The sequence below is a fragment of the Chiloscyllium plagiosum genome, unplaced genomic scaffold (genome assembly GCF_037043375.1).
Source record: "Chiloscyllium plagiosum isolate Xiang-an unplaced genomic scaffold, Cpla_swu_hap1 HiC_scaffold_21, whole genome shotgun sequence".
Classification (NCBI taxonomy): domain Eukaryota; kingdom Metazoa; phylum Chordata; class Chondrichthyes; order Orectolobiformes; family Hemiscylliidae; genus Chiloscyllium; species Chiloscyllium plagiosum.
The window spans coordinates 57,407,067-57,550,704 of record NW_028270159.1 but is presented as its reverse complement, the minus strand read 5'-3'; the positions used below and the strand labels follow the sequence as shown (position 1 = coordinate 57,550,704).

General features: G+C 42.6%; 3 protein-coding genes and 6 non-coding genes across 10 annotated transcripts; all 9 read right to left on the bottom strand.

Moving 5' to 3' along the window:
• Positions 1-2,735: 2,735 nt before the first annotated feature.
• LOC148146168 (uncharacterized) lies at positions 2,736-17,762 on the bottom strand. Its single transcript, XM_043719781.2, has 3 exons — positions 17,236-17,762; positions 11,836-13,021; positions 2,736-6,115 (listed from the first exon to the last, which is right to left on the bottom strand). Exon 2 carries the CDS (start codon positions 12,736-12,738, stop codon positions 11,845-11,847), a length of 894 nt encoding a protein of 297 aa, XP_043575716.2. The 5' UTR covers positions 12,739-13,021; positions 17,236-17,762; the 3' UTR covers positions 2,736-6,115; positions 11,836-11,844.
• Positions 17,763-41,867: 24,105 nt separating this feature from the next.
• Positions 41,868-56,436, bottom strand: LOC122564684 (uncharacterized). 2 transcript variants are annotated; one of them, XM_087998605.1, is made up of 2 exons: positions 50,524-51,511; positions 41,868-44,746 (listed from the first exon to the last, which is right to left on the bottom strand). In XM_087998605.1, the coding sequence occupies exon 1, from the start codon at positions 51,424-51,426 to the stop codon at positions 50,533-50,535; it is 894 nt and encodes a 297-aa protein (XP_087854731.1). In that variant the 5' UTR covers positions 51,427-51,511; the 3' UTR covers positions 41,868-44,746; positions 50,524-50,532. The 2 variants fall into 2 exon arrangements, with proteins under 2 accessions (XP_087854731.1, XP_043575715.2); XM_043719780.2 differs by lacking the exon at positions 41,868-44,746 and adding an exon at positions 55,910-56,436 and having other exon boundaries at positions 45,346-51,711.
• Positions 56,437-80,514: 24,078 nt separating this feature from the next.
• trnal-caa (transfer RNA leucine (anticodon CAA)) lies at positions 80,515-80,597 on the bottom strand. The gene has a single exon. It is a non-coding gene; the product is annotated as a tRNA-Leu (tRNA).
• A 2,608-nt stretch (positions 80,598-83,205) lies between these two features.
• On the bottom strand, positions 83,206-83,288 carry trnal-caa (transfer RNA leucine (anticodon CAA)). Its single transcript has one exon. It is a non-coding gene; the product is annotated as a tRNA-Leu (tRNA).
• Positions 83,289-85,890: 2,602 nt separating this feature from the next.
• trnal-caa (transfer RNA leucine (anticodon CAA)) lies at positions 85,891-85,973 on the bottom strand. The gene has a single exon. It is a non-coding gene; the product is annotated as a tRNA-Leu (tRNA).
• A 2,591-nt stretch (positions 85,974-88,564) lies between these two features.
• trnal-caa (transfer RNA leucine (anticodon CAA)) lies at positions 88,565-88,647 on the bottom strand. Its single transcript has one exon. It is a non-coding gene; the product is annotated as a tRNA-Leu (tRNA).
• Positions 88,648-91,249: 2,602 nt separating this feature from the next.
• On the bottom strand, positions 91,250-91,332 carry trnal-caa (transfer RNA leucine (anticodon CAA)). Its single transcript has one exon. It is a non-coding gene; the product is annotated as a tRNA-Leu (tRNA).
• Positions 91,333-95,507: 4,175 nt separating this feature from the next.
• LOC148146162 (uncharacterized) lies at positions 95,508-129,717 on the bottom strand. Its single transcript, XM_087998615.1, has 4 exons — positions 129,648-129,717; positions 122,009-122,899; positions 119,129-119,215; positions 95,508-96,112 (listed from the first exon to the last, which is right to left on the bottom strand). The coding sequence occupies exons 1-4, from the start codon at positions 129,715-129,717 to the stop codon at positions 95,508-95,510; spliced, it is 1,653 nt and encodes a 550-aa protein (XP_087854741.1).
• trnal-caa (transfer RNA leucine (anticodon CAA)) lies at positions 96,632-96,714 on the bottom strand. The gene has a single exon. It is a non-coding gene; the product is annotated as a tRNA-Leu (tRNA).
• Positions 129,718-143,638: the final 13,921 nt, after the last annotated feature.

Here is a 143,638-nt window from a genome sequence, read left to right as displayed (position 1 = left end):
TAGCTTTATTCGCTGAGTCAAATGTATAAACTGAGTCCTCGTGGCTGAAATGGAGCACTGTGGGGTATCTCATGGAGTACTGGATGCCCAGGTTCCTCAGCCTCTTTTTAACTTCCTCTTTCGAATTACAGCTGCAGAGAAATCCTGGAAAAGCATGATTTTTTTGACTTCTTGTACAGCAGCACCTGCTGATCTTTTCCCAGGGATCTGGAAGCTTCTATGACTTTTTGCTTGTCCTTATATGAGTGGAAGTGCACTAGGACCGAGTGGGGACGCTGCACTGGGCCTGACCTGTGCACTGTTACCCGATAAGCCCTTTCAACCTGTAGCCTGCTGGATTCGATGTGAAGGCCCAAAAACTTCAGCAGCCAGCTTTCAAAGAAGCTGACTGACTGCTCACCTTCCTCACCTTCAGGGAGACCGACAATTCGGAGATTTATCCTCCAACCTCAATTTTCGAGGCCATCGATATGGCTTTGCAAGGCCCGCACCTCTCACTCAAGCACCTGGATCCGACTGGATGAGGACTCCATCGCAGCTTCCGAGGCCTTAGTTCGACCCTCCACCTCCTTCAGCCTCTCCCCGAGGCCCTGGATCTCCTGCTTATGCTTCTACAGCATGGATGCAGTAGGTTGGACCTGGGCACAAATCTCCCCACGGATCTCCTCAATCACCACCCCAACCTTCAAGGTAAGTCTCTCCATTGCCGCAGCCAATTCCTGAGAGTCTATCAGGTCGCCGGGGGGGTTCAGGAGAGACTGCTGCTGCTGCAGTCTCAGAGTAAATTTTTAATTCTTGCTCAGTCTCTACCCTGGCCTTACATCTTATGCCTCAAATTCCTGTACACTTCACTTGGATATGACCGAACGTGAGTCCTCACCAATGACAGAAAATGAAGGATAGATCACCTCCATCATCAAATGCAGATGCACCCCTATGCAACAAAACAGTGCCTTAATGTAAGATAGAGTGGGTAGGAAGAATGTCTATTTTCCTCAGATCGTGCAGGGTTCTGGAACTCACTGCTTATATGCACTGCAGAGACAGAAAAAAACTGCAGATGCTGAAATGCAAGGTAGACAAGCAGGAGGCTGGAAGAGAAAGTCTTTTCTTTGGGGTGGGGGACTCCAGAACTAGAGGGCATAGGTTTAGGGTGAGAGGAGCAAGATATAAAAGGGAGCGACGGGCAACTTCTTCACGCAGAAGGTTGTGGGTGTATGGAATGAGCTGCCAGAGAAAGTAGTGGTGGCTAGGACAATTGCAACATTTAAAAGGCACCTGGATGTATATGAATAGGAAGGGTTTAGAGGGATATGGGCCAATTTCTGGCAAATGGGACTAGGATATCTGGTTGGCATGGACATGTTGGACCAAAGGGTCTGTTTCCATGCTGTACATCTCCATGACTCTATGATTCTAACACAGCAAGCAGTAAGCCAGAAAGCATCAAGAGGTGGAGAAGATGTTCCGGGTGTAACCCAAAGAAGGATTACACCCATTGACTTCTCCACCTCCTGAAGCTGCCTGGCTTGCTGTGTTCTTCCAGCCTCCTGTATATATTGTCCTTGTTTTTTTTCAGGAGGTCATGAAGACACAGATTCTGAAAATTCTGGGGTTCCATAGGTTTTAGGTCCAATTTGATTATAGCTAACATATACTGCCTTGGGGTAAAGGCTTTCAAGTTTAAAAAAAAATCACTAGTACAATGAAATGGGAATGGCCAGTTCTCCCATATCAGCTTTCCCTCATTTGATTTGGTTTTTGATAGTTTGGCTATACAGTGAAAGTAGGCAAACAATTTGTACTATCATTGAAACTGTCACTGAAATGTAAGAACATAGAAGATAAGAGCAGGAGGAGGCCCATCGGCCCTTCAAGACTGCTCTGCCATTTAGCATGATCATAGCTCATTATCCAACTCAAGACCTTAATTCTGCTTTTCCCCATAACCTTTGGTTCACTACCTGATTCTATGATTCCCTATGAAATATGGTGGATGTGAGGACACTGAGCAAAGTTAATGGAGAGATACAGATTATTAGTTCATACTGGATTGAAGGGTGATAGAGAGTAGATGGTAAAATCCACTTGAAATTGAGATGAGCTCAGCCATTAACTGGTGCAGCAGGCTTGAAAGGCTGAATTGAATCTGCCTGCTGTCAATGCTTATCATATTAGGTGAAACGATGTGAAGCTGAACCTGAAAATCAACACCTTCTCTGAAGGAGATTTTGGAAAGAAGCAGATAATTGGACGGATTAGGATTCCAAATTTAGATAATGCAGAAGCATGCGGAAGATAGTGATTTATACTTTTAGATTGAGCAGAACATTCACAGCATCCAGAATAATCTGTTCTGAACATCTTTCTTGTACTTATAATAATGTCTTTAGTTAAATCCTATCCTTCTCTTGAACTGTCACTGGGGATTGAGGATGATTTTCTTTCACTACAGTGTTTTGAGTGAGATTAAATAGTTCAAAATAATGGATAAAAGCAAATTACTGCGGATGCTGGAACCTGAAACCAAAAGAGAAAATGCTTGAAAATCTCAGCAGGTCTGGCAGCATCTGTAAGGAGAGAAAAGAGCTGTTGTTTCGAGTCTAACTGACCAGCTTCAACAAAGGGTCAGTTAGACTCGAAACGTCAGCTCTTTTCTCTCCTTACAGATGCTGCCATACCTGATTAAATAGTTCAACATGGGTTCCACAATCCCTGCGGAGGCAGGTGGTATTTGCTATGCACAGTTTTTCATTTGCTCCTCCACCTGTTAATACTTATTGTTCATCTGGGACTGATTTCAATGATGTTGCCCAGTGGATCAAAAATATGAGCAGCCAAAGATAGACCCTGAGAGGACACCCTACGAATCGGGTTTAGGAAACCATGAGGTGGTCAAATGGACAAGATGAGCACTGACAGAGCATAACGAAGATAGGAGAGAATTAGAGAATGGAAAGAGTTGGGTTTCAAAGAAGAACTTTAGAGGCAGTTTGGCCTGGTGAACTTGGGAAAGGGAGGGACATCGCAGAGGTAACCGATCAGATGGTCCTCAAAGTCCATCAGCTCCTCACTTGTTAGCCTTGAGAATGGAGGAGATGGGAAAAGCCCTTCAACTTGGAATAGGAATGGACCATTCAGCCCCCGAACCTGCTCCACCATTCTATTGAATCATGGCTGATCATTTCTTTCCTGCAGTAGTCTCTCTTCCCATTATGTCAACCACCTCCAGGAATATATTGCTTTATGACTGAACATCCTCAATGAATGAGCTTCCATGAACCTGCCATGAATTCCAAATAGAATTCCATTAGAGTGAAAAGGTCCTCCTCACACTAGTTTTAAATAGAACATAGAACATTATAGTCCCTTATTCTGATACTATGGTCCCTGTTCTAGACTTAACAGCAAAGGGAGAACTCCAATTAACATACTGTAAGAATCTTTAAAGTTTCAATGAGATCACTGATCATTCTCCAAATGATATGACCCCAATTTATTGTAATGCGGCGCAAGCTAAAGGTTTGATAGATTGGATGATTTCATTTTGCAATTTAGTTAGGATGATGGTCAGTCACTGGATATATTCACATGAGGCTACCAATGTTCTTTCATTAAAACAACACAAGTTTATTGCACTAAAGAGAAAACAGACTGTGTGACAATTTTGAATGATCTTAACATAAACAGCTATTGGATCCATTTTCCTATAATATCCTTTTCAAATGCTCAACCTGAGTGAAGTATAGCTCTTGTCATTTTTTTTCTAATTGGTAATGTAATGCGGGTGTTGCTGGTTCTGCTAGCATTGATTGCCCAATGATAATTGTCCAGGAGATAGTGATGGGGAGCTGCATTCTTGAATGTTTGCTGTCTGTGGGGTGTCGGGGCACCCACAGTGCCATTAGGAACTGAGTTCTACAATCTTGACTCAGTGATGGTGAAAGGAGGTGATTTTGTTCCAAGTCACAGTGCAGTGCAGAGAAGTTACATTAAGTATTGTTCCCATGCATCTACTTTTTTTAATCAACATCATGAGAAGATTGTTTTAGAGGAGCCTTGGTGAATTACTGGCATGCATCTTAGAGATGGCACATACTTCTGTGACTGTGTATCAGTGATGAGGAAGTGCATGTTGAAGCTGATGCTTGTGTATTTTTGCATTTCACATACCTAAGCATTTTGTACAGGTCACCTTTATGTTTCCTCTGAGCTTCTGCAGAACACAATCAGAAATTCCCTACAGTGTGGAAACAGGCCATTTGGCCCAACAAGTTCACACCAACCCTCTGAAGAGTAAGCCACCCAAATTTACCCCTAATACACCTAACCTACACATCCCTGAACTCTCTGGCCAATTTACTTGAACTGTACATCTTTGGACTGTGGGAGGAAACCAGAGCATCAGAGCACATAGACACAGGGAGAATGCACAAACTCCACACAGTCGCTTGAGGTGGGAATTGAACCCAGGTCCCTGGTGGTGTGAGGCAACAGTGCTAACCACTGAGTCACCATAGATCTTCTCTTTTCCCTTTTGAACACTTTTGGGTCATGTTTTGTTATATTATAAATTTCTCCCGGTCCCCTGGTTTATCAGAGTGGTCATTGAATGTGTCCGAATAGCTGGAAGGGCAGGAGGATGGTTAAGTCTAAAAAGAGCAGTCTGACTAGTAGTCTGTTTCAGCATGAGACAGTGCAGGAGAGAAAGAGCTGATGTTGGGGACTCGGAGTGGAGTTTGTAACCGAGACTGAAGCAGCTCCTTTCATCTTTCTAGCGTTTCAGTGGAGCATATTTCTGCTTATCCAGTACTGGATGTCAGACATGTCATGAGTGTGAGGTGTGAGATTTAGAAGGAACTTTGAGGCAATAGTGTCCACATGCATTTCCGATCCTGGTCCTTCTAGACGGTGAAGGTTGAGAGTTTTGGACGTTCTGCCCAAGTCCTGGTCAGGTGTAAATACAGACAATCTCTCTACTTTGTCTCTGGCTCACTCACATCCCTCTTTGTTTCATCCCATGGAGACCAGAGTCTTGCGTGCGTTCAGTCTGGGATGACAGATTCCCTTCCTGATGGACGTTAGTGAACCAATCGTATTTTTACAATATTCCGGTAGTTTCCATGATGAATTTCTCTCAGTGCCAGCCCAACAAATTCCAATATTCATTCAGTTCAATGTCACAGCCATGGTGATTTTGTGGGTGTTCCTACACTCCCTTTTTTCTGTTTCAACACAGGTGCCAGAGGAGGAGGAATTTGAGTCAGAGGTAGCACGTCAGAATCTGATTGAGGATTCCAATTTATCACAATCAGAATGTAATTATAATATGAATGCAGAAAAGCACGGTTCACAGTGAAGAGAAATCTGCATATATTCTGTGGGTGGACAGGCTTTAGCTAATTATTTGGCCTGTCAAGATACAAGTGCAGTCACACCAGAGAAAGACCATGGAAATATGTTGACTGTGGGAGGGAATTCAGTGACCACTCTGAGCTAGAAATTCACTAACGCAGTCACACTTGGAGAGACCATGAGGATGCTGGGAATGTGATAAAGGATTCGGATCCCTGCCTGAGCTAGAGAACAGTCAGCACAGTCATAGTGGGGAGAGGCCATTCACATGTTGCAAGTGTTGGAAGGGATTTATTCGCTCTTCCCACCTCATGACCAACCAGTGGTTCACACTGGGGAGAGGCTTTTTAAATGCTTAGACTGCCTATAAACGTTATGGGGAACTGCTGTCCCATCAATATGTTCACACGGAGGATAGACCATTCAGATGAGAAAGGGTTCAAGGCATCATCTGAATTCACTGTACACCAGAGAATTCATGCTGGGGAGAGACCATTCATCTGCAGTTTGCAAGGGAAGGAATTTACCTTGGTCATCACACCTCGCAATACGCCAGCAAGTCCACACTGAGGAGGGACCTTGTAAATGCCCAGTCTTTAGGAAATGTTTTAAAAGCTGCAGGGAACTGATGCACCATTGACATGTTCATACTGATGAAAGACCATACAGGTGCTTTCACTGTGGGAATAGGTTCAAGCCATCATCTCATCGCTCTTCTCACCAGCAGATTCACACTGAGAAGAGACCATTCACCTGCTCCCTATATTAAAAAAAAGGATTAATTCAGTCATTCAAACTCAGTCTACACTAGTGAGTGCACGTTGAGGAGAGACATTTCAATTGTCCAATCTGTGTGGAATGCTTTAAAATTTTGCAGGATGTGGTGATCCATCAATGTATTCATACTGAGGACAGACATTTTAAATGCTTAGACTGTAGGAAGTGCTATAAGAGTTCAGACTATCTGATGATCCATCAGTGTGTTCACACACTCAGGAACCCTTTCAGATGCCCTCACTGTGGGACTGGGTTCAACAAATTATCCTATCTCATAATGCATCAGCAAGTTCATATTGGGAAGAGACTATTCACCTGCACCGAGTATGGGAAGGGATTCACTTGGATAGTCCTCCTGTTCAGTCACCAGCGAGTTCACACATAACTACAGAAAGTGGACTTTGCTATTTGTCACCTCCAGGACAGAAACATGTTCATTGATTTAGATTAGATTAGATTACAGTGTGGAAACAGGCCCTTCGGCCCAACAAGTCCACACCGACCCGCCGAAGCGAAACCCACCCCTACCCCTACATTTACCCCTTACCTAACACTACAGGCAATTTAGTATGGCCAATTCACCTGACCCTGCACATCTTTGGATGGTGGGAGGAAACCGGAGCACCCGGAAGAAACCCACGCAGACACGGGGAGAACGTGCAAACTCCACACAGTCAGTCGCCTGAGGTGGGAATTGAACCCGGGTCTCTGGCGCTGTGAGGCATGTGCCACCGTGCCGCCCACGGTTCATAAACTCCAGCTATTTGAGGTGTTAATATTCTGGATAAAAATAAAATAAATTAGTTTTGTAATTCAGTGCAGTGTGGCAAATATTTTTAATATCTCTCTGAACAATTTTAATTTGAAGGGCTGTCCCTCTCCTCTGTCTTCTCCATCCTCATCTTCAACAAGTGTGAGGATCTTATGGAGCTTCTTTCTCACTGAGATTGACACAATCTGATTGGCTGCCTTTACGGCTTTCCTCCCTTCCATTATCTCATTGGGTAAAATGGGACAGCACGGTGACTCAGTGGTTAGCACTGTGTCAGGGCCCCAGACTCAATTGCACACTTAGGCAACTGTGTGGAGTTTGCACTTTCTCCTATCTGTGTAGATTTCCTCCAGGTGCTCTGTTTTTTCACTCACAGTTCAATGACATGTAGGTTAGGTGGGATGGCCATGCTAAATTGTCCATAGTGTCTGAGGATGCAGAGGCTAGGTGTATTAGCCATGGTAAATGTGAAGTAGCAGGGATAGAGTGGGGGTTGATCTGGGATGTTGTTCAGAGGGTCATTGTACACTTGATGAGCCAAATTCCCAGCTTCCATACTGTACGGATTCTGCCTTTACAGGTGCTCCCTGGTTAAACCTTGGACTCACATCCTTTTCAAGCTGCTCTCTGATCTCCGATCTCCTTGTTTGCCCAATCAGAGCTCATCATGTCCATGAGACTTAGCTCATAGTAACTTAACTGTATTCCCACTAAACTGCTGACCATTCAAGTTCTCAATGTTAGCTGATATTGTTAATGATTCGCTTTTAATCTGTACACCCGCAGAATCCACATCAATGCCCATCATGGTTTAAAAAAATCCTTCATCCCACCGTCTGAGCAGACTACCGCTTGATCTTCTACCTCCCTTTCCTTTCCAAAGATCTTGAACTTGATCTCCCCGAATGATCATTGTGTTAGTTTTCATATATACACTGACAACACTCAGCTCACCTCACCACCATACCACGGTATTCTGGAGTAGTGTGGCCGGTTCTGGTTACACCATATTTGAAGGATATTATTATGCTGGAGAAGGTTCAGAAGATATTTACTAGGATGATGCTTGGAATGCAGGGTTTGACTTATAAGAGAGGCTGGAAAAGTTGAAAGTTGAGAGGTAACCTTATAGAGGTTTACAAAATCATGAAGGGCATAGATAATGTGACTGGCAGGTGTCTTTTCCCTAAACTGGGTATTTCAAGGGGAGGAGGGGGGCTTACATTTAAGGTGAGAGGAGAAAGATTTAAGAAAGACAATAGAAAGTAATTTTTTGACATAAAGAGTGGTTTGTGAATGGAATGAATTTCCAGAGGAAGTGGTGGATGCGAGTACTGTTACAACATTCAAAAGACATTTGAATTAGAAATGTTTAGAGTGATATGGGCCAAGCACAGGCTGGTGGGATTAGTTTAGTTTGGGATTATGTATTGGCATGGTCTGGTTGGACAGAAGGGTCTGTTTCTGTGCTGTATACCCTCTATGACTCTTCAGACAGCGAACAAAAGCTCAATAATTCTAACCTCTGAAACAATTTCATCTCTGGCTGGACCCTGCAACTTGAAAGGTATAAGAGGAAGAAGAAAAAAATCTCTCAGTTTTCAAATCTTCTAACTCCCTCAGAAAGGATATGACAAAAGTGATGAGTGTTAGTAGAAGACTGAACTTAACAGGAGACAAATATTTCTCTTGGTCTGAGTTTTCTATGTGTAATCATCTTCTTCTTCTTCCTCTGAAAATGAAGTTTCTAAAATTCATCCCTATCAATCCTGGATGTAAACGCACATGAACTTTCTGCTTCCTGGTCATGGTCACGTACATACTCAATCTCTGTTCTGATGGCAACCATAATCCACCCCTCACCCACTTAGGTTTCTCAATGCCTTTCTCATGGTAAAAAAACAGGAACATCTCCAGAAATAATGATGCATTAATGATCTAACAAGTGAGAGGAGAAAGATTTAAAAAAGATATAAGAGGCATTTTATTTTTTACACAGAGGTGGAGAGCATGTGGAATGAACTTCCTAAGGAAGTGGTGGATGGGGTACAATTATAACATTTAAAAGACATTTGAATAAGTACATGAAGAGGAAGGTTTGTAGGAATATGGGCCAGGAGCAAGTAGATGAGACTTATTTAGTTTGGGAATCTGTTTGGAATGGACTGGTTGGATTAAAGGGTCTCTTTCCCTTCTGTATGACTCTCTGCCTATGAATATGATTAAATCAATGTGGCACTGGAAAAACACAGCAAGTCAGACAGCATCTGAGGAGCAAGAGAGAAAGCTTGCTATTTTACTCAATCTCAGAGGTGCCTCTAATAGGGATCAAAATCTTGGACTTTCCTCTCTGCAACAGTTCAGGAAGGCAGCTCACCATCACCTTCTCAATGGCAACTAGGGATGGGCAATAAATGCCGGTCCAACCAGCGATGCCCACATGCCACAAGTTGTGTTCAAATCATATTTGTCTTGGAAGTATGTCATTTCATGCCCAGACAGAGAGATTAAAAGGAAACGTGTAATTGCACTGGGGTTGGGACCGTTGCCAGGACTGGAAATTTTCAGCTACGAGGAAGATTGTGTTCCCTAAAACAGAGGAGACTGGAGGGGAGTTTTTTGTTTTTTCATACATGGCATATTGGCATTGCTGCTTGGGCCAGAATTTATTGCCCATTCCTAATTGCCCAGAGGGCAGTTAAGAGTCAACCACATTGCTGTGAATCTGGAGTCACATGTACACCACACCAGGTAAGGATAACAGTTTCTTTCCCTAAGGGACATTAGTGTACCAGAAGGGTATTTTTCTGACAATCAGCAATGGATTCATGGTCATTATTAGAGTCTTCAATTCTAGCTTATTTTTATTGATTTCAGAAACAGGATTTGAACTCACTTTCCCAGAATATCAGCTGAGTGTCTGGATAAATAGTCTCTTATAATACCACTAGCCCATTGCCACCCCTCTCGGGTGTACGCGATTGAGGTGTCCCAGCCTGAGAGAGTCCTGGTCAGAGTGGATGAGAAGGAGCTGCTTCCCTCAGTACAAAGGTCAGTTTAGTGGGGGTGGTTTGGGGGGGTGGAATGGTGGTTGAAGGACCAGAGGGAGAGGGCAGGGCCAAGTCATGGAATCATCATAAATTTCCCACAGTGTGGAAACAGGCCATTCGGCCCAACAACTGACCCTCCATAGAAGTTACCACCCACACCCACACCACATCCTTGTAACCCTACATTTCCCATGGCTAGTACACCTAACCAACATATCCCTGAACACTATGTGCAATTTAGCTAACTTGCATATCTTTGGACTGCGGGAGGAAACCGAAGCGCCTGGCAAAAACCCACAGACACAGGGAGATTGTGCGACTGTCTGTGTGGAGTTTGCACAAAGTTCGTGGTCTTCGATGCTGTGAGGCAACAGTGCCAACCACTGAGCCACAGTGTCATTGCATGTTAGTGTGCATGTGTAGAACTCACTGGGTGTCCCATCCTGGGATAGTGACTGGAACATTGTTCACATTAAAGTGGGAGAGAGGGCTGAATAAATGAGATGTTCCACTTTGGAGGAAATCAATAATGCCCTGATCAGGAAGAAAACCCTGAGGAGATAGTGGAGATGGGTTTAGATTTCAACCCAGGATGAGGGAGAGTGTGGTACCTAGTATACCAGACTTGGGGGAACAGGAGAGGAAAATTTATTCTGTAGAAACTGGAATGGTCTGTTTTGAATTTTTATCTTGTGCTGACACTGATGAATTTCGTAAACTGTTATCGGATTTTAGATGAAAAGTATTTGCAGATATCGAACACAAACTTAATTTCCTATCAAGATCCTTGATGCAGAACAGTCTCTTCTGCCTCATCAGGACCCACAATTTGAAACTCGACATTTCGGGCATAAGGACTTTATCAGGAATTGCCCGAAATGCCAACACTCCTGCTGTTCAGAGGCTGCCTGACCTGCTGTATTTTTCCAGCACCACACCTTTTGACTCTGACTCTCCAGCATCTGCAGCCCTCACTTTCTATCACAATTTGAGAGTCAGCCAAATATGGTCGCAGCTTTTTCTGTTCTTAATGATTATTCACATTTGCGACCATTTCCAGCAAGGTGTTACACATGTCATCATATCCCAGAGCCTCAGGTTTTTCCTGACATTTACAGCAAAGTACATTGCAGGCACAGAGGAAACAATCACATATCATTGGAAAAGACAATGGCATCTTAATGACAAGTTGTCATTAAGATGCCAACCTCTGTGCTCAAAGATCAGCCATTGAGAGAACTGGCCTGTTCAGTCACATGAAGACCACTGAGAGGAACATGTGAACCTGAGCAGATGCCAACCTTGAACTAAGGGACACTCAAAATCTGACTAATAGGAGAAGATCGTGAACCATAGCAATGACTGTGACTTTCTGAGCTTGTGCAGTTTTTCAGGACTGATTAAACTCAACAATATCCAAACTTCATCAATATGAATAGTGAACAATGAAGCTTTTATTGATATAGTTCACTGTTCTGCTTCATACTTCTTGATAACTTAATTTTGAAATGGATGTGCCGCTTTAATGAATGTGCAAGTCATCAAGAGTTAATAACACTTTCTAACTGGGAGTTGTTCATCAATAGATTCTTTTCAACACTCAACTGTAGACTTTGCGCCAAGGGTCAATTTACAATAGAAGTAAAACTTCGTAAGTTTCTTTTGAGATCGAGTTCCACATGAGAGTTCTTTAATTAAGAGTAAGGATTAAAGGTGGCATTTCTTTTTTTAAAAAAAGGAATCTGAATCTTAAAAATCAGTGACATGCTGAGAAAATTTATCTCTGGACTGTTATAGCATTGTTAATGTCAGAGGAAACTATCTTAACACTGTTGAGTGTGATTGAATGCGATTCACAGCAACAAAAACAGTAAATCCTACCTTCTGCATTCATTTATGAATTCGCTCGTGTGCTGCTAGGTTGAAGGACCTAGTGAATCGTTTCCCACATACAGAGCAAAAAAATGGTCTCTCTCCAGTGTGAACTCGCTGGTGAGCGAGGAGAGCAGATGAACGCCTAAAACACTTTCCACAGTAAGTGCAGCTGAATGGCTTCTCCCCATTGTGAATTTGCTCATGAGACTTGAGGGTTGATGATACAGTGAAACCCTTCCCACACACAGTGCAGATGAATGGTTTTTCCCCTGTGTGAATCCGCTGGTGAGCTATCAGATTGTGAGACTTTGTGAATATCTTCTCACAAACAGAGCAAATGAACAGCCCCTCCTTAGTGTGAACCCGCTGGTGGTCATTGAGGCTGTGTGAATGTTTGAACCTCTTATCACAGTGAGTGCAGCTAAATGGTTTCTCCTCAGAGTGAACACGTTGGTGAGTCACCAAATTGGATGACTTTGAGAATCCCTTCCCACACGTGGAGCAGGTGAACGGCTTCTCCCTAGTGTGAACTCGCTGGTGTTGACTGAGGTCGGACGAAGACCTGAACATCTTTTCACAGTGAGGACAACTGAAAGGCCTCTCCTCAGTGTGAATTCGCTGGTGTAACGTGAGAGAAGATGTCTGAGTAAATCCTTTCCCACACATGGGACAGATGCATGGCTTCTCCTCAGCATGAACACGCTGGTGTGAACAAAGGCCAGAAGGTCGTGCGAATACCTTCCTGCACACAGAGCAGGTGAACGGCTTCTCCCCAGTGTGACTGCGTCGATGGATTTCCAACCGGGATGGGTAACTAAATCCTTTCCCACAGTCTTCACATTTCCATACTTTCTCCATGGTCTGGGTATCCTTGTTCTCTCCAGGGGAGATGATCAGTTGAAGCCACATCCAGACAAAAAATGTGTGTATGGTTTTCTCCACTGTGAGCGTAGTGATATTTTTCAGAGTATGTAACTGGTTAAAGCTCTTTCCACGGTCAGTTCACTGGAACATTCTCACATGGGTGTGTGTGTGTGTGTATCCCTGTACTCTTCCAGTCTCACTGATGTTTGAAATCATTTTCCAGAGACAGAACACAGAAACATTTCTCCTTCCACATTCAGGGGCACATGATATTCAGCTGTCTGTTTGGTTCAAGTCTCCCATCTGAAAATTCTTCCCCTCTAAAAACCTGTAAAAGGGAAAAGAAAGTCATCACTGTCAATACAGGATAGACATTCAGACAATTTAATTTCCCAGCATTTTGACCATATCCCTCTAAATCCTTCCCATTCATATAACCATCCAGACGCCTTGTAAATGTTGTGATGATATCCGTCTTCACCACTTGCTTTGGCAGCACATTCTGTACACGCACCACCCTCAGTGTGAAAAAGTTGCCCTTTGGGTCCTTTTGAAAACATTCCCCTCTCATCTTAAACCAATGCCCTCTAGTTCTGACTCCCCCATCCCAAGAAAAAGACCTTGTCTATTCACCCTTTCCATGCCTTTCATCATTTTATTAACCTCTATAACATCACCTCTCAGCCTCCGATGCTCCAGGGAAAACAGACTCAGTCTATTCAGCTTCTCCTTATAGCTCAATCTTTCCAATCTGGACAACATCCTTGTAATCTTTTCTGAATGGCTTGAAGTTTTACAACATCTTCCAAAAGCAAGGAGTCCAGAATTGCACACAATATTCCAAAAGTGGCTGACCCAATATCCTGTACAGGTGCAACATGACCTCCCAACTCCTATGCATTGGTTAATGCACTGACCAATAAAGGCAAGCATACCAAACACCGTCTTCACTATCCTGTCTTACCTGCAACAATATTCTCAAGAACTATGAACCTGCTATCCAAGGTCTCTTTGGTCAGCAACACTCCTCAGTACCTTACCATTAAGCGTATAAGTCCTCCCCGATTTAGCTTTCCAAAATGCAGCACCTAACATTTATCTAAATTAAAATCTGGCTACCACCCCTCTAACCCATCTGATCAAGATCCCATTGTAATCTGAGGTAACCTTCTTCACTACCCACTACACCTCCAATTTTGGTGTCACCTGCAAACTTACTAACCACATCTCCTATGTTCACATCCAAATTATTTATATAAAAGATGAATAGCAGTGGACCCAGCACCAATTCTTGCAGGACACCACTGGTCACAGGTCTCCAGTATGAAACGCAACCATCCACAATCGCCCTTTGTCTTCTACCTTTGAGCCAATTCTGTATTCAAATGGCTAGTTCTCCCTGTATCCATGTGATCTAACCATACTAACATGTCTATCATGAGGAACGTCGAATGCCTTACTGAAGTCCATACAGATCATGCCCACTGCTTTGCCCACTTTGCTACTTCTTCAAAAAGCTCAGTCAAGATAAGGTAGACAGTGAAAGACTTTTTCCTAGGATGATGATGTCAGCTTGTACAAGGGGGCATAACTACAAATTGAGGGGTGATAGATTTAAGACAGATGTCAGAGGCAGGTTCTTTATGGAGAGAGTGGTAAGGGCATGGAATGCCCTACCTGCTAATGTAGTCAACTCAGCCACATTAGGGAGATTTAAACAATCCTTAGATAAGCACATTGATGATTTTGGGATAGCGTAGGGGTACGAGCTGAGAATAGTTCACAGGCCGGCGCAACATTGAGGGCCGAAGGGCCTGTTCTGTGCTGTATTGTTCTATGTTCTCTATGTTCTATGTAAGTTAGTCAGACATGATATCCCATGCATCAAACCTTGTTTAGTACCGCTAATCAGTCCTTGCCTTTCCAAATACATGTAAATGCTGTCTCTCTCAGTTTCCTCCAAAAACGTTCCCACCAATGATTACTGGCCTGTTGTTCCCATGCTTTTCCTTACCACTTTTTTTCAATAGTGGCATGACATTAGCCAACCTCCAATCTTCTAGTACCTCACCTGTGGCTATCAATATTTCATTTTAAGTGCTGGCAATTTATCTCAGACTTTCTCCTTATCAATTTTAAACCCATTCAAGTGACTTTCTCCAATTTCACAATGGCTTGGGCAGCATGTTATTTCTTGGTAAAGACGGGTGCAAGAAATTCATTTAACTCTCAGCCTCCATGCAAGAGTCTACTTTTCAGCTCCAAAATCATCCCTACTCTTGATCATACCATGGTTTAACTATTTACATACCTATGGAAGGCTTTATGATTCTGTTTTGTATTGGCCAGCACCATTTTCACTATGGTTTTCAATTGTATGCCTTACTTGATATCAGTCATAAAAACATATTGATCTTATTTGTAATAATCAACACTTGATTTGCCACCTGGGGAGCTCTGGCTTTATTGTCTTTCATTTTTAAGATAATAAACTTGTCTGTGCCTATAACATTTCATTTTTAAAGTTAGTCCGATGTCCAATTACCACCTCACACACCTTTTACTCCAGATTATTTTCCACGAATCAATGAACTTGACTTTCCACCAGCTATTTTTTCTTACTTTAGATTCTTTAATATTCTTCCCTTGGAAGCCTAAACTACATGGTTCAATGACTAAAAACCTTAAAACATTCATATTGACACACTGATCACTCATTTTTAAAAAGGAAGACCCACACTGCCGTCTCTCTCATTAAACTGGTGGCATACCATTGTGGAATATTTTCCTGAACAAACTATTAGAACACTTGTATTTCACTGTTCATTGCACTGCCAGTATTACAGTCCTAGAGTCATAGAGATGTACAGCATGGAAACAGACCCTACAGTCCAACTTGTCCATGCTGACCAGATTTCCCAACCCAAAGAGACCCGGGTTCAATTCCCGCCTCAGGTGACTGACTGTGTGGAGTTTGCACGTTCTCCCCGTGTCTGCATGGGTTTCCTCCGGGTGCTCCGGTTTCCTCCCACAGTCCAAAGATGTGCAGGTCAGGTGAATTGGCCATGCTAAATTGCCCATAGTGTTAGGCAAGGAGTAAATGTAGGGGTATGGGTGGGTTGCGTTTCGGCGGGTCGGTGTGGACTTGTTGGGCCGAAGGGCCTGTTTCCACACTGTAATGTAATCTAAAATAATCTCGTCCCACCTGCCAGCACCCGGCCCATATCCCTCCAAATCCTTCCTATTCATATACCCATCCAAATGCCTCTTAAGTGTTGCAATTGTACCAGCCTCCACCACTTACTCTGGCAGCTCATTCCATACCCGTACCACCCTCTGTATGAAAAAGTTGCCCCTTAGGTCTCTTTTATATCTTTCTCCTCTCACCCTAAACCTATGCTCTCTAGATCTGGACTCCCTGACCCCAGGGAAAAGACTTTGCCTACTTACCCTATCCATGCCCCTCATAATTTTGTAAACCTCTGTAAGGTCACCCCCCAACCTCCTACTCTCCAGGGAAAACAGCCCCAGCCTGTTCAGCCTCTCCCTGTAGCTCAAATCCTCCAATGCTAGCAACAGCCTTGTAAATCTTTTCTGAACCCTTTCACGTTTCATTTCTGATAGGAAGGAGATCAGAATTGCACACAATATTCCAAGAGTGGCCTAACCAATGTCCTGTACAGCTGCAACATGACCTCTCAACTCCTGTACTCTGACCAATAAAGGAAAGCATACCAAACACCTTCTTCACTATCCTATCTACTTGTGACTCCACTTTCAAGGAGCTATGAACCTGCACTCCAAGGTCTCTTTGTTTAGCAATACTGCCTAGGACCTTACCATTAAGTGTATAAGTCCTACTAAGATTTGCTTTCCCAAAATGCAGCACCTCGTATTTATCTGAATTAAACTCCATCTGCCACTTCTCAGCCCATTAGCACACCTGGTCAAGATCCTGTTGTAATCTGAGGTAACCCTCTTCGCTGTCCACTACACCTCCAATTTTGGTGTCATCTACAAACTTACTGACTGTACCTCTTATGCTCGCATCCAAATCATTTATGTAAATGACAAAAAAGTAGAGGACCCAGCACCGATCCTTGTGGCACTCCACTGGTCACAGGCCTCCAGTCTGAAAAACAACCCTCCACCACCACCCTCTACCTTCCACCTTTGAGCCAGTATTGTAGTATAACTTTTCTAATTGTATTGATTGCAACACACTATTCCCTACACACCATAACGTACAAAAAGAAAAATGCACAAGTGGCGTATTTCTCTTCCCATCATGCCCCGCGGTGGTGAATGTGCCCTATGCAAGACACAGGAAAGTGGTGCGCAGTCGCGGTCCCAGCCCGTGTCTGTGGCAGCCACTAAAGTGACAATGGCTGACACTGTCTTTTCTCATCTGCAGGTGGTAAGGATGCGGGGCAGTGGAAGGAGCTGGTGGAGGGACAGGAAGGGTTTATAAACACTTGTAAAATGTCTAAAACCTCGATGATCTTCCTTCAAGTCCCGGATTTGCGTCCTTGAGGCCTTTACCTTAGAAGACTTCCCGTTCAGTCCCCGCCATCTTGGATCCCAGTGAGCAAAGCGCATGCGTAATCAGGTTGGCAACGCGACTGGAAATAGGTGGGGCCGCAAATTGTCTGTTTCAAACTGGGTCCTAGTGCCTTGTTATTGTAACGCTGTGGTCAAACAAGTTTTTAACCATCATCACCCACTCTCAGGCTGCCGGTGATATTTTCAGCTGTTGAGAAATGGTCTTCTTTAATCAATGTGAGAGATTACATTCCCGTGTAGTTACCCGAAAAAGCTGCCCCTCAATATTTGGTAATAGTTTAGACCAGCACACAGAGTCTTAACTGTGTATTTTGGTGGTGGTGGCCTTGTAGGCGGGGGTAGAGTGAGTCAGAAGATTTTGTTTTAAACCTGCTCTTGGTTCAACAAGTAACATGTCGAGCTTGGGTGTACAGGGCCACTATGAAATAGAGAAAATAGGAACGGGGCAGGGCATTTAACCCTGCGAGCCTGCACCGCCGTTTAATGTTATCCTGGCTAATTATCCAATTCAGTATCCGCTTTGTCCCATAACCTTTGATCCTTTTAGCACCACCCTCCCCCCACCCCCCAAAACAATCCATTTCACTTTTGACGACTTGGTGGAAGGCAGGGGTGGATTTGAAGTCAAAGAGGGTGGCGCTAGAAAAGCACAGCAGGTCAGGCAGCATCCAAGGAGCAGAGAGTTGACGTTTCGGGCATATGTCCTTCATCAGGAGTGTGGCAGAATGAGAGATAAATGGTGCGAGTGGAGGGAAGGTAGGTGGGAAGGTGATAGATAGATGCAAGTGGGGAAATTGTGATAGGTTGTTGGGGAGGGTTGTGATGTTCTGTCCTGTGTTGATAGTGATGCTGACTCTGTCAACTCATTTTACAGGGAATAAGAACAAAATAATTTGGAAACAGAAAACCAAGGTGAAATATCACATCTGATTGATTCAGTAAATTCACTAAGACATCAAATCGCCCACTTTCTCTGTTCTGTTCGTGGGAAAAAATATTTCAAACATTGTTCTAACTGGAGAAAAAAAAGGAGACACATCAACAAATGAGAGCGCTCATGAATTTTTTATTTCTTTATTCATTCACGGAATGAGGACATCACTGGCTAGGCAGCATTATTGCCCATTACTAATTGCCCATAGGGCAGTTAAGAGTCAACCACATTGGTATGGGTCAGGAGTCACAAGTGGGGAAGACCAGGTAAGGATGACAGTTTCCTTCCCAAAAGGGCATTAGTGAACCAGATGGGTTTTTCTGACAATTGATTCATGGTTATCATTAGATTCTTAATTCCAGATATTTATTGAATTCAAATTCCACCGTCTGCCACAGTGGGATTTGAATCCGGGTCCCCAGAATGTTACCTGGGTTTCTGAATTAACAGTACAGCAATAATGCCACGAGGCAATTTCCTCCCCACTGAATGTGGAAAGAATTTTCACCAGTTACACTGCCTGAAAAAAAAATCGAACTATTTACAATGAAGAAAGTATTACAGATTCCCTATTCCTTCAGTGTCACTGGGTCAAAGTCCTACAACTCCCTCACTAACAGCAATTGTGACCCACCGTTACTAAATAGTGTGCATTGGTTTAAGAAGACAGCTCAACACCACCATCTCAAGGGTAATGAGAGATGGAGAATAAATGTCTGTGGCACCTAAATCCCATGAATGAATAAAAACAAATGTTGAAAATCTTCTATGTGACTGTAAGTGATTAGCCAACATGGTGAGACACAAGGATACTGGCACCATGGAGAAAGCGTGGGAATGTGTGGCATACAAGTTTCCATGCCAGCTGGAAACCAGTCGAGCCAACACATTGGAGAGAACTTGCACCTGCTCTGTGTGTGGGAAGGGATTTGATTGGTCAACAAGCCTAGCGCCCTAACCAGTGGGTTCACAATGACGAGAGACCTTTTAAATAGTCTGAAATGCTTTAAGAGCTCTAATGGTCTAATTCAACATTGACCTGTTCACATGTCCTATTTATCTGTTCCACATATGGGAAGGAAATCCCATATGAGGATTCAAACTTATGTCACAAAAATGTCACCATTGAGAGAGAGACTGCTCCACGTGTGGGAAGGGATACACTTCATGATCCAGCATAACGTCACACAATCAGGTTCACACTGGAGAGAGATCATTCATCTGCTGTGTGCGTGGGAAGAGATTCACTTTATCATCCATCCTAATGTCACATAAGCCATCTCATACTGGGGATAGACTGTTCATTGGCTCTCAGTGTGGAAAGACCTTCAATCAGTTATCCAGTCGATATAAAGATTGACGTGTTCACAGTGGGAGAATTTGTTAGCCCTGTGTGGGAAGGGTTTTATTAAATCAACACAGCTTCTGATAACCAGTATGGTTATACTGGAGAGAAACTGTACACCTGCACTGTGTGTGGGAAGGGATTCACTTAGTCACCTATACTCAGTGAGCACCAGCATATTCACACTGGGGAGAAACCTTTCACCTCCTCCAGGAGTGGGAAGTGATTCACTCCAATCTGAGCAAAAGCAAGTTTGTTCACACAGATGAGAGGCCATTTAAATGTTCTGATAGAACTTTAGAAGCAGATTTGATGAAACACCAGCAAACTCATTCTGGGGAGAGACCGTTCATCTGCCCTGTATGTGGCAAGGGATTCAATGATTTGTCCACACGTCTGAGACATCGGTGAGGCCATGTGGTTGTATTCTGTTGTTACTGCAACCAGATCTGAACTGTATTAATTCTGACAGCTGGGTTTTACTTCAGTAGATGTGAATAAACGCTTTAATTGGACTGGTCTATAATTATCTAGGTATCAATCACATTAATTACACAATTTGGAGGTGCCAGTGTTGGACTGGGGTGTACAAAGTTAAAAATCACACAACGCCAACTTATAGTCCAACAGGTTTAATTGGAAGCACTAGCTTTTGGAGCAGTGCTCCTTCATCAGGTGGTTGTGGAGTACACAATTGTAAGACACGGAATTTATAACAAAAGTTTACAGTATGATGTAACTGAAATTATACATTGAAAAATACCTTGATTGTTTGTTAAGTCTCTCATCTGTTAGCATGACGATGTTAGTTTCACTTCTTTCATATGTAAATCACAAAACTTTTTTAAAAGTTACATTTTCAGGTTAACTTTAACAATTGGTGTCAGCCAGATAATATGTTCAAGGTGTTAACCCCCTGTATGTTGTTGTCTGTGATGTAATGTTTAGACTGATTCTAATCTAAATAATGAGTTAACAGAGTCTTACATTGATTTGTGCAGTTTTTGAGCAAAGTAAAATGTAAGTCTTCAAGTACAAATTCACCTCACAAACGTATGTGTGTGTGTGGGGAGGGGGGTTGTGAGTGTCTGTGAGAGACAGTGTATATGCGTGTGTGAGTGTAAAGGGGTCTAAGTCTGTGAGAGGGTGCATGTGTGAGCGTGGGAATGTGTGTGTCTGTAGGAGTGCATGTGTGTGTGTGTGTGTGTGTAGGAGTGTCTGTGTGTGTGAATAGTGCAATGGTGGTCACCTGTAGTGTGACATGAACCCAAGGTCCTGGTTGAGGCCATCCCTATGTGTACCGAACTTAGCTATTAGCCTCTCCTCGGCCACTTTTCACTGCTGCCTGTCCCGAAGTCCGCCTTGGAGCATGGTCACCCGAAAGTCCGAGGTCGAATGTCCTGGACAACTGAAGTGTTCTCCAACTGGGAGGGAACACTCCTGTCTGTTGTTTGTTGTGCGGTGCCCATTCATCTGTTGCCGTAGCCTCTGCTCGGTTTCACCAATGTACCATGCCTCAGGGCATCCTTGCCTGCAGTGTATGAGATGGACAACGTTGGTTGAATCACATGAGTACCTGCCACGTACATGGTGGAAGGTATCCCCACGCATAATGGTGGTATCCCTCTGTCCCTGATGTAAAAGCATCATTTTAAATCATCAAAGATGGGCATAATATTTTCTGACATGGTCAATTGATGTAAATTTCTACATTAACTATTTGTAGGAAATTTCCCATGAAGTTTAAAGGGACAATCAATATTTAACAAAAACAAATGATAAACAGTTTAGGCTTCAAAAATGGTTTATTTTGGGTGAAATTCATCTGATGTTTAAAAGAATGTGTTGCCTGTCTGAGACTAGATTAACATTAGAATAAAAACAATTCCAGGCACAATATACCAGAATATTTCTAAGCAATAAGTGCCAAATAAAATAAATAACAAACAAAAACACATTGCATTTAGAATCAGAAGAGAATATTTGATTCCTGTCTGAAAGGTATTCTGAGCAGTGGACAATAACAATTCTCCAGTGTTCATGAATGAGATAAGGTGGTAGACGTAATGGGATGTGAAAAATTCATTTGAAATGAAGTGATTGAGAGTCAGCGATAGATTTAAAGGAAAACAACATGTAAATTGAAATAACTCACCTTGAGTATGTTAAATAGAATAAATCAGCCAATTGCTGATGGACATACCAGTGAAAAGAAAATATAAGGAGAGACTTATGAATGGAAAGCTACACATAGAGATGTTAAATCCTCTTCTGTGAACTTTTACATAGAAGTGCACTTGATAGTTTGGCCACTACCTGAGATATTAGGACTATGCTGGGGGAGATAAGTAACGATCTTCAGTCAGACACCTGCATAATAAAGTCCAATTGAACTTCACCACCTACTGACAGGTCACATTTTGATTTTATTAAAACAACTTACAAGATTATGGAAGTCATTTTGCAATTAACATTTAACTGAAAAAGACACCCTTCAGTTAACTAAATATTATTTAGTCTCTAGTCAGAAACATGGGATTAAATGAGGAGTGAACCTGGCAAAATTGATCCAGTGACAGTGAAGGAAAGGGGAACTATTTCCAAGTCAGGATGGTGTGGGATTTGGAGGAGACATTGCAGCAAGTGTGTTGCTATGTGTCTGCTGCCTTTGTCTTTCTCGACGTTAGAGGTCGTGGGATTGGAATGTTCTATCGAAGGAACCTTGGTTAGTTGTTGAGTTGCGTCCGGAAGATAGCACATACTGTTGTAACTGGGGAGCCAGAAGTGAGTTACTCACTGCCAAGTTCCCAGCTTCTTATAAACATATGAATTAGGAGAGGATACAGATCATTTGTCTCCGAGCCTGTTCTTCTGTTCAATAAGATCATTGCTCATCTGCTTGTCTTCCAAATTCCACATTCCCATCTACTCCCAATAATTTTTAACCCCAATTCTAACCAATAACATTGCTCCCTCTCCAATTAAAATATTCACTGATTCATCTCCGCCACCTTTGAAGACAGAGTCCCAAAATCACTCAAATGTCTGTTATAAAGATCTTCTCTTCCTCTTTGTTTTTAAAGGCAATTCCTAAATTTAAAACATCACCTTAAAACAATAACATCTAGTTCCAGAGTCACCCACAAGAGAAAAGCCCACCTCAATTTTACAAAAAATCAGCCAGGTGTCGATTTCTGTGAATTTCATGGAGTGTTTATCTCCATGAGCTCCAGTAAGTTACCTTACACAATTCTCTACTGTTCACCTCATTATAAATGCCTCACAGGCCTCTATGGCGCACTGTATGCTCTCACCAGTGCCCTAGCAGTACACTGCCAGGATCACCTGGGATTTCAGCCACCAGCTCCTTATTTAAAGCCAAGCTGTGCGTCAGGTCAACTGCTGCCAGCCAGGGAGAGACCATCACAGTGCACGTAGTGACAGAAACAGCAAGGAAATTTTCTGAGGGCACTCAGATGGCATAGGTGACACTTCATTGTAAATCCAAACTCACATTTGTAAATATATTGCTACTTCATATCATTACATGTCATTTCAATTGACAGAGTAATGACAGGTAAAAGAATCAAACTGCCTGTCCTTCACACCAGATGGTGTCAAAATACATGTACACCACATCAGTGGACAGGCAGGAGGCTGAAAAACATAGCAAGGCAGGCAGCGTCAGGAGGTGGAGAAGGCAACGTTTTGGGTGTAACCCTTCTTCTGGACTGGGGATGTGTGTGGGGGGAGCTGCAGATAAAGAGGGTGGTGAAATGGAGATAGGTAAAGAAAGGTAGAAGGTACGATATGGTTGGTCAATGGGAGGAATGGATCCGGTTGGTGGCAGGGAGCAGTGAAAGGGAGGGGGAGGGGCTGGGAAGGGAGTTAGGGGATGGGAAGGGAAGTCATTTAAAATTGGAGAACTCAATGTTGAGTCCTTGGGGCTGTAGGCTGCCCAGGCGGAAGGTGAATTGTTGTTCCTCCAATTTGCTGTGTGGCTCATTGTGGCAATGGAGGAGGCCAATGACGGTCACGTTGGAAAGGGAGTGGAAAAGGAAATTAAAATGGGTAGTGAATGGAAGGTCCAGTTGGCTGCTGCAGGTCCAGCTGCGATGCTCAGCAAACTGTTTCCTAAGTTTAGATTCAGTCTCCCCGATGTAGAGAGACTCTAACCATGTAGACCACATCAGCAGTATTATATTCATCAAACTTTGTGTATAATGATGTCATGTAATCACTTGAATTCAGTTTCTCAGTAAGAGCACCTGAGTGTTTCACTTCTGTGTGAACAAATTGATGGGACATCAGATCCTTTAAAGCACTTCCAGTCCGTCCATTTCTCATCAATGTTGGTGAAGTTGGTGAATTCCTTCCCACACACAGAACAGGTGAATGCCCATTTCCCGAGGTGAATGTGTTGATGCCTTTCCAGTTCAGACAGGTAATTGAATTGTTTCCTGTAGTCTCCAAATTTACACTCCTGTCATGACTCCATATAGTCATGCTGATAGATCAAGTGATGGCCTACATCCTTGTCCACGCAAGCAACACCTTTGCAGTTTCTATTCACTGTGAATTGAGCTTTCTCCTTCCATGTTCAAAATCATACATTGATGTTATTGATCCTGATGTGAAGTTCGTTTCAGTTTTCCAAGTGCAAATTCCTCTGTTCTGTACTCTATTAAAGTCAATCAAAACAAAAGAAAGGGGGTGAGAGGAATCACAAAGTCAGGATTTGAAATTGAGCTAAATGAATCATGTATTTTTAGGGACTGGCACGAGGAAATATGAACATGATTGATCATGAAAGCAACTCAGAGCATTGAAAAAATTCGGGCTCACTGGGGAAACAAACTTTCCACCCAGTCCAGAATGACACAAGATGATGGATTACATGGGAGGAGGGGAAAAAGGCAGTGAGAGTGAAAACGAGAGTTGGGCGAGGCCGCAGATGACAGTCAGTGATTTTTTGTATCAACAATTTGAACTTTGACAGAATCTCACAAACCCACAGTCTCTTCCACCTTACAAGGGCCAGTGTAGCAGATGCATGTATGCACCATCGCCTTCAGTTCCCTTCAAGTTACACACCACCCTGACTTGTTTAACTTCGAACATTGAATAATCAGTAATTTCCTCCATTAACGTATCAGGAAGGTGAATCATCTCCACCCTTCAATAAAGACCCTATTTACTTATCACTCAGTCAACACCTTTCTGAGACACCTGTTTAAAACTGAATTAGATTGTTAATGATGAAAAAATGGGGTCTCAACCACTTAACTCCATTATCACCAAGATCAGTTACTGCTGTCTCTGTAATGAGAACAGAAAATACAGGAAACACTCACCAGGCCAGGCAATATCTGTGGAGAGAGAGAGAAAAAGAGAGAAAGGGATTCAAGCTGTAATATAGAATCGCCACAGGGTGTGATTAAGAGAAAGGAGAAAGAGAAACAGGATGAGAAAGGAAAGTTTGTGATAGGGTGGAACCACTCAGTAACATTGCCTGAATTGCCTTTGACTTAGCTCAACTGTTTCTGAAATTCTCATTTACTTTCTGTAACTTCTAGACTCTTCCCATCCAGTTTTCCACATATTTCCTCAATGAATCAGGGATCTGACAAAACTCTACTGCCTGTGTCCTGATAGGTACTATGTCCTTAGATCAATATTACTCTGCCCATTGACCTACAAAGACTGAATAAAACCTCCAATTTAAAATTCATATCCTTACTTTCCAGTCACTCTATCGTCTTATGCTCAGTATTTCCAGGTATACAAAATCCTTTTCAGTCAGATCATGCTTTTTTTCCTCATATTCAAAGCCTTTTAGAACTCTTATAGATTTACAGTACCAACAATATTTTACTTCTATTTGAGTTTCTGCAATTCCTCACTGTCCAGGATTGAATTTACAATATTTTCTGTTCCTAGGTCAGAATGACCATGCAAGTGTGTTGTTATACCTGACTCTTCTTGTTAGCTGTTGGGTTAATCTGAATGTGAAACTCACCATTTACAACCAACACCTATATATTGAAACGTTCAGTGTCAATTCTCGGTGGGAGAGAGGACTAAGCCTTTGAACTGTTGTTCACTATCCTTCATTTCAGAAACATTCACACAAGCTAAATGTAAGTAGAGTTTAAATAAATAGTTCAAGGGACTCAGTCTGTCACATTACAGTGCATTTTTAAAGGAATGCGTTGTCTTTCAATCCTCGATCTTAATCAATAATGGCTTTAAGAATAACATTCAGATTAGCCCAAAATCTAATGTAACAGTCAGGGACAAGGGATCATCTTTTACAGTAAAATGTAGGTGAGGTTGGAGGGGTGGTGATGAAGAATTATTTTACCAAGAACATGAGGGAGATGAGAATACGTTGTCTGCAAGAATAGTTGAGGTGGGGAATTGCACAACTTTTAAAAACCCTTGGATGAACACCTGAAGAGTCACAACATTGAAGACTATGGGCTGAGTGTCAGAGAATGGGACTATTGTAGTTCATAGTGTCTTCTTAGCAGGGCAGTCAATAGGCTGAAAGGTATGATATAATTTAGATTTATTTTCATTGCAAAAAATTGGGAAAATATTGATTGGAATGGTGCCAGAATGGTAATGGCCATAAGAATCAAAGAAGTGTGATGAATACTGTGGTGAGTGAGATGAATATGGAGGTGTTTTATTTGGAAAAGTGAATGAAGTCAAATCCTTTAAGATTGTGAAAGGATTTGAGAGATTAGACAAGTATATGTGTTCCCATTTGCAAACAGACCAGCATACATAGAAATTAATCACTAATGAATAGAATGCGCAGATCAGGATCACTTTCTCTTACGAGCTAAGCAGGAAATGCTTCAAATATTTGCATCTTTGAAAATATCTGTGGACTTGGAAACAGAATTAAGATTGCAATTAAGTCCACAGACCCTGGTTTATTGAGAAATTGCAGTGGTTTCTCTTTTACTTTCAGATTACTAATATTCAAAATATTTTGCTCTTCTTTAACTGGGGAAAGTTAGGAATGTGAAACTCATAAATTTAACTACTTTCGACCCATGTCCGAACTGGAAACTCATGGTTGAATCACCAGACCAAAAAAAGATTGCATGTTAAATCGAGGCAGAAAAGGTTGGTGGGGGAGTGGTCGGGAATGGCATTTTTTTCATTAAGAAAAACATTGCTGATGTAACTAGAGAAGATATTTCTGAAAACTCGTCCAGTGAAAAATATGATTGAATTTAGAAATAAAAGCAAAAGATGATCTTGATGAGATTGGACTACAGACCTCCCAATAGTCAGAGGGAAATTGAGGAGTAAATAAGAGATATCAGTTAAATGTACGAAAATAAAGTTGTGGAGTAGATGATTTTAACTTTGTAAACATTGTCTGACCGTACCACAGTATTAACGGTTTGGATAATTGAGAATTTGTTAAATGTGTTCAAGAACATTTTCTTTGTTAATATGTCAATGTTCCTGCCAGACAATATGTGGCAATATGTAGCGAATTTCTTCATTCACATGCAGGAGCAAACTTTGACCTTCTCTTGGGTAATATGACAGGGCAAATTGGATTAAAGCAAATTTTAATGGTATGAGACAAGGATTTTCGAAACTTCATTGGAAAGGTCTGTTCACAAATGAAGGGGCACCTGATAAGTGGAAGGCCTTCAAAAGTGCGAGAACTAGAATTCAGAATCATTATATTCCTGTTAGAGCAAAAAATAAGGCTGGTAGGATTACAGAACAATAAATGAAGATATTGAGGTTCTTGTCAAGAATAAAAAAGGAATCATACAAAAAGGTAACATCATCAGTGGTCCTCCAGTGAAGTGCTGGCATTAGGTCCCACTTTCTATTTATGGGTTTAGGTTTCATTGGTTGGTGATGTCATTTCCTGTGGTAATGTCATTTCGTGTGTTGGAGATGTCATTTCCTATTTTTTTCTCAGAGAGTTGTAGATGGGATTCAGATCACAGTGTTTGTTGATAGAGTTCCAGTTGGAATACCATGCTTCTAGGAATTTTCGTGTGTGTTTCTGTTTGGTTCATTCTAGGATGGCTTTTCCCAGTCAAAGTGGTGTCCTTCCTCACGTGTATGTAAGGATATTAGTGATAGTGGTCATGTCTTTTTGTTGTTAGTTGGTGTTCATGTATTCTAGTGGCTAGATTTCTGCATGTTTGTCCAATATAGTGTTTGTTACAGTTCTTTTGTAAATGACATTCATTTTGCTTGTTGTCTGTAGAGGGTTTTTTAAGTTCATTAGATGCTGTTTTAGTGGGTTGGTGGATTTGTGGACTACCATGATGCCAAGAAGTCTGAGTAGTCTGGCAGTCATTTCTGAGATGTAGTTGATATAGGGGAGAGTAGCTAGGGTTTATGGGCAAGTTTTGCCTGATTGTCTGAGTTTGTTGCTGAGAAATCGGTGGACTGTGTTAATTGGGTACCCATTCTTTTTGAATACACGTTATAGATGATTTTCCTTTACTGTTCATAGATCCTTTGTGCTGCAGTGTGTGGTGGCTCATTGAAATAATGCAGCTTCATTTATAGGTGTTGGAATGATTGTTTCTGTAGTTCAGTATTTGGCTCGTATGTGTTGTTTTCCTGTAGATGCTGATTTGAACTTCCCCATTGAGCGTTCGCTGTACTGTGACATCTAGGAATGACAATTTGTTGTAGTTTCCCTCTCTTTTGTGAAATTTATGCCAGTAAGGATATTATTGATGGTCTTGAAGGTTTCCTCTAATTTGTTTCATTCAGTGATGACAAAGATGTCATCCACGTCACGGACTCAAAGTTTGGTTTGGATGTTTGTCAAAGCTGTTTTGTCGAGTGTCTGCATTACCACTTCTGTTAAGAATCCTGATGTCGGAGATCCCATGGGTGTTCCATTGGTTTGTCTGTAGGTTTTGTTATTGAAAGTGAAATGACTGGTAAGGCATAAGTCCACTAGTTGACGATGTTGTCCTTGCTGGTAAAGTAGGAGGTGCTTAGCGTATGTGTTTTTCGTTCTTCAGTATTGTCACTGTTTCTTTGGTCATGTTGATATTGATGGATTTGAACAGGGCTGATACGTTAAAGGCCATTATTTTATCATTTTCTGTCTTGGTGACTTTGATGGTGTTCAGGAATTCTTGGATGGAGTGAATGGATGGAGTGGTGTGAGTCTTTTACTAAGTGTTTTAGTCTTTGGTGTAGCTCCTTGGCTAATCTGTACATTGGTGTTCCATGTAGTGAGTCGAGAGTGTATGGTGCTGGAAAGCACAGCAGGTCATGCAGCATCTGAGGAGCAGGAGAATGGACGTTTTGGGTGGGAACCCATGATCAGGAAGTTCCATAAAGTGAGACTGTGTGTCTGAGGGGGGCTCCTAGTTTTTGAATTTTTGGTAATCCGTAGAAGCATGGTGTGTTGGATCCATCTGGTTTCATTTTTTCAAAGTCTGTCTTGATCAATTCTTCAGATTTCTAAAGTTTTCTTGAGTCGGACTGTGATTCGGTTCTCTAGTTTTAGGTTTGGGTTTATTGCCACCTGTTGGTAAGTTTCGGTATCTGCAAGCAGTGCATTCGCTTTCTCAATGTAGTCTGTTCGGTTTAAAATCAGGGTCAAGCATCCTTTGTCTGCGGCTAGGATAACAATGTTTTTATTTTTTTCGGGTCACCCCTACATCAAAGACATCTCAGAAATGACTGCCAGACTACTCAGACCTCTTGACATCATGGTAGTCCACAAATCAACCCACTAAAACTGCAGTAATTGAACTTAAAAGACCCTATACAGACAACAAGCAAAATGAATGTCATTTACAAAATACCTTGCAAAAACTGTAACAAACACTACACCAGACAAACAGGGAGAAAACTAGGCACCAGGATACATGAACATCAACAAGCCACAAAAAGACAAGACCCACTCTCACTGGTATCCTTACATACAGATAAGGAAGGAGACCACTTTGACTAGGACAAAACATCCATCCTAGGACAACCCAAACAGAGACTCGCACGAGAATTCCTAAAACCATGGCATTCCAACTGGAACTCTATCAACAAACACATCGATTTGAACCATCTACCACCCTCTGAGAAAAAGAACAGGAAATAACATGACCAACAGAGGAACTGACATCACAAAACAACTGACATCACAAACCCAAGGAAACCTAAACACATAAATGAAAAGCAGGGCATAACACCAGCAGTTCACCAGGGGCTCACTGATGATGTTACCTTGTATGGTGATGAAATGTCTAAAGATGAACCTTCCAGCTCAGCGAGCAAACTTACATTCAGAACCTCGATCTGAGCTACAAATCTTCTCCAAAGTATTGGGACATTCTTAAGTGGGAGATCAGGAAGGCAAAGGCACTATATGAGAATAATGTGAATTGTAACGTGAGCTATTGTCAAGACATGAGTATTTATTTGCCAAGATTTCTCTAGCCTCCACTTATTTTTCCACAGTACAAACTGATGCGAAATATTCATTTGATATCTCTCCCATATCTTGAGTTTTGGCACGGTGTGGCCTCTTTGGGAGTCCTGCTCTCTTTCTTTCTCTCTCTCTCTATCTAACTATCTATCTCTTTCTCTCTCTCTCTGGTTCTTCTCTTGCTCTCGGTGTTCTTGTAGAATCTCTTTGATTATGCTGAACCAAGATGTAATACCTCACATTCTAAAGTGATGTTGCACAGATCTCCTCTGGAGTACCGTGCCCAGTTCTAGTCGTCTTGTTACAGGGAGGATACTGTTAAGTCAGGATACAGTTACCAGGTTATTTCCAGGAATGGAGGATTTGTGTTATAAGGAAAGGTTGGATAGGCTGGGACCTTTTTCAATGGGGCGAAGGAGTTTGGGAGGCTACCTAGTAGAGGTTTATAAAATAAGGAGATTAGGTGAGTAGCAGGTTTCTTTCCCCAGGATGGAGAATTTTAAGACTAGGCAGAGTGACATTGGTTCTGGTATTCATTAATGAGGGATTGGCATAATTTTCTAAGTCAGCATTTCTTGCCAATCCCTAATTATGCCAACTGTTTGTTGCACCGAGCTGTCAAACTTGTCAAATCCCTTCAAGCATGTCAAGACATGGCAAGATACTTCAAAGCAGTAAAGACCTAAAGAGAAGTGTTTGTATCAACAAGAGCACTTTCCTAAATAGAGTGCCATCTGCATTGTCCAACTTTGAGTAATTGAACTGACTTTGTTTTGTCCTGTGTGCATGAGCATTTGTGGATGCTGGGTGAGCTGTGACGTTAGGTTACGGGGAAATGATGGGTGGAAGTAGGCACTGAGTTACACTGGGGGATGCAGGTGAATGGTTGTGAAAGGCTTTGTGTGAAAAGGGTGGAACATGTGCAGACTGACGGTGTGAACGATGGTGGAAGGTTCCTGTTTTATTGCTCCATTTTAATGTTGAGCTCAGTACTGGATTCTGAAGCAAGCTCTCTGTTCCTGGCCTCCTTCAGGAACTGGCGAACTTATTTGGTGTTCCTGGCTCACTTGATTTCCAATTTATCCCACCCTGCTCTAGACTGACAGTGAAGCGTGTGAATGGCCAGAATTAAAGTGTAGATTCGCAGAAATGGGAATTCCCCGCTGTATACACGGCCTGGGAATAAGAACTTGTGCCTTGGGACTTCCTTCCTGCTGACGTTAATGATTGCTGTCTTTGGGTTAGAGTTTAATATTCTGGATCAGCAGCGGCTTAAATTCTCAAGGAGTAAAGTGCTAATGAAACTGCGTGTAATCTCCTACTGCCTCTGTTTGTAGATTCTGACTGTGCAAGAACTGCAACAACATTGATATAAAATTAACCCAGAAGTCTGGTTTATTTGATATTATTTAGAATACAGGCACACTCATAAACATATAAGAAGAAACACAAATGTACACGAATAAAAACATAATTCAATTTGCAATATCTTTATTTCCATAATGTTAGTCCTTTTGGGTAGTACATAAAAGGGCAAAATTGGAGTTCGGAGTCTGGAATTGCTTGTGGGAGTGGTTAATTGGCGAGCTGGCAGTTCAGGAACTGTAGACTTTCCTTCTGTTAAAAATGTCAACTGCAAACTATTGCTGAAAGTTACATTTTATTTCGCTGTCTTGGTTGTCTGCGTGCAGATATGCTTCTGCTTTTACAGGTGGGCGAGAAATTTCACCTTCATGGCTTGGAATTACAAGAATAGATATCAACTGCAGATGTCATTTGAAGTTTCGTTCTCTCTTTACTGACAGCTACTACAAAATTGTCCAAGGGAATTGTGTTCAGCACTGTTGGACTCATTTGAAAAAGTTTGCTTTTTGGTCGGGAATTTGGTGGAAAGGGAACACTGTGGTTAAGTTTTGCATTGTGAAAGAAAACCCGTCCATGGCACATGTCGGAAGTTTTGTGAAGCCATTAAAATCTTCTTACAGTAGTGTGCTAACTTGTTGTTATTTTCCATGATGACAATCTGCGACGGTTTATGACACATCCAGTCCCATCGGGAGGTATGAAGTAAAGATTTTCCAGGTAGCGCTCACTTTAGAAAACCTTTCTGGTGAGTTACCATTTGAGTCGATCCTGTGATTATAGCAGACATGCATCTTTCGGAATAATGTTAAACAGCGCAACAATCGCTAAATATCTACCCCTGTATTAAAGTCTTTTAAAATATATATATACCTTTGGCAGTATATATGCTGAAAAGCAAATGCACCAACATTGACCACCCCCCTCCCCAGAAAATTCTACTACAAACATCCTCCCAGCTGCATAATATCAGTGAATCACTTCTCTCTATTTCCTGTCACTCTGCATTTCTGTTTCCATGTTGCTGCTCTCTTTATTATTTCAGGAGTTCTGACTTTGCTCAAAAGACTATTGTGTGGCACTGTCTCAAATGTGCTTTGGAAGGCGATGTACACTACAACTAACTCTCTTTGCACCCCAGCATGTCAGACGAGTGTGAGCTTTCCTGAAGAAATTAATGCCATACTTTCCTTAGTTGTACACTAATTATCCATGTGCGTATTAACAATGTACCAAAATATTGCTTCGAAAAGTTTCCAAACAAAAATTAATCTGACTGGTTAATCTTTGGACCGTTCCTTACAACAGGGGGGTAACATATTTAATTCTTCAGTACTCCATCAACACCCTGAATGCAAGAGAGATTTAAAAATTGTAACACACACTGTACAATTTCAGCTGTCACTTCTCTCGCTGGCACTGACTGCATCTCAACTTGTTCCAGTATCTTTTTCAGCCAAGGGCGGTGCGTTTATGGAATAAGCTGCGAGAGGAATTTGGCGGAGGTGGGTACAATTACTATGATTACAAGGCATCTGGATGGATGCATTAACTGAAAGGGTTTAGGGTGATGTTGGGTAAATGCTGGCAAATGGGACTAGATTTACTTACCTGGTCTACATGAACGAGTTGCACAGGGGGTGTGTTTCCGTGCTGCGTGTTTCTGTGAACTCTAAATTCAAAGTCTATTTTGATGCAACATCCCAGTGTGCAGCCAGCAAACAGCAAGGCTCGTATGGACAATGAAACATTCAAAAGCTTTAACCACAGCAACGGTCGTTGTACTCGTGATCACTGTTTGATACTCAGTGCAGCAAACGGATCAGCGCTCATTCTCTTTCACAAGCAAATGAAAATAAAAAGAAAAGTTGAGGAACTGAGCAGGCCTGACATAACCTGGGAAGAGGAGAGTTAAGGTTTCGATTCAAGTGAAACTTATTTTAAAAATTATTTTGCCGATGTCTATCAGCAGTTTTCCCACAACCGCCAGTGGAACTACGTTCCTTGGTCTCCCGTCAAGCATCTACATTGGAGGTAACAAATAACCCTCTCCGAGAGTTAACAACGCACCGAGAAACATCATTCTCCTGCTTAATGTCAGCGGGACCATTTCCTCTAAAGTCTAGTCGTTTCAGAAATACGATGTAACATGCTGTCGGAAGTAATAATCTTTGGCGCTCATGTGTCTTTGACCAATGCTACAGAAAAGCGTGGTAACTTGCTAATAAGTGCAGTCAAACGAAACATGCACAAGGAACATGAGCCTTTTCGTAAAATGAACAATTTAAGTACTGAGTTGTTGCTGACAACAAAGAAACTTTCCCTTTTAGAAGCAGAAAGAACCCTACTGATAAGTTCCAATTCAAATCCATGCGGTATGAGTTTTGGAGCAAATAACTCAGCAGAATATAACTACGAGTCAAAATGTCTGTGAACTTCAAGAAATATAGTGTGCAACTGTTGAAGCTGTGCTGCTTCACAGGACAATGGTCAATATGACATACAGAAGTGGAACTGGTGACACTGTGCTTGAAATTGCATGCTTCCTGACTATGTTGAGAATTTGGATTGCAAATCAACTGATGAGCTTGAGTATATGCGATTATAACATTAGCTAGTTTTTGTTGAAGAAAGGTGAAATTGACTGACTTACTTCTGCATATTATATATCCAATAGTAAAAACTGAAATTCACTGACTGCCCGGCTCTGATCATCATGAGAAAAGACATTGCGCTACCTCAAAAAGGTGGGTTGGTTGGTTTGCTCAAGTGTTACAGGGTGATGCTTAAGTCATGGGTTCAAGCCCTTTGCTAACTAAGTTACCGCTATGCATTGAGAGTTGTCGTTGTCACTTCAAGTGTATTTACCCATCTTTGCTTTTCCTTCACCATGTGCATGAGACGTATCACATGTCAACCAGGCCAGAACCTCTAAAACATTTCAAGGAAATAGCCCAGACCCTAATTTTGCTGGTTGTATTGAGCAGATGTAGAGTAGATATTCCAGGAGAGATGCTGTTGGTCAAATCATGTAGTTTTAAACAAAACAGAATTTGTTTTACAAGATTACCAAATGAAACACAAACAAAAGAGAACAGAATGCAGAATAACAACTTATTCAAAAAACCCAACATATTATCCCACCTTAATGATGCTGTTCCAAGTACTTGCAACAATCCCCAGAAACACTCCTTGGCACAAAAGGTAAAATTAACACAGGGTCTTACAAGAGAGATGTTAGAGAGTGAGTACCGGCATGGGCCTGCTTTTTTGCACTCAGCAGCTTCTACAACACTGCAAACATAAATCAAACCAGAGAAAAGTTGAGCTGAGAGAACTGGCCACTCTCATTTCATTGAACAAGTGTTTTGTTTTCAAAGACTTGAAATACTTTTGCATGGGGCAGTATCTGTGAGCCATAATCAAACTGGCCTTAAAACCCTTCAAATTAGACGCTTTCGAGTCTATGTCTTTTTTGATCTCTCTGAAAAACAAAACCAAGGACAACATAACCTTGTTAAATGAGCAGCATCATCACACTTCACTCCTTACAGAAATGAACCATCAATATCCATCAATATTTTTGATAAAATCCACTCAATCTCAGGAATCGTAGTACTGCTCTTTTTGTCGATGGTATGGAAAACTCCACAATTACCTTTGTTTTTGCATCCCATAGGGCCATTTGTCCATGTTCAGTAACATGGTCCAGGAAGGTGACCTGGGCTTTGGCAAATTCTCTTTTAGCCAGGTTTTTCACCAAGCCTGCCTTCCAAAGTCGATCAAACAAGTCTGACAAGTGTTGAAAATGTTCCTCCCATGTGTGACTAAAAGTCATTGGGTCACCTATATATTCAAAACAGTAGGGTAGTCCGGCAATGACCTTGTTAGTTATTTTCTGAAACGTGGCTGGCATTTTTCATATCAAATGGCATAATCTGAAGAAGGGCTTATGCCCGAAACGTCGATTCTCCTGCTCCTTGGATGCTGCCTGACCTGCTGCGCTTTTCCAGCAACGCATTTTTCGCTCTGATCTCCAGCATCTGCAGTCCTCACTTTCTCGTAATCTGATACAGTCCATTTGGCGTTACAAAAGCCAAAAGTGCCTTTGCTCTTTCTAACAAAGGTATATGCCAGTATCATCGAAGCAAGTCCAACTTAGAAATATAAGTTGCTTGTCCCAACTTTTCAACCCAGTCTTTCAAATGTGGAATGGGTTATGCACCAGTCTTTGTAACCGCATTGACTTTGTGATAGACTACACATAACCACTGCATATCATCTGCTTTCAGCACCATTATTATGCATAAGCTCCAGTCACTGTAACTCACTTCGACTATGCCAACTCAGAGCATTCATTCAATCTCCTTTTGAACCTGTGTCAACTTCAGAGGGTTATGCCTCCAAAGATGTTGCTTAATCAGAACAGCATCTCCAATATCTACATCATGTATAATTAGATTAGTACTTCCCAGTTTATTTCCACAAATCTCTCCATGTGATAGTAATAACTCTTTTAGGTCATTTCAATTTTTCTCTGGAAGGTAACTCAATATTTTTGACAATGTCCTCATTGTCCAATTTAATTTGAGGAATGTCCAATTCAGAATCCTGTCAACTTGGTTCTTCCTTCTGTTTTGTGATCAATAAAAGTCTCCTTTGGCTTTCCTTCCTTGTCAAAATACGTTTTGAGCATATTCTGTGAGATGTATTTCAGTCTGGAGTCCTTACCAAATAGTTCAACTCACTCAATTTCCTTTGATAAGTTCACTAAACCTAGCTTTTAATGGTTCACTTATCACTGGAAGTGACACGTTATCTCTGATAGCAAAATCACAATATTTTGATTGCTTGTTTGCTTCCTGATGCAGTGTCTGCTGTGATACTTTTAAATGCTGTCTGGCAAACTCCCCCGCTCTATTTATTTATTACTGACAATTTGACACATAGGCAAAATATATGGTCTCTGAATTCTGACTAATCAATTTCTCCTCAATCAATCTTAGCAGTCCTCTCATTTGTTGGAGATGTACAATCACTCCCATATGCATGAACACATACCACCATCTTTGAGAGAAGCTAATATTTCCTTAATTCTTAAGAATGTTCCTGAGGATTGTGCCTCATACAAACCCATCTCTCTATTAAATTTACATTTCAAGATTCTATCCAAGATCGTGGCGCTGAGATTGGAAAGGGTATTGCCCCATATTACTAAAGAGGCTTTATAAGGAGTTGGAGATTCTCTAATAATATTAGAAGGTTGCTGAATATAGTTCAAGTTTGTCAGCAACAATCGGTTCAGGGGTTGGTGATTTCCTTAGATGCAGAGAAAGCATTTGACCAGTTGGAATGGCCTCTGGGACACCCGGACCAACCAACCCAACCACCCCGTGGCTCAACACTTCAACTCCCCCTCCCACTCCACCAAGGACATGTAGGTCCTTGGACTCTTCCATCGCCAGACCATGGCAACACGACGGTTGGAGGAAGAGCGCCTCATCTTCCGCCTAGGAACCCTCCAACCACAAGGGATGAACTCAGATTTCTCCAGTTTCCTCATTTCCCCTCCCCCCACCTTGTCTCAGTCAAATCCCTTGAACTCAGCACCGCCTTCCTAACCTGCAATCTTCTTCCTGACCTCTCCGCCTCCACCCCACTCCGGCCTATCACCCTCACCTTGACCTCCCTCCACCTATCGCATTTCCAATGCCCCTCCCCCAAGTCCCTCCTCCCTACCTTTTACCTTAGCCTGCTCATTCCTGAAGAAGGGCTTATGCCCAAAACGTCGATTCTCCTGTTCCTTGGATGCTGCCTGACCTGCTGCGCTTTTCCAGCAACACATTTTCAGCATTATGGAGAGAGACCTGTTCTAAGGTTACCCCTGGGAGGTCAAAGTACTTAAAAAGGTCTCAATTTTAGCCCTTCTGTCCTCGCAACCTTCAGACCGATACAATTCAGAGGAAAAGCTCCGAAAAGCCTAATTAATCTTTTTAACATTGTATGTAAGGACCCCGACGCTGTCTCTTACTGCAGTAATGGATTGGGGAGCACGCTATTTCCTAGTCAGGTATGCTAAATACTTCCCTGGCCTATCCCCATATTCAAACAGCCTTTGTCTAGCAAAACCAAGCTCTTTCTTTGTGTTTTGGGTCAGTATTGAATTCAAAGCAGCCTGAAGGGCCATGATCAGCTGTAGCTTAGTCACCAAAGACCGTGCAAAGTGTGCTGCCTCAGCGGCTTTCAACCGTGTCTCAAGTAGATGCTGTTCATCCTTCTGTCATTTCCAGCTAGCCAAATAGGAAATAGCTGATCCCCTAGCAAAGGCCTCAGCAGTCTTCCATAGCATAGACGGACCACTACCCATGTCTGAGTTGATAGTCAAGAATTCCTGAAACTCCTTCAAAACGTATTCCATAAATTTGGAATCCTTAAGGAGAAAAGGATCCAAACACCAGTGCCGCAAACCTAGCCCCTCACTCTTGGCCTTAACCTCCAAATATACTGCGCGTGGTCAGAGATAGCTACATTCCCAATTTTACAACCCATAATCGAATCCAGAAGGGCCGAGGGAGCCAGAAAGAGGCCAATTCTCGTGTGACATTTATGTGGATTTGAAAAAAAGGTGAAGTCTCAGCAGGTAGAGTGAAGACATCTCCAAATATCCACCAGCCCCAACTCCTCACATAAGTGAACCACTTGCTTGGCCTGTAAAGAAATAGTTGGGGGCCCACAAGGCATCCTGTCCACTTCAGATCCAAAAGACAATTAAAATCCCCCCCCCCCCCCCCCCATAATAATGTGCTGTGTTCCATAAGCACTCAACTTAGAGAAAGCACTAATCAAAAATTTGAGGGGATGCACCAGAGAACAGTAGACATTTAAAATGCCATATTCCTCCCCATGTATCAGGGCTTTAAGTATCACAAACCATCCGTGCTCATCTTTCACCTGCTCTAATAATGTGAACGGAAGATTTTTCTGGATAAGTATCATCACTCCCCTACTTTTAATAGTAAAGGATGAAAAGAATACCTGGTCATAACCCCCCTGTTGTAATTTCAGGCGTTCCCATCATCAAGATGGGTTTCCTGCAACAAAGCGATATCAACCCTTTCCCTCTTAAAGCTAGAAAGCACTTTTTCCCTTTTAACAGACGAATGACTTCCCTTAATGTTCCAAGTGCACCATTTAGTAAGACACTTAGCCATATCCCTTTCAGAGACCCTTGAACCCCTCAGAGGGAGAACCCTACTTACAAAACACTGAGCATGAGTAAATAAAGACTCATAGAGACAAAGAATTATATATACAAAAACTACTCTATCATAACGATAAACAACTATTACTACCAAAAGACTACAAAGTAAACCAACAATAAAACCTTGAATATAAGATTCTTCCCCTGCCCATAGGGGGAACTCACCCTACCAATCCCCTCCTTCACAGCTCCTTCAAACCCAGACTGTGCCTCAGCCTGAGGCCAGAAAAAATACAAGGAAATGATCCTTAAATCAACAGAAAAAAGACAAAGTCAGGATGAGACTCCACCCGTCCTTGGCTTCATGTCACCCTAACTTGTGACTAAAAGAGAAACAGAACAAACAAAAAAAAGGGGAGAGACAACAAAGAACATCCACAAAATTTCCCAACAGAAAATCCAGTTATTAAAAAAAAGGAACAACTTATTCCAAGGCCTTTTCCCCCTTTCCAAAAAGGAAAGTATTCGGGAGAAAGAAATGAAGAAAAAAAGGAAATACATGGGGAAAGATAGAAAAGTGAACAAACATTAACCATATTCTTCAGGCCAATCTGTCTATTTTGAAGTGTCCACAAAGTTTTTAGCTTTATTCGCTGAGTCAAATGTATAAACTGAGTCCTCGTGGCTGAAATGGAGCACTGTGGGGTATCTCATGGAGTACTGGATGCCCAGGTTCCTCAGCCTCTTTTTAACTTCCTCTTTCGAATTACAGCTGCAGAGAAATCCTGGAAAAGCATGATTTTTTGACTTCTTGTACAGCAGCGCCTGCTGATCTTTTCCCAGGGATCTGGAAGCTTCTATGACTTTTTGCTTGTCCTTATATGAGTGGAAGTGCACTAGGACCGAGTGGGGACGCTGCACTGGGCCTGACCTGTGCACTGTTACCCGATAAGCCCTTTCAACCTGTAGCCTGCTGGATTCGATGTGAAGGCCCAAAAACTTCAGCAGCCAGCTTTCAAAGAAGCTGACTGGCTGCACACCTTCCTCACCTTCAGGGAGACCGACAATTCGGAGATTTATCCTCCAACCTCAATTTTCGAGGCCATCGATATGGTTTTGCAAGGCCCGCACCTCTCACTCAAGCACCTGGATCCAACTGGATTAGGACTCCATCGCAGCTTCCGAGGCCTTAGTTTGACCCTCCACCTCCTTCAGCCTCTCTCCGACGCCCTGGATCTCCTGCTCATGCTTCTACAGCATGGATGCAGTAGGTTGGATCTGGGCACAAATCTCCCCACGGATCTCCTCAATCACCACCCCAACCTTCAAGGTAAGTCTCTCCATTGCCGCAGCCAATTCCTGTGAGTCTATCAGGTCGCCGGGGGGGTTCAGGAGAGACTGCTGCTGCTGCAGTCTCAGAGTAAATTTTTAATTCTTGCTCAGTCTCTACCCTGGCCTTACATCTTATGCCTCAAATTCCTGTACACTTCACTTGGATATGACCGAACATGAGTCCTCACCAATGACAGAAAATGAAGGATAGATCACCTCCATCATCTTTCACCAAATGCAGATGCACCCCTATGCAACAAAACAGTGCTCTAATGTAAGATAGAGTGGGTAGGAAGAATGTCTATTTTCCTCAGATCGTGCAGGGTTCTGGAACTCACTGCTTATATGCACTGCAGAGACAGAAAAAAACTGCAGATGCTGAAATGCAAGGTAGACAAGCAGGAGGCTGGAAGAGGAAGTCTTTTCTTTGGGGTGGGGGACTCCAGAACTAGAGGGCATAGGTTTAGGGTGAGAGGAGCAAGATATAAAAGGGAGCGACGGGCAACTTCTTCACGCAGAAGGTTGTGGGTGTATGGAATGAGCTGCCAGAGAAAGTAGTGGTGGCTAGGACAATTGCAACATTTAAAAGGCATCTGGATGTATATGAATAGGAAGGGTTTAGAGGGATATGGGCCAATTTCTGGCAAATGGGACTAGGATATCTGGTTGGCATGGACATGTTGGACCAAAGGGTCTGTTTCCATGCTGTACCTCTCCATGACTCTATGATTCTAACACAGCAAGCAGTAAGCCAGAAAGCATCAAGAGGTGGAGAAGATGTTTCGGGTGTAACCCAAAGAAGGATTACACCCATTGACTTCTCCACCTCCTGAAGCTGCCTGGCTTGCTGTGTTCTTCCAGCCTCCTGTATATATTGTCCTTGTTTTTTTTCAGGAGGTCATGAAGACACAGATTCTGAAAATTCTGGGGTTCCATGGGTTTTAGGTCCAATTTGATTATAGCTAACATATACTGCCTTGGGGTAAAGGCTTTCAAGTTTAAAAAAAAATCACTAGTACAATGAAATGGGAATGGCCAGTTCTCCCATATCAGCTTTCCCTCGTTTGATTTGGTTTTTGATAGTTTGGCTATACAGTGAAAGTAGGCAAACAATTTGTACTATCATTGAAACTGTCACTGAAATGTAAGAACACAGAAGATAAGAGCAGGAGGAGGCCCATCGGCCCTTCAAGTCTGCTCTGCCATTTAGCATGATCATAGCTCATTATCCAACTCAAGACCTTAATTCTGCTTTTCCCCATAACCTTTGGTTCACTACCTGATTCTATGATTCCCTATGAAATATGGTGGATGTGAGGACACTGAGCAAAGTTAATGGAGAGATACAGATTATTAGTTCATACTGGATTGAAGGGTGATAGAGAGTAGATGGTAAAATCCACTTGAAATTGAGATGAGCTCAGCCATTAACTGGTGCAGCAGGCTTGAAGGGCTGAATTGAATCTGCCTGCTGTCAATGCTTATCATATTAGGTGAAACGATGTGAAGCTGAACCTGAAAATCAACACCTTCCCTGAAGGAGATTTTGGAAAGAAGCAGATAATTGGACGGATTAGGATTCCAAATTTAGATAATGCAGAAGCATGCAGAAGATAGTGATTTATACTTTTAGATTGAACAGAACATTCACAGCATCCAGAATAATCTGTTCTGAACATCTTTCTTGTACTTATAATAATGTCTTTAGTTAAATCCTATCCTTCTCTTGAACTGTCACTGGGGATTGAGGATGATTTTCTTTCACTACAGTGTTTTGAGTGAGATTAAATAGTTCAAAATAATGGATAAAAGCAAATTACTGCGGATGCTGGAACCTGAAACCAAAAGAGAAAATGCTTGAAAATCTCAGCAGGTCTGGCAGCATCTGTAAGGAGAGAAAAGAGCTGTTGTTTCGAGTCTAACTGACCAGCTTCAACAAAGGGTCAGTTAGACTCGAAACGTCAGCTCTTTTCTCTCCTTACAGATGCTGCCAGACCTGATTAAATAGTTCAACATGGGTTCCACAATCCCTGCGGAGGCAGGTGGTATTTGCTATGCACAGTTTTTCATTTGCTCCTCCACCTGTTAATACTTATTGTTCATCTGGTACTGATTTCAATGATGTTGCCCAGTGGATCAAAAATATGAGCAGCCAAAGATAGACCCTGAGAGGACACCCTACGAATCGGGTTTAGGAAACCATGAGGTGGTCAAATGGACAAGATGAGCACTGATAGAGCATAGCGAAGATAGGAGAGAATTAGAGAATGGAAAGAGTTGGGTTTCAAAGAAGAACTTTAGAGGCAGTTTGGCCTGGTGAACTTGGGGAAGGGAGGGACATCGCAGAGGTAACTGATCAGATGGTCCTCAAAGTCCATCAGCTCCTCACTTGTTAGCCTTGAGAATGGAGGAGATGGGAAAAGCCCTTCAACTTGGAATAGGAATGGACCATTCAGCCCCCGAACCTGCTCCACCATTCTATTGAATCATGGCTGATCATTTCTTTCCTGCAGTAGTCTCTCTTCCCATTATGTCAACCACCTCCAGGAATATATTGCTTTATGACTGAACATCCTCAATGAATGAGCTTCCATGAACCTTCCATGAATTCCAAACAGAATTCCATTAGAGTGAAAAGGTCCTCCTCACACTAGTTTTAAATAGAACATAGAACATTATAGTCCCTTATTCTGATACTATGGTCCCTGTTCTAGACTTAACAGCAAAGGGAGAACTCCAATTAACATACTGTAAGAATCTTTAAAGTTTCAATGAGATCACTGATCATTCTCCAAATGATATGACCCCAATTTATTGTAATGCGGCGCAAGCTAAAGGTTTGATAGATTGGATGATTTTATTTTGCAATTTAGTTAGGATGATGGTCAGTCACTGGATATATTCACATGAGGCTACCAATGTTCTTTCATTAAAACAACACAAGTTTATTGCACTAAAGAGAAAACAGACTGTGTGACAATTTTGAATGACCTTAACATAAACAGCTATTGGATCCATTTTCCTATAATATCCTTTTCAAATGCTCAACCTGAGTGAAGTATAGCTCGTCATTTTTTTTCTAATTGGTAATGTAATGCGGGTGTTGCTGGTTCTGCTAGCATTGATTGCCAAATGATAATTGTCCAGGAGATAGTGATGGGGAGCTGCATTCTTGAATGTTTGCTGTCTGTGGGGTGTCGGGGCACCCACAGTGCCATTAGGAACTGAGTTCTACAATCTTGACTCAGTGATGGTGAAAGGAGGTGATTTTGTTCCAAGTCACAGTGCAGTGCAGAGAAGTTACATTAAGTATTGTTCCCATGCATCTACTTTTTTTAATCAACATCATGAGAAGATTGTTTTAGAGGAGCCTTGGTGAATTACTGGCATGCATCTTAGAGATGGCACATACTTCTGTGACTGTGTATCAGTGATGAGGGAGTGCATGTTGAAGCTGATGCTTGTGTATTTTTGCATTTCACATACCTAAGCATTTTGTACAGATCACCTTTATGTTTCCTCTGAGCTTCTACAGAACACAATCAGAAATTCCCTACAGTGTGGAAACAGGCCATTTGGCCCAACAAGTTCACACCAACCCTCTGAAGAGTAAGCCACCCAAATTTACCCCTAATACACCTAACCTACACATCCCTGAACTCTCTGGCCAATTTACCTGAACTGTACATCTTTGGACTGTGGGAGGAAACCAGAGCATCAGAGCACATAGACACAGGGAGAATGTACAAACTCCACACAGTCGCTTGAGGTGGGAATTGAACCCAGGTCCCTGGTGGTGTGAGGCAACAGTGCTAACCACTGAGTCACCATCGATCTTCTCTTTTCCCTTTTGATCACTTTTGGGTCATGTTTTGTTATATTATAAATTTCTCCCGGTCCCCTGGTTTATCAGAGTGGTCATTGAATGTGTCCGAATAGCTGGAAGGGCAGGAGGATGGTTAAGTCTAAAAAGAGCAGTCTGACTAGTAGTCTGTTTCAGCATGAGACAGTGCAGGAGAGATAGAGCTGATGTTGGGGACTCGGAAGTGTTTGTAACCGAGACTGAAGCAGCTCCTTTCATCTTTCTAGCGTTTCAGTGGAGCATATTTCTGCTTATCCAGTACTGGATGTCAGACATGTCATGAGTGTGAGGTGTGAGATTTAGAAGGAACTTTGAGGCAATAGTGTCCACATGCATTTCCAATCCTGGTCCTTCTAGACGGTGAAGGTTGAGAGTTTTGGACGTTCTGCCCAAGTCCTGGTCAGGTGTAAATACAGACAATCTCTCTACTTTGTCTCTGGCTCACTCACATCCCTCTTTGTTTCATCCCATGGAGACCAGAGTCTTGCGTGCGTTCAGTCTGGGATGACAGATTCCCTTCCTGATGGACGTTAGTGAACCAATCGTATTTTTACAATATTCCGGTAGTTTCCATGATGAATTTCTCTCAGTGCCAGCCCAACAAATTCCAATATTCATTCAGCTCAATGTCACAGCCATGGTGATTTTGTGGGTGTTCCTACACTCCCTTTTTTCTGTTTCAACACAGGTGCCAGAGGAGGAGGAATTTGAGTCAGAGGTAGCATGTCAGAATCTGATTGAGGATTCCAATCTGCAGTGTGCAGGGAAGGAATTTACCTTGGTCATCACACCTTGCAATACGCCAGCAAGTCCACACTGAGGAGGGACCTTGTAAATGACCAGTCTTTAGGAAATGTTTTAAAAGCTGCAGGGAACTGATGCACCATTGACATGTTCATACTGATGAAAGACCATACAGGTGCTTTCACTGTGGGAATAGGTTCAAGCCATCATCTCATCGCTCTTCTCACCAGCAGATTCACACTGAGAAGAGACCATTCACCTGCTCCCTATATTAAAAAAAAGGATTAATTCAGTCATTCAAACTCAGTCTACACTAGTGAGTGCACGTTGAGGAGAGACATTTCAATTGTCCAATCTGTGTGGAATGCTTTAAAATTTTGCAGGATGTGGTGATCCATCAATGTATTCATACTGAGGACAGACATTTTAAATGCTTAGACTGTAGGAAGTGCTACAAGAGTTCGAGCTATCTGATGATCCACCAGTGTGTTCACACACTCAGGAACCCTTTCAGATGCCCTCACTGTGGGACTGGATTCAACAAATTATCCTATCTCATAATGCATCAGCAAGTTCATATTGGGAAGAGACTATTCACCTGCACCGAGTATGGGAAGGGATTCACTTGGAAAATCCTCCTGTTCAGTCACCAGCGAGTTCACACATAACTACAGAAAGTGGACTTTGCTATTTGTCACCTCCAGGACAGAAACATGTTCATTGATTTAGATTAGATTAGATTACAGTGTGGAAACAGGCCCTTCGGCCCAACAAGTCCACACCGACCCGCCGAAGCGAAACCCACCCCTACCCCTACATTTACCCCTTACCTAACACTACAGGCAACTTAGTATGGCCAATTCACCTGACCCTGCACATCTTTGTGATGGTGGGAGGAAACCGGAGCACCCGGAGGAAACCCACGCAGACACGGGGAGAACGTGCAAACTCCACACCCGGGGAATTGAACCCGGGTCTCTGGCGCTGTGAGGCAGCAGTGCTAACCACTGTGCCACCGTGCTGCCCACAGGTGACACCGTGCCGCCCACGGTTCATAAACTCCAGCTATTTGAGGTGTTAATATTCTGGATAAAAATAAAATAAATTAGTTTTGTAATTCAGTGCAGTGTGGCAAATATTTTTAATATCTCTCTGAACAATTTTAATTTGAAGGGCTGTCCCTCTCCTCTGTCTTCTCCATCCTCATCTTCAACAAGTGTGAGGATCTTACGGAGCTTCTTTCTCACTGAGATTGACACAATCTGATTGGCTGCCTTTACGGCTTTCCTCCCTTCCATTATCTCATTGGGTAAAATGGGACAGCACGGTGGCTCAGTGGTTAGCACTGCGTCAGGGCCCCAGACTCAATTGCACACTTAGGCAACTGTGTGGAGTTTGCACTTTCTCCTATCTGTGTAGATTTCCTCCAGGTGCTCTGTTTTTTCACTCACAGTTCAATGACATGTAGGTTAGGTGGGATGGCCATGCTAAATTGTCCATAGTGTCTGAGGATGCAGAGGCTAGGTGTATTAGCCATGGTAAATGTGAAGTAGCAGGGATAGAGTGGGGGTTGATCTGGGATGTTGTTCAGAGGGTCATTGTACACTTGATGAGCCAAATTCCCAGCTTCCATACTGTACGGATTCTGCCTTTACAGGTGCTCCCTGGTTAAACCTTGGACTCACATCCTTTTCAAGCTGCTCTCTGATCTCCGATCTCCTTGTTTGCCCAATCAGAGCTCATCATGTCCATGAGACTTAGCTCATAGTAACTTAACTGTATTCCCACTAAACTGCTGACCATTCAAGTTCTCAATGTTAGCTGATATTGTTAATGATTTGCTTTTAATCTGTACACCCGCAGAATCCACATCAATGCCCATCATGGTTTAAAAAAATCCTTCATCCCACCGTCTGAGCAGACTACCGTTTGATCTTCTACCTCCCTTTCCTTTCCAAAGATCTTGAACTTGATCTCCCCGAATGATCATTGTGTTAGTTTTCATATATACACTGACAACACTCAGCTCACCTCACCACCATACCACGGTATTCTGGAGTAGTGTGGCCGGTTCTGGTTACCCCATATTTGAAGGATATTATTATGCTGGAGAAGGTTTAGAAGATATTTACTAGGATGATGCTTGGAATGCAGGGTTTGACTTATAAGAGAGGCTGGAAAAGTTGAAAGTTGAGAGGTAACCTTATAGAGGTTTACAAAATCATGAAGGGCATAGATAATGTGACTGGCAGGTGTCTTTTCCCTAAACTGGGTATTTCAAGGGGAGGAGGGGGGCTTACATTTAAGGTGAGAGGAGAAAGATTTAAGAAAGACAATAGAAAGTAATTTTTTGACATAAAGAGTGGTTTGTGAATGGAATGAATTTCCAGAGGAAGTGGTGGATGCGAGTACTGTTACAACATTCAAAAGACATTTGAATTAGAAATGTTTAGAGTGATATGGGCCAAGCACAGGCTGGTGGGATTAGTTTAGTTTGGGATTATGTATTGGCATGGTCTGGTTGGACAGAAGGGTCTGTTTCTGTGCTGTATACCCTCTATGACTCTTCAGACAGCAAACAAAAGCTCAATAATTCTAACCTCTGAAACAATTTCATCTCTGGCTGGACCCTGCAACTTGAAAGGTATAAGAGGAAGAAGAAAAAAATCTCTCAGTTTTCAAATCTTCTAACTCCCTCAGAAAGGATATGACAAAAGTGATGAGTGTTAGTGGAAGACTGAACTTAACAGGAGACAAATATTTCTCTTGGTTTGAGTTTTCTATGTGTAATCATCTTCTTCTTCTTCCTCTGAAAATGAAGTTTCTAAAATTCATCCCTATCAATCCTGGATGTAAACGCACATGAACTTTCTGCTTCCTGGTCATGGTCACGTACATACTCAATCTCTGTTCTGATGGCAACCATAATCCACGCCTCACCCACTTAGGTTTCTCAATGCCTTTCTCATGGTAAAAAAACAGGAACATCTCCAGAAATAATGATGCATTAATGATCTAACAAGTGAGAGGAGAAAAATTTAAAAAAGATATAAGAGGCATTTTATTTTTTACACAGAGGTGGAGAGCATGTGGAATGAACTTCCTAAGGAAGTGGTGGATGGGGTACAATTATAACATTTAAAAGACATTTGAATAAGTACATGAAGAGGAAGGTTTGTAGGAATATGGGCCAGGAGCAAGTAGATGGGACTTATTTAGTTTGGGAATCTGTTTGGAATGGACTGGTTGGATTAAAGGGTCTCTTTCCCTTCTGTATGACTCTCTGCCTATGAATATGATTAAATCAATGTGGCACTGGAAAAACACAGCAAGTCAGACAGCATCTGAGGAGCAGGAGAGAAAGCTTGCTATTTTACTCAATCTCAGAGATGCCTCTAATAGGGATCAAAATCTTGAACTTCCCTCTCAAAAGATATTGTGCATCTACCTACAGCACATGGACTGCAACAGTTCAGGAAGGCAGCTCACCATCACCTTCTCAATGGCAACTAGGGATGGGCAATAAATGCCGGTCCAACCAGCGATGCCCACATGCCACAAGTTGTGTTCAAATCATATTTGTCTTGGAAGTATGTCATTTCATGCCCAGACAGAGAGATTAAAAGGAAACGTGTAATTGCACTGGGGTTGGGACCGTTGCCAGGACTGGAAATTTTCAGCTACGAGGAAGATTGTGTTCCCTAAAACAGAGGAGACTGGAGGGGAGTTTTTTGTTTTTTCATACGTGGCATATTGGCATTGCTGTTTGGGCCAGAATTTATTGCCCATTCCTAATTGCCCAGAGGGCAGTTAAGAGTCAACCACATTGCTGTGAATCTGGAGTCACATGTACACCACACCAGGTAAGGATAACAGTTTCTTTCCCTAAGGGACATTAGTGTACCAGAAGGGTATTTTTCTGACAATCAGCAATGGATTCATGGTCATTATTAGAGTCTTCAATTCTAGCTTATTTTTATTGATTTCAGAAACAGGATTTGAACTCACTTTCCCAGAATATCAGCTGAGTGTCTGGATAAATAGTCTCTTATAATACCACTAGCCCATTGCCACCCCTCTCGGGTGTACGCGATTGAGGTGTCCCAGCCTGAGAGAGTCCTGGTCAGAGTGGATGAGAAGGAGCTGCTTCCCTCAGTACAAAGGTCAGTTTAGTGGGGGTGGTTTGGGGGGGTGGAATGGTGGTTGAAGGACCAGAGGGAGAGGGCAGGGCCAAGTCATGGAATCATCATAAATTTCCCACAGTGTGGAAACAGGCCATTTGGCCCAACAACTGACCCTCCATAGAAGTTACCACCCACACCCACACCACATCCTTGTAACCCTACATTTCCCATGGCTAGTACACCTAACCAACATATCCCTGAACACTATGTGCAATTTAGCTAACTTGCATATCTTTGGACTGCGGGAGGAAACCGAAGCGCCTGGCAAAAACCCACAGACACAGGGAGATTGTGCGACTGTCTGTGTGGAGTTTGCACAAAGTTCGTGGTCTTCGATGCTGTGAGGCAACAGTGCCAACCACTGAGCCACAGTGTCATTGGATGTTAGTGTGCATGTGTAGAACTCACTGGGTGTCCCATCCTGGGATAGTGACTGGAACATTGTTCACATTAAAGTGGGGGAGAGGGCTGAATAAATGAGATGTTCCACTTTGGAGGAAATCAATAATGCCCTGATCAGGAAGAAAACCCTGAGGAGATAGTGGAGATGGGTTTAGATTTCAACCCAGGATGAGGGAGAGTGTGGTACCTAGTATACCAGACTTGGGGGAACAGGAGAGGAAAATTTATTCTGTAGAAACTGGAATGGTCTGTTTTGAATTTTTATCTTGTGCTGACACTGATGAATTTCGTAAACTGTTATCGGATTTTAGATGAAAAGTATTTGCAGATATCGAACACAAACTTAATTTCCTATCAAGATCCTTGATGCAGAACAGTCTCTTCTGCCTCATCAGGACCCACAATTTGAAACTCGACATTTCGGGCATAAGGACTTTATCAGGAATTGCCCGAAATGCCAACACTCCTGCTGTTCAGAGGCTGCCTGACCTGCTGTATTTTTCCAGCACCACACCTTTTGACTCTGACTCTCCAGCATCTGCAGCCCTCACTTTCTATCACAATTTGAGAGTCAGCCAAATATGGTCGCAGCTTTTTCTGCTCTTAACGATTATTCACATTTGCGACCATTTCCAGCAAGGTGTTACACATGTCATCATATCCCAGAGCCTCAGGTTTTTCCTGACATTTACAGCAAAGTACATTGCAGGCACAGAGGAAACAATCACATATCATTGGAAAAGACAATGGCATCTTAATGACAAGTTGTCATTAAGATGCCAACCTCTGTGCTCAAAGATCAGCCATTGAGAGAACTGGCCTGTTCAGTCACATGAAGACCACTGAGAGGAACATGTGAACCTGAGCAGATGCCAACCTTGAACTAAGGGACACTCAAAATCTGACTAATAGGAGAAGATCGTGAACCATAGCAATGACTGTGACTTTCTGAGCTTGTGCAGTTTTTCAGGACTGATTAAACTCAACAATATCCAAACTTCATCAATATGAATAGTGAACAATGAAGCTTTTATTGATATAGTTCACTGTTCTGCTTCATACTTCTTGATAACTTAATTTTGAAATGGATGTGCCGCTTTAATGAATGTGCAAGTCATCAAGAGTTAATAACACTTTCTAACTGGGAGTTGTTCATCAATAGATTCTTTTCAACACTCAACTGTAGACTTTGCGCCAAGGGTCAATTTACAATAGAAGTAAAACTTCGTAAGTTTCTTTTGAGATCGAGTTCCACATGAGAGTTCTTTAATTAAGAGTAAGGATTAAAGGTGGCATTTCTTTTTTTAAAAAAAGGAATCTGAATCTTAAAAATCAGTGACATGCTGAGAAAATTTATCTCTGGACTGTTATAGCATTGTTAATGTCAGAGGAAACTATCTTAATACTGTTGAGTGTGATTGAATGCGATTCACAGCAACAATAACAGTAAATCCTACCTTCTGCATTCATTTATGAATTCGCTCGTGTGCTGCTAGGTTGAAGGACCTAGTGAATCGTTTCCCACATACAGAGCAAAAAAATGGTCTCTCTCCAGTGTGAACTCGCTGGTGAGCGAGGAGAGCAGATGAACGCCTAAAACACTTTCCACAGTAAGTGCAGCTGAATGGCTTCTCCCCATTGTGAATTTGCTCATGAGACTTGAGGGTTGATGATACAGTGAAACCCTTCCCACACACAGTGCAGATGAATGGTTTTTCCCCTGTGTGAATTCGCTGGTGAGCTATCAGATTGTGAGACTTTGTGAATATCTTCTCACAAACAGAGCAAATGAACAGCCCCTCCTTAGTGTGAACCCGCTGGTGGTCATTGAGGCTGTGTGAATGTTTGAACCTCTTATCACAGTGAGTGCAGCTGAATGGTTTCTCCTCAGAGTGAACACGTTGGTGAGTCACCAAATTGGATGACTTTGAGAATCCCTTCCCACACGTGGAGCAGGTGAACGGCTTCTCCCTAGTGTGAACTCGCTGGTGTTGACTGAGGTCGGACGAAGACCTGAACATCTTTTCACAGTGAGGACAACTGAAAGGCCTCTCCTCAGTGTGAATTCGCTGGTGTAACGTGAGAGAAGATGTCTGAGTAAATCCTTTCCCACACATGGGACAGATGCATGGCTTCTCCTCAGCATGAACACGCTGGTGTGAACAAAGGCCAGAAGGTCGTGCGAATACCTTCCTGCACACAGAGCAGGTGAACGGCTTCTCCCCAGTGTGACTGCGTCGATGGATTTCCAACCGGGATGGGTAACTAAATCCTTTCCCACAATCTTCACATTTCCATACTTTCTCCATGGTCTGGGTATCCTTGTTCTCTCCAGGGGAGATGATCAGTTGAAGCCACATCCAGACAAAAAATGTGTGTATGGTTTTCTCCACTGTGAGCGTAGTGATATTTTTCTGAGTATGTAACTGGTTAAAGCTCTTTCCACGGTCAGTTCACTGGAACATTCTCACATGGGTGTGTGTGTGTGTGTGTATCCCTGTACTCTTCCAGTCTCACTGATGTTTGAAATCATTTTCCAGAGACAGAACACAGAAACATTTCTCCTTCCACATTCAGGGGCACATGATATTCAGCTGTCTGTTTGGTTCAAGTCTCCCATCTGAAAATTCTTCCCCTCTAAAAACCTGTAAAAGGGAAAAGAAAGTCATCACTGTCAATACAGGATAGACATTCAGACAATTTAATTTCCCAGCATTTTGACCATATCCCTCTAAATCCTTCCCATTCATATAACCATCCAGATGCCTTGTAAATGTTGTGATGATATCCGTCTTCACCACTTGCTTTGGCAGCACATTCTGTACACGCACCACCCTCAGTGTGAAAAAGTTGCCCTTTGGGTCCTTTTGAAAACATTCCCCTCTCATTTTAAACCAATGCCCTCTAGTTCTGACTCCCCCATCCCAAGAAAAAGACCTTGTCTATTCACCCTTTCCATGCCTTTCATCATTTTATTAACCTCTATAACATCACCTCTCAGCCTCCGATGCTCCAGGGAAAACAGACTCAGTCTATTCAGCTTCTCCTTATAGCTCAATCTTTCCAATCTGGACAACATCCTTGTAATCTTTTCTGAATGGCTTGAAGTTTTACAACATCTTCCAAAAGCAAGGAGTCCAGAATTGCACACAATATTCCAAAAGTGGCTGACCCAATATCCTGTACAGGTGCAACATGACCTCCCAACTCCTATGCATTGGTTAATGCACTGACCAATAAAGGCAAGCATACCAAACACCGTCTTCACTATCCTGTCTTACCTGCAACAATATTCTCAAGAACTATGAACCTGCTATCCAAGGTCTCTTTGGTCAGCAACACTCCTCAGTACCTTACCATTAAGCGTATAAGTCCTCCCCGATTTAGCTTTCCAAAATGCAGCACCTAAAATTTATCTAAATTAAAATCTGGCTACCACCCCTCTAACCCATCTGATCAAGATCCCATTGTAATCTGAGGTAACCTTCTTCACTACCCACTACACCTCCAATTTTGGTGTCACCTGCAAACTTACTAACCATACCTCCTATGTTCACATCCAAATTATTTATATAAAAGATGAATAGCAGTGGACCCAGCACCAATTCTTGCAGGACACCACTGGTCATAGGTCTCCAGTATGAAACGCAACCATCCACAATCGCCCTTTGTCTTCTACCTTTGAGCCAATTCTGTATTCAAATGGCTAGTTCTCCCTGTATCCATGTGATCTAACCATACTAACATGTCTATCATGAGGAACGTCGAATGCCTTACTGAAGTCCATACAGATCATGCCCACTGCTTTGCCCGCTTTGCTACTTCTTCAAAAAGCTCAGTCAAGATAAGGTAGACAGTGAAAGACTTTTTCCTAGGATGATGATGTCAGCTTGTACAAGGGGGCATAACTACAAATTGAGGGGTGATAGATTTAAGACAGATGTCAGAGGCAGGTTCTTTATGGAGAGAGTGGTAAGGGCGTGGAATGCCCTACCTGCTAATGTAGTCAACTCAGCCACATTAGGGAGATTTAAACAATCCTTAGATAAGCACATTGATGATTTTGGGATAGCGTAGGGGTACGAGCTGAGAATAGTTCACAGGCCGGCGCAACATTGAGGGCCGAAGGGCCTGTTCTGTGCTGTATTGTTCTATGTTCTCTATGTTCTATGTAAGTTAGTCAGACATGATATCCCATGCATCAAACCTTGTTGAGTACCGCTAATCAGTCCTTGCCTTTCCAAATACATGTAAATGCTGTCTCTCTCAGTTTCCTCCAAAAACGTTCCCACCACTGATTACTGGCCTGTTGTTCCCATGCTTTTCCTTACCACTTTTTTTCAATAGTGGCATGACATTAGCCAACCTCCAATCTTCTAGTACCTCACCTGTGGCTATCAATATTTCATTTTAAGTGCTGGCAATTTATCTCAGACTTTCTCCTTATCAATTTTAAACCCATTCAAGTGACTTTCTCCAATTTCACAATGGCTTGGGCAGCATGTTATTTCTTGGTAAAGACGGGTGCAAGAAATTCATTTAACTCTCAGCTTCCATGCAAGAGTCTACTTTTCAGCTCAAAAATCATCCCTACTCTTGATCATACCATGGTTTAACTATTTACATACCTATGGAAGGCTTTATGATTCTGTTTTGTATTGGCCAGCACCATTTTCACTATGGTTTTCAATTGTATGCCTTACTTGATATCAGTCATAAAAACATATTGATCTTATTTGTAATAATCAACACTTGATTTGCCACCTGGGGAGCTCTGGCTTTATTGTCTTTCATTTTTAAGATAATAAACTTGTCTGTGCCTATAACATTTCATTTTTAAAGTTAGTCCGATGTCCAATTACCACCTCACACACCTTTTACTCCAGATTATTTTCCACGAATCAATGAACTTGACTTTCCACCAGCTATTTTTTCTTACTTTAGATTCTTTAATATTCTTCCCTTGGAAGCCTAAACTACATGCTACAATGACTAAAAACCTTAAAACATTCATATTGACACACTGATCACTCATTTTTAAAAAGGAAGACTCACACTGCTGTCTCTCTCATTAAACTGGTGGCATACCATTGTGGAATATTTTCCTGAACAAACTATTAGAACACTTGTATTTCACTGTTCATTGCACTGCCAGTATTACAGTCCTAGAGTCATAGAGATGTACAGCATGGAAACAGACCCTACAGTCCAACTTGTCCATGCTGACCAGATTTCCCAACCCAAAGAGACCCGGGTTCAATTCCCGCCTCAGGCGACTGACTGTGTGGAGTTTGCACGTTCTCCCCGTGTCTGCATGGGTTTCCTCCGGGTGCTCCGGTTTCCTCCCACAGTCCAAAGATGTGCAGGTCAGGTGAATTGGCCATGCTAAATTGCCCATAGTGTTAGGCAAGGAGTAAATGTAGGGGTATGGGTGGGTTGCGCTTCGGCGGGTCGGTGTGGACTTGTTGGGCCGAAGGGCCTGTTTCCACACTGTAATGTAATCTAAAATAATCTCGTCCCACCTGCCAGCACCCGGCCCATATCCCTCCAAATCCTTCCTATTCATATACCCATCCAAATGCCTCTTAAGTGTTGCAATTGTACCAGCCTCCACCACTTACTCTGGCAGCTCATTCCATACCCGTACCACCCTCTGTATGAAAAAGTTGCCCCTTAGGTCTCTTTTATATCTTTCTCTTCTCACCCTAAACCTATGCTCTCTAGATCTGGACTCCCTGACCCCAGGGAAAAGACTTTGCCTACTTACCCTATCCATGCCCCTCATAATTTTGTAAACCTCTGTAAGGTCACCCCCCAACCTCCTACTCTCCAGGGAAAACAGCCCCAGCCTGTTCAGCCTCTCCCTGTAGCTCAAATCCTCCAATGCTAGCAACAGCCTTGTAAATCTTTTCTGAACCCTTTCACGTTTCATTTCTGATAGGAAGGAGATCAGAATTGCACACAATATTCCAAGAGTGGCCTAACCAATGTCCTGTACAGCCGCAACATGACCTCTCAACTCCTGTACTCTGACCAATAAAGGAAAGCATACCAAACACCTTCTTCACTATCCTATCTACTTGTGACTCCACTTTCAAGGAGCTATGAACCTGCACTCCAAGGTCCCTTTGTTTAGCAATACTGCCTAGGACCTTACCATTAAGTGTATAAGTCCTACTAAGATTTGCTTTCCCAAAATGCAGCACCTCGTATTTATCTGAATTAAACTCCATCTGCCACTTCTCAGCCCATTAGCACACCTGGTCAAGATCCTGTTGTAATCTGAGGTAACCCTCTTCGCTGTCCACTACACCTCCAATTTTGGTGTCATCTACAAACTTACTGACTACCTCTTATGCTCGCATCCAAATCATTTATGTAAATGACAAAAAAGTAGAGGACCCAGCACCGATCCTTGTGGCACTCCACTGGTCACAGGCCTCCAGTCTGAAAAACAACCCTCCACCACCACCTTTGAGCCAGTATTGTAGTATAACTTTTCTAATTGTATTGATTGCAACACACTATTCCCTACACACCAGAACGTACAAAAAGAAAAATGCACAAGTGGCGTATTTCCCTTCCCATCATGCCCCGCGGTGGTGAATGTGCCCTATGCAAGACACAGGAAAGTGGTGCGCAGTCGCGGTCCCAGCCCGTGTCTGTGGCAGCCACTAAAGTGACAATAGCTGACACTGTCTTTTCTCATCTGCAGGTGGTAAGGATGCGGGGCAGTGGAAGGAGCTGGTGGAGGGATAGGAAGGGTTTATAAACACTTGTAAAATGTCTAAAACCTCGATGATCTTCCTTCAAGTCCCGGATTTGCGTCCTTGAGGCCTTTACCTTAGAAGACTTCCCGTTCAGTCCCCGCCATCTTGGATCCCAGTGAGCAAAGCGCATGCGTAATCAGGTTGGCAACGCGACTGGAAATAGGTGGGGCCGCAAATTGTCTGTTTCAAACCGGGTCCTAGTGCCTTGTGATTGTAACGTTATGGTCAAACAAGTTTTTAACCATCATCACCCACTCTCAGGCTGCCGGTGATATTTTCAGCTGTTGAGAAATGGTCTTCTTTAATCAATGTGAGAGATTACATTCCCGTGTAGTTACCCGAAAAAGCTGCCCCTCAATATTTGTTAATAGTTTAGACCAGCACACAGAGTCTTAACTGTGTATTTTGGTGGTGGTGGCCTTGTAGGAGGGGGTAGAGTGAGTCAGAAGATTTTGTTTTAAACCTGCTCTTGGTTCAACAAGTAACATGTCGAGCTTGGGTGTACAGGGCCACTATGAAATAGAGAAAATAGGAACGGGGCAGGGCATTTAACCCTGCGAGCCTGCACCGCCGTTTAATGTTATCCTGGCTAATTATCCAATTCAGTATCCGCTTTGTCCCATAACCTTTGATCCTTTTAGCACCACCCTCCCCCCACCCCCCAAAACAATCCATTTCACTTTTGACGACTTGGTGGAAGGCAGGGGTGGATTTGAAGTCAAAGAGGGTGGCGCTAGAAAAGCACAGCAGGTCAGGCAGCATCCAAGGAGCAGAGAGTTGACGTTTCGGGCATATGTCCTTCATCAGGAGTGTGGCAGAATGAGAGATAAATGGTGCGAGTGGAGGGAAGGTAGGTGGGAAGGTGATAGATAGATGCAAGTGGGGAAATTGTGATAGGTTGTTGGGGAGGGTTGTGATGTTCTGTCCTGTGTTGATAGTGATGCTGACTCTGTCAACTCATTTTACAGGGAATAAGAACAAAATAATTTGGAAACAGAAAACCAAGGTGAAATATCACATCTGATTGATTCAGTAAATTCACTAAGACATCAAATCGCCCACTTTCTCTGTTCTGTTCGTGGGAAAAAATATTTCAAACATTGTTCTAACTGGAGAAAAAAAAGGAGACACATCAACAAATGAGAGCGCTCATGAATTTTTTATTTCTTTATTCATTCACGGAATGAGGACATCACTGGCTAGGCAGCATTATTGCCCATTACTAATTGCCCAGAGGGCAGTTAAGAGTCAACCACATTGGTATGGGTCAGGAGTCACAAGTGGGGAAGACCAGGTAAGGATGACAGTTTCCTTCCCAAAAGGGCATTAGTGAACCAGATGGGTTTTTCTGACAATTGATTCATGGTTATCATTAGATTCTTAATTCCAGATATTTATTGAATTCAAATTCCACCGTCTGCCACAGTGGGATTTGAATCCGGGTCCCCAGAATGTTACCTGGGTTTCTGAATTAACAGTACAGCAATAATGCCACGAGGCAATTTCCTCCCCACTGAATGTGGAAAGAATTTTCACCAGTTAGACTGCCTGAAAAAAAAATCGTACTATTTACAGTGAAGAAAGTATTACAGGTTCCCTATTCCTTCAGTGTCACTGGGTCAAAGTCCTACAACTCCCTCACTAACAGCAATTGTGACCCACCGTTACTAAATAGTGTGCATTGGTTTAAGAAGACAGCTCAACACCACCATCTCAAGGGTAATGAGAGATGGAGAATAAATGTCTGTGGCACCTAAATCCCATGAATGAATAAAAACAAATGTTGAAAATCTTCTATGTGACTGTAAGTGATTAGCCAACATGGTGAGACACAAGGATACTGGCACCATGGAGAAAGCGTGGGAATGTGTGGCATACAAGTTTCCATGCCAGCTGGAAACCAGTCGAGCCAACACATTGGAGAGAACTTGCACCTGCTCTGTGTGTGGGAAGGGATTTGATTGGTCAACAAGCCTAGCGCCCTAACCAGTGGGTTCACAATGACGAGAGACCTTTTAAATAGTCTGAAATGCTTTAAGAGCTCTAATGGTCTAATTCAACATTGACCTGTTCACATGTCCTATTTATCTGTTCCACATATGGGAAGGAAATCCCATATGAGGATTCAAACTTATGTCACAAAAATGTCATCATTGAGAGAGAGAGAGACTGCTCCACGTGTGGGAAGGGATACACTTCATGATCCAGCATAACGTCACACAATCAGGTTCACACTGGAGAGAGATCATTCATCTGCTGTGTGCGTGGGAAGAGATTCACTTTATCATCCATCCTAATGTCACATAAGCCATCTCATACTGGGGATAGACTGTTCATTGGCTCTCAGTGTGGAAAGACCTTCAATCAGTTATCCAGTCGATATAAAGATTGACGTGTTCACAGTGGGGAGAATTTGTTAGCCCTGTGTGGGAAGGGTTTTATTAAATCAACACAGCTTCTGATACACCAGTATGGTTATACTGGAGAGAAACTGTACACCTGCACTGTGTGTGGGAAGGGATTCACTTAGTCATCTATACTCAGTGAGCACCAGCATATTCACACTGGGGAGAAACCTTTCACCTCCTCCAGGAGTGGGAAGTGATTCACTCCAATCTGAGCAAAAGCAAGTTTGTTCACACAGATGAGAGGCCATTTAAATGTTCTGATAGAACTTTAGAAGCAGATTTGATGAAACACCAGCAAACTCATTCTGGGGAGAGACCGTTCATCTGCCCTGTATGTGGCAAGGGATTCAATGATTTGTCCACACGTCTGAGACATCGGTGAGGCCATGTGGTTGTATTCTGTTGTTATTGCAACCAGATCTGAACTGTATTAATTCTGACAGCTGGGTTTTACTTCAGTAGATGTGAATAAACGCTTTAATTGGACTGGTCTATAATTATCTAGGTATCAATCACATTAATTACACAATTTGGAGGTGCCAGTGTTGGACTGGGGTGTACAAAGTTAAAAATCACACAACGCCAACTTATAGTCCAACAGGTTTAATTGGAAGCACTAGCTTTTGGAGCAGTGCTCCTTCATCAGGTGGTTGTGGAGTACACAATTGTAAGACACGGAATTTATAACAAAAGTTTACAGTATGATGTAACTGAAATTATACATTGAAAAATACCTTGATTGTTTGTTAAGTCTCTCATCTGTTAGCATGACGATGTTAGTTTCACTTCTTTCCTATGTAAATCACAAAACTTTTTTAAAAGTTACATTTTCAGGTTAACTTTAACAATTGGTGTCAGCCAGATAATATGTTCAAGGTGTTAACCCCCTGTATGTTGTTGTCTGTGCTGTAATGTTTAGACTGATTCTAATCTAAATAATGAGTTAACAGAGTCTTACATTGATTTGTGCAGTTTTTGAGCAAAGTAAAATGTAAGTCTTCAAGTACAAATTCACCTCACAAACGTATGTGTGTGTGTGGGGAGGGGGGTTGTGAGTGTCTGTGAGAGACAGTGTATATGCGTGTGTGAGTGTAAAGGGGTCTAAGTCTGTGAGAGGGTGCATGTGTGAGCGTGGGAATGTGTGTGTCTGTAGGAGTGCATGTGTGTGTGTGTGTGTGTGTAGGAGTGTCTGTGTGTGTGAATAGTGCAATGGTGGTCACCTGTAGTGTGACATGAACCCAAGGTCCTGGTTGAGGCCATCCCTATGTGTACCGAACTTAGCTATTAGCCTCTCCTCGGCCACTTTTCACTGCTGCCTGTCCCGAAGTCCGCCTTGGAGCATGGTCACCCGAAAGTCCGAGGTCGAATGTCCTGGACAACTGAAGTGTTCTCCAACTGGGAGGGAACACTCCTGTCTGTTGTTTGTTGTGCGGTGCCCATTCATCTGTTGCCGTAGCCTCTGCTCGGTTTCACCAATGTACCATGCCTCAGGGCATCCTTGCCTGCAGTGTATGAGATGGACAACGTTGGCTGAATCACATGAGTACCTGCCACGTACATGGTGGAAGGTATCCCCACGCATAATGGTGGTATCCCTCTGTCCCTGATGTAAAAGCATCATTTTAAATCATCAAAGATGGGCATAATATTTTCTGACATGGTCAATTGATGTAAATTTCTACATTAACTATTTGTAGGAAATTTCCCATGAAGTTTAAAGGGACAATCAATATTTAACAAAAACAAATGATAAACAGTTTAGGCTTCAAAAATGGTTTATTTTGGGTGAAATTCATCTGATGTTTAAAAGAATGTGTTGCCTGTCTGAGACTAGATTAACATTAGAATAAAAACAATTCCAGGCACAATATACCAGAATATTTCTAAGCAATAAGTGCCAAATAAAATAAATAACAAACAAAAACACATTGCATTTAGAATCAGATGAGAATATTTGATTCCTGTCTGAAAGGTATTCTGAGCAGTGGACAATAATAATTCTCCAGTGTTCATGAATGAGATAAGGTGGTAGACGTAATGGGATGTGAAAAATTCATTTGAAATGAAGTGATTGAGAGTCAGCGATAGATTTAAAGGAAAACAACATGTAAATTGAAATAACTCACCTTGAGTATGTTAAATAGAATAAATCAGCCAATTGCTGATGAACATACCAGTGAAAAGAAAATATAAGGAGAGACTTATGAATGGAAAGCTACACATAGAGATGTTAAATCCTCTTCTGTGAACTTTTACATAGAAGTGCACTTGATAGTTTGGCCACTACCTGAGATATTAGGACTATGCTGGGGGAGATAAGTAACGATCTTCAGTCAGACACCTGCATAATAAAGTCCAATTGAACTTCACCACCTACTGACAGGTCGCATTTTGATTTTATTAAAACAACTTACAAGATTATGGAAGTCATTTTGCAATTAACATTTAACTGAAAAAGACACCCTTCAGTTAACTAAATATTATTTAGTCTCTAGTCAGAAACAGGGGATTAAATGAGGAGTGAACCTGGCAAAATTGATCCAGTGACAGTGAAGGAAAGGGGAACTATTTCCAAGTCAGGATGGTGTGGGATTTGGAGGAGACATTGCAGCAAGTGTGTTGCTATGTGTCTGCTGCCTTTGTCTTTCTTGACGTTAGAGGTCGTGGGATTGGAAGGTTCTATCGAAGGAACCTTGGTTAGTTGTTGAGTTGCGTCCGGTAGATAGCACATACTGTTGTAACTGGGGAGCCAGAAGTGAGTTACTCACTGCCAAGTTCCCAGCTTCTTATAAACATATGAATTAGGAGAGGATACAGATCATTTGTCTCCGAGCCTGTTCTTCTGTTCAATAAGATCATTGCTCATCTGCTTGTCTTCCAAATTCCACATTCCCATCTACTCCCAATAATTTTTAACCCCAATTCTAACCAATAACATTGCTCCCTCTCCAATTAAAATATTCACTGATTCATCTCTGCCACCTTTGAAGACAGAGTCCCAAAATCACTCAAATGTCTGTTATAAAGATCTTCTCTTCCTCTTTGTTTTTAAAGGCAATTCCTAAATTTAAAACATCACCTTAAAACAATAACATCTAGTTCCAGAGTCACCCACAAGAGAAAAGCCCACCTCAATTTTACAAAAAATCAGCCAGGTGTCGATTTCTGTGAATTTCATGGAGTGTTTATCTCCATGAGCTCCAGTAAGTTACCTTACACAATTCTCTACTGTTCACCTCATTATAAATGCCTCACAGGCCTCTATGGCGCACTGTATGCTCTCACCAGTGCCCTAGCAGTACACTGCCAGGATCACCTGGGATTTCAGCCACCAGCTCCTTATTTAAAGCCAAGCTGTGCGTCAGGTCAACTGCTGCCAGCCAGGGAGAGACCATCACAGTGCACGTAGTGACAGAAACAGCAAGGAAATTTTCTGAGGGCACTCAGATGGCATAGGTGACACTTCATTGTAAATCCAAACTCACATTTGTAAATATATTGCTACTTCATATCATTACATGTCATTTCAGTTGACAGAGTAATGACAGGTAAAAGAATCAAACTGCCTGTCCTTCACACCAGATGGTGTCAAAATACATGTACACCACATCAGTGGACAGGCAGGAGGCTGAAAAACATAGCAAGGCAGGCAGCGTCAGGAGGTGGAGAAGGCAACGTTTTGGGTGTAACCCTTCTTCTGGACTGGGGATGTGTGTGGGGGGAGCTGCAGATAAAGAGGGTGGTGAAATGGAGATAGGTAAAGAAAGGTAGAAGGTACGATATGGTTGGTCAATGAGAGGAATGGATCCGGTTGGTGGCAGGGAGCAGTGAAAGGGAGGGGGAGGGGCTGGGAAGGGAGTTAGGGGATGGGAAGGGAAGTCATTTAAAATTGGAGAACTCAATGTTGAGTCCTTGGGGCTGTAGGCTGCCCAGGCGGAAGGTGAATTGTTGTTCCTCCAATTTGCTGAGTGGCTCATTGTGGCAATGGAGGAGGCCAATGACGGTCACGTTGGAAAGGAAGTGGAAAAGGAAATTAAAATGGGTAGTGAATGGAAGGTCCAGTTGGCTGCTGCAGGTCCAGCTGCGATGCTCAGCAAACTGTTTCCTAAGTTTAGATTCAGTCTCCCCGATGTAGAGAGACTCTAACCATGTAGACCACATCAGCAGTATTATATTCATCAAACTTTGTGTATAATGATGTCATGTAATCACTTGAATTCAGTTTCTCAGTAAGAGCACCTGAGTGTTTCACTTCTGTGTGAACAAATTGATGGGACATCAGATCCTTTAAAGCACTTCCAGTCCGTCCATTTCTCATCAATGTTGGTGAAGTTGGTGAATTCCTTCCCACACACAGAACAGGTGAATGCCCATTTCCCGAGGTGAATGTGTTGATGCCTTTCCAGTTCAGACAGGTAATTGAATTGTTTCCTGTAGTCTCCAAATTTCCACTCCTGTCATGACTCCATATAGTCATGCTGATAGATCAAGTGATGGCCTACATCCTTGTCCACGCAAGCAACACCTTTGCAGTTTCTATTCACTGTGAATTGAGCTTTCTCCTTCCATGTTCAAAATCATACATTGATGTTATTGATCCTGATGTGAAGTTCGTTTCAGTTTTCCAAGTGCAAATTCCTCTGTTCTGTACTCTATTAAAGTCAATCAAAACAAAAGAAAGGGGGTGAGAGGAATCACAAAGTCAGGATTTGAAATTGAGCTAAATGAATCAAGTATTTTTAGGGACTGGCACGAGGAAATATGAACATGATTGATCATGAAAGCAACTCGGAGCATTGAAAAAATTCGGGCTCACTGGGGAAACAAACTTTCCACCCAGTCCAGAATGACACAAGATGATGGATTACATGGGAGGAGGGGAAAAAGGCAGTGAGAGTGAAAACGAGAGTTGGGCGAGGCCGCAGATGACAGTCAATGATTTTTTGTATCAACAATTTGAACTTTGACAGAATCTCACAAACCCACAGTCTCTTCCACCTTACAAGGGCCAGTGTAGCAGATGCATGTATGCACCATCGCCTTCAGTTCCCTTCAAGTTACACACCACCCTGACTTGTTTAACTTCGAACATTGAATAATCAGTAATTTCCTCCATTAACGTATCAGGAAGGTGAATCATCTCCACCCTTCAATAAAGACCCTATTTACTTATCACTCAGTCAACGCCTTTCTGAGACACCTGTTTAAAACTGAATTAGATTGTTAATGATGAAAAAATGGGGTCTCAACCACTTAACTCCATTATCACCAAGATCAGTTACTGCTGTCTCTGTAATGAGAACAGAAAATACAGGAAACACTCACCAGGCCAGGCAATATCTGTGGAGAGAGAGAGAAAAAGAGAGAAAGGGTTTCAAGCTGTAATATAGAATCGCCACAGGGTGTGATTAAGAGAAAGGAGAAAGAGAAACAGGATGAGAAAGGAAAGTTTGTGATAGGGTGGAACCACTCAGTAACATTGCCTGAATTGCCTTTGACTTAGCTCAACTGTTTCTGAAATTCTCATTTACTTTCTGTAACTTCTAGACTCTTCCCATCCAGTTTTCCACATATTTCCTCAATGAATCAGGGATCTGACAAAACTCTACTGCCTGTGTCCTGATAGGTACTATGTCCTTAGATCAATATTACTCTGCCCATTGACCTACAAAGACTGAATAAAACCTCCAATTTAAAATTCATATCCTTACTTTCCAGTCACTCTATCGTCTTATGCTCAGTATTTTCAGGTATACAAAATCCTTTTCAGTCAGATCATGCTTTTTTCCCTCATATTCAAAGCCTTTTAGAACTCTTATAGATTTACAGTACCAACAATATTTTACTTCTATTTGAGTTTCTGCAATTCCTCACTGTCCAGGATTGAATTTACAATATTTTCTGTTCCTAGGTCAGAATGACCATGCAAGTGTGTTGTTATACCTGACTCTTCTTGTTAGCTGTTGGGTTAATCTGAATGTGAAACTCACCATTTACAACCAACACCTATATATTGAAACGTTCAGTGTCAATTCTCGGTGGGAGAGAGGACTAAGCCTTTGAACTGTTGTTCACTATCCTTCATTTCAGAAACATTCACACAAGCTAAATGTAAGTAGAGTTTAAATAAATAGTTCAAGGGACTCAGTCTGTCACATTACAGTGCATTTTTAAAGGAATGCATTGTCTTTCAATCCTCGATCTTAATCAATAACGGCTTTAAGAATAACATTCAGATTAGCCCAAAATCTAATGTAACAGTCAGGGACAAGGGATCATCTTTTACAGTAAAATGTAGGTGAGGTTGGAGGGGTGGTGATGAAGAATTATTTTACCAAGAACATGAGGGAGATGAGAATACGTTGTCTGCAAGAATAGTTGAGGTGGGGAATTGCACAACTTTTAAAAACCCTTGGATGAACACCTGAAGAGTCACAACATTGAAGACTATGGGCTGAGTGTCAGAGAATGGGACTATTGTAGTTCATAGTGTCTTCTTAGCAGGGCAGTCAATAGGCTGAAAGGTATGATATAATTTAGATTTATTTTCATTGCAAAAAATTGGGAAAATATTGATTGGAATGGTGCCAGAATGGTAATGGCCATAAGAATCAAAGAAGTGTGATGAATACTGTGGTGAGTGAGATGAATATGGAGGTGTTTTATTTGGAAAAGTGAATGAAGTCAAATCCTTTAAGATTGTGAAAGGATTTGAGAGATTAGACAAGTATATGTGTTCCCATTTGCAAACAGACCAGCATACATAGAAGTTAATCACTAATGAATAGAATGCGCAGATCAGGATCACTTTCTCTTACGAGCTAAGCAGGAAATGCTTCAAATATTTGCATCTTTGAAAATATCTGTGGACTTGGAAACAGAATTAAGATTGCAATTAAGTCCACAGACCCTGGTTTATTGAGAAATTGCAGTGGTTTCTCTTTTACTTTCAGATTACTAATATTCAAAATATTTTGCTCTTCTTTAACTGGGGAAAGTTAGGAATGTGAAACTCATAAATTTAACTACTTTCGACCCATGTCCGAACTGGAAACTCATGGTTGAATCACCAGACCAAAAAAAGATTGCATGTTAAATCGAGGCAGAAAAGGTTGGTGGGGGAGTGGTCGGGAATGGCATTTTTTTCATTAAGAAAAACATTGCTGATGTAACTAGAGAAGATATTTCTGAAAACTCGTCCAGTGAAAAATATGATTGAATTTAGAAATAAAAGCAAAAGATGATCTTGATGAGATTGGACTACAGACCTCCCAATAGTCAGAGGGAAATTGAGGAGTAAATAAGAGATATCAGTTAAATGTACGAAAATAAAGTTGTGGAGTAGATGATTTTAACTTTGTAAACATTGTCTGACCGTACCACAGTATTAACGGTTTGGATAATTGAGAATTTGTTAAATGTGTTCAAGAACATTTTCTTTGTTAATATGTCAATGTTCCTGCCAGACAATATGTGGCAATATGTAGCGAATTTCTTCATTCACATGCAGGAGCAAACTTTGACCTTCTCTTGGGTAATATGACAGGGCAAATTGGATTAAAGCAAATTTTAATGGTATGAGACAAGGATTTTCGAAACTTCATTGGAAAGGTCTGTTCACAAATGAAGGGGCACCTGATAAGTGGAAGGCCTTCAAAAGTGCGAGAACTAGAATTCAGAATCATTATATTCCTGTTAGAGCAAAAAATAAGGCTGGTAGGATTACAGAACAATAAATGAAGATATTGAGGTTCTTGTCAAGAATAAAAAAGGAATCATACAAAAAGGTAACATCATCAGTGGTCCTCCAGTGAAGTGCTGGCATTAGGTCCCACTTTCTATTTATGGGTTTAGGTTTCATTGGTTGGTGATGTCATTTCCTGTGGTAATGTCATTTCGTGTGTTGGAGATGTCATTTCCTATTTTTTTCTCAGAGAGTTGTAGATGGGATTCAGATCACAGTGTTTGTTGATAGAGTTCCAGTTGGAATACCATGCTTCTAGGAATTTTCGTGTGTGTTTCTGTTTGGTTCATTCTAGGATGGCTTTTCCCAGTCAAAGTGGTGTCCTTCCTCACGTGTATGTAAGGATATTAGTGATAGTGGTCATGTCTTTTTGTTGTTAGTTGGTGTTCATGTATTCTAGTGGCTAGATTTCTGCATGTTTGTCCAATATAGTGTTTGTTACAGTTCTTTTGTAAATGACATTCATTTTGCTTGTTGTCTGTAGAGGGTTTTTTAAGTTCATTAGATGCTGTTTTAGTGGGTTGGTGGATTTGTGGACTACCATGATGCCAAGAAGTCTGAGTAGTCTGGCAGTCATTTCTGAGATGTAGTTGATATAGGGGAGAGTAGCTAGGGTTTATGGGCAAGTTTTGCCTGATTGTCTGAGTTTGTTGCTGAGAAATCGGTGGACTGTGTTAATTGGGTACCCATTCTTTTTGAATACACGTTATAGATGATTTTCCTTTACTGTTCATAGATCCTTTGTGCTGCAGTGTGTGGTGGCTCATTGAAATAATGCAGCTTCATTTATAGGTGTTGGAATGATTGTTTCTGTAGTTCAGTATTTGGCTCGTATGTGTTGTTTTCCTGTAGATGCTGATTTGAACTTCCCCATTGAGCGTTCGCTGTACTGTGACATCTAGGAATGACAATTTGTTGTAGTTTCCCTCTCTTTTGTGAAATTTATGCCAGTAAGGATATTATTGATGGTCTTGAAGGTTTCCTCTAATTTGTTTCATTCAGTGATGACAAAGATGTCATCCACGTCACGGACTCAAAGTTTGGTTTGGATGTTTGTCAAAGCTGTTTTGTCGAGTGTCTGCATTACCACTTCTGTTAAGAATCCTGATGTCGGAGATCCCATGGGTGTTCCATTGGTTTGTCTGTAGGTTTTGTTATTGAAAGTGAAATGACTGGTAAGGCATAAGTCCACTAGTTGACGATGTTGTCCTTGCTGGTAAAGTAGGAGGTGCTTAGCGTATGTGTTTTTCGTTCTTCAGTATTGTCACTGTTTCTTTGGTCATGTTGATATTGATGGATTTGAACAGGGCTGATACGTTAAAGGCCATTATTTTATCATTTTCTGTCTTGGTGACTTTGATGGTGTTCAGGAATTCTTGGATGGAGTGAATGGATGGAGTGGTGTGAGTCTTTTACTAAGTGTTTTAGTCTTTGGTGTAGCTCCTTGGCTAATCTGTACATTGGTGTTCCATGTAGTGAGTCGAGAGTGTATGGTGCTGGAAAGCACAGCAGGTCATGCAGCATCTGAGGAGCAGGAGAATGGACGTTTTGGGTGGGAACCCATGATCAGGAAGTTCCATAAAGTGAGACTGTGTGTCTGAGGGGGGCTCCTAGTTTTTGAATTTTTGGTAATCCGTAGAAGCATGGTGTGTTGGATCCATCTGGTTTCATTTTTTCAAAGTCTGTCTTGATCAATTCTTCAGATTTCTAAAGTTTTCTTGAGTCGGACTGTGATTCGGTTCTCTAGTTTTAGGTTTGGGTTTATTGCCACCTGTTGGTAAGTTTCGGTATCTGCAAGCAGTGCATTCGCTTTCTCAATGTAGTCTGTTCGGTTTAAAATCAGGGTCAAGCATCCTTTGTCTGCGGCTAGGATAACAATGTTTTTATTTTTTTCGGGTCACCCCTACATCAAAGACATCTCAGAAATGACTGCCAGACTACTCAGACCTCTTGACATCATGGTAGTCCACAAATCAACCCACTAAAACTGCAGTAATTGAACTTAAAAGACCCTATACAGACAACAAGCAAAATGAATGTCATTTACAAAATACCTTGCAAAAACTGTAACAAACACTACACCAGACAAACAGGGAGAAAACTAGGCACCAGGATACATGAACATCAACAAGCCACAAAAAGACAAGACCCACTCTCACTGGTATCCTTACATACAGATAAGGAAGGAGACCACTTTGACTAGGACAAAACATCCATCCTAGGACAACCCAAACAGAGACTCGCACGAGAATTCCTAAAACCATGGCATTCCAACTGGAACTCTATCAACAAACACATCGATTTGAACCATCTACCACCCTCTGAGAAAAAGAACAGGAAATAACATGACCAACAGAGGAACTGACATCACAAAACAACTGACATCACAAACCCAAGGAAACCTAAACACATAAATGAAAAGCAGGGCATAACACCAGCAGTTCACCAGGGGCTCACTGATGATGTTACCTTGTATGGTGATGAAATGTCTAAAGATGAACCTTCCAGCTCAGCGAGCAAACTTACATTCAGAACCTCGATCTGAGCTACAAATCTTCTCCAAAGTATTGGGACATTCTTAAGTGGGAGATCAGGAAGGCAAAGGCACTATATGAGAATAATGTGAATTGTAACGTGAGCTATTGTCAAGACATGAGTATTTATTTGCCAAGATTTCTCTAGCCTCCACTTATTTTTCCACAGTACAAACTGATGCGAAATATTCATTTGATATCTCTCCCATATCTTGAGTTTTGGCACGGTGTGGCCTCTTTGGGAGTCCTGCTCTCTTTCTTTCTCTCTCTCTCTATCTAACTATCTATCTCTTTCTCTCTCTCTCTGGTTCTTCTCTTGCTCTCGGTGTTCTTGTAGAATCTCTTTGATTATGCTGAACCAAGATGTAATACCTCACATTCTAAAGTGATGTTGCACAGATCTCCTCTGGAGTACCGTGCCCAGTTCTAGTCGTCTTGTTACAGGGAGGATACTGTTAAGTCAGGATACAGTTACCAGGTTATTTCCAGGAATGGAGGATTTGTGTTATAAGGAAAGGTTGGATAGGCTGGGACCTTTTTCAATGGGGCGAAGGAGTTTGGGAGGCTACCTAGTAGAGGTTTATAAAATAAGGAGATTAGGTGAGTAGCAGGTTTCTTTCCCCAGGATGGAGAATTTTAAGACTAGGCAGAGTGACATTGGTTCTGGTATTCATTAATGAGGGATTGGCATAATTTTCTAAGTCAGCATTTCTTGCCAATCCCTAATTATGCCAACTGTTTGTTGCACCGAGCTGTCAAACTTGTCAAATCCCTTCAAGCATGTCAAGACATGGCAAGATACTTCAAAGCAGTAAAGACCTAAAGAGAAGTGTTTGTATCAACAAGAGCACTTTCCTAAATAGAGTGCCATCTGCATTGTCCAACTTTGAGTAATTGAACTGACTTTGTTTTGTCCTGTGTGCATGAGCATTTGTGGATGCTGGGTGAGCTGTGACGTTAGGTTACGGGGAAATGATGGGTGGAAGTAGGCACTGAGTTACACTGGGGGATGCAGGTGAATGGTTGTGAAAGGCTTTGTGTGAAAAGGGTGGAACATGTGCAGACTGACGGTGTGAACGATGGTGGAAGGTTCCTGTTTTATTGCTCCATTTTAATGTTGAGCTCAGTACTGGATTCTGAAGCAAGCTCTCTGTTCCTGGCCTCCTTCAGGAACTGGCGAACTTATTTGGTGTTCCTGGCTCACTTGATTTCCAATTTATCCCACCCTGCTCTAGACTGACAGTGAAGCGTGTGAATGGCCAGAATTAAAGTGTAGATTCGCAGAAATGGGAATTCCCCGCTGTATACACGGCCTGGGAATAAGAACTTGTGCCTTGGGACTTCCTTCCTGCTGACGTTAATGATTGCTGTCTTTGGGTTAGAGTTTAATATTCTGGATCAGCAGCGGCTTAAATTCTCAAGGAGTAAAGTGCTAATGAAACTGCGTGTAATCTCCTACTGCCTCTGTTTGTAGATTCTGACTGTGCAAGAACTGCAACAACATTGATATAAAATTAACCCAGAAGTCTGGTTTATTTGATATTATTTAGAATACAGGCACACTCATAAACATATAAGAAGAAACACAAATGTACACGAATAAAAACATAATTCAATTTGCAATATCTTTATTTCCATAATGTTAGTCCTTTTGGGTAGTACATAAAAGGGCAAAATTGGAGTTCGGAGTCTGGAATTGCTTGTGGGAGTGGTTAATTGGCGAGCTGGCAGTTCAGGAACTGTAGACTTCCCTTCTGTTAAAAATGTCAACTGCAAACTATTGCTGAAAGTTACATTTTATTTCGCTGTCTTGGTTGTCTGCGTGCAGATATGCTTCTGCTTTTACAGGTGGGCGAGAAATTTCACCTTCATGGCTTGGAATTACAAGAATAGATATCAACTGCAGATGTCATTTGAAGTTTCGTTCTCTCTTTACTGACAGCTACTACAAAATTGTCCAAGGGAATTGTGTTCAGCACTGTTGGACTCATTTGAAAAAGTTTGCTTTTTGGTCGGGAATTTGGTGGAAAGGGAACACTGTGGTTAAGTTTTGCATTGTGAAAGAAAACCCGTCCATGGCACATGTCGGAAGTTTTGTGAAGCCATTAAAATCTTCTTACAGTAGTGTGCTAACTTGTTGTTATTTTCCATGATGACAATCTGCGACGGTTTATGACACATCCAGTCCCATCGGGAGGTATGAAGTAAAGATTTTCCAGGTAGCGCTCACTTTAGAAAACCTTTCTGGTGAGTTACCATTTGAGTCGATCCTGTGATTATAGCAGACATGCATCTTTCGGAATAATGTTAAACAGCGCAACAATCGCTAAATATCTACCCCTGTATTAAAGTCTTTTAAAATATATATATACCTTTGGCAGTATATATGCTGAAAAGCAAATGCACCAACATTGACCACCCCCCTCCCCAGAAAATTCTACTACAAACATCCTCCCAGCTGCATAATATCAGTGAATCACTTCTCTCTATTTCCTGTCACTCTGCATTTCTGTTTCCATGTTGCTGCTCTCTTTATTATTTCAGGAGTTCTGACTTTGCTCAAAAGACTATTGTGTGGCACTGTCTCAAATGTGCTTTGGAAGGCGATGTACACTACAACTAACTCTCTTTGCACCCCAGCATGTCAGACGAGTGTGAGCTTTCCTGAAGAAATTAATGCCATACTTTCCTTAGTTGTACACTAATTATCCATGTGCGTATTAACAATGTACCAAAATATTGCTTCGAAAAGTTTCCAAACAAAAATTAATCTGACTGGTTAATCTTTGGACCGTTCCTTACAACAGGGGGGTAACATATTTAATTCTTCAGTACTCCATCAACACCCTGAATGCAAGAGAGATTTAAAAATTGTAACACACACTGTACAATTTCAGCTGTCACTTCTCTCGCTGGCACTGACTGCATCTCAACTTGTTCCAGTATCTTTTTCAGCCAAGGGCGGTGCGTTTATGGAATAAGCTGCGAGAGGAATTTGGCGGAGGTGGGTACAATTACTATGATTACAAGGCATCTGGATGGATGCATTAACTGAAAGGGTTTAGGGTGATGTTGGGTAAATGCTGGCAAATGGGACTAGATTTACTTACCTGGTCTACATGAACGAGTTGCACAGGGGGTGTGTTTCCGTGCTGCGTGTTTCTGTGAACTCTAAATTCAAAGTCTATTTTGATGCAACATCCCAGTGTGCAGCCAGCAAACAGCAAGGCTCGTATGGACAATGAAACATTCAAAAGCTTTAACCACAGCAACGGTCGTTGTACTCGTGATCACTGTTTGATACTCAGTGCAGCAAACGGATCAGCGCTCATTCTCTTTCACAAGCAAATGAAAATAAAAAGAAAAGTTGAGGAACTGAGCAGGCCTGACATAACCTGGGAAGAGGAGAGTTAAGGTTTCGATTCAAGTGAAACTTATTTTAAAAATTATTTTGCCGATGTCTATCAGCAGTTTTCCCACAACCGCCAGTGGAACTACGTTCCTTGGTCTCCCGTCAAGCATCTACATTGGAGGTAACAAATAACCCTCTCCGAGAGTTAACAACGCACCGAGAAACATCATTCTCCTGCTTAATGTCAGCGGGACCATTTCCTCTAAAGTCTAGTCGTTTCAGAAATACGATGTAACATGCTGTCGGAAGTAATAATCTTTGGCGCTCATGTGTCTTTGACCAATGCTACAGAAAAGCGTGGTAACTTGCTAATAAGTGCAGTCAAACGAAACATGCACAAGGAACATGAGCCTTTTCGTAAAATGAACAATTTAAGTACTGAGTTGTTGCTGACAACAAAGAAACTTTCCCTTTTAGAAGCAGAAAGAACCCTACTGATAAGTTCCAATTCAAATCCATGCGGTATGAGTTTTGGAGCAAATAACTCAGCAGAATATAACTACGAGTCAAAATGTCTGTGAACTTCAAGAAATATAGTGTGCAACTGTTGAAGCTATGCTGCTTCACAGGACAATGGTCAATATGACATACAGAAGTGGAACTGGTGACACTGTGCTTGAAATTGCATGCTTCCTGACTATGTTGAGAATTTGGATTGCAAATCAACTGATGAGCTTGAGTATATGCGATTATAACATTAGCTAGTTTTTGTTGAAGAAAGGTGAAATTGACTGACTTACTTCTGCATATTATATATCCAATAGTAAAAACTGAAATTCACTGACTGCCCGGCTCTGATCATCATGAGAAAAGACATTGCGCTACCTCAAAAAGGTGGGTTGGTTGGTTTGCTCAAGTGTTACAGGGTGATGCTTAAGTCATGGGTTCAAGCCCTTTGCTAACTAAGTTACCGCTATGCATTGAGAGTTGTCGTTGTCACTTCAAGTGTATTTACCCATCTTTGCTTTTCCTTCACCATGTGCATGAGACGTATCACATGTCAACCAGGCCAGAACCTCTAAAACATTTCAAGGAAATAGCCCAGACCCTAATTTTGCTGGTTGTATTGAGCAGATGTAGAGTAGATATTCCAGGAGAGATGCTGTTGGTCAAATCATGTAGTTTTAAACAAAACAGAATTTGTTTTACAAGATTACCAAATGAAACACAAACAAAAGAGAACAGAATGCAGAATAACAACTTATTCAAAAAACCCAACATATTATCCCACCTTAATGATGCTGTTCCAAGTACTTGCAACAATCCCCAGAAACACTCCTTGGCACAAAAGGTAAAATTAACACAGGGTCTTACAAGAGAGATGTTAGAGAGTGAGTACCGGCATGGGCCTGCTTTTTTGCACTCAGCAGCTTCTACAACACTGCAAACATAAATCAAACCAGAGAAAAGTTGAGCTGGGAGAACTGGCCACTCTCATTTCATTGAACAAGTGTTTTGTTTTCAAAGACTTGAAATACTTTTGTATGGGGCAGTATCTGTGAGCCATAATCAAACTGGCCTTAAAACCCTTCAAATTAGACGCTTTCGAGTCTATGTCTTTTTTGATCTCTCTGAAAAACAAAACCAAGGACAACATAACCTTGTTAAATGAGCAGCATCATCACACTTCACTCCTTACAGAAATGAACCATCAATATCCATCAATATTTTTGATAAAATCCACTCAATCTCAGGAATCGTAGTACTGCTCTTTTTGTCGATGGTATGGAAAACTCCACAATTACCTTTGTTTTTGCATCCCATAGGGCCATTTGTCCATGTTCAGTAACATGGTCCAGGAAGGTGACCTGGGCTTTGGCAAATTCTCTTTTAGCCAGGTTTTTCACCAAGCCTGCCTTCCAAAGTCGATCAAACAAGTCTGACAAGTGTTGAAAATGTTCCTCCCATGTGTGACTAAAAGTCATTGGGTCACCTATATATTCAAAACAGTAGGGTAGTCCGGCAATGACCTTGTTAGTTATTTTCTGAAACGTGGCTGGCATTTTTCATATCAAATGGCATAATCTGAAGAAGGGCTTATGCCCGAAACGTCGATTCTCCTGCTCCTTGGATGCTGCCTGACCTGCTGCGCTTTTCCAGCAACGCATTTTTCGCTCTGATCTCCAGCATCTGCAGTCCTCACTTTCTCGTAATCTGATACAGTCCATTTGGCGTTACAAAAGCCAAAAGTGCCTTTGCTCTTTCTAACAAAGTTATATGCCAGTATCATCGAAGCAAGTCCAACTTAGAAATATAAGTTGCTTGTCCCAACTTTTCAACCCAGTCTTTCAAATGTGGAATGGGTTATGCACCAGTCTTTGTAACCGCATTGACTTTGTGATAGACTACACATAACCACTGCATATCATCTGCTTTCAGCACCATTATTATGCATAAGCTCCAGTCACTGTAACTCACTTCGACTATGCCAACTCAGAGCATTCATTCAATCTCCTTTTGAACCTGTGTCAACTTCAGAGGGTTATGCCTCCAAAGATGTTGCTTAATCAGAACAGCATCTCCAATATCTACATCATGTATAATTAGATTAGTACTTCCCAGTTTATTTCCACAAATCTCTCCATGTGATAGTAATAACTCTTTTAGGTCATTTCAATTTTTCTCTGGAAGGTAACTCAATATTTTTGACAATGTCCTCATTGTCCAATTTAATTTGAGGAATGTCCAATTCAGAATCCTGTCAACTTGGTTCTTCCTTCTGTTTTGTGATCAATAAAAGTCTCCTTTGGCTTTCCTTCCTTGTCAAAATACGTTTTGAGCATATTCTGTGAGATGTATTTCAGTCTGGAGTCCTTACCAAATAGTTCAACTCACTCAATTTCCTTTGATAAGTTCACTAAACCTAGCTTTTAATGGTTCACTTATCACTGGAAGTGACACGTTATCTCTGATAGCAAAATCACAATATTTTGATTGCTTGTTTGCTTCCTGATGCAGTGTCTGCTGTGATACTTTTAAATGCTGTCTGGCAAACTCCCCCGCTCTATTTATTTATTACTGACAATTTGACACATAGGCAAAATATATGGTCTCTGAATTCTGACTAATCAATTTCTCCTCAATCAATCTTAGCAGTCCTCTCATTTCATGCCCCAAAACTAATTCAAATGGACTGAATTTGGTCGATTCATTTGGTGTGTCTCTGATTGCAAGAAGCACAAATGGAATTCCCTTATCCCAATGATCTGGATGGTCTTGACTAGCAGCGCTTAACATCATGTTTGATGCCCCATTTCTAGCACTCCCTGCGACTCTGGATGCTACGCAGTAGATTTGAATTATTTTATTCCTAAGCTGTCCATAACTTTCTTGAATTATTTCAGTGTGAAGTTGAATTTGATCTGATTGTATCTTTGTCAGTAGGCCGTCTCTAGTGAAAGATTTGAGTAATTCCTCCACAATCCTTTCAGCTGTGATATTGTGTAATGGGGCAGCCTCTGGAAATCTAGTGAACACGTCCATTGTTGTTAGCAAATACTCATTCCCACTCTTTGTTTTAGGTAGGGGTCTTACGCAATCAATTAAGACTCTTGTAAAAGGTTCCTCAAATCCAGGAATAGGTATTAAAGGTGCGGGTTTTATTGCTGATTTTGGTTTTCCATTTACCTGATATATATGATTTATCTCGTAAAATTCAACTACAATCTTGTGCAGTCCAGGCCAGTAACACGGTGTTTTCCAGTTCAGCTTCATTTTTTTCCCCCTAAATGACTCCCTAGTGTTAGGTCATGCACCACTCGCAACATTTCCTTTCGACAACATACTGGCAACACATCTTGATGGATGTCTGGCCATTTCTCATCTGAGTGAATGTGTGATGATCTCCATTTCCTCATTAAGACATCATGTTTAAGATAATAACATTCAGGGATACATTGAGATTCTTCTTCTTTGTGTGCCTTTTGATACAACTGCTTTAAATTTTCATCCTTCTGCTGTAACTCAGTTCATTTATCTGAGCAGAAGATGTCTGCATTGTCATGAATTAGCTATATAATTAACACAGAAAAATTGTATTTCTGGAGCTGAGAGCTGGTCCAGTGCTGGACCAATTTTTCATTCTTCAGTGGACACTTTAACCTCACTTTACATAGTTGAGCGCTTGTCTCACTGTGAATTCACAATACTAGCAGCTTTTCTGGCAATAATCCTTCAGAAGGACATAGTTTCTCATCTTCCAGCATCACACATTGAGAGGGTCATGTATATGTCAATATTGCAACCTCTTTTTCTGCTGCTCCTGGCCTATGAAAATAAACTTTACATTCGCAGGTGTATGGTTGAAGAAGATCTGGCACTACCTCCTTAACCAACCTCTGACCAGCTTGTACTGTTCTGGAGCAGCTTTCTAGACTCCACTGTACTTTCCATTACCAGTCCAACAAAATTCACTGACTGATCCTGTTTTCCTGCAACAGGCTTCCCGGTGCTTCTCCGAAACCACCAACTTTGGGTTCGGTGATTTCACGTGGCCTACTTTATTGCACTGAAAACACCGGGAATTTTTAACTTCTCTGTCCCCTTCAAGGGTTTCCTTTTTACCCCGTGGTAAGTTATCCTCAAGATCTTCACCGAGATCTATCTTTCCATTTCCGAAACCCCATAACCGACGTGTGTTGTACGATCCGAGTGGATAAAGTGCATTATTTGAAATCCACTGACGTTAGAGATTCGCATGCTGCTGATCACAGTATACTCTGCTGTTGCATTGCTGATGCACGGGCTTTCATGTTGGCAGTTAGAGACAATCCACACGCATGTTCTCGGTGCTGCTGAAGGAAGTTTGCTGCCTTTACTACCCTATAGCGTTGTAAGGATACTGTGCGATTTATGCTTGTTTATTAGACTTGAGGCACCTGTAACTATCAGTATGAGGGTTCTTGTGCAGGCCTGAGTGAGTGCCACTTGTCTAAACTATTCAACACGTTGTTACTGTGCGAAACTGCTCCCATCTCTCAGTTTCTTGGTTTTGTGTTGTGATTGAAGGCAGAAATGAAAAGATGGTTTACAAAATGTGAGAGTACATTTTCCCTTTCTGCCTGGCGTGTTACATTGTAAATTGACTTTGCAGAGTGACATCTGGCTTCTCCAGCTGGGATAAAAATTTATGCGCTGTGATATCTCGCAATTGGTTGTTGGTGAATTAGAACTGGTATGAAAATCTGATGTTGAGCAGACCGGTATTGTGACAATGATTGGAATGAAAAGGACATGCATGTCCAAAAAGGAGTCCTTGCAAACATGCTGGGCAATACTTTGCATTGCAGAGCATGGTTCAGGTAAAAAAGAAAGCACAAAGCAGCGAAGGGATGGGCCGACAGAATGACGTAATCACGGAATCACGCCTCAACGGAGAACGGAACAAGTACCCAGCGCCGGAGACCATTCGGCCACACGACCAACCACGCCGCTGCCCCGGAAATAGATCGGCCTGTTACGATAACTGCCATGTAAAACGAATGAATGAGACGTTTGTCGTCGAATAAATAGTGTGTCGTCAATCTTGTACTCTCCCTCCCTTCGGTGACCGGGATTCACAGATCAAAGCAGCAATTTCGATCGCAGCCCTCTGATGCATCTTTCAAAATAAAAGGATCCGCAAGGCAAATCAACGAGATTTCTGCTTCAGTGCATTAGGTTTGCATTCAATCAAAGTGACACGCATTGGGAGTAGGCAAAACCGAGGAACACTAGCTAGAGAGTAACAGCCAAACTGTCCAGTGAGCAACAAGAGACATGAAAGGGAGTCAGGCGAAACAAACTTTCGCATCGACAATAAATTGCAATCACAGACCGTTTGCATATCGCTGTTTCCCTGTTAACATACTTCCATGTTGTGAAACTGACTTTTAGTGCGAAGGGATGGCCCGCCAAAACGACGCAAACGCGGGCAGTGGTGGGATTCGAACCCACGCCTCAAGCTGAGACACGAACGTGAGTCCAGCGCCTTAGACCACTCGGCCACACAAGCCGCACTGCCGCCGTGCGGGCAATAGATCGGCCTGTTTCGATAACTGCCATGCAAAATCAATGAATGAGAGGTTTGCCGTCGAATAAATATTGCGTCGTCAATCGTACACTCTTGCTCCCTTCGGTGACAGGGATTCACAGACCAAAGCAGCAATTTGTACCGCAGACCGCTGATGCAACTTTCAAAATAAAAGGATCCGCAAGGCAAATCGACCAGATTTCTGCTTCAGTGCATTAGGTTTGCATGCAATCAAAATTGGGAGGAGGCAAAACCGAAGAACACTCGCTCTGGAATAACAGCCAAACTGTCCAGTGAGCAACAAGAGACATGAAAGGGAGTCAGGCGAAACAAATTTTCCCATTGACAATAAATTGCAATCACAGACCGTTTGCATATCGCTGTTTGTCTGTTAACATACTTCCAGTGTGTTGTGAAACTGCCTTTTAGTGCACCTCTAAATGAGGGCGCAGGAGATTAGTATCCGTATCCGCTGGCTTTACTTTCCATTCGCGTGCGGCAAAAACAAATACAGCGAATTTCCAGCATGTGAGAGAATGCTTTCCCTATCTGCCTATGACAAACTAATTATACATATCAGAGTCACATCATACTCGCAAACTGTGCCTTCTTGTGAACCTTAAAATCTCATTTAATGGTGAAGGACATCTGTTCTGATCGTTTGATTCTCACCGAAGAGAAATTGCTCAAATCATGAGAAGACAATGCATATGGACTGCAGGGCACTTCTCCAAATGATGACACTGAATCTAACGATGGTTGTCTAGCTGTTTGATCATCGAATTAGAAATAGCTGTGCGTTGATAGTTTTCTGTGTGTGGGTTGACGGCATACCCGGGGAACTGGTAAGATTTGGAAGACGTCTTCAACATCCAAGATCTGTACGGCCGAGTGACGGGGAAGGCTGTCTTGGTTAAAAAAAAAGCCCCTGGGCCCATCCCTGGCTGAGCCCGAAACACTCAGACTTCCGATTAACAGCCTAATGCGCAGGCCAGTTGGGTCACAATAAGCGACGGGCAGCCGAGGGGCAGAATCCCCTTTATCAGGTCGTCTGTTTCGGTTTGTATTCCCTGCGAGATTTTCATTGCTGCAAATGATCAAGGCCAACAACGATCGATTTTATAAAACCAAAGTTAAAAGACTGTATAGCTGCAAAGTCAAACGCTGCAGAGATTCACGAGCCCATTTCAAAGTGTAATATTTCGGCCAAGCAATAGTTACCACATTGGCTGAGTGCGCAAGTTGGCCATGTTTAGAAACAACAAAGCTGATTTTTTTTTGAATATAGTGAGTGAAAAGCGACTGAGACAAAACAAGGGAAGGCAATAATTCGGAAACGGGATGGATAATCTCACTGAAATCGCATGGGATTTTCGTGCGCCACCTTACAACAGGGATATTTGCAGATCTAGTACAATATACCAGCCGCTGTGAGCGGCCGAGTGGTTACGGCGATGAATTACGGAAGTGTTGGGTCTGTTCCCGTATCGGTTCCAAGCGTGTCAACTGCGATTCGCAGTGCTGGTGGACTTTTGAAACAAGTGCCCGCAAGTTGCCGATGATTCGAACGCACGCACAATTTCTCGTGGCTTTTTCCATCTCCATAAACACGCAGTGACTTTGCTTTGCTGTCATTTGGTATATTTTCATTTCGGTTCTCTGAGCACGTGAGAGGCCCATGTTTACAAAGAACAAACCTATTTCTGTTTTAACAAAGAGAGGAAAAAGCAAGAGAAAAGCATTCGGGTCCTGAAAGAGTTCTGGAATGCGGATGAGTTTCTTCGTGGAATCGGATGAGCTATTGGTCAGCATCTTCACAACAGCGATATTCCCCGATGAAACCCCATAACCGACGCGTGTTTTCCGGTCGGAATGGATAAACCGCCGGATTTGAAATCCACTGGGGTTGCCACTGGACAGATTCTCATGGTGCTGATTGCAGTTCGCTCTGCTCTTGCTTTGCTGATGCACGGGCTTTTCATGTTGGCAGTTAGAGACAATCCACACGCATGTTTTCGGTCCTGCTGAAGGACGTTTGCTGCCTTTACTATCTGTAGCGTTGTAAGTTCTATGTGCGATTTATGCCTTTTTGTTAGACTTGAGGCACCTGTACCTATCAGTATGTGTGTTCTTGTGCAGGCCTGAGTGAGTGGCACTTGTCCGAACTATTCAACACGTTGTTACTGTGCGAAACTGCTCCAATCTCTCAGTTTCCTGGCTTTATGTTGTGATTGAGGGCAGAAATGAAAAGATGGTTGACGAAATGTGAGAGTACAATTTCCCTTTCTGCCTGGCGTGTTAGAGAGCATTTTGAGTTTGCAGAGTGACTTGTGGCTTCTCCAGCTGGGATAAAACTCAGCGATGATTCGAAACTGTGTGATGATTCGCAAAATATTGTTGGTGAATTAGAACTGGTATGATAATCTGATGTCGAGCAGACCGATATTGTGACAATGATTGGAATGAAAAGGACCGCACGTCGGAAAAGGAATCGCTCGCCAGCGGACGGCTGCGCTCGTAAACACAGTCCGTACAAGCGAAGGGATGGCCCACCAGAACGACGCGAACGCTAGTAGTGGTGGGATTCGAACCCACGCCTCAAGGTGAGACTGGAACTTGAGTCCAGCGCCTTAGACCACTCGGCCACACTACCCGCTCTGGAGCCGAGCCGGCAATAGATCGGCCTGTTTCGATAACTGCCATGCAAAATCAATGAATGAGAGGTTTGCCGTCGAATAAATATTGTGTCGTCAATCGTACACTCTTGCCCCCTTCGGTGACAGGGATTCACAGACCAAAGCAGCAATTTGTACCGCAGACCTCTGATGCAACTTTCAAAATAAAAGGATCCGCAAGGCAAATCGACCAGATTTCTGCTTCAGTGCATTAGGTTTGCATGCAATCAAAATTGGGAGGAGGCAAAACCGAAGAACACTCGCTCTGGAGTAACAGCCAAACTGTCCTGTGAGCAACAAGAGACATGAAAGGGAGTCAGGCGAAACAAATTTTCCCATTGACAATAAATTGCAATCACAGACCGTTTGCATATCGCTGTTTGTCTGTTAACATACTTCCAGTGTGTTGTGAAACTGCCTTTTAGTGCACCTCTAAATGAGGGCGCAGGAGATTAGTATCCGTATCCGCTGGCTTTACTTTCCATTCGCGTGCGGCAAAAACAAATGCAGCGAATTTCCAGCATGTGAGAGAATGCTTTCCCTATCTGCCTATGACAAACTAATTATACATATCAGAGTCACACCATATTCACAACCTGTGCCTTCTTGTGAACCTTAAAATCTCATTTAATGGTGAAGGACATCTGTTCTGATCGTTTGATTCTCACCGAAGTGAAATTGCTCAAATCATGAGAAGACAATGCATATGGACTGCAGGGCACTTCTCCAAATGATGACACTGAATCTAACGATGGTTGTCTAGCTGTTTGATCATCGTATTAGAAATAGCTGTGCGTTGATAGTTTTCTGTGTGTGGGTTGACGGCATACCCGGGGAACTGGTAAGATTTGGAAGACATCTTCAACATCCAAGATCTGTACGGCCGAGTGACAGGGAATGCTGTCTTGGCGAAAAAAAAAGCCCCTGAGCCCATTCCTGGCTGAGCCCGAAACACTCAGACTTCCGATTAACAGCCTAATGCGCTGGCCAGTTGGGTCACAATAAGCGACGGGCAGCCGATGGGCAGGATCCCCTTTATCAGGTAGTCTGTTTCGGTTTGTATTCTCTGCGAGATTTTCATTGCTGCAAATGATCAAGGCCAACATCGATCGATTTTACAAAACCAAAGTTAAAAGACTGTATAGTTGCAAAGTCAAACGCTGCAGAGATTCACGAGCCCATTTCAAAGTGCAATATTTCGGCCAAGCAATAGTTACCACATTGGCTGAGTGCGCAAGTTGGCCATGTTTAGAAACAACAAAGCTGATTTTTTTTTGAAGATAGTGAGTGAAAAGCGACTGAGACAAAACAAAGGAAGGCAATAATTCGGGAACGGGATGGACTATCTCACTGAAATCGCATGGGATTTTCGTGCGCCACCTTAAAACAGGGATATTTGCAGATCTAGTACAATATACCAGCCGCTGTGAGCAATGCGCTTTGCTGAAGCGTGTCCGAGTGGTTACGGCGATGAATTACGGAAGTGTTGGGTCTGTTCCCGTATCGGTTCCAAGCGTGTCAACTGCGATTCGCAGTGCTGGTGGACTTTTGAAACAAGTGCCCGCAAGTTGCCGATGATTCGAACGCACGCACAATTTCTCGTGGCTTTTTCCATCTCCATAAACACGCAGTGACTTTGCTTTGCTGTCATTTGGTATATTTTCATTTCGGTTCTCTGAGCACGTGAGAGGCCCATGTTTACAAAGAACAAACCTGTTTCTGTTTTAACAAAGAGAGGAAAAAGCAAGAGAAAAGCATTCGGGTCCTGAAAGAGTTCTGGAATGCGGATGAGTTTCTTCGTGGAATCGGATGAGCTATTGGTCAGCATCTTCACAACAGCGATATTCCCCGATGAAACCCCATAACCGACGCGTGTTTTCCGGTCGGAATGGATAAACCGCCGGATTTGAAATCCACTGGGGTTGCCACTGGACAGATTCTCATGGTGCTGATTGCAGTTCGCTCTGCTCTTGCTTTGCTGATGCACGGGCTTTTCATGTTGGCAGTTAGAGACAATCCACACGCATGTTTTCGGTCCTGCTGAAGGACGTTTGCTGCCTTTACTATCTGTAGCGTTGTAAGTTATATGTGCGATTTATGCCTTTTTGTTAGACTTGAGGCACCTGTACCTATCAGTATGTGTGTTCTTGTGCAGGCCTGAGTGAGTGGCACTTGTCCGAACTATTCAACACGTTGTTACTGTGCGAAACTGCTCCAATCTCTCAGTTTCCTGGCTTTATGTTGTGATTGAGGGCAGAAATGAAAAGATGGTTGACTAAATGTGAGAGTACAATTTCCCTTTCTGCCTGGCGTGTTAGAGAGCATTTTGAGTTTGCAGAGTGACTTGTGGCTTCTCCAGCTGGGATAGAACTCAGCGATGATTCGAAACTGTGTGATGATTCGCAAAATATTGTTGGTGAATTAGAACTGGTATGATAATCTGATGTCGAGCAGACCGATATTGTGACAATGATTGGAATGAAAAGGACCGCACGTCGGAAAAGGAATCGCTCGCCAGCGGACAGCTGCGCTCGTAAACACAGTCTGTACAAGCGAAGGCATGGCCCACCAGAACGACGCGAACGCTGGTAGCGGTGGGATTCGAACCCACGCCTCAAGCTGAGACTGGAACTTGAGTCCAGCGCCTTAGACCACTCGGCCACACTACCCGCTCTGCCGCCGAGCCGGCAATAGATCGGCCTGTTTCGATAACTGCCATGCAAAATCAATGAATGAGAGGTTTGCCGTCGAATAAATATTGTGTCGTCAATCGTACACTCTTGCCCCCTTCGGTGACAGGGATTCACAGACCAAAGCAGCAATTTGTACCGCAGACCTCTGATGCAACTTTCAAAATAAAAGGATCCGCAAGGCAAATCGACCAGATTTCTGCTTCAGTGCATTAGGTTTGCATGCAATCAAAATTGGGAGGAGGCAAAACCGAAGAACACTCGCTCTGGAGTAACAGCCAAACTGTCCTGTGAGCAACAAGAGACATGAAAGGGAGTCAGGCGAAACAAATTTTCCCATTGACAATAAATTGCAATCACAGACCGTTTGCATATCGCTGTTTGTCTGTTAACATACTTCCAGTGTGTTGTGAAACTGCCTTTTAGTGCACCTCTAAATGAGGGCGCAGGAGATTAGTATCCGCTGGCTGTACTTTCCATTCGCGTGCGGCAAAAACAAATGCAGCGAATTTCCAGCATGTGAGAGAATGCTTTCCCTGTCTGCCTATGACAAACTAATTATACATATCAGAGTCACACCATACTCACAACCTGTGCCTTCTTGTGAACCTTAAAATCTCATTTAATGGTGAAGGACATCTGTTCTGATCGTTTGATTCTCACCGAAGAGAAATTGCTCAAATCATGAGAAGACAATGCATATGGACTGCAGGGCACTTCTCCAAATGATGACACTGAATCTAACGATGGTTGTCTAGCTGTTTGATCATCGTATTAGAAATAGCTGTGCGTTGATAGTTTTCTGTGTGTGGGTTGACGGCATACCCGGGGAACTGGTAAGATTTGGAAGACATCTTCAACATCCAAGATCTGTACGGCCGAGTGATAGGGAATGCTGTCTTGGCGAAAAAAAAAGCCCCTGAGCCCATTCCTGGCTGAGCCCGAAACACTCAGACTTCCGATTAACAGCCGAATGCGCAGGCCAGTTGGGTCACAATAAGCGACGGGCAGCCGAGGGGCAGGATCCCCTTTATCAGGTAGTCTGTTTCGGTTTGTATTCTCTGCGAGATTTTCATTGCTGCAAATGATCAAGGCCAACATCGATCGATTTTACAAAACCAAAGTTAAAAGACTGTATAGTTGCAAAGTCAAACGCTGCAGAGATTCACGAGCCCATTTCAAAGTACAATATTTCGGCCAAGCAATAGTTACCACATTGGCTGAGTGCGCAAGTTGGCCATGTTTAGAAACAACAAAGCTGATTTTTTGTTGAAGATAGTGAGTGAAAAGCGACTGAGACAAAACAAAGGAAGGCAATAATTCGGGAACGGGATGGACTATCTCACTGAAATCGCATGGGATTTTCGTGCGCCACCTTAAAACAGGGATATTTGCAGATCTAGTACAATATACCAGCCGCTGTGAGCAATGCGCTTTGCTGAAGCGTGTCCGAGTGGTTACGGCGATGAATTACGGAAGTGTTGGGTCTGTTCCCGTATCGGTTCCAAGCGTGTCAACTGCGATTCGCAGTGCTGGTGGACTTTTGAAACAAGTGCCCGCAAGTTGCCGATGATTCGAACGCACGCACAATTTCTCGTGGCTTTTTCCATCTCCATAAACACGCAGTGACTTTGCTTTGCTGTCATTTGGTATATTTTCATTTCGGTTCTCTGAGCACGTGAGAGGCCCATGTTTACAAAGAACAAACCTGTTTCTGTTTTAACAAAGAGAGGAAAAAGCAAGAGAAAAGCATTCGGGTCCTGAAAGAGTTCTGGAATGCGGATGAGTTTCTTCGTGGAATCGGATGAGCTATTGGTCAGCATCTTCACAACAGCGATATTCCCCGATGAAACCCCATAACCGACGCGTGTTTTCCGGTCGGAATGGATAAACCGCCGGATTTGAAATCCACTGGGGTTGCCACTGGACAGATTCTCATGGTGCTGATTGCAGTTCGCTCTGCTCTTGCTTTGCTGATGCACGGGCTTTTCATGTTGGCAGTTAGAGACAATCCACACGCATGTTTTCGGTCCTGCTGAAGGACGTTTGCTGCCTTTACTATCTGTAGCGTTGTAAGTTCTATGTGCGATTTATGCCTTTTTGTTAGACTTGAGGCACCTGTACCTATCAGTATGTGTGTTCTTGTGCAGGCCTGAGTGAGTGGCACTTGTCCGAACTATTCAACACGTTGTTACTGTGCGAAACTGCTCCAATCTCTCAGTTTCCTGGCTTTATGTTGTGATTGAGGGCAGAAATGAAAAGATGGTTGACTAAATGTGAGAGTACAATTTCCCTTTCTGCCTGGCGTGTTAGAGAGCATTTTGAGTTTGCAGAGTGACTTGTGGCTTCTCCAGCTGGGATAGAACTCAGCGATGATTCGAAACTGTGTGATGATTCGCAAAATATTGTTGGTGAATTAGAACTGGTATGATAATCTGATGTCGAGCAGACCGATATTGTGACAATGATTGGAATGAAAAGGACCGCACGTCGGAAAAGGAATCGCTCGCCAGCGGACGGCTGCGCTCGTAAACACAGTCTGTACAAGCGAAGGGATGGCCCACCAGAACGACGCGAACGCTGGTAGCGGTGGGATTCGAACCCACGCCTCAAGCTGAGACTGGAACTTGAGTCCAGCGCCTTAGACCACTCGGCCACACTACCCGCTCTGCCGCCGAGCCGGCAATAGATCGGCCTGTTTCGATAACTGCCATGCAAAATCAATGAATGAGAGGTTTGCCGTCGAATAAATATTGTGTCGTCAATCGTACACTCTTGCCCCCTTCGGTGACAGGGATTCACAGACCAAAGCAGCAATTTGTACCGCAGACCTCTGATGCAACTTTCAAAATAAAAGGATCCGCAAGGCAAATCGACCAGATTTCTGCATCAGTGCATTAGGTTTGCATGCAATCAAAATTGGGAGGAGGCAAAACCGAAGAACACTCGCTCTGGAGTAACAGCCAAACTGTCCAGTGAGCAACAAGAGACATGAAAGGGAGTCAGGCGAAACAAATTTTCCCATTGACAATAAATTGCAATCTCAGACCGTTTGCATATCGCTGTTTGTCTGTTAACATACTTCCAGTGTGTTGTGAAACTGCCTTTTCATGCACCTCTAAATGAGGGCGCAGGAGATTAGTATCCGCTGGCTTTACTTTCCATTCGCGTGCGGCAAAAACAAATGCAGCGAATTTCCAGCATGTGAGAGAATGCTTTCCCTATCTGCCTATGACAAACTAATTATACATATCAGAGTCACACCATACTCACAACCTGTGCCTTCTTGTGAACCTTAAAATCTCATTTAATGGTGAAGGACATCTGTTCTGATCGTTTGATTCTCACCGAAGAGAAATTGCTCAAATCATGAGAAGACAATGCATATGGACTGCAGGGCACTTCTCCAAATGATGACACTGAATCTAACGATGGTTGTCTAGCTGTTTGATCATCGTATTAGAAATAGCTGTGCGTTGATAGTTTTCTGTGTGTGGGTTGACGGCATACCCGGGGAACTGGTAAGATTTGGAAGACATCTTCAACATCCAAGATCTGTACGGCCGAGTGATAGGGAATGCTGTCTTGGCGAAAAAAAAAGCCCCTGAGCCCATTCCTGGCTGAGCCCGAAACACTCAGACTTCCGATTAACAGCCGAATGCGCAGGCCAGTTGGGTCACAATAAGCGACGGGCAGCCGAGGGGCAGGATCCCCTTTATCAGGTAGTCTGTTTCGGTTTGTATTCTCTGCGAGATTTTCATTGCTGCAAATGATCAAGGCCATCATCGATGATTTTACAAAACCAAAGTTAAAAGACTGTATAGTTGCAAAGTCAAACGCTGCAGAGATTCACGAGCCCATTTCAAAGTGCAATATTTCGGCCAAGCAATAGTTACCACATTGGCTGAGTGCGCAAGTTGGCCATGTTTAGAAACAACAAAGCTGATTTTTTTTTTTGAAGATAGTGAGTGAAAAGCGACTGAGACAAAACAAAGGAAGGCAATAATTCGGGAACGGGATGGACTATCTCACTGAAATCGCATGGGATTTTCGTGCGCCACCTTAAAACAGGTCTAGTACAATATACCAGCCGCTGTGAGCAATGCGCTTTGCTGAAGCGTGTCCGAGTGGTTACGGCGATGAATTACGGAAGTGTTGGGTCTGTTCCCGTATCGGTTCCAAGCGTGTCAACTGCGATTCGCAGTGCTGGTGGACTTTTGAAACAAGTGCCCGCAAGTTGCCGATGATTCGAACGCACGCACAATTTCTCGTGGCTTTTTCCATCTCCATAAACACGCAGTGACTTTGCTTTGCTGTCATTTGGTATATTTTCATTTCGGTTCTCTGAGCACGTGAGAGGCCCATGTTTACAAAGAACAAACCTGTTTCTGTTTTAACAAAGAGAGGAAAAAGCAAGAGAAAAGCATTCGGGTCCTGAAAGAGTTCTGGAATGCGGATGAGTTTCTTCGTGGAATCGGATGAGCTATTGGTCAGCATCTTCACAACAGCGATATTCCCCGATGAAACCCCATAACCGACGCGTGTTTTCCGGTCGGAATGGATAAACCGCCGGATTTGAAATCCACTGGGGTTGCCACTGGACAGATTCTCATGGTGCTGATTGCAGTTCGCTCTGCTCTTGCTTTGCTGATGCACGGGCTTTTCATGTTGGCAGTTAGAGACAATCCACACGCATGTTTTCGGTCCTGCTGAAGGACGTTTGCTGCCTTTACTATCTGTAGCGTTGTAAGTTCTATGTGCGATTTATGCCTTTTTGTTAGACTTGAGGCACCTGTACCTATCAGTATGTGTGTTCTTGTGCAGGCCTGAGTGAGTGGCACTTGTCCGAACTATTCAACACGTTGTTACTGTGCGAAACTGCTCCAACCTCTCAGTTTCCTGGCTTTATGTTGTGATTGAGGGCAGAAATGAAAAGATGGTTGACTAAATGTGAGAGTACAATTTCCCTTTCTGCCTGGCGTGTTAGAGAGCATTTTGAGTTTGCAGAGTGACTTGTGGCTTCTCCAGCTGGGATAAAACTCAGCGATGATTCGAAACTGTGTGATGATTCGCAAAATATTGTTGGTGAATTAGAACTGGTATGATAATCTGATGTCGAGCAGACCGATATTGTGACAATGATTGGAATGAAAAGGACCGCACGTCGGAAAAGGAATCGCTCGCCAGCGGACGGCTGCGCTCGTAAACACAGTCCGTACAAGCGAAGGGATGGCCCACCAGAACGACGCGAACGCTAGTAGTGGTGGGATTCGAACCCACGCCTCAAGGTGAGACTGGAACTTGAGTCCAGCGACTTAGACCACTCGGCCACACTACCCGCTCTGGAGCCGAGCGGGCAATAGATCGGCCTGTTTCGATAACTGCCATGCAAAATCAATGAATGAGAGGTTTGCCGTCGAATAAATATTGTGTCGTCAATCGTACACTCTTGCCCCCTTCGGTGACAGGGATTCACAGACCAAAGCAGCAATTTGTACCGCAGACCTCTGATGCAACTTTCAAAATAAAAGGATCCGCAAGGCAAATCGACCAGATTTCTGCTTCAGTGCATTAGGTTTGCATGCAATCAAAATTGGGAGGAGGCAAAACCGAAGAACACTCGCTCTGGAGTAACAGCCAAACTGTCCTGTGAGCAACAAGAGACATGAAAGGGAGTCAGGCGAAACAAATTTTCCCATTGACAATAAATTGCAATCACAGACCGTTTGCATATCGCTGTTTGTCTGTTAACATACTTCCAGTGTGTTGTGAAACTGCCTTTTAGTGCACCTCTAAATGAGGGCGCAGGAGATTAGTATCCGCTGGCTTTACTTTCCATTCGCGTGCGGCAAAAACAAATGCAGCGAATTTCCAGCATGTGAGAGAATGCTTTCCCTATCTGCCTATGACAAACTAATTATACATATCAGAGTCACACCATACTCACAACCTGTGCCTTCTTGTGAACCTTAAAATCTCATTTAATGGTGAAGGACATCTGTTCTGATCGTTTGATTCTCACCGAAGAGAAATTGCTCAAATCATGAGAAGACAATGCATATGGACTGCAGGGCACTTCTCCAAATGATGACACTGAATCTAACGATGGTTGTCTAGCTGTTTGATCATCGTATTAGAAATAGCTGTGCGTTGATAGTTTTCTGTGTGTGGGTTGACGGCATACCCGGGGAACTGGTAAGATTTGGAAGACATCTTCAACATCCAAGATCTGTACGGCCGAGTGATAGGGAATGCTGTCTTGGCGAAAAAAAAAGCCCCTGAGCCCATTCCTGGCTGAGCCCGAAACACTCAGACTTCCGATTAACAGCCGAATGCGCAGGCCAGTTGGGTCACAATAAGCGACGGGCAGCCGAGGGGCAGGATCCCCTTTATCAGGTAGTCTGTTTCGGTTTGTATTCTCTGCGAGATTTTCATTGCTGCAAATGATCAAGGCCATCATCGATGATTTTACAAAACCAAAGTTAAAAGACTGTATAGTTGCAAAGTCAAACGCTGCAGAGATTCACGAGCCCATTTCAAAGTGCAATATTTCGGCCAAGCAATAGTTACCACATTGGCTGAGTGCGCAAGTTGGCCATGTTTAGAAACAACAAAGCTGATTTTTTTTTTGAAGATAGTGAGTGAAAAGCGACTGAGACAAAACAAAGGAAGGCAATAATTCGGGAACGGGATGGACTATCTCACTGAAATCGCATGGGATTTTCGTGCGCCACCTTAAAACAGGGATATTTGCAGATCTAGTACAATATACCAGCCGCTGTGAGCAATGCGCTTTGCTGAAGCGTGTCCGAGTGGTTACGGCGATGAATTACGGAAGTGTTGGGTCTGTTCCCGTATCGGTTCCAAGCGTGTCAACTGCGATTCGCAGTGCTGGTGGACTTTTGAAACAAGTGCCCGCAAGTTGCCGATGATTCGAACGCACGCACAATTTCTCGTGGCTTTTTCCATCTCCATAAACACGCAGTGACTTTGCTTTGCTGTCATTTGGTATATTTTCATTTCGGTTCTCTGAGCACGTGAGAGGCCCATGTTTACAAAGAACAAACCTGTTTCTGTTTTAACAAAGAGAGGAAAAAGCAAGAGAAAAGCATTCGGGTCCTGAAAGAGTTCTGGAATGCGGATGAGTTTCTTCGTGGAATCGGATGAGCTATTGGTCAGCATCTTCACAACAGCGATATTCCCCGATGAAACCCCATAACCGACGCGTGTTTTCCGGTCGGAATGGATAAACCGCCGGATTTGAAATCCACTGGGGTTGCCACTGGACAGATTCTCATGGTGCTGATTGCAGTTCGCTCTGCTCTTGCTTTGCTGATGCACGGGCTTTTCATGTTGGCAGTTAGAGACAATCCACACGCATGTTTTCGGTCCTGCTGAAGGACGTTTGCTGCCTTTACTATCTGTAGCGTTGTAAGTTCTATGTGCGATTTATGCCTTTTTGTTAGACTTGAGGCACCTGTACCTATCAGTATGTGTGTTCTTGTGCAGGCCTGAGTGAGTGGCACTTGTCCGAACTATTCAACACGTTGTTACTGTGCGAAACTGCTCCAACCTCTCAGTTTCCTGGCTTTATGTTGTGATTGAGGGCAGAAATGAAAAGATGGTTGACTAAATGTGAGAGTACAATTTCCCTTTCTGCCTGGCGTGTTAGAGAGCATTTTGAGTTTGCAGAGTGACTTGTGGCTTCTCCAGCTGGGATAAAACTCAGCGATGATTCGAAACTGTGTGATGATTCGCAAAATATTGTTGGTGAATTAGAACTGGTATGATAATCTGATGTCGAGCAGACCGATATTGTGACAATGATTGGAATGAAAAGGACCGCACGTCGGAAAAGGAATCGCTCGCCAGCGGACGGCTGCGCTCGTAAACACAGTCCGTACAAGCGAAGGGATGGCCCACCAGAACGACGCGAACGCTAGTAGTGGTGGGATTCGAACCCACGCCTCAAGGTGAGACTGGAACTTGAGTCCAGCGACTTAGACCACTCGGCCACACTACCCGCTCTGGAGTCGAGCGGGCAATAGATCGGCCTGTTTCGATAACTGCCATGCAAAATCAATGAATGAGAGGTTTGCCGTCGAATAAATATTGTGTCGTCAATCGTACACTCTTGCCCCCTTCGGTGACAGGGATTCACAGACCAAAGCAGCAATTTGTACCGCAGACCTCTGATGCAACTTTCAAAATAAAAGGATCCGCAAGGCAAATCGACCAGATTTCTGCTTCAGTGCATTAGGTTTGCATGCAATCAAAATTGGGAGGAGGCAAAACCGAAGAACACTCGCTCTGGAGTAACAGCCAAACTGTCCTGTGAGCAACAAGAGACATGAAAGGGAGTCAGGCGAAACAAATTTTCCCATTGACAATAAATTGCAATCACAGACCGTTTGCATATCGCTGTTTGTCTGTTAACATACTTCCAGTGTGTTGTGAAACTGCCTTTTAGTGCACCTCTAAATGAGGGCGCAGGAGATTAGTATCCGTATCCGCTGGCTTTACTTTCCATTCGCGTGCGGCAAAAACAAATGCAGCGAATTTCCAGCATGTGAGAGAATGCTTTCCCTATCTGCCTATGACAAACTAATTATACATATCAGAGTCACACCATATTCACAACCTGTGCCTTCTTGTGAACCTTAAAATCTCATTTAATGGTGAAGGACATCTGTTCTGATCGTTTGATTCTCACCGAAGTGAAATTGCTCAAATCATGAGAAGACAATGCATATGGACTGCAGGGCACTTCTCCAAATGATGACACTGAATCTAACGATGGTTGTCTAGCTGTTTGATCATCGTATTAGAAATAGCTGTGCGTTGATAGTTTTCTGTGTGTGGGTTGACGGCATACCCGGGGAACTGGTAAGATTTGGAAGACATCTTCAACATCCAAGATCTGTACGGCCGAGTGACAGGGAATGCTGTCTTGGCGAAAAAAAAAGCCCCTGAGCCCATTCCTGGCTGAGCCCGAAACACTCAGACTTCCGATTAACAGCCTAATGCGCTGGCCAGTTGGGTCACAATAAGCGACGGGCAGCCGATGGGCAGGATCCCCTTTATCAGGTAGTCTGTTTCGGTTTGTATTCTCTGCGAGATTTTCATTGCTGCAAATGATCAAGGCCAACATCGATCGATTTTACAAAACCAAAGTTAAAAGACTGTATAGTTGCAAAGTCAAACGCTGCAGAGATTCACGAGCCCATTTCAAAGTGCAATATTTCGGCCAAGCAATAGTTACCACATTGGCTGAGTGCGCAAGTTGGCCATGTTTAGAAACAACAAAGCTGATTTTTTTTTGAAGATAGTGAGTGAAAAGCGACTGAGACAAAACAAAGGAAGGCAATAATTCGGGAACGGGATGGACTATCTCACTGAAATCGCATGGGATTTTCGTGCGCCACCTTAAAACAGGGATATTTGCAGATCTAGTACAATATACCAGCCGCTGTGAGCAATGCGCTTTGCTGAAGCGTGTCCGAGTGGTTACGGCGATGAATTACGGAAGTGTTGGGTCTGTTCCCGTATCGGTTCCAAGCGTGTCAACTGCGATTCGCAGTGCTGGTGGACTTTTGAAACAAGTGCCCGCAAGTTGCCGATGATTCGAACGCACGCACAATTTCTCGTGGCTTTTTCCATCTCCATAAACACGCAGTGACTTTGCTTTGCTGTCATTTGGTATATTTTCATTTCGGTTCTCTGAGCACGTGAGAGGCCCATGTTTACAAAGAACAAACCTGTTTCTGTTTTAACAAAGAGAGGAAAAAGCAAGAGAAAAGCATTCGGGTCCTGAAAGAGTTCTGGAATGCGGATGAGTTTCTTCGTGGAATCGGATGAGCTATTGGTCAGCATCTTCACAACAGCGATATTCCCCGATGAAACCCCATAACCGACGCGTGTTTTCCGGTCGGAATGGATAAACCGCCGGATTTGAAATCCACTGGGGTTGCCACTGGACAGATTCTCATGGTGCTGATTGCAGTTCGCTCTGCTCTTGCTTTGCTGATGCACGGGCTTTTCATGTTGGCAGTTAGAGACAATCCACACGCATGTTTTCGGTCCTGCTGAAGGACGTTTGCTGCCTTTACTATCTGTAGCGTTGTAAGTTCTATGTGCGATTTATGCCTTTTTGTTAGACTTGAGGCACCTGTACCTATCAGTATGTGTGTTCTTGTGCAGGCCTGAGTGAGTGGCACTTGTCCGAACTATTCAACACGTTGTTACTGTGCGAAACTGCTCCAACCTCTCAGTTTCCTGGCTTTATGTTGTGATTGAGGGCAGAAATGAAAAGATGGTTGACTAAATGTGAGAGTACAATTTCCCTTTCTGCCTGGCGTGTTAGAGAGCATTTTGAGTTTGCAGAGTGACTTGTGGCTTCTCCAGCTGGGATAAAACTCAGCGATGATTCGAAACTGTGTGATGATTCGCAAAATATTGTTGGTGAATTAGAACTGGTATGATAATCTGATGTCGAGCAGACCGATATTGTGACAATGATTGGAATGAAAAGGACCGCACGTCGGAAAAGGAATCGCTCGCCAGCGGACGGCTGCGCTCGTAAACACAGTCCGTACAAGCGAAGGGATGGCCCACCAGAACGACGCGAACGCTAGTAGTGGAGGGATTCGAACCCACGCCTCAAGGTGAGACTCGAACTTGAGTCCAGCGACTTAGACCACTCGGCCACACTACCCGCTCTGGAGCCGAGCGGGCAATAGATCGGCCTGTTTCGATAACTGCCATGCAAAATCAATGAATGAGAGGTTTGCCGTCGAATAAATATTGTGTCGTCAATCGTACACTCTTGCCCCCTTCGGTGACAGGGATTCACAGACCAAAGCAGCAATTTGTACCGCAGACCTCTGATGCAACTTTCAAAATAAAAGGATCCGCAAGGCAAATCGACCAGATTTCTGCTTCAGTGCATTAGGTTTGCATGCAATCAAAATTGGGAGGAGGCAAAACCGAAGAACACTCGCTCTGGAGTAACAGCCAAACTGTCCTGTGAGCAACAAGAGACATGAAAGGGAGTCAGGCGAAACAAATTTTCCCATTGACAATAAATTGCAATCACAGACCGTTTGCATATCGCTGTTTGTCTGTTAACATACTTCCAGTGTGTTGTGAAACTGCCTTTTAGTGCACCTCTAAATGAGGGCGCAGGAGATTAGTATCCGTATCCGCTGGCTTTACTTTCCATTCGCGTGCGGCAAAAACAAATGCAGCGAATTTCCAGCATGTGAGAGAATGCTTTCCCTATCTGCCTATGACAAACTAATTATACATATCAGAGTCACACCATATTCACAACCTGTGCCTTCTTGTGAACCTTAAAATCTCATTTAATGGTGAAGGACATCTGTTCTGATCGTTTGATTCTCACCGAAGTGAAATTGCTCAAATCATGAGAAGACAATGCATATGGACTGCAGGGCACTTCTCCAAATGATGACACTGAATCTAACGATGGTTGTCTAGCTGTTTGATCATCGTATTAGAAATAGCTGTGCGTTGATAGTTTTCTGTGTGTGGGTTGACGGCATACCCGGGGAACTGGTAAGATTTGGAAGACATCTTCAACATCCAAGATCTGTACGGCCGAGTGACAGGGAATGCTGTCTTGGCGAAAAAAAAAGCCCCTGAGCCCATTCCTGGCTGAGCCCGAAACACTCAGACTTCCGATTAACAGCCTAATGCGCTGGCCAGTTGGGTCACAATAAGCGACGGGCAGCCGATGGGCAGGATCCCCTTTATCAGGTAGTCTGTTTCGGTTTGTATTCTCTGCGAGATTTTCATTGCTGCAAATGATCAAGGCCAACATCGATCGATTTTACAAAACCAAAGTTAAAAGACTGTATAGTTGCAAAGTCAAACGCTGCAGAGATTCACGAGCCCATTTCAAAGTGCAATATTTCGGCCAAGCAATAGTTACCACATTGGCTGAGTGCGCAAGTTGGCCATGTTTAGAAACAACAAAGCTGATTTTTTTTTGAAGATAGTGAGTGAAAAGCGACTGAGACAAAACAAAGGAAGGCAATAATTCGGGAACGGGATGGACTATCTCACTGAAATCGCATGGGATTTTCGTGCGCCACCTTAAAACAGGGATATTTGCAGATCTAGTACAATATACCAGCCGCTGTGAGCAATGCGCTTTGCTGAAGCGTGTCCGAGTGGTTACGGCGATGAATTACGGAAGTGTTGGGTCTGTTCCCGTATCGGTTCCAAGCGTGTCAACTGCGATTCGCAGTGCTGGTGGACTTTTGAAACAAGTGCCCGCAAGTTGCCGATGATTCGAACGCACGCACAATTTCTCGTGGCTTTTTCCATCTCCATAAACACGCAGTGACTTTGCTTTGCTGTCATTTGGTATATTTTCATTTCGGTTCTCTGAGCACGTGAGAGGCCCATGTTTACAAAGAACAAACCTGTTTCTGTTTTAACAAAGAGAGGAAAAAGCAAGAGAAAAGCATTCGGGTCCTGAAAGAGTTCTGGAATGCGGATGAGTTTCTTCGTGGAATCGGATGAGCTATTGGTCAGCATCTTCACAACAGCGATATTCCCCGATGAAACCCCATAACCGACGCGTGTTTTCCGGTCGGAATGGATAAACCGCCGGATTTGAAATCCACTGGGGTTGCCACTGGACAGATTCTCATGGTGCTGATTGCAGTTCGCTCTGCTCTTGCTTTGCTGATGCACGGGCTTTTCATGTTGGCAGTTAGAGACAATCCACACGCATGTTTTCGGTCCTGCTGAAGGACGTTTGCTGCCTTTACTATCTGTAGCGTTGTAAGTTATATGTGCGATTTATGCCTTTTTGTTAGACTTGAGGCACCTGTACCTATCAGTATGTGTGTTCTTGTGCAGGCCTGAGTGAGTGGCACTTGTCCGAACTATTCAACACGTTGTTACTGTGCGAAACTGCTCCAATCTCTCAGTTTCCTGGCTTTATGTTGTGATTGAGGGCAGAAATGAAAAGATGGTTGACTAAATGTGAGAGTACAATTTCCCTTTCTGCCTGGCGTGTTAGAGAGCATTTTGAGTTTGCAGAGTGACTTGTGGCTTCTCCAGCTGGGATAAAACTTAGCGATGATTCGAAACTGTGTGATGATTCGCAAAATATTGTTGGTGAATTAGAACTGGTATGATAATCTGATGTCGAGCAGACCGATATTGTGACAATGATTGGAATGAAAAGGACCGCACGTCGGAAAAGGAATCGCTCGCCAGCGGACGGCTGCGCTCGTAAACACAGTCTGTACAAGCGAAGGGATGGCCCACCAGAACGACGCGAACGCTGGTAGCGGTGGGATTCGAACCCACGCCTCAAGCTGAGACTGGAACTTGAGTCCAGCGCCTTAGACCACTCGGCCACACTACCCGCTCTGCCGCCAAGCCGGCAATAGATCGGCCTGTTTCGATAACTGCCATGCAAAATCAATGAATGAGAGGTTTGCCGTCGAATAAATATTGTGTCGTCAATCGTACACTCTTGCCCCCTTCGGTGACAGGGATTCACAGACCAAAGCAGCAATTTGTACCGCAGACCTCTGATGCAACTTTCAAAATAAAAGGATCCGCAAGGCAAATCGACCAGATTTCTGCATCAGTGCATTAGGTTTGCATGCAATCAAAATTGGGAGGAGGCAAAACCGAAGAACACTCGCTCTGGAGTAACAGCCAAACTGTCCAGTGAGCAACAAGAGACATGAAAGGGAGTCAGGCGAAACAAATTTTCCCATTGACAATAAATTGCAATCACAGACCGTTTGCATATCGCTGTTTGTCTGTTAACATACTTCCAGTGTGTTGTGAAACTGCCTTTTCGTGCACCTCTAAATGAGGGCGCAGGAGATTAGTATCCGCTGGCTTTACTTTCCATTCGCGTGCGGCAAAAACAAATGCAGCGAATTTCCAGCATGTGAGAGAATGCTTTCCCTATCTACCTATGACAAACTAATTATACATATCAGAGTCACATCCTACTCGCATACATCATACTCACATCATATTCGCAAAGAGCCGAATATCAGGGAAATTTGGTTCTGTGCATTCTCCTGCGCCTGTTGTCCTCACTTTTTTCCTGGATATAGAATAGATGCCAAACGGTGGTGAAAATGGAAATATTCAGTCGGTAGCTTTGTGACCAGTGGTGTTCCTCAGTTGTCTGCTTTGGGACCTCAGTTCTTTTTGTTTTTTTTTAACGAGAAAGGGTGGGTTCATACTTTTGCCAGTGTCATCAATTTCGAGTGGTGGTGATTACTGTAGTAGGCTATTGTTTGTTTCAACGGGAGACTGACTGGATGCAGAGCTGGGTTGATAAGTTGGAGTTCAGGTTGGAGTTCAACCTGAAAAAGTGAGTAGTTTAATGAAAGTGGGTCCTGCAGATCTGGAGATTCGACTCAATATTTGAGTGGTGCTGGAAAAACACAGCAGGTCGGGCAGCATAATCAATGTTTCAAGCAAAAACCTTTTCTCAGGAATTCATTTTGAAAGTTCAGATTTGAATACCGAATGCAAGGTTAAAGGTAGGAATCGTAGCAGTGTCGAAGAGCAAACAGATTTTGGGGTCCATGTCCATAGATCGCTCAGTGTTGTCACTCAAGTTGATAGTGGTGTTAAGATGGTGTATGGTTTGTTGTCTTTCATTAGCAGGGTGATTGAGTTCAGGAACCACATGCTTATGCTGCAGGTCTTTCGAGCCCTGGTTAGACCTCACTTGGAATATCGTCTTCAATTCTGGTCGCCTCATTATAGGAAGGCGTGGAAGTTTTAGAGAGTTTACAGAGGAGATTTGTCTGATATTGCCTGGAGTGGAAGGCATGTCATATGAATAATCGTTGAGAGAGCTCAGGCTTTTCTCATTGGAGCGAAGAAGGTTGAGAGGCGATTTGATTGAGGTGTATAAAATGATGACAGGCATAGACAGAGTGGATAGCCAGAGATTTTTTTCCCATGGTGAAAATAGCTATCACAAGGGGCATAATTTTAAAGTGATTGGAAGAAGGTTTTGTGGAGATGTTAGAGGTGGGTTGTTTACACATAGAGTGATGGATGCGTGGAATGCACTGCCAACAATGTTAGTAGAATCAGCTGCATTAGGGACATTTAAGCAACTCTTAGATAGGCACATGGATGATAGGATAAAAGGATGGCACAGCATTGATTTCTGAAGTGCCTGTACTGTGCTGTACTGTTCTATGTTCTATGTCCTGCTTCTCTGTCCGCAGATTCTGACGGACTTGCTGAGTTTCTCCAGCCAATTTTGGTTCAGATTTCCAGAATTCAGTCTCTTGAATTCAGTCCCTTTGGATCCGGTCTGTCTCAACAGTATCACCTCTCGTTCTCTAAACTCCAATTTGAACAGTGTGTCCAACCTTTCCTCAGAGGATAAGCCACTGACCACAGGAATGGGTTAAGTGAAGTGTATCTAACTGTTTCAGACACAACTTTATGATAAGAAATAGGAGATGCAGTCGGCCTTTCTGCCCAACAAGTCTGCTCCATAGAATTATTTGCATTATGGCTGATTTGATAATCTTCAAATTCAATTTCTGTCTTTGCCCCAAATATCTTGATATCATTTCATAAAAGATCCCAAATCTGTACACAGTTCTCCAGATGAGGCCTCATCAAGAGCACTTTGCCATAAACATTCCATCTGCCTTCCTCAACATATACTATCGCTGTATGGTAACTTTGTGATTCATGTACCAGACACTCAGATCTCTCTGCCTGCATGCAGAAAGAGGATAAAAACAGTATGCTTGCTAAGGGTCTTTGTGTTAGTCAGTGGGTAGTATTTGACAAGATGACACTTGCCAAAGGGACTCTTGCCGGTAGACAGGGTTAGAAGAAAGCACTTGGTAATATCCAGTGCGTTACTAGTCAACAGGTGGTTATGATAAATTAAGGCATTGCGCTATGAAAAAGCAGAAAAACTCCAGGCATCAAAGGAACTGACAGCAAAACGTCTTTGCTCATAAACTGCTTTTAGCAGAGAGCAGTCAGCAGGTACTGCGGTCATTGCAGCTCAGGTAGACTGGGAATTTTCAACTCGAATAGCTTAAAGCTGCAATAGAGTTTCACATGAATGTTAGACTGAGATGAAACCACAGAGTGAGTCATCAGCCAAAGTGAACTGAGAAGCTGTGTGCAGTTGCTCTCGGATGGTCACGTCACTGACATTCAGAAAGGAATGAGAGACAAACCACACATTCAACCCTGAAACACCCAGCCACCGATGCACCATTTATTTCAACACAGTCTGCTCGTCTCTATCTCCCAAGAAATATGCAACATTTCGTGGTGTTTGAACTTATTTGTGTTCCAAAATGATGGCTCTTGTTTTGAGGACATCACGTTGATATTTCTCTAACTCACTGCAAAAAAAGACTTCCTAAATCTGCCACAACAGGATAGTGAATTTCCAAACAAAAATCTCAATCAGCATGTAACACTAAGAAAACGGATGCGACGTCTCCTCCCCGGGTCAGGTATCATCCTCATGCCCCACCTCTCCTTATCCTCTACGTACCTGCGCTGACTCAGCCTCCTGTCTTCTTCACTCAACCTCAGTCATACAACACGGAAACAAACTCTACCATTCAACACGTCCATGCTGACCAGACATCCCAATCTGATCTATTACCATTTACCACAATTAGGCCCATATGCTGTAAACCCTTACTATTCATGTTCCTACCCAGATGCCTTTTTAATGCTATAATTGTACCTACCTCCACCACTTCCTTTGCCAATACATTCCATATATGCATCACCCTCTACATGAAAAAGAACCTCCCTGCTCTTATAATCTATACCTGGGCCTGGACCTGCATCACCCCCTCACTCCCCAGTCACAGAGCGTGGCCCTGGGTCTCCTCCTCTCTCCCCAGTCATGAAGCCTGGGCCACCCCTCACTTCCCAGTCACGGAACCTGAGCCCGAGTCTCCCCCGCACTTCCTAGTCACGGAGCCTGGGCCTACATCTCCCCATCACTTCCCAGCCATGGAGCCTGGGCCTGGGTCTCCACCTTGCTCCCTAGTCACGGAGCCTGGATCTCCCTCAGTTCCCACCCCGTGCCCCTGTCAGAAATTCTGTGAGCATGTTACGAGTAGCTCTCTGAGCCTTGAATGTACCATCAACAGACAGCAAGGAAAATCCCAATTGAAGGAGAGATGACATGCTGGGTTACATTGTCTCGAGAAAGCTGTTCAATATTGAATGGAACCAGCAGGAAAAGTCTGGACCATCAAGTCTCTGTTCCACAAGCAAATGGTAATGGGGCATGGTACAGGCAGCTGCACAGAGACAGATAATCACAAAGAGAAGATCAAACTAGAAATGAGATACTAACACACAACAGATGGAGATTAATTCTGGAAAGTGTGAGGTTATGCACTTTGCTAGGAATACTCTAAAGTCAGACTATTGTTTAAATGTACAGAGATTCCAACAAAGTGCAGTGCAGAGTGATCTGGGTGTTATTGTGCATGAAACATAAGGGTGACAGAGAATGTAACAAGCAAAGCTAAAAGAAATGGGTTCACAATTTAAAGGTGTTGAACTCAATACTGAGCTCAGAAAGTTGTAAAGTGCCTAGATTGAAAATGAGATGTCGTTTCTGCGGTTTGTACCATGATTCACTGGAGCATTGCAGCATGGTGAGGACAGACAAGTCAGCATGTGAGCAGGCTGCGGCAGGAAATGACAAGCTACAGAAAGGCCAGTATCATGCTTGTGCACAGACTGGAGATACTCTACAAAGTGGTCACCCAGTTTGCATTTGGTTTCTCCAATGTAGAGTAGGTATTGGGTGTAGCGAAAACGATGCATATGATTGGATACATATTGTCCTCCAGCACCCACTCCTTTCCAGCTCTCGGATGCCATCTGTTTCTGTCCCCCATCCCTTGCTGTGTTTTCACCACACCTTTTGACCTTCCCCTTGCTGAATGTGCTGCCCTTCATAAAGGACTGAGCTTCATACACCTATGCCCTCAACTTTAATGAATTTTGGGATCGCCATGACATTGAACTGTTTTTCTGCCAACATGTCTCCACACTCACCTCTTTGGGCTACTCAACATCCACTTCCCCCCCCACCCCGTAACACAGATCCTTTCATCCATCTCCAGGATCTCTGATTAGGGTTAGGGTTAGGGTTAGGGTTAGGGTTAGGATTAGGATTAGGATTAGGATTAGAGTTTAGGTTTAGGATTATGGTTAGGGTTAGGGTTGAACCCCTTCCTCTGGCCTTTTACCTGCCCTCGATCTCTTCGTTGAAACCTGTAAGCATGACTTCAGTCATCTCAATTTCTTTGCTCCTGTCACGCACTCTAATCTGTCCCCTACTGAAATTGCTGTGCTTCACTCACTCAGATTCAACCTTAACATTGTAATCAAACCTGCTGACAAAGGTGATGCTATCATAGTCTGGTGCATTGATCTTTACCAAGCAGTGAAACACACAGGAATGAGGAGTCAGGCTCACTGGGAAACACATTGGGAAGACCAAAGCCATCCTCTTCAGCTCCTGCTACAAACCCCATCCCTCTCCCTGAGCACTGTCTACTGCTCGAACAGATTCTTTGCAACCCTGGCTTCATCTTTGAGGCTGATCTGAGCCCCAAATCCTCCGCAGCACAAAGATCAGCCACTGAAAATGTCAGCCATGCCTTTTGGCCTCCAATGTGACCATTCCAGTGTTGTCCAGACCCACATTACAGCCAACGATCTCCGACAGCTTCAGCTCATCCTAAACTCTGCTGCCCATACTCGAACTGACAGCAAGTCCTCTTCCTCCATCGGCCCCCCTGTGCTCACTGACTCAGCCGCTCACTGTGCTCATTGGCACCCGCTTCAGCTACACCTCAATTTTCAAATTCTCATCCTTGTTCTCAACCCCCTCCCTGCCCTCCAACCTCCCTATCTCTGTAATCTCTTCCAAGACACCTCACTCAGTACGATCAGCAATCTTGGATACATGGCTCTCTATTCTTTCATACAAGTCATTGAGAAATATGGTGAGAAGCTAAGTTCCCAGCACAGGACCCCACTATTCACATCTTGCAGGTTGCAGGACACACCTCCTCTCTGCTTCCCCGATTCTGAACTGATTCTGAACTGAAGACAAATGCTTTTCGCAAATTCCACATGCTTCCATGTTTATGACCAGAATCTCAAACACAGAAGCATAGAAACGCAGAGCTCGAATCGGCCATTCCACCCTTCAAACCTTTTCCGCCATTCAATATGACCATGGCTGATCATCCAACTCAGTCCCCTGTTCCCGCTTTCTTCCCATAGCCTTTGACCCCATTAGTCCTTAGAATTATATTGAACTCCTTCTTGAAAACATTCCAGGTTTTGGGCTCAACCGCTTTGTGTGACATAAAATTCCACAATGTTCTGTACAGCTCCAATATATCCTCCCTGCTGTTACAATCTATAACTGAAATGACAAAGATATGCATCCTGTACGGCTTCAGAACTGTCATATTGACATTTCATATCTTCCAAAGTGCATCATCTCACATTTTTCAGGGTTAAATTCCATCGGTGCCTGATTTGCCTATCTGACCAATCAACTTCTGACCTCCTGTGACATAACACCTTCTTCTTCACTGTTAACCATCCACCAATTTTTGAATCATCTACAAACTTGGTCATCAATTGCCCCACCTCAAGCCCCAACTACCACCATCACCACCACGTTCTCACCCACATTATTTGTATATATCACTATCATAAGGGACCCAGCACTAATCCTTGTGGTATCCCACTGCACACTAGACTTCAGTCTCACAAACAACTTTCTGCCTCCACCTTCTCCTTTGAGGCAATTACGGTGTGATCTCATGAAAGCCCTGTGCAATTGCAGTAAGATATTCCTGCTCCTGTACTCAAGTCCTCTCACTTAAAGACCGACATGCCACTTACCTTCATCACTGCCTGCTGCACATGCATGTATACTTTCAGTGACTGGTGATCTCATTGGACAGCCAGATCTCACTTCGCCTCCCCATTCGAAATCTATCACCACTCAGATCATAATCTGCCTTCCTGTTGTTGCTGGTAAACAAATGACCTCACACTTATCCACATTGGATCCACATTTAACACTCATTCAACTTGTCCAAATAACACAGAAGTATCCTCTTCACAGATCCCCCTTCCACTCAGCTTTGTGTCATCTCCAAACCTGGAGATATTACTCTTAAGTTCCTTCATCTAAAACATTGACATATGCAATATTAAAGCTCTCCCAGTCTTTGTCCACTCCTGCTGTGCAGCAGAGCCAACCATAGTGCCACAAATCTGGTTATTGCAGCATTCCCCTGAGAGACCATTCCCCCCAGCAGAATCTGACATGCTCTATCTGTTTAAAAGGGGAATGGCCACAGAAGCCTCATGTGGTGCCTGTCCACAGTGACTAGTCTTCCTGGTCGTTATCTAATGATTTTCTGCCTGTCGAGTCTTGACTATCGAAACCCCTAAAATTTGACTTATAAACAGACTTTTAAAGAACCAGTACCAGACTTTTGTTTATGTTTTAAACCTGAAATTTTGTTTTCAGTAACAATTCCCACAGAAATTAGACAGCTGGGGTATAAAGAAAATAACAAAACCAGATAGATTAATTAAATGGTTTTCACGATGCAATGATTCACAGGCATAGATGTTAAAAGTTCACAGTGTAGAGGGTGAGGCTTCCCCATATCGATCAGCTCATGAGGAGTCTCAATCTGACCCAGTCTGGTTAGTTGTTGATCTTGCGTTGTTTCTGTCATCTCCAGGTGTTTTCCTTGGTAGTGGAGTAGTGGGGTGTGGGTGGGGGAGGAGGTAAATTTGGCTACAGTACATTCACTTATTTTCTCCAAGTCATTAACACACATTGTAAACAGTTGTGATCCCAGCACTGATCCCTGTGACACCTCGCTGATTTACAGATCACCAACCTGAAAAAAGAATACCTTAGCCCCACACGCTGTTTCCTGCCAATTCACCCATTCTCTATCCATTCCAATCTGCTATTTCCAACACAATGGGCTCTTATGACTTAATCTTTAGTGAAGTACCTTGTCTAAAGCTCCGAACAAATCTACTGGTAGGCTCTGTCCACTCCGGTTAAGTATTTCTTTATAAACTCTAACAAATTGGTAACCCACGATTTCGTTTTCATGAAGCCATGCTGAGTCTGTTTGATTGGATTACGATTTTTCAAACGTTCGGCCATCACTTTCTGAATAATTAATTCCACAACATTTTTCAATCAAGGCACGTATCAGCCTATTGGTCATTGGCATATAATGTTTTTTTATTAATCAATGCCATTTTATCCATCCTAATTCTGCCCTTTATAATCCATATTCCCCTCTATCAGGTCCCATCTCAAACGTCACTACTCCAAGGAAAACAACCTCAGCCTTTTCAATCTTTCGTCATAGCTCAGACACTCCAATCCAGGCAGCATCCTGGTAAATCTCCTCTGCATCATCTCGAGTACAATCATAGCCTTCCTATGATGTGGTGAGCAGAACTGCATACAATGGTCCAGTGGTGGTCTAAACAGTTCCAGCATATCGCTCTGCTCTTGTATTCTACTAAACACGAGTATCCCATTCGTCTTCTGAGCCATTTTATCTCCCTGTCCTGCTACCTTCAGGAATGTGTGGAGAGGCACATTGAGCTCCCTCTGATATTCAATACGGTTTTGAGCCCGTGGTATCTGTTGTAAGTCATAGAGTCATAGAGTCATAGAGATGTACAGCATGGAAACAGACCCTTCGGTCCAACCCGCCCATGCCGGCCAGATATCCCAACTCAATCTAGTCCCACCTGCCAGCACCCGCCTCATATCCCTTCAAATCCTTCCTATTCATATACCCAACCAAATGTCTCTTAAATGCTGCAATTGTAAGCTTCCCATTTTTCTCCTTCTCCAATCCTGTCCATCTCTTTATATACAGTGGAAAGGATTTCCGCAGGCTGACAACCCATCAGATAGATGAAACATTCTTCTCATTTTCAACTTCAATGAGACGCCTCTCCTTATCGATCTGTGGAGCCCAATTCCAGCTTCCCCACAAAAGGAAACAATCTCCAACCGATCCAGTCCTCTCAGGATCTTACAGGATCCCATAAGATCACTTCTCTGTCTTTGAAGTTCTAATAGGTCAACACCAAGATTGTTCAACCTTTCCTTCTTCTCTCACTGCAGCATTCAGTCAAGCAAACCATCTCTGAACTGCTTCCATTGCAGCTCCTGTCTTTTCTTCAATAAGGAGACTGAAACTGAACACCATACCCCAGATGTGCTCTCACCAAGCCCCTCACCCTAAACGCTGTACAGCTGCAGTAGAACATCATGACTTTTAAATTGCATTTCCTTTGCAATGAACTCCATCTACTTCTGGATTCACTTGCTCTAGCTAAGTACCGACTTTATATCCCAGGATACCCAGATCCCTCTGTCCCTCAGAGGGCTGTAATCTCTTTTCATTTCCATAGTTTCCTGCTTTCTCCTGTCTCTGCCAAAGTGAACAAGGTTATACTCCCCCACACTATACTCCATCTGCCCAATATTACTCCAAAGCCCATCTGTATCTAATATTCAGCAGAATGGACCTTCACTGGGAAATTTGTAGCTAGAATAATGACATATCTTTGAGAATTACATTAATAACAGTTTTATAGCAGTTTTCATTAGTTTAATGACACAAAGGCTTTACTGTCTGTGCAAACCAGCTACAATGTCTTTGCTGCAATGGTTCACGTTTACAAAAATCAAACTTACACCAAATATTCCATTATTATTCTTCCTGGGGTTCACTGGAATTGGCTCAGATTGTACTCCCAACAGTAAAAACTGAGTGAGAAATAGAACTCAGAAGATTGATCTCAGACTGAAGACTGTATCGGATAAGTGAAAACGTTCCTGCAAACATTATAGCTTCTCCTGGGTTTCCTCTCCCTTTCTCTAACTCCCTCACCCTCTCTGTCCCTATATTCCTTTGCACCTCTCTCTGTCTTTCTCTATCATTCCCTCTTCCCACTCCCACTCTCACTCCAACCCTTCTCTCTCCATCTCTCTCCCTTTCATTTTCACTCTCTCCCATTTCCTCTCTTCCTCTCTCTCTGCATCTCGCTCTATGACTCCCTCCCTCTCCATTTCCATCATTCTTTCTCTTTGTCCATCTCTCCCCTGCCTTCTGTTTCCCATTGTTGATGCTACTTCTAGCTATGAAGGGATTCTCTGGGGGTCAGTGTTTAATAGAAGAGGCTGGGTGTCAGAATATTTTCGATGCTGTAGGATTTATGAGCATGGGGGGAGGGGATTCAGATTCTGTTCTCTGACATTAGGCAGTGATGCTAGTCCCAGTGTGTCTAACTGTGATGCTGTTGTTTGCTGGCATTGACACTATGATATTGATTGTAATGTCATTCAGTGTGACAGGATGTTACATGGCATGATCAGTGGTGAGGGAGGAAGATACTGAATAAGAAATTGCAATCATCAGACACTGCCAAAAACCTTCATACTGCCTGCACCGTCAGGAAACTTCTTCACAAAGATCCTTTCAGATCCTTCATTGCAGCTTTGGACCACAAAAGGGAAAAAGAGAACGACATCCTTTCAAGATGGACACAATGTGCACTGTGCATTTACCCCTAATGACTCTCTGTCGCCCACATTGAACACATTGTGGAAGCTGCGGCCCAAACTCTTGTTCCTCTCCACATGTTTCAGTCAAGGAGACAGAGAAGGCTCCAGCACAGGAGGAGGTCATTCGGCCCCTTGAGCCTATTCTGCCGTTCAATGAGATCAGGGCTGATCCTGATGTGCAGGTGCTGGATTGGTCTGGGATGGACAAGACTGGAAGTCGGACAATACCAAATTATAGTCCAATGGACTGTTATTCAGAAAATTCAATGAGGTTTGTCATGAATCCATGCTGACTCTCCCTGATTCAATGAACATTTTCAACGTTCTCAGTAACGCTCAGACCTGATTACAGACTTCAACAATTTCCCCACCACAGATGTTAGACAAATTGGTCTGTAATCCCCTGGTTTTCCTCTTTTGTCCTCTGAAATAGCAGAGTGGCATGTGCAATTTTCCCATCCAGAAACATCATGCTGTATTTATGGACTCTGAAAGATTATAGTCAGGGCATCTAGAGTGTGCTCGTTTACTTCATTTGAGACCCACAGATAGAAAATGTCAGGGTCTGGGAATTTGTCACTCTTTAGTTCCATTAATTTACTCATCACCGACATTTTACTGACATTAATTTTATTCAGCCCTGTTCCTGATCCTCAGCTAATTCATTTGAGACTTCAGGCAAGCTCTCCTCATTTTCTACAGTAAATCCTGAGGGAAAGTAATCATTTAACATATCTGCCATTTTCCTACAGTCACTGACAATATCGTCCACTTTCAGCCCTTAGTGGGTCAACATTGCTCCTAACTTCCTAACTTTCCGTTGGTGGAACTGTAACATTTCTTATTATTGATTTGATGCTCCGAGCAAGGATCCTTTTAGGATGACTTTGCTTGTAGGAGCTGTTTTGTGGCCTTTGTATCTTTCTCATTCAGTAGGATCTGTGTTTTTTTTTAATTTCTGTAAATTTTTTTCAGTTTTATTCTTTCCCTTATCTCTTTAATTGTCCATCATCATTTGTTCTATGAAGTGGAGCTTTTCCTTCTCAGAGTATAAATTCGTTTTGTTTCAGTTTTAAATATTGTTTTAAACATCACCCACTGTTCTTCGCTGCTTTACCCATTAGCATATTTTCCCAGTCTCTTTGTCATCTCATTAAAGTTGTCCTTACCTTAGTCTCAAACTTTGGTAGCTGACTTATTCTTTTGACTTTCAAATGCTGCATTGAACTGGATCATGTTACGATCACTATTTGATAAATGTTCATAAATTATTTTACTAATTAAATCTGGGTCACAGCACATTATTTGGGTCAATATTGCTTGGCCCTTGTGCATCCAGGATATATTGCTGTAGCAAACTATTCCGGATACAATCCAGAAATTCACTATCTTTCAGACAGTATGTTTGTCTGCCTCTTCCAATCTATGTTGAAACTTCCCTATTAATACTATTCTGGTTTTGCTATATACTTCTAGATTAGAGTGGTGCTGGAAAAGCACAGCAGGTCAGGCAGCATCCATCTTTGCCTTTGCTATATACTTACCTAATTTCTGCATTTATGAAATCGAGCATTTCAGAGCTGCTCCCAAGTGATCTGTACACAATACCTAATACAGTTTTAAATCCGTTCCTGCTCCTCAGTTCTATTGAATGATTTCCCCCATTATATCTTCCCTCACCATTGAACTCATCTTATGTCTAATCAGTAAGACTACTCCACCAGCTCTGCCATTTCCCCGTCGATCCCGTAAACTTTATAACCCGGTACTGTATATTTAGTTCTCAATCCTAACCATCCTGCAGCCATTTCTCAGTAATGGTGACTGTATCACAATCTCTAAATTGAATTTGTGTCTGTTGTGTATTTAATGTATTCCTTATGCTCTGTGCGTTCGTATCTAGAATTATTATTTGGGTTTATTCATTGGAACCTGTTCCTCAGCACTAATGCTATATTCTCCTTTTTAGTTTTTATTTATTTCAGTTTAACTAATACACTTCTGATAGTTTTGTATTTATCTGCTGGACGTGGAGAAGGATTCCTGACAGTTTCTTTACTCTGTTACCTGATATTGAAACGGTATTTATACCCCTCCATCCCCCAGTTACTGGTTTAATGTCTTCGTGCCCTCCCTATTTAGACTTTCCACTAGAGCATGGGTCCCATATTGATACAGATGGAGCTTGGCCTAATGGTACGGGTCCTTCCTGTCTGATGCTGATGCAAGTGTCCCATGAAAGGGAACTTCTCTTTCCCGCACCACACCTTTAGCCAGGTGTTAATACCCAAATGTTCTTATCTCTTTGTCAATTTCATTGTGTCTCGGTTAATATTCCAGAAATTAGAACTCTTGAGTTCTTGTTGTTCAGTTTTGTTCCTAATTCCTGATATTCCCCAAACAGGTCCTCTTGCTTACTTTTGCAGATATTGTTTGTCCCAAAATGAACATCAACGACTGGATCCTCACTCTCCCACTCCAATATCCTACCAAGCCAGTTTGAGATGTCCCTTACCTCGTGGCAGGCAACATATGGGACTGCTCACAAAGGATGCTATCAGTCCCCCTCATTATTGAATCCCCCTCTTTTCGTTGTGTTACCCCTGACTGAATGACCACTTGGACCATGGGGCAGTGGTCAGTTTGCCCAAACTCCCTAAATTCCTTTACTTCAACCATATGGTCAGCACTTACTTTATTCCTGTTCGATGAACTCTAGACTTGGAGCTCCTGCAATGCTAAATTCAGGCTGAATCGATCTGCCTCACTTGTAGTCACTCCCTCCTGTCCCTGACCACTGTCCAAAATTTGAAGTATTTAACTATAGGGTGTGACCATGTTTTGAAACACAGTGTCCAGGCAACTCCCCACTGCCTCCTCCACCTCACCTCCAGCAACTCTGAGCTGGAGTGCCTTAGCAACCAACACTTTCTGCAGATGTGGTTGTTCTGAACTACAATAGGGTCCATGAGCTTCCACATCATACAGTACTACATATCGCCTGGCCCTGCACCTGGAAATTATTTAATGGGATTTTGGTTCATAATTTTAAATTTCCGGCTAGTGTCTAATTTTCGATCTGTAAAATATTTCAGTCAAGGAGACAGAGAAAGCTGCAGCACTGGAGGAGGCTGGTCAATACCTCGTGTCAGTGTTAATTTTTTACTAACCTCATTCATAATGAACATCTCCGTTGAATACATTGTTGTTGAGAAGTGATTGAATCTGTTTCCAGAGACAGCAAACTGACAAATGTTAACTAATCAGAAAGAATCAGCATTGATTTAAAAAGGTTCAGACGTCTGGTTACATTTTTAGAGATCGCTAATGTAAAACATCAGGGAACAGCAATGGAGTTTGTTTATTTGAACTTCCAGAAGACATTCAGGAAGGTTTCACACAGGAGAACACATGGAAACACATGGGATTGATGCTAGGACTACAGTTTTGGAAGACTTTTCTCAATGACTTGGATGAAGAAATACAGCACCATATATCCAAGATTGCTGACAGCACTGAATGAGATGGCTTGCAGGTGGTTACAGAGTTAGGGAGGGTGGAGGACTGGGAGGGATTTGAGAACAAGGATGAGCATTTGAAAATCGAGGTGTTGCTTGGCCAGGAGCCCGGGGGGTGAGGGGGAATGGGGGAATGGGACTTGCTATCAGTTCGAGTATGGACAGCAGAGCTGAAGCTGATTTAGGGCGGTGGCTGTGATGTGGTTGTTGACAACATCAGAATGGTCACATTGGAGGCCCAACGATATGGCTGAGATTTTCAGTGGCTGATCTTTGTGATGTGGAGGATTTTGTGCACAGATCAGCTTCAAAGATGAGGCCAATGTTGCAAAGAGTCCGGTTGAGCAGCAGACAGTGCTCAGGGAGAGGGATGGAATTTGTACCAGGAGCTGAAGAGAATGGCTTTGGTCTTCTCAATGTGTTTCCCAGTGAACCCGATTCCTCAGTCCTGACCGCTCTTAGCTGCTGTAATTTTCACTGATTGGACAGGTATTATTCGAGATTCTGACCACAACAGAAAACCCTGTTAAAAAAAATTGCAAAAACTGTCAGATCACAAGGTTGAAACATTACCGAGAGGGGAAGTGAAAGAAGGAGCTCGGAGCCTCTGGACGTTTGTTACTGAGATGGGGGAAATCTGTGAATCATCTGCTCTCTCTTGAATCATACAACACAGGAGGAGGCCATTCAGCTCCAAGTGCCTGTAAGTGACCCAATTAGACCCACTGCCCCGCTCTTTGCCCAGAACACAGCTAATCTTTCCTTTTCAGCTCAACATTCAACTCCGTCTTGCAGACCTGGGTCCACAGCACAAACCTACCCCTTAACTGGGCTCCAAATTGGCATCGTATTCATTCATTGGGTGACAAACTGCTTGGACTGGGAAATGGAGCTCAGCATCCTAAACATTTCTCATTCCCTCCTGACAGACTCTTCATGCTGGGGGACAGTCCCATCAAAGTCAAAGTGCATTCTTATCTCACCCAGTTGTTCATTCTATGTGTGAAAGGCTGGTTACTGTCAGCAGGATATTCAACTGTAGGATCCATCACCACACTGACCAATTCTGACCATATCCACTCTCCATAACCATTGATCTCATTAGTGTCCACCTGCCTCTTGGTTTGAGACAGCGCGGGGACCACTCCCTTTCTGACAAGTTGGAGTTTATGCAGCGTGAGTGGAGAAAGCTGGGAGGGGACATCGGAATCACAGTGTTCAGAGGTGGGACAAGCAGGAATAAGGGACAAATGTAGTGCCAGATGGGAAAGGTTGTGAAGATGGAAATAAGTGCCCGATATGCCGGCGAAGATGTGGTGTTTGAAGCACAGATACTGGAAGTTTCAGTGGGCAAGAGGTATATTTTTACTGTCTTTATTGGAGGGACCAGTCAAAAAGGAGGCCCATCTTTAATGGTCTTTTTTTCAGGGACCAGTATGAAGAAGGCCCATGGTTACTGGTCTCTCTTGTCAAGTACACATAGTCATATATGTCATATATGTGTCAAGGTCTACAGCACAGAAACAGGTACTTTCACCCAACTCATCCATGTCAACCAGATTTCCGAAACTGAACTAGTCTTATTTGCCTAGATTGGCTCACATCTCTCTAAGCTGAAATGTGTTGCTGGAAAATTTAATTCAATTTAAATGTTTTAGAATACACACGTTTTAGCATATGAATCTTAGTATAGTTTTTGTCATATGTTTTAGTGTAGCCTGACTAAGTGGTTTCGAGATTCCTGACATTCATTACAACTAATATTTCCACAGTACTTCCCTAACACTGAAATGTGTTATTGATGAATGGTATGACGGGTTAAGGGTGCCTCATCCATCACGATGTTACAACTTTGACTATCTGCAAACGGGTTCTCTCTCCAATGTCTCCCAGTTTCTCCAAACAAAAAAAAACACAAACAAGTTCCATTAATTCCACATCAAGCAGAATGTGTTTATGACTATCAATCTAACAACTGACTGAGGTAACTGACTGATCACATGGCGCACTGGAAATCACAATATCTTTTATAAAAGGTGAATGCATATTACTTTGTGGAGTGCACCTGTTAGCAGTGGGACATTGCTTGTCAGTAGAAAGGGCATCCGTTATGTGTAATCGGTAAAGCTGTGATTGGGATGTAACTGTATTGAGTGAGTTTGTTTGATTTGACACATTTTAAATGAACAAATTCTGATCTGGAACAGCGTATGCTTCCTTATAGCGATCATTTTTTCCTCCATTTTCTGTATTGGAGTGAAGTGCAAGCCCTGTCTTCTGTTGGTTTCCTTTTCCTCCCTCCACATCTGATTTGATGTCTCTTACTTCCTTACACTTTGGAGAGCAGTGCGTCTTCTGTGTATTGTATATAGCATCCGCAGGTATTCTGTCTACCCTACTCCTCTCTCTTCCTGCTTTCAATAATGTCACAAATATTTATTTTCTGATTATCTATTGTTCCACTTTGAAACCCATCCCATCTCCAACTTGTTGTCCTAGTTTGTTGCTTGCTCGGGTCAGCTTCACCTTTTGCTTACCAGCCTCCACATCCTCGAACTGTCCTCACAGTTTGCACATTCTCCCTGTGTCTGCGTGGGTTTCCTCCAGGTGCTCCGGTTTCCTTCCACAGTCCAAAGATGTACAGGTCAGGTGAATTAGCCATGCTAAATTGCCCATAGTGTTAGGTGCATTAGTCCGAGGGAATGGTTCTGGGTGGGTTACTCTTCAGAGGGTCGCTGTGGACTGATTGGGCCAAAGGGCCTGTTTCCACACTGTAGGGAATCTAATCTAATCTAATCATACCTGTCCCATTACCTGTACTTGGGCTGGCCCTAACAGGGCGAGTAGGCACCTCTCATCCAGCTCAATCCACTTTGCATTAGCCTGCTCCTCATTCCAGCTGGGAAAGCTTCCTGGTCATGACCCTGAAACTCTGGGGAATACTTGCGCAGCCAAATCCCGCAAACATTTTATACGTTCTGATATGATCTCCCATTTTTCAACATCACCTCTGTAATCTATCGGGGAAGGGTACTTATTTCCTACTGCTAGTGTCAGCACATTCCACAATGCGTTCTAGTTTGTCCAATGCTTTTAAAAATGCTATTCCCATGTGGATCAGCACTTAATGCTCTCAGATTCCCTCACTCTGTGCCACGCGGAATGATGTGAGTGCCCCCCTGATTCCATGACAGCGTCAGCGAAGTGGTCAACAGTTCACCTGCTGCATGTGCGACACCAGGTCCTACGATGCAGAGTTTGAGGAATCTCTCACTATTATTGAATTCTGAGGGGTTTTTTCCCTTCTAACTGATGTGCCTTATTCATTTTCATGGGTTGTGAAGATGATGGCTCCGGAGGTGTACTATCCTCTTCTCCATCTGTCCATTCATACTCTGAATCAGACGAATATCAAATGCCTCCATGTTAACGGGTGGGGTCCCATTTTGAAGTTAATAGCGCTCTCACTTTGAGTGCTTTGCTCTCTCTTGCCGTTGTACCGTCGCCAGTCGGCGTCTGACCTGGTTCTGTTTCTCCTACGCCTTCTCAGCTCTCTCCTGCACTGCCTGAACTGCTTCTGTTAGAGTGATATTACTCTGTTCTACTGCCGTAAATGCGACCTTAGGCTGCCTGGTTTTGTACTGGCACTGTTCTCATTCTCGACACCTAAAACATAAAGCTGTTGACAACATCCATCCTATCTACGATACACTGTTCTTGCTTCGAGGGAAGCCATAAGCACTCGTGTACAGCAGCCTGTACAAATAACAAATTTTCTCTTTTCCCAGTGATAGTCATTCCCCATTCCTGCTGGGCTTCCGAATTGTGCTAACAATTTAGGTACAGATCTGAATCCAGATTCTGCCACATTCTATCCTGGCATACAGAAGGTCTCCAGGGCATCAGAGTACCTTTCCATCCTTACCTACACTTTGCCAATTCCCATCCGCATCGCCAAAAATGTCCTGGATCACAAAGTGTACCCAAGTGGTTCTTTCGGGTTTGCTTAAAAGAGCAAACTCGACAACAGCAGTTTGATGCAGTATGACTGTTTATTAAGTAATAATGATCAGATTGAAAAGTAAGGAAAAAACACAATAATCCTGACGCCCTTTTGCCAGTTGGGACCCCTTGATTGATGGCTAATCTGGAGGTTTTGGTACATTCTTAGTTCCTTTTATGAAATCGGTCCGAGGTGAAGTCCAAAAACTTAGAAAAAGTTTTCTCTCTTACACAGCCAGCACAGAGACGCAGATACAGAAAGCAAGCTGCATGCAAGTACAGAAAGCAAATTTTGGTCGTGCCTTCCGTGGCATGTACAGGAATTTTCAAAGGACTCATTTAAGGTGTCGAATATCATCAACAATTTTAACCTATACAAATAGTTTCCTCTTTTCACTTTGGATTCGATTTTTCGAAGGGCCCCTTCTGTGCTGCGTGAATCCATGATTTTGTGATCCTAAGTATTGTCCTAAGACATTGACGAAAAAGTTTCAGCTGAACATTGAAGCAACAGGACCAAGACATTCACATCCAATGTCTCCTGTGCAAAGTATGTTGTTTCATAATTGTTACCACCTCATATTTATCCCAGTTGCTGTCATTCAACATTATATGGATGGGCAATAGCCTGCACTTCGAGACAGTAAATACTGCAGATGCTGGAAACCAGAGTCAATAGATGTGAAGCTGGAAAAGCACAGCAGGTCAGACAGCATCCAAGGAGCAGGAAATTCAACATTTCTGGCCAGAATCCTTCATCAGACCTAGGAAGGGGGAGGGGAGAGCCCAGAAATAAATAGAGAAAGGAGTAGGGCTGGGGTAAGATTAGATGGCATGGTAATAGGTGGATGCAGGTATGGACTTATTGTAATTGGTCAGTGGGAAAAATGGAGCGGATCCACGATTTGAAAGATGAATAGTTTAGGTTAGGTCAGGAAAGCAGAGAGGAGAGGAAGGGCTGGACATGCGATAAGGATTGGGGAGGAGGGATTTTGAGGCTCAATTTCGAGACCATTAGACTGTAAGCTCTCCGGGTGAAATATCAAGTGTTGTTTCTCACTCAATTCGGTCTCACTCTGACAGTGAAGGAGGCAAAGATGGACATGTCACCGGGGGAATGGGAGCGGGAATTAAAACAGATGGCAACCGAACAATCGGGTTGGGTGCTGCTCTGTGAACTGATCCCCAAGTCTGCATTTGATCTCCCCGAAATAGAGTAGACCACATTGGGAACATCAATAGATCAGGGTGGATTCAATAGATCAGGGTGGTACATCTCTGCCAGATCTAGAAGGATTGTTTGGGGCCTTGGATGGAGGTGAGAGGGGAGGTGTGAGGGCACGTGTTGCAGCCCCTGTAATTGCAGGGGAACATTCCAGGTCTGATGGAGAAGTTGGTGGGGAGTGGAGAGCTGATGAGGGAGTCGCAGAGTGAATGTTCCCTGCAGAAAGCTGACAGGAGTGGGGAAGGAAATATCTCTTTGGTGGTGGGGTCTGATTGTATCTGTCGGAGGATGATGGTGGGGTGGTAAGCACCAGCTAAGATTACTCTGTCCTTATTGTTATTGGAGGCAGGGGGTTTGAGGGCAGAACTGTGGGAGATGGAGGAAATGCAGTTGAGGTGAATGCCACTCGTTCACATTCCAGGATGGATTGCATACTTTGTGTCGACACAAGTGCCGTTCCCATCCATGATAAGATATATATTGGAATGGTGCAGAATCAGAGAGAACCTTGAATGATTTTGCATTTGATTTTTGAAGATTTTTTGTGCATGTCTCCAAAAATGCTTTGATTGCCCGACATGAGGCCATTTATCTGTGTTCGACAAGTAAAGAATGCAAAGGAAAATAATATCACTAAGCCTCATTTTCCCACATTATGCTCCATTGTCCTGTAATTTTGGAAGGGGGTACTCACTTCAAGTATTTAAATCCCATTATGAATCTCTTAATGACTCTTGAATATCTTTGTGTCCCTGCAGCAAATTCATCACCAATTAAAATGTGAGTTTCATCTAAATCACTTTTACATAGAAACGTAAGAAATAAGGGCAGCAGTTGTGAATATGATACACAGAATGTAACATTGCATCAAATGTCGGGGATTGCAGGTCACACTCAATAAGTGGTGCTTTTAACTATTTGGCAGTGGAAAGCAAACGTAAGTCATTTTCTCACTAGGGTCATGGCCAGAAAGCACAAGTTAAGATCAGTTTCTGAGTTGGTGCTGGAACTGCAGATGTTGAAGCAGTATTTCTCAATCAAAACAAGTTATTAAAGATCGAAAGTAATTAGGTGTAAATGCAAATCCCCCTGTTCGCAGTGACATTGTGCCTAAAGATCATTCTTAAGTAGTGTGAAAATGCATCATCAATTTGCACTTTTCACTGTTCTAGGGCCGTTTGTTTCGCATTTGATGCCTTTGCTTGGATAGTGATTATCTTGCACTTAGTGAGACGCACGATATGTGTCCCAAGTTATAGCTGTCTTTTTTCAGGGTAGTCCACAGCCACTGTAATAACAAGCACGCTATTTTAGATTTTTCAGGTTTTGGTATCTTCTTGTTTGGAAGAATCCTAGAACACAGAACATTACAGTGCAGTACAGGCCCTTCGGCCCTCGATGTTGCGCCGCCTTATCATACTAATCTGAAGCCCATCCCACCTACACTATTCCATGTACGTCCATATGCCTGTCTAATGACGACTTCAATGCACTTAAACTTGGCGACTCTACTACCGTTGCAGGCAAAGCATTCCATACCCTTACTACTCACTGAGTAAAGAAACTACCTCTGATATCTGTCTTATACCTATCTCCCCTCACTTTAAAGTTGTGTCCCCTCGTGTTTGCCGTCCCCATACTTGGAAAAAGGCTCTCCCTGTCCACCCTATCTAACCCTCTGATGGTCTTGCATGTCTCTATTAAATCATCTCTTAACCTTCTTCTCTCTAACGAGAACAGCCTCAAGGCCCTCAGCCTTTCCTCGTAAGACACACCTTCCATACCAGGCAATGTCCTAGTAAATCTCCTCTGCACACTTTCCAAAGCTTCCACATCCTTCTTATAATGCAGTGACCAGAACTGTACACAATACTCCAAGTGTGGCCATACCAAAGCTTTGTACAGCTGCAGCATAACCTCCTGGTTCCAGAACTCAATCCCTCTATTAATAAAGGCCAAAACACTGTATGCTTTCTTAACAACCCTGTCAATCTGGGTGGCAACTTTCAGGGATCTGTGTACATGGACACCGAGATCTCTCTATCATTTGCACTCCCAAGAATCTTACCATTAGCCCAGTACTTTGCATTCCGATTACTCTGTCCAAAGTGTATCACCTCACACTTGTCCACATTAAACTCCATTTGCCACCTCTCAGCCCAACTCTGCATCCTATCTATGTCTCTCTGCAACATATTACATCCTTCATCACTATCCACAACTCCACCGACCTTAGTGTTGTCCGCAAATTTACTAACCCATCCTTCTAAACCCTCATCCAGGTCATTTATAAAAATCACGAACAGCAGTGGACCCAACACCAACCCTTGTGGTACGCCGCTACTAACTGGACACCAAGATGAACATGCCCCATCAACTACAACCCTCTGTTTTCTTTCAGCAAGCCAATTACTGATCCAAACTGCTATGTCTCCCATAATCCCATTCCTCCACATTTTATATAATAGCCTACTGTGGGGAACCTTATCGAACGCCTTGCTGAAATCCATATACACCACATCAACCGGTTTACTCTCATCTACCTGTTTGGTCACTTTGTCAAAAAACTCAATAAGATTCGTTAGGCACGACCTACCCCTCACAAAACCATGCTGATTGAACCTGATCAGATTATTCTTTTCTAGATGGTTATAAATCCTATCTCTTATAACCTTTTCCAACACTTTACCAACAACTGAAGTGAGACTCACTGGTCTGTAATTACCAGGGTTGTCTGTACTACCCTTTTTGAACAAGGGAACCACATTTGCTATCCTCCAGTCCTCAGGAACTATTCCTGTAGACAATGATGATTTGAAGATCAATGCCAAATGCTCGGCAATCTCTTCCCTTGCTTCCCAGAGGATCCTAGGATAGATCCCATTCGGCCCAGGGGACTTGTCTATTTTCACACTCAATCATCTTGATGGGTCTTTCACAGAACGTGTGGAACAGTTGTATTCCAGCTGAGGTCTGTTGAACAGAGCATAGTTCAGGAGGGATTAGTTTCTGAGACCTTTCTGGGAAGCAGTGTGGTCAGTATCTGATTGTATTTTCTGACTGCTGTACAGAGCAATATATTTGAAGTCAAATAATTTATTCCCCGGCCACACACATGGACAATCTCTTAAATTGTTACACGGGTCACAGCAGTTTTAAGTACAGAAACTCACATACATTAAACATTATTAAATAGATAACTTATACATGCAGCAACACATGCGTTTATGTCAATCAATTCTCCAAAACATTTTAACCAAATTTGCGACCCTGACTATTTGGATCCAAAGTAATCCCGCCAGTACAAGGGGTTCAGCTCTTTATTTGCATCTGGGCGCTTATTCCAATGCTCAGAAATTCATGACAGCTTTTGAAGTACCCTCGAATGGTTTATTTTCAGAAGGATTTTCAAGTGGCTGACGTATTGTTCGGTAACTTCTCACAAATCCAACGTTCAGTTCCGTGACTAAAACAAAAGAAAATGTTCACTCCTGAACTTTCCACAGCAGGAGCTTGTGTCTCCGTTGCGGGCAATTTAGGATATTTATATTTGCGAAGAAGAAAAATATCCTGCTGCTGGATATAAAGATGTGCAGATTTGTTAACTTGACTTTTCAATCCAGTCTGCATTTAGATCACATGAGACTCTCTCAAACAGAATGAACATGTTTCAGACGGTTTCAGAGATTTATAAACCACCTCAGAAAAAAAGTATAGGTTGAACTTAACCTTCTGATGAAGCCCTGCATTCAGAGCCCTCTGGGCAACATCCAGAAGGGCAAGTTTGTGAAAACCCTGAGAATGTACTGTATTAGGTTCAAAATCTAACTCTGGGCTGAAGAGGGAGCAGACACTCTTTGACATTTCTGTTCAGTTCTATGTGTAAAAATTTTGTAGAGCAGAGAATGCTTGATTTGTTTATAGCTGCAATTTATTCATTGTCATGCTGTAAGATGACGTGGTGTGGGGGACGGTTTTGTTTTATGAATGTATTTGAAAGCTTACTCTAGGCACGTAATCATTCCGTTCTTGATGACTGGAGGTTGGCAAACGTACTGCCACTGTTTAAGAAGGGAGGTAAAGACAAGCCAGGAAACTATAGACCAGTGAGCCTAATCTCAGTGGTGGGCATGTTGTTGGAGGGCATCCTGAGGGACGGGATGTACATGTATTTGGAAAGACAAGGACTGATTAAGGATAGTCAACATGGCTTTGTGTGTGGGAAATCATGTCTCACAAACTTGATTGAGTTTTTTGAAGAAGTAACAAAGAAGATTGATGAGGGAAGAGCAGTAGATGTGATCTATGTGGACTTCAGTAAGGCGTTCGACAAGGTTCCCCATGGGACACGGATTAGCAAGGTTAGATCTCATGAACTACAGGGAGAACTCGCCATTTGGATACAGAACTGACTCAAAGGTAGAAGACAGAGGGTGGTGGTGGAGGGTTGGTTTTCAGACTGGAGGCCTGTGACCAGTGGAGTGCCACAAGGATTGGTGCTGGATCCTCTACTTTTTGTCTTTTACATAAATGATTTGGATGCGAGCATGAGAGGTACAGTTAGTAAGTTTGCAGATGACACCAAAATTGGAGGTGTAGTGGTCAGTGACGAGAGTTACTTCAGGTTACAACAGGATCTTAACCAGATAGGCCAATGGGCTGAGAAGTGGCAGATGGATTTTAATTCAGATAAATGTGAGGTGCTTCATTTTTGGAAAGCAAATATTAGCAGGACTTATACACTCAATGGTAAGATCATATGGAGTGTTGTTGAACAAAGAGACCTTGGAATGCAGGTTCATAGCTCCTTGAAAGCGGAGTCGCAGGTAGCTAGGATAGTGCTTTCCTTTATTGGTCAGAGCATTGAGTACAGGAGTTGGAATGTCATGTTGCGGCAGTACAGGACATTGGTTAGGCCACTGTTTGAATATTGCGTGCAATTCTGGTCTCCTTTCCAATCGGAAAGATGTTGTGAAACTTGAAAGGGTTCAGAAAAGATTTACAAGGATGTTGCCAGGGTTGGAGAATTTGAGCTACAGGGAGAGGCTGAACAGGCTGGGGCTGTTTTCCCTGGATAGCCAAAGGCTGAGGGGGGACCTTGTAGAGGTTTACAAAATTATGAGGGGGATGGATAGGATAAATAGACAAAGTCTTTTCCCTGGGGTCGGGGAGTCCAGAACTGGAGGGCATAAGTTTAGGGTGAGAGGGGAACGATATAAAAGAGACCTAAGGGGCAACTTTTTCATGCAGACAGTGGTACGTGTATGGAATGAGCTATCAGAGGATGTGGTGGAGGCTGGTACAATTGCAACATTTAAACGGCATTTGGATGGGTATATGAATAGGAATGGTTTGGAGGGATATGGGCCGGGTACTGGTAGGTCGGACTAGATTGGGTTGGGATATCTGGTCGGCATGGACAGGTTGGACCGAAGGGTCTGTTTCCATGCTGTACATCTCTATGACTCTATGACTCTATGACTCTTATACAGATTTCAGACATTCAGTTAGAGTTATGTATATTGTTTGAAAATAGTCACACTGTTCTGAAGAAAAACACACTTTGACCGTGTTTTCATTGGGAATGTGACAGGAACTTTTTTTTTAAATGCAAGGGAAAAATGCATCTTTAACGCTCTTTCTTTCAGGATAACCAGTAAAAAAAATACAAATATTGTCCCAAATGAAGTTCCTGTCAGAATCTCGATGTTTTTCTGTTTCATCTCACTCTGAAGACTGTGGGGTAACTGGGCAATTTTAAATTTCAGGACGATACATAGATCTGGATCACATCATCGATATCACAGCAGCAGGTGTTGCTGCTAGATATCCCTGAGCATCTGGTAAATGTTCAAACGGTTCTGCATTACCTGTGCCTAGACTTTAGCAGAATGCATCTGGGGCATGTGTGCCCGCAATCTGCCCTCAGAAATTAGAGATGGGCGGTGATAATCTTTCAAAGAAGTAAGGCCATTTTCAAACTTTAAAAAGACTTCATTAATCATCATTTTCTAATCCATCTCCCTGTTGGGCTCCAGCACCCTCGACATGGATGGAAATATCAATGCCTGAATCATAACTAAAAACAGAGGTGTTAACTAACTGGACACTGTGTGGAAAACAGAATGTTATATATATTCAATTTCACATAATAGTTAAAGGGCTGCAACCCAAATCTCTTTTGGATCTGGATCATATATAATATTAACAAGAATCGTTCCATTGGATTGTCCCATTTTTCAAATGTTAATAATTTTACCGAGCAGACTGAGTGGATACTTCATCATATCCTTTATTTCTGACCTGAAATTACTTTGGGTCCCAGCATAAATAAACGGGTTGATGCAGGAGCTCAGTAACTGAAGCATGTATCCAGTTTGTTGGAGAACAAATATGGAATCACTGACATTGGAACCTGAAGAATAAGGCACATTCTCAATTCGGACGTAGAATATCGTTACAAAGTATAAGAGATTTAACACAATGAAACTGCCCGAGATGGCAAAGAGTAAAACAATGGACTTTTTCCGCTTCTCCATCTCAGGGTCACTCTGGTTCTGTCCACTGCTCTGGGTTCGGAGTCTCCTGCGAGCTCTGTTGGCCACGAGAATATATCTGACGGTCAGAGCATTGAGCAGGAAAATCAGGATGAATGGCAGGCAAGGGTTTAAAATGGGTCGAATCCAGTCATATGCGGCCCATGTGGGTGATGTGTAAAATATTAATCTTATGGCGCAGAACCAGGGCACATTCTTAATTATGTATTTCGGTTCATATTGAAAATATTTGAAGATATTTTTGACGCAGGACAGTACAGACACAATTCCTATAACCCGCGCTGCCATCTTCTCAGTACAATATTGCAATTTCAACTTCTGGCACGAAATGGCCACAAATCGATCAAAGGTAAAAGCAACCGTTAGCCAGGCAGAACTGTCAATAGTTGTATAAATTAATGCAGTACGCATACTGCACACTGGAGTTATCGACAGGAAACTAAATGGGAAATAAATCCCAGCGATCCGGTTTAGTATGACAGCCATGACCATAACCAGGAGATCTATCACTGCCATGGATACTAAGTAATAAGTGACACATCCAGAGAGATGGCATCTTTTTCGAGACAGGATCACAATCACTGCAAGATTCGCTGTAAGAATGCATGTATAGAGAAGAAAATAGTTACTGCTCTGCCTCTCTACAAAATTGAAAGTTTACTGGAAATTATCCCTGAATCGGGAGAATTAAATACTGAATGTAACATAATCGACTGCGTGTACTACTGCAGGCCAAGGCGTACCATAATGTAAGGAAACATAACAGAGTTTAAGAAAAAAAGAATACTCACCTAAAACAGCTGGGTTTAAATTAGCTCAGCAGAGGGATGGGAACCTGATGTGTAGTTGCAATGCACATGAAGATGAGAGTAGGGAGGAAAGGGACAGGATTTCAGGGTCACTGGAATGTGCTGGCAGACAGCAAACTGGTTTGAAGTGTGTCTCCTTCAACGCCAGAGTATTCAACATAAGGTAGGTGAACTTGCAGCATGGATAGAGCAGGATGAGGAATGGATGTTGCAGGTTCCAGGATTCAGATCTTTCATTAAGAACAGGCAAGGCATTAAAAGATGGGGAGGTGTGGCCTTGTTAGCCAAGGATAGTAGAACGGTGGCTGAAATAACATTTGACCAGGACTTGTCTCCTGAGGTAGTATGGGCTGAGGTTAGAAACAGGAGGGGAGAGGTCACACTGCTTGTAGATTTTTATAGGCCTCTGCAGAGTTCCAGGGAGGTGGAAGAGAGAATTGGCAAGATTATTCTGGAGAGGAGTGAAAGGAACGGGTGGTCATAATGGGGGCTTTAACCTCCCCAACATTTACTGGAAATGCTATAACTCTAGTACGTTGGATGGATCAGTTTTTGTCCAATGTGTACACGTGGGTTTCCTGACATAGTATGTCGAAGGCCGACAAGAGGAGAGGCCGCACTGGATCTGGTGCTTGGTAATGAATCAGGCCAGGTGTTTGATTTAGTTGTAATGAGCACTTTGGAGACAGTGACCATAATTCTGTTACGTTTTGTTTAGCGATGTAAATGCCACAGATCAAGAGTTATCGATGGGGCAAAGGCAATTACAATGCGATTAGGCAAGAATTCAGATGCATAGAATGGGGTAGCAAAATGCAGGGGATGCAGACAATGGAAATATGGAGCTGGTTTAAGGAACAGATATTGCGTGACCTTGATAGGAATGTCCCTGTCAGGCAGGGAGGAAGTGATAAGGTAAGGAATCGTGGTTTACGACAGAAATTACATTTATTGCTAAGCAGAAGAAGGAAGTGTATGTGTTGATGAGACATGATGGTACAGATGAGGCGATGGAGAGTTACAGATTAGCTAGGAAGGATTTAAAGAGAGAATAAAGAAGAGCAAAGAGAGGACACGAGCAGTCTTTAGCAAATAGAATAAAGAAGAACCCTGAAGCTTCCTATAGGTATGTGAGGAATACAAGGATGACTAGGGTAGGAATAGGGCCAGCCAAAGACAGAAGTGGGATTGGAGAGGTGCTAAACGATCATTTCTCATTGGTTTTCACTCAGGAAAAGGAGAATATTGTAGAGGAAAAGAATGAGGTATTAGACTAGAAAAGATCGAGGTTAGTTACAAAGAGGTGTTATCAATTCTAGAAGGAGTGAAAGTAGACAAGTCCCCTGGGCTGGATGGGCTTTATCCAAGGATTCTCTGGGAAGCCAGGGAGGAGATAACAGAGCCTTTGGCTTTGATATTTGAGTCATCATTGTCTACGGGTTTAGTACCAGAGGACTAGAGGATTGCAAATGTTGTGCCCTTGTTCAAGAAGAGCAGTAGAGATGACCAAGGTAATTATAGACCATTGAGCCTTACTTCTGTTGTAGGAAAGGTTTTGGAAAGGATTATAAGAGATAAGATTTATAATATTCCAACAAGCAACAATTTGATTTCAGATAGTCAACATGATTTTGTAAAGGGTAGGTCGTGTCTCACAAACCTCACTGAGTTTTTTGAGAAGGCGACAAAACATGTAGATGAGGGCAGGAAAGTTGACGTGGTATACATGGACTTCATCAAAGCCTTTGATAAGGTTCCACATGATAGGCTGTTGGAGAAAATGCACAGGCATGGAATTGAGGGTGATTTAGCATTTTGGATTAGAAACTGGCTTTCTGAAAGAAGGGAGCGAGCAGTGGTTGATGGAAAATATTCAACCTGAAGTCCGGTTACTAGTGGTGTGCCACAAGGATCTATTTTGGGACTACTGCTGTTTGTCATTTTTATAAATGACTTAGACGCAGGCATAGGTGGGTGGATAGTACATTTGCAGACGACACTAAAGTCGGTGGAGTAGTGGACAGTTTGGAAGAATGTTGCAGGTTGCAGGGAGACTTGGATAAACTGCAGAATTGGGCTGAGAGGTGGCAAACGGAGTTCAATGCAGTTAAATGTGAGGTGATGCACTTTGGGAAGAATAACAGGAAGGCAGAGTACTGGGTCAAAAGAAAGATTCTTGGTAGTGTGGATGTGCAGATGGATCTTGGAGTCCATGTACATAGATCCCTGAAAGTTGCCACCCAGGTTGATAGTGCTATTAAGAAGGCATGCAATGTGTTTGGTTTCATTCGGAGTAGGATTGAGTTCTGGAGCTGCAATATCATGTTACACCTGGACAAAAGGCTAGTGTGGCCACACTTGGAATATTGTGTACAGTCTGGTCCCCATATTTCAGGAAGGATGTGGAAGCATTGGAAAAGGTGCAGAGGAGATTTACCCAGTATGTTGCCTGGCATGGAGGGAAGGTCTTATGAGGAAAGGCTGAGAGACTTGGGTCTGTTCTCATTGGAAAGAAGAAGGTTAAGAGGCGATTTAATAAAGACATGCAAGATGATCAGAGGATTAGATAGGGTAGACAGTGAAAGTATTTTTCCTAGGATGATGATGTCAGCTCGTATGAGGGGGCGTAACTACAAATTGAGGGCTGATAGATTTAAGACAGATGTCAGAGGCAGGTTCTTTACTCAGAGAGTGGTGAAGGCGTGGAATGTCCTTCCTGCCAATGTAGTCAACTCAGCCACATTAGGGAGATTTAAATAATCCTTGGATAAGCACATGGATGATGATGGGATTGTGTGGGGGGATGATCTGAGAATAGTTCACAGGTCGGCACAACATCGAGGGCCAAAGGGCCTGTTCTGCGCTGTATTGTTCTAAGTTCTAAAGCTTCTAATTGATTAGACAATTATCAGAAAATAATAGTAGTATGTATTAGAACAAAGAACAGCACAGGCCCATGTGCCAACCTTTTATCTTTCTCTAAGATCAAATGAATATACTTATCATTTATTTTATTATCATCCATGTGCCTATCCAAGTGTGCTTAAATGTCCCTAATGTATCTGACTCTACTACCACCGCTGGCTGTGCAATCTATGTGCCCATAACTCTCAGTGTCAAGAACCTACCGCCGATATCTCCCCTCAACCTGCCTCCAATCACCTTAAGATCATGTCTTCTTGTGATAGCTTTTTCCACCCTGTGAAAAAAAGTCTCTGACTATTCACTCTATCTATGCATCTTGTACACCTCTATCAAGACACCTCTCATCCTTTGCTCCAATGAGACAAGCCCTAGTTCCCTCAACCTTCCTTAAGACAAGCCCTCCAGTCCTCGCAGAATCCTGGTAAATCTCCTCTGCACCATCTCTGAAGCATCCACATGCTTCCTATAATAAGACGACCAGAACTGAACACAATATTCTAAGTGTGGTCTAACCAGGGCTCTATAGAGCTGCAACATAATCTCACAGCTTTCAAACTCAACCTCCCTGCTAATTAAAACCAACAAACACCATAGGCATTCTTAGAAACCCTATCAAGTTGGGTGGCAGCTTTGAGAGATCAATGGATGTGGATGCCCAGATCCCTCTGTTTTTCCAGACTGCCAAGAGTTCTGCCTTTAACCTGGAATCTGTATTAAAATTCAAACTTCCAAAAAGAATTACTTCACACTTTTCCAGGTTAAACTCCATCTGCCACTTCTCTGCATCCTGTCATTGTCCTGTTGCAACCTACAACAGCCCTTCAAACTATCCTCAACACCACCAACCCTCATGTCATCATCAAACTTACTAACCCACCATTCCACTTCCTTATCCAAGTCATTTGCAAAAATCACAAAGAATGGAGGTCCCAGAACAGATCCCTGTGGAACACTATTGGTCACCAAGCTCCAGGCTAAATAATTGCCATCAGCTGCCACTCTGTCTTCAATGGGCCAGCCAATTCCATATCCTGATAGCCAAATTTCCATGTGTCCTGTTCCTCCTTATTTCTGAAGAGCCTACCAAATTAAACCTTATCAATCGCCTTGCTACATTTCATGTACATCATCCACAGCTCTACCTTCATCAATGTGCTTTGTCATATCCTCAAAAATTCAATAAGGCTTGTGTGATCTGATCTGCCTCTCAAAAAGCCATGCTGACTATCTCTAATCAAGCTGTGCTTTTCCAAATAACCATAAATCCTGTCTCTCAGAATTCGCTCCAATAATTTGCCCAATACTGACGTAAGACTGACTTTTCTGTAATTCCAAGGATCATCTCTATTCCCTTCCTTGAACATTTGCCACCCTCCAATCATTTGGTACTACTCCAGTGGACAGTGAGGATGCAAAGACCATTGCCAAAGGCACAGCAATTTCTTCTCTTGCTTCCATAGTAATCTTGGGTACATACCATCTCGCCCAAGGAACTGATCTATCCTCATGTTTATCAAAATTTCCAAAACATCTTCCTTCTTAACATCAGCCTGTTCAAGCATATCAGCTTGTTTCATTCTGTCCTCACAAATTGCAATGTCCCTCTCACGAGTGAATACTGAAATAAAGTATTCATTAAGGACCTCCACTACCTCCTCCATTATCTCTGATTGGCCGTACCCTCACTCTGGCCATACCCTCACTCTGTTCTACATGAGTGTAGAATGCCTTGGGGTTTTCCTTAATCCTACCTGCCAAGGCTTTTTCGTGTCCCCTTCTAGCTCTCCGAAATCCATTCTTCAGTTCCTTCCTGGCAACCTTGTAACCCTCTACAGCCCTGTCTGATTCTTGCTTCCTCAACCTTAAGTTAGCTTCCTTCTTCCTCTTGTCTAGATGTTTCACATATCTTGTCAACCAAGGTTCATTCACCTGACCATCCATTCCTTGCTTCAGTAGGACAAACCTATTCAACACTCCCAGGAAATGCTTCCTAAACAACTTTCATAATTCTATCATGCATTTTCCTGAGAATATGTGTTCCCAATTTATGCTCCACTGTTCCTGTCTAATAGCCCTGTAGTTCCCCCTCCCAAAAATATATAACTAGGTAAACAACTGAATTGTCAATAGTGAGTTTGAAAAGAATAAGAACACATTACATCTGAGCAAACCTGTCTCCTTTCAATTAATTATTGTAAAATTATTCACTGTTGAAAACTTGCTCACAAGCATCATCACATGATAGCAAGTGAATGGACAGTTCACATTTGTCTGACATTACAGACTAACTGTTTAAGAGGAAACAGCGCCACCTCCAAATTCTAAGCACCAAAGTCGACAACCTCGATGTCAATTTGCACCACTGCATCAGGCAGGGATGAGCTTTGATTTGATACAAAATCGCTTTCTATAATTTGGCATTTTCTCTGTGCTACACTCTGCTATCTCAAATAATGGAACTGCTTTTCTTTCATGGATGTTAGAAATGCAAAAAAAAAAGCATCACATAGGAGAGTTTCCACCTATTTATGTAATTTGAAGGATATAATGAAATGGCAAATATCTGTTCGCATTGTTGGGAGCTGGAAGGGGGAAAAGGTTCCACAATCACTTGTTGTTAAGAAAGAATCGCCATCAGCAGTTAATACAGGAATAAATAACACTGTGGAAGCAATTAATGGAGAATTAAAGACAAATAATTCTGTGTGTTAGTTTAGGATCAGGGCTTAGTTTATCATCTATAAAATACAATTCTTAACATTGTTTACATCTTTGTCACTATCTTGGACTCTAATAATGCCCCTTTGTGAATTACTTTAATTTACTTTAGTAGAGTATAATACGACAGCTGACTTAACTGAGTTTCATGAGAATTATTCCATCACTCTCAGATCATGAGTAGAATAAATCTATGTGTATATCCTGACCATAAATGGAATATTGCACTGACAGAAGCAATGGCAACAAGATGACCATCTAATTTCCGCTGTGATAGCAGTTTCAAAATTCAGCCACTTGAATGTTATTTATACTACAATTGTGCAACATTTCTGTATGATAACGTCGCTGGTGACTCACCAATAACAACAGTGCCAATAGCACAACAGAATTACATTTATGTTAGATTATGTATACTAAGGCACCAACAGTAGCAGTGCAAACAGTCAGATGTACATCGCCAGAGTTTAGCAGTGATCAGGGAAATTATGAGTAAAATGGTAAATCATAATTTTGTTTTTTAAAAAGCTAAACGAATAGTTGAGAGTTTAACATCAAGAAGCACTGCAAGTAAATGAGTGAACTAATGCTTTTTCAAAGTGAGAAGCTGTAGCCTTTATGCTGTTAAACTGTGTGATGAAATCAGATAAAGGATAACTTCTAATGTGATGAATTGTTACCATAGAAATGAAAAACAGAAATGAAACCGGAGAAGAAGAATGGCCATTTCAAATATAAAGATGGGTTGTAACATTTGTGAATGAAAACAAAACCAATGCGATAAATGATATCTATACACTGTCTAATGGCAATTAGCAGATTGAATGGTTTGATGGAGCTAAACAGTGATTCTCACAGCTATTAACTAACTACAATTAATATACAGTACCTGGAACCCCGAGAGCAGCAAGGAGAGGATAATAAATGGCAAACACGAGTCCGGTTGCTACTCCGTGCATTTCTATCAAAAGCTGTGACTTTTTTCTGCAATTCACTGAAAACTATCACAATTATAGTTCTTCTTGGCTCCAGGGAGAAACTTGTTTACATTCATTTGGAATTGAACTGACAATCATTTGAGTTCAGCTGTGCCTCGTTTGTTGTTTAGTTTTTGATGGAAATGAATATTTTTCATGGGATCTAACTAGGATAAAAACTGAAGTTCTCAGGCATTACGGAAAGATTCTAGACACATGTCTTTACTTTCAAGGAAACATAATGTTCTGCATTTTTGTGTAATTTTGTGTTAATTTACCTGAACCTCCAAGAAGGAGGTCCGTTGCACCTAAAGCGATCTCCTCAACATTGGGAAGACAGGGCGCCAGCTTGTGGATTGTTTCAGAGAACGTCTCAGTGACACCTGGACCGACAACCCCACCGTCCGGTGGCTGAATACTTTAACTCCCTCTCCCACTCCACTAAGGGCACGCAGGTCCTGGGCTTCCTACATTGCCACACCCTAACTACCCGACGCCCGGAGGAAGAATGCCTCATCTTCCACGTTGGGATCCTGCAACCACACGGGATTAATGTGGATTTCATCAGTTTCCTCATTTCCCCTCGCCCCACCTTATCCTAGACCCAAGCTTCCAACTCGACACGGCCCTTTGACCTGTCCATCATCTTTCCCATCTAACTGCTCCACCCTCCTCTCCAACCTATCACTTCTCCCCCGCCTTCATCTACCTATTTACCATTCTCAGCTAAATTCCACCCAACACCATCCCCCTCCCATTTATCTCTCAGACCTTGGCCCACAATCCTCAATCCTGATGAAGGGCTTATGCACGAAATGTCGATTCTCCTGCTCCTGGGATGCTGTCTGACCTGCTGTGCTTTTCCAGAACCACAATCTCGACTCTGTGTTTTGTGTCAGTCCAAAGCTATGACCTTTACGATTGACTGCGCCGAGAAATGGAAATTTATCGATACTCTCACTCACGATCATCACTGATTCACTGTTGCCTTGAGTCAGGTACAACAAGTGATTCCAAATGTCATTGATATTCTACTGTACTGTCAAGTGGTTACATTCATTGTGCATATGCCCGCCTCTCCATGAATGTGTTCTGTGCAGAAATGTAATGTTCATTTCTGAAAGAAAGTCCAAATATGTGCAGGTTATCTGGATAAGCCATTGGGAAAAACCCATGTGCCATTACAGTAATAGGCTGTTTGTGGGTGCGATGGGGTGGTGTTTCTGGGTGTGAGGCTCTTTGGAAATGCAGTGAGACTCATTGGGTTGAATAGCCGCTGTCTGCATTGTAGGGATTCTATGTAAGCTTGATTCTATGATTCTTTGAAACATTAATAATTAGCAGCCTCATCTCGCAGGTGAATTAGAGCGCAGTTTCATTTATTGATAATATCCATATCCAATAACAATTAAGTTTCAGGCCAACCTGACCACTTAGCTTGAGGAAATTTTATGATAACTGTCTAGTTTCTTGCATTTTGTTGGATCTGCACTCATTTAATTAAGTGGTGGGTATTCTATCATACTCTTGACTTGTGCCTTGAAGATGATGGGCAGGATTTGCAAAGTCAGGAAGCGTGTTACTCGCTGTAGGATTTGTAGCCTCTGACATGCCCTTGTACCGTTAGCATTTATGTGGATTGTTCACTTCAGTTACTGGTCAACACAATCCTCCAGCATTTTGGTAGCAAATAATTGTCCTGGAGTTGAGATGACTAATCTTCAGTAAACACAATAATCTTCCTTTGTTATGATTCAAACCAGTGGAAAGATTTTCCCCTTGATTCACATTGATTCATATTTCGTTAGGTCTCCTTGATGACTGTTGTAGAGGCCCATGACTAAGTTGACATGATGGCCATTTTTTAGCTAACACAAGATGGGCAAAAGGTTTTGACAGTTATGTACAGTCAATGTAAACAGGCGATTCTAAATGTACCGGTTCTCTAATAAGGTGCAGTTTTGTAAGGTCTACTTTAGCCACAGTTCCAAGTTTGGTTTTAGTATAAAGTAGAAGGATAATTCTGATCCTATAGTAATTTATGTAACTGTAGAATTAAAAAGGGCAAACAATAAATCAGTGCGAAAATTTGCATTTCTTGAAAAGACTCTTCAAGGCAAGCAGGAGGCGTAATCCATTGTTAGGAAAGATAGATGGTGTAAACACACCCTCCAAAAATTTTGGTAAGTATGGAAAAAAGAAAGGTCACGACAAACAGAAATAAACAATTAAAACATAAGTGCAGCTGTAGATAAGGTGAACAAATTCTTCCATCCAAAGATCAAGGGAAGAGTGAAAAAGACAGATTTAAAATTACAGAATGAAGATGTAGCCGTCTCCGACTGGTTTGTAGAATCTAAGCAATTTTTATTTAATAGCTTTGTAACGTTGTGAAGTGATTGAATTTCTTCATCAGTGGAGTTCAAACAGATGCTTTTTATTACAAAAAGGTAATTAATGATTGAATAAACGAAAGTGTTCAAAATGGAAGTGTAAAGCTTTATTTAAAAACGAAACTTCAATTTAAATCCACTGACAGCATGTAGATAGAGGTTGCAAATCAGAAGGACCGTTGCTTGATCTGACAGGCTGAAGGAAGAGAGGTGTTGTTCTCGGTTAGTCAGTTTGTTAGAATAACTTTACATTGGAGTTGATTTTAAAGTCCATAACAATTGGTAGAATTTAATATCCTTGCTAAATTTGTAAGAATTCTCAGTGAAACACAGCTATTTAGGTTCTCAGTCAATAGAGCAGTGCAGCTGGCAAAGGTCTAGGAAGGGGTAAATCTGTCAGAAGCATTGTAAAGTCACAAAGGCACATGATGGAGGTACCTGGTAAACATCATGAGATTATGGGAGGACCTATGGCTGTCCATAGAGTTGTCCATCATCGATCATGTGGTTATTGGATTGGATATATTGATTAGGGGGATGTGGCTAACAATGACATCAATGTTGCATGGAATTGCTGGGGAATTCAGAGCATTATTGACCTCTGATCTGAACTGGTTATTAAGAGGGGAACTGTGCCCTCAAAAAGACCAGGTTTGGAGTGGTCCCTAGCCTCTTCCACATATGTGATCATAGAGCAATGAATAAAGGTTGCTTATGCAAAAGAATACAGTACATAAAACACCTTTTTGCAATTTCTCCCTAGACAGACTCCAATTAACCAATGTGAGCTTTATGCAGACTTTGGTCAATATTTTTCCCAGTCATCATAAATATCTAATGATCAGAAATACTTATGAAGGAACAAAACGTTTGAGAGACAAGCTACTATAGTTAGTGAGTATTGAGTCACACAGCTGGTAAGATAACATGGATGATATGGTATGGGACCCTGTTTGAGAGACTTTTCTGCTGCAATCTCTTATGTCAAAATAAGAAGCAAGCTACTTTGAGCGATTTTCTTCTTACCAGTTAATCTTCTTCATTATCATTATCCCCATTGTTATGGAAATCAAGTCCAGGATGAAATCATTTTTAAGTTAATATAGGGTAATGCAGTAAGGATTTCTGAGATGATGCCACATTGAAAACAATAATAAATTACAATTAATTTAATTTTAGATCGTTAAACCAAAGCTGTTTATTTCATTGTGTTTGTATTGAACTGGAGCCCTAAATAAATGCCACAAGCTGAAAGAGATCAATTGAAATGCAATCAACAGATCTCAGGAAATGAGATGGATTTGACGCTAAATTGTGCAGCACACAGACAGATCAGACAGGCCAACCTAGCTTGAAATGAACAATGCAAAATACCTTACGCCTTGAACAAGCAGATGTTGAAAAGAACAGACAGTTCCATGGTAACAGATGATGGCTATGACCAAGTAACTGAACTAATTGAAAAACTTTAAACATTCTTGGTACTATGTGAAACAAATAGCAGGACCAAACAAAAGAATACTGGCTTGCATATTCAACAACCTGCTGGAATAGAATGCCAGGCATGTCAGTGATCTCAATAACTATGCAGTAAGAGTGTTCTGTCTGAAAATATTATTGGATATTTCATTCCATGTGAGGCATAATGATATTTTGATGTTGGAAGTAACATTGAGTGAATGTAACTTCAAAGGAGACTTTAGTTACTGAAAAGAATCATCAGGAGAATTAATTAGTAATTAACGTAACAAAGTACATTAGCTACAGGCCGTTAAAGAAAAAATGGGGCTTGAATAAGACATTGTACAGTTGTGAAATCACTTGAACCAAACATGCAACGGAATACACACAACAATATAAAGATGCCCAATGCATTTGCCAAATTGTCATAAATACCAAACACATTAGCCTATCTCTTTGGTAAATGTTCATCAGTCTGCAACTTCTGTGAGGATTAATGTGGCTGCCATTTTAAGAAACACATTTGTATGAAACTGCTTCAACAAATACAGTAAATAAAGCATGGTTTATTCAGCTTCAATGGAGAAATGAAACGTTCATAACATATGAATGCAATCATATCAACTACAGCTTTAAAGTCCCCCTCACTGACGCTCGTAGTCAAAGCATTATTACAGCATATTTGTGGAGCAGGTGGGACTTTAATACAAGCCTCTTTCTCCAAGGCCAGGCATACTACCACTGTGCCACAAGAGGGCCCTGCCATTGTACGCCCCTAGAGCAGGTCGGACTTGAACACAGGCCTCTATATCCATAACCAAATCATCTGCCGACATTTCTGCCATCTCCAAAAAGAACCCACTGCCAGGGATATATTTCCCTCCCCACCCCTTTCCGCCTTCCACAAAAACCGTTCCCTCCGTGACTTCCTAGTCAGGTCCACGCCCCCCTACAGCCCACCCTCCCATACTGGCACCTTCCACCACAGGAACTGTAAAACATGCGTCCACATCTTCTCCCTCACCGCTATCCAAGGCCCTAAAGGAGCCTTCTACATCCATCCACGTTTTACCTGCAAAACCACTAATATCATTTATTGTATCCGTTGCTCCCGATGCGTTCTCCTCTACATTGGGGAGACTGGGCGCCTCCTAGCAGAGTGCATTAGGGAGCATCTCCGGGACACCCGCACCAATCAACCACACCGCCCCGTGGCCCAACATTTCAACTCCCCCTCCCACTCTGCCGAGGACATGGAGGTCCTGGGCCTCCTTCACCACTGCTCCCTCACCACCAGACGCCTGGAGGAAGAACACCTCATCTTCCACCTCAGAACACTTCAACCCCAGGGCATCAATGTGGACTTCAACAGCTTCCTCATTTCCCTTCACCCACCTCACCCTAGCTCCAAACTTTCAGCTCAGCACTGTCCCCATGACTTGTCCGGACCTGTCCTACCTGCCTATCTCCTTTTCCACCTGTCCACTCCACCCTCTCCTCCCTGACCTATCACCTTCATCCCCTCCCCCACTCACCTATTGTACTCTATGCTACTTTCTCCCCACCCCCACCCCCAACCCTCCTCTAGCTTATCTTCCACGCTTCAGGCTCTCTGCCTATATTCCTGATGAAGGGCTTTTGCTGTTCCTTGGATGCTAACTGAACTGTTGTGCTCTTCCAGCACCACTAATCCAGAATCTGCTTTCCAGCATCTGCAGTCATTGTTTTTACCTCTCTATCCAAGGGCAGGCATACTACCACTGTGCCACAAGAGGGCCCTGCTATTGTACATCTCTGGAGTAGGTGGAACTTGAGCACAGGCCTCCCTGTCCAAGGGCTGGCACACTACCACTGTGCCGCAAGAGGTTATTGCTATGACCCACTGATAACAAGCTGAACCAAATCAGCCCCAGTATCACTTGAATTGCAACATAATTAATTCAAAATATTTAAATACATTCAAAATTCCTAAATTATTCCTAAACAGACTTAATGAATAACAAAAATTGGATATCAAATTCATAACTTAAACAATAAAGTATTTGATTTTTAAGACTGTAACTTCAGCAAAACATGATTTGGAAATGCCGGTGTTGGACTGGGTTGTACAAAGTTAAAAATCACACAACACCAGGTTATATTCCAACAGGTTTAATTGGAAGCACACTAACTTTCGGAGCAATGCTCCTTCATCAGGTGATAGTGGAGGGCTCAATCGTAACACAGAATTTATAGCAACAATTTACGGTGTGATGTAACTGAAATCATACATTGAAAAATTGATTGTCTGTTAAGCCTTTCATCTGTTAGAATACAGTGATAGTTTCACTTCTTTCATGTGTAAATCACAAAAGCTTTTTTCTAAAAAGTTGCATTCTCGGGTTAGCTGTGGGTTGAATTTGTACTTGCAGGGTTACATTGTACTTTGCTCAAAAACTGCATGCATTCATGTAGAACTCTGAGCTCAAAAACTGCATGAATTTATGTAAAACTCCGTTATCTCACTTTTTGGATTAGAATTAATCTAAGCATCATGGCATAGACAGAGAACACAGGGGGCTAACACCTTCAACATATTGTCTAGCTATCACCATTGTTAACAGCTAAACCGAGAATGCAACTTTTTTAAAAAAAGGTTTTGTGATTTACACATGAAAGAAGTGAAACTATCACTGTATTCTAACAGATGAAAGGCTTAACAGACAATCAATTTTTCAATGTACGATTTCAGTTATATCACACTGTAAATTTTTGCTATAAATTCTGTGTTAGGATTGAGCCCTCCACTATCACCTGATGAAGGAGCGTGCACCCAATTAAACCTGTTGGACTATAACCTGGTGTTGTGTGATTTTTAACTTCCAGCAAAACAGGGAGGTACAACAAGGCAATCTAATATTGATGTACTCATACTATGGTATGGCAATCATTACTGGCAGAATCATTTTTGCAATGGTTTATTTAGTTTACTGAATATAAATAGATTGCATCACATGATTTGATGTAAGTTCAAATGACAACATGTTTAGTTATGCCATCTGGATTAAAAATCCAGAAACGCCACAACAATGTCAGAATATTTGAGATGAAGGCAATGGCCAGCGGATCCCTAAGAATTAAAGTGTGTTACAGGTAACAACAATAAAGCATTTGAACCGTTTCTTCACAAATTTGCAATCTTTTGACCAGCAATGTATATTTGTAACTCCAGATATTCTGTAAATAATTTAAATGATCTCAATGTCTCTGCTCATTCTGAACTCAACTGGAGATCACCTAAATCCTGGATTCAAGGTTACATGTTCAAACGGCCCCTGCAAACTAGGAGATAGAAAGCACCAATCTTGAAATGTAAGAGATACAAAGCCCTGAGTAACCTCCTGGAATAAATTTGTTCAGTGACTAGACATAGATTTCCCAGAATGTTGTTGCTCGACAATGACTATGTTTAATATTATCCGATTGGATGTATCCCTGGTTCTTGAGAAATAGAGGAAATATTTTTGTTTTTTTTGTTTCTGAAGAAGGTGTTGCAGGTGTTTGAGACAATCTGGACAACCCATTTACTAAGAGAGGCCTTTATCAGAGAGTCAGCTATTCTACTCATCTCCTTCTGACCTTAAATATATATTGTCTAGTTATTGACACATCTACTAAGGAAAAATAAAGTACCCTCAAATCCAAAGTACCTATGCCGTTAATAATCACTCGTAATGTTTCCTTACAATGCAGACAACCCGGGTCCAAAGAACATGGCATTAAGTCGACCACTTGATCATGTCCAATCTGATCAAACGCTTCTTACAAAACGGTGACCAGAATTGCACACAATACTCCAGTTGTGAGAAATCTAGAATTTTTTCAATTCCAACAGAAACTCATGTGAAATGTGCCGCACACAATACTGCAAAAGAAAACTTTTTTCTTAATTCCCTTAAGTATCACCCAGCTACCTTTGTAAATTGATTTGTATGTACAACAAGGACCCTTTGATATTCATTACAGTCTGTTGCGTACCATTCGTAGTGTACTGTCTTTACTCTTAAGCCTCACACTTTGAATTTGATTTACCACTGCTCTGTCCAGTTGAACAGTCTGTCGACGTATTTCTGCAGGATGTAGGCAAGGCTGTGGAGAAGATGAGATCTGCAGATGCTGGAGATCAGAGTAGAGAGTGTGTTGCTGGAAAAGCACAGCAGGTCAGACAGCAGCTGAGGAGCAGGAGAATTGACGTTTTGGGCCTGAGCCCTTAATCAGGAATGAGGCTGGGAGTCTCGGTGTAGGAGAGATAAATGGGAGAGGGGTAGGGCTGGGGAGAAGGTAGCAGAGAGTGCAAAAGGTGGATGTAGGTGGGGATAAATGTGATAGGTCAGAGAGGGGGATCGAGTGGATAGGTGGGAAGGAATATTGACAGGTGGGACAGATCATGAGGACAGTGCTAAGCTGGAAGGTTGGAACTGGGGTAAGGTGGGGGATGAAATGAGTAAACTGGTGTAGTCTACATTGATGCCCTGGTGTTGAAGGGTCCCAAGGCGGAAGATAAGATGTTCTTCCTCCAGGCGTCGGGTGGTGAGGCTGTGCCTGTCGTACTTTGTAATGGTATAATTGCTTTGGAGGAATTTCTAAATAGATGCACAAGGATGATTCTTGAGGTTCAGAGAACCGGGTTCAATTCCCGCCTCGGGCGACACACACTGTGTGGAGTTTGCACGTTCTCCCCGTGTCTGCGTGGGTTTCCTCCGGGTGCTCCGGTTTCCTCCCACAGTCCAAAGATGTGCAGGTCAGGTGAATTGGCCATGCTAAATTGCCTGTAGTGTTAGGTAAGGGGTAAATGCAGAGGTATGGTTGGGTTGCGCTTCGGCGGGGCAGTGTGGACTTGTTGGGCCGAAGGGCCTGTTTCCACACTGTAAGTAATCTAATCTAATCTAATCTAATCTAATCTAATCTAATCTAATCTAATCTAATCTAATCTAATCTAATCTAATCTAATGACTAGGTTGATGAAAAATGGCTGAGCAAGTTGAGGTGGGTCTGTGGTTAGCAATGCTGCCTCACAGTATCAGGTACCCGGGTTCAAATCCAAACTCGCTCTGTGTAGAATTTGCACATTTTCCCCATGTCTGCGTGGGTTTCTTCCCTCAATCCAAAGATGTGCATATTTCATGCTGTACATCTCTATGACTCTATGTGCAGGTTTAGTGAATTGGCCATGCTAAATATCCCATAGCATTGAGGGATGTGAAGGTTAGATGCGTTATTCAGGGGTAATGGAGGAGAATGCGTCAGGATGGGATAAACGTCGGAGGGTCAGTGTGCACTTGTTGGGCCGAAGAACCTATTTCCACACTGTATGGATGCTATGAAAAGTTCGTATTACTCATTAGAATATAAAAGATTGAGGGGAGGTCATGTTGACTGAGGAGAGACATGTCAATCTCTTGCTCCTATTAATATCTGATGAAAGTTCATTGTCTAACTAGGCTTATATGCATCAGTACTTATTTATTGTTTAGTTAAACTTGCTGGTTCAAATGTCAGCATTTTATTGAAGATCTAGTAAAAAATCCCTTTCAGTGCACTGCATTATAAATACCTAACAGGTTAATTCGGCTATTGTTGGTACCCATGTTTTAGGGAAATGAATTGGATGGGCATTTAATAAATATCTGGAATAAGATACGTAATGGTGACATAAGAGCATTGCAAATTGTCTTTTAGACGAGTAAAGAACAGCCTGACATAGATATACTTATTGAATCATATCTGACAGACAATGACTCAGAGACCACTTGGTATATCCTGTGAAATGTGTAGGACAGGTCTTACCTTCACACCTATCTGCTCCAGCCTCCTCTCTACCGATCACTTTCAGCCCCACTTTCATCTACCTATCACTTTCTCAATTAACTTCCCTCCAGTCTCACCCCCTCCCATTTATCTCTCAGCCCCCTTGACCCATCAGCCTCATTCCTGATTAAGGATTTATGCCCAAATGTCGATTCTCCTGCTTTTCGGATGCTACCTGACTGGCTGTGCATTTCCAGTGCCACACTCTTCAACTCTGATCTCTAGCATCTACAGTCGTCACTTTCTCCCATTTAAATAATACTCTGACCCACTATTTTTACTTTCAGACTGGACAACCTCACTTGTACTACATCTGCCAGACCCTTGCCAACTCATTTAACTGATCTAAATCTTTCCGCAGACAGTACACATTCTCTGTACACTTTGCCTTTCCACTCAATTTAGTGCCATCAGCAAACTTGGATACATTACACTCGGTCTCCTCTTTTAAATCATTTATATATATCATGAACAGTTTCGGGCCCAACACCAACCACTGCAGCACTCCACTCAGCAATGATCTCCAACTAGAGAATCACCCATTTATCCCAACTCTCTGCTTTCTATTGGTTTACCAGTCCTCTATCCAGGCTATTACATTTCCTGCAATTCCATGCATTCTTATCTTATGAATGAGTCTTTTATTCGGCACCTTATTGAATGCCTTCTGGAAATCTAAGTATATAACATCCACCTGTTCCCCTCCCTTCTCAAAGAACTCCAGTACGTTTGTCAAACATGACATTCTCTTCCTGATTCCATGCTGCTTCTGCCTGATGGAATTCTTTCCATCCAGATATCTCACTATTTCTTCTTTAATGATAGCATCCAGCATTTTCCCAACTACAGATGTTAAGCTAACTGGCCTATATTTATCTGCTTTTGCCTACACCCTTTTTAAAACAGCGACGTGACACTCTCTGTCTTCTAGTCTGCTAGGACCTGCCCGAAGTCCAGTGAAATTACCACTAACGCATCTATTATAAAACTCGTGATTTCTTTCAGCACTCTGGGATGCAATTGCATCAGGACTAGGGGACTTGTCTACCTTGAGACCCTCAAGGTTGCTCAACACTACCCCTTTAATGATTGCAATTGCATTGAGGCCCTCACCTCCCATCGTATCCTTAACATCATTCTTTTGTATGTTAGATACATCTTTCACTGTGAAAACGTGCAGAAAACAGTTGTTCAAAATCTCGGCCGTTTGAGCAATGCCCAATATTAATTCACTTTTCTCATCCTGCGAGGGACTTGTGACCACTTTAGCCACCCTTTTCCGTTTTATATATTCAGAAAAAACTTTTCTGATCTGTTTTTATATTCTATTGTATGCTAGTTTGTATTCATAATCTATCTGTCCTTTCTTCATTGCTTGCTTTCTGGTTCTTTCTTGCTTTTCAAAGTGTTCCCAATCTTCCTATTTTCCGCTACTCTAGGCTACTTCGTAAGCCTGAGCTTTTAATTGGACGCCTTCCTTTATTTCTTGGTTATCCAAGGCTGGCTCTTCCTACCCTTGCTATCCTTGTTTTTGCCTGGAATATATTTTCCTTGAGCACTGTAAAAAATCTCTTTGAAATCCTCCACTATTCCTCAACTGTTCCACAATATACCTTGTGTTCCCAATCTAATTTAACTCAATTCACATCCCACTATAGTCTCCCTTGTTTAAGCATAGTCAAAGATCACACAACAACAGGTTATGGTTCAGCAGGTTTATTTGGAAGCACTAGCTTTCGGAGTGCCCTCCTTCATCAGGTGGTTGTCATAACCCCCTTGTTTTAGATGAAACTATTACATCCTCCGTTTGTATCTAATATTCAACCTTACTGTGATCACACTTTCTGTGAGTATCCTTAAGCAAGAGATCATTAATTTTAGCTGTCTCATTACACAAGACCAGATCTAAGATTGTATGCTCTCTTGTACGTTAGGTAACATGCTGTTCAAGAAAGTAATCACTGATGAGTTCTAAGAACTGCTCTTCAACACTGCCTCAACCAACTTGATTTGGCCAACCAACGTGCGTGTTAAGGTCCCCCATGACAATTGCTGTTCCATTCTTACATACGTCAGATATTTCTTGACTGATCACTTGTGCCACTGCTGCATTATTATTGTAGGCCTGTAGACTGTTCCCACCAGTGACTTATAGAAGAATACAGCGCAGTACAGGCCCTTGGGCCCTCGATGTTGCGCCGATCCAAGCCCACCTAAACTACACTAACCCTCTATCCTCCATATACCTATCCAATGCCCTCTTAAATGCCCATAAAGAGGGAGAGTCCACCACTGTTACTGGCAGGGCATTCCAAGAACTAACGACTCGCTGAGTGAAGAACCTACCCCTAACATCAGTCCTATATCTACCCCCCCTTAATTTAAAGCTATGCCCCCTTGTAATACCCGACTCAATACGCGGGAAAAGGTTCATACTGTCGACCCTATCTAACCCCCTAATCATCTTGTACACCTCAATCAAGTCACCCCTAAACCTTCTTTTCTCTAGTGAAAACAGCCCCAAGTGCCTCAGTCTTTCCTCATACGATTTTCCTTCCATACCAGGCAACATCCTGGTAAACCTCCTCTGCACCCGTTCCAATGCCTCCACATCCTTCCTATAGTATGGCGACCAAAACTGCACACAATATTCCAGATGCGGCCGTACCAGAGTCTTATACAACTGCATCATGACCTCAGGACTCTGGAACTCAATTCCTCTACCAATAAAAGCCAGTACGCCATATGCCTTCCTCACCGCACTATTTACCTGGGTGGCAACTTTCAGAGATCTGTGTACATGGACACCAAGATCCCTCTGCTCATCCACACTACCAAGTATCCGACCATTAGCCCAGTACCCCATCTTTTTGTTATTCTTCCCAAAGTGAATCACCTCGCACTTAGCTACATTGAATTCCATCTGCCACCTTTCTGCCCAGCTCTGCAGCTTCTCTATATCCTGCTGTAACCTGCCACATGCTTTCTCACTGTCAACAACTCCTCCGACTTTCGTATCATCCGCAAACTTGCTCACCCAACCTTCTAACCCCTCTTCAAGGTCATTTATAAAAATGACAAACAGCAATGGTCCCAAAACAGATCCTTGCGGAACACCGCTAGTGACGGCACTCCATGAAGAAACTTTGCCATCAACTACTACCCTCTGTCTTCTTCCATCCAGCCAATTCCTAATCCAAACCTCCAACTCACCCTCAATGCCATATCTCCGTATTTTCTGCAGTAGCCTACCATGGGGAACCTTATCAAACGCCTTACTAAAATCCATATATACCACATCTACCGCTTTCCCCTCATCAACCTCCTTCGTCACCTTTTCAAAGAATTCAATAAGGTTTGTGAGGCACGACTTGCCCTTCACAAAACCATGCTTCCCCTTACTATTCCTGATCTCCATCCAAAAAGATTCAACGTTTTGTTCCTTAGATCCTATATGGTCTCTCCTTATCGTCCTAATCTCATCCTTAATTAACAGTGTGACCCCAAGTCTCTTACATTCCTGCCTATCCTTCCTAATTACCTGATATCCTTGGATATATAATTCTCATTAACACCACCCTGCAAACAGGTTTCTGTAATGGCAACTACTGATTTGCACAAGAAGTTTATTGACTTTGTTTTGAATACTACGGGCATTCAGATAAAATGCCCTTATACTCATTGTCCCTTTAGAATCCAGAAATCTCCTTGTCTTTTGAATATGATTCTGTCACCCAATTTTACTTTATGTCTTTTCTAACTTTTGGTCTGGTCTCTGCATTCCCTCCTTCTGCCTGGACTTGGTTTCTGTCATCTCGATTTGATTCCTCACACTGCAGGGCAGTAACTAATACCTGTTTCTATGCTGACGTTCCTATATTCTGGCATATTTTACATTTCAAAATTCAACCTCATTCTTATGCAGGTTTTTGTACCTTAGCCTGAATGTTCCTGATAATTCACGTGCGATGTGTACTTCCCATCTGTATGCTACAGTAACACAGTCTGGTTGGTATATTTCCACACATTTCTCCTCTGTACTACCCTGCCATGGTCTCCTTTTTCATTTTAAGATTATATCCTTAAGACAATATTCCTCGAAAATACATTCTGGTTCCTTTCCTGGGTATGCATCATGATACAAATCTTTTATTATCTCATCTTTCTGTTGTAAGTCCATTTCAGGACTAATCACGACTGCC

Coding starts and splice junctions, on each gene's coding strand:
- LOC148146168 (XM_043719781.2), bottom strand. CDS start 12,738: ATGTGGCTTCAACTGATCATCTCCCCTGGAGAGAACAAGGATACCCAG.
- LOC122564684 (XM_043719780.2), bottom strand. CDS start 51,426: ATGTGGCTTCAACTGATCATCTCCCCTGGAGAGAACAAGGATACCCAG.
- LOC148146162 (XM_087998615.1), bottom strand. CDS start 129,717: ATGCACGGAGTAGCAACCGGACTCGTGTTTGCCATTTATTATCCTCTC. Junction 122,900..129,647: donor TGCTGCTCTCGGGGTTCCAG/GTACTGTATATT, acceptor GCATTCTTACAG/CGAATCTTGCAGTGATTGTG. Junction 119,216..122,008: donor GTATCCACTCAGTCTGCTCG/GTAAAATTATTA, acceptor CTTTTGTTTTAG/TCACGGAACTGAACGTTGGA.